The sequence below is a fragment of the Pristiophorus japonicus genome, chromosome 13, assembly GCF_044704955.1.
Source record: "Pristiophorus japonicus isolate sPriJap1 chromosome 13, sPriJap1.hap1, whole genome shotgun sequence".
NCBI lineage: Eukaryota > Metazoa > Chordata > Chondrichthyes > Pristiophoridae > Pristiophorus > Pristiophorus japonicus.
The window spans coordinates 143,207,809-143,351,987 of NC_091989.1; the positions used below are offsets into that span (position 1 = coordinate 143,207,809).

Here is a 144,179-nt window from a genome sequence, read left to right on the forward strand (position 1 = left end):
CGGGTTCAGATGCTCCCGGACCAGTATGCACAACTCATCATATGACTTTTCTTTGGGTTTCGCTGGAGCGAGCAGGTTTTTCATGAGGCCATACGTTGATGCCCCGCAAACGGTGAGGAGGATTGCTCTTCGTTTGGCAGCGTTCGCTTCTCCTTCCAGCTCATTGGCCACAAAGTATTGGTCGAGCCGCTCCACAAAAGTTTCCCAATCATCTCTCTCTGAAAATTTCTCCAGGATGCCCACGGTTCTCTGCATTGTTGCAGTGGGGTTCGTCATCTGTATCTCGTCGCCAGTTGTTACATCTTGAATAAAGAGTCAGTCTAGATAGTGCAAGCTCAAAGAAAGGTATGACTATAGTCCTTTATTACAGATCTCAGAGTGCCTCCCCAGCCTGTGAGGTCTCCTTATATACAGGTGCTCCCAAGGGATTGTGGAATCCCTTGGGACTCCAGGGGATAAGCCCTCTGGTGGTTAGACATAGTATTTATAGGTTTACATATGTAACACCTTCCTCAGCGCATTTGCTGCTGAAACCCTCATCCATGCCATTGTTACATCTAGCCTTGGTTATTCCAATGCTCTCTTGGCTGGCCTCCCGTCTTCCACCCACCTAAACTTATGCTCATCCAAAACTCTGGTGCATGTATCGTAACTTGCTCCAAGTCTCACCCATCACCCCTGTGCTTGCTGACCCACAGTGGCTGCCGGTCAGACAATGCCTCAATTATAAAATCCTCATCTTTGTTTTCGAATCCTTCCATGACCTCAGCCTTCCCTATCTCTGCAACCTCCTCCAGCCCTAACATCTATTTTGTTGAAGACAATTAACAAGTGCCCCCTGATTAAAGGGGGGGGGGGTCAAAAGCTCTACAACTATTTTTGAGTTGTATCTGTAAAACATAATCATTAAATCAAGTACCCTCTTGTTTTTTTTTGATTTTTGGGGGGGGTTTTTTGCCTCCAGCCCGACAAGCCTTTGAGATCTTGGAGCTCCTCCAATTCTATCCTCTTGCGCGATTCCCGATTTTAATCGCTCCACTATTGGTGGCCGTGCTTTCATCTGCCTTGGCCCTAAGCTCTGGAATTCGTTTCTTAAACCACTCAGTCACCTCTTTCTCCTCCTTTAAGATGCTCCTTAAAACCTACCTCTATGACCAACCTTTTGGTCATCTGTCCTGATATCTCCTTCTGTGGCTCAGTGTCAAAAATGTTTTTATTGATATCGATCTTGTTAAGCGCCTTGGGACGTTTTGCTACATTAAAGGGCTTCACAAATGAAAGTTGTCGTAACAATTAAAAAATAATTTCAGTCATGAACTTAATAGGCATCGTCTTGTTTTGTCGACAGGCACGCAACATGATGACAAATCACGTTGAAATGCAGCATCCCATCATTAGCGAATATCATTAGTAAAATGAGACAGCTCTTCAAACAGAAATAGATTTGACAATTTTTTTTCATGAAAGCAGGGCTTTAAAATAACACTTTCAAATAGCCCGTACTAACATAATTTCACCTGCTTAACCTGTTATGCATAGTCATGATTGGTACTAACTATTGGAAACAATGTTGGGTGAAGGGGCAGACGGAGACAGAGTGCAAATGCATTAAAACGAATATACCGCGTGGATTATTTTAAAAGCCTATTTCCAATGAGGATTGTCGGGACCCTCTTAAACTCTGAAGCCAAATGTACTGCCGTCTACCCAGCTACATCACCCAATTTACCACACAGCATATGCTGATACTTAATATCCACTGTAGCAGTTTTAAACCACTCCATTTAAAATCATTCAACAAGCATTGAACAGCGCTCCTAACATAGAAACATAGAAAATAGGTGCAGGAGTAGGCCATTCGGGCCCTTCGAGCCTGCACCGTAATTCAATGAGTTCATGGCTGAACATGCAACCTCAGTACCCCATTCCTGCTTTCTCGCCATACCCCTTGATCCCCCTAGTAGTAAGGACTATATCTATCTCCTTTTTGAATATATTTAGTGAATTGGCCTCAACAACTTTCTGTGGCAGAGAGTTCCACAGGTTCACCACTCTCTGGGTGAAGAAGTTTCTCCTCATCTCAGTCCTAAATGGCTTACCCCTTATCCTTAGACTGTGACCCATGGTTCTGGACTTCCCCAACATTGGGAACATTGACTGTGACCCATGGTTCTGGACTTCCCCATCATTGGGAACATTCTTCCTGCATCTAACCTGTCTAAACCTGTCAGAATTTTAAACGTTTCTATGAGATCCCCTCTCATTCTTCTGAACTCCAATGAATACAAGCCCAGTTGATCCAGTCTTTCTTGATATGTCAGTCCCGCCATCCCGGGAATCAGTCTGGTGAACCTTTGCTGCACTCCCTCAATAGCAAGAATGTCCTTCCTCAAGTTAGGAGACCAAAACTGTACACAATACTCCAGGTGTGGCCTCACCAAGGCCCTGTTCAACTGTAACAACACCTCCCTGCCCCTGTACTCAAATCCCCTCGCTATGAAGGCCAACATGTCATTTGCTTTCTTAACCGCCTGCTGTACCTGCATGCCAACCTTTAATGACTGATGTACCATGACACCCAGGTCTCGTTGCACCTCCCCTTTTCCTAATCTGTCACCATTCAGATAATAGTCTGTCTCTCTGTTTTTACCACCAAAGTGGATAACCTTACATTTATCCACATTATACTTCATCTGCCATGCATTTGCCCACTTACCTAATCTATCCAAGTCACTCTGCAGCTTCATAGCATCCTCCTCGCAGCTCACACTGCCACCCAACTTAGTGTCATCTGCAAATTTGGAGATACTACATTTAATCCCCTCGTCCAAATCATTAATGTACAATGTAAACAGCTGGGGCCCCAGCACAGAACCTTGCGGTACCCCACTAGTCACTGCCTGCCATTCTGAAAAGTACCCATTTACTCCTACTCTTTGCTTCCTGTCTGACAACCAGTTCTCAATCCATGTCAGCACACTACCCTCAATCCCATGTGCTTTAACTTTGCACATTAATCTCTTGTGTGGGACCTTGTCGAAAGCCTTCTGAAAGTCCAAATATACCACATCAACTGGTTCTCCCTTATCCACTCTCCTGGAAACATCCTCAAAAAATTCCAGAAGATTTGTCAAGCATGATTTCCCTTTCACAAATCCATGCTGACTTGGACCTATCATGTCACCTCTTTCCAAATGCGCTGCTATGACATCCTTAATAATTGATTCCATCATTTTACCCACTACTGATGTCAGGCTGACCAGTCTATAATTCCCTGTTTTCTCTCTCCCTCCTTTTTTACAAAGTGGGGTTACATTGGCTACTGATCCAGAGTCTATGGAATGTTGGAAAATGACTGTCAATGCATCCGCTATTTCCAAGGCCACCTCCTTAAGTACTCTGAGATGCAGTCCATCAGGCCCTGGGGATTTATCGGCCTTCAATCCCATCAATTTCCCCAACACAATTTCCCGACTAATAAGGATTTCCTTCAGTTCCTCCTTCTTACTCGACCCTCTGACCCCTTTTATATCCGGAAGGTTGTTTGTGTCCTCCTTAGTGAACACCAGGTAATACACCAGGAATTAACAGAATATATGCAGTCATTACAAGGACAAAAATGTGAAATTTGAAATGAATACACTTAAAAAGTTTTAAATTAATACGGGGGGGGGGGGGGGGGGAAAGGAAATATTTAGATAATGCCACCTCTATGCATGAGTGTTGGTGTTGCTTGCAGCAGTGAGGCAGACTGTTTCCCTGTCCCCAAAGGACAGTGGAGTTGAGTGGGCAGCGTTAGGTGCTGAATCTTCTCTTTATAGCAGGCAGTTGCCTATTGGAAGTTAAGCATCAACAATCTGTAAGTTAAAAAATGAAACTTAACAAGTTAAATTAAAATATTATTTGTGTGTGCGTGTGTGTTGGTGCTGCGCTCCCGGTGCCATGTGCGGGCCGCCGCTTGTTTTGGTGCCTGTGCTCCCAGAATGCTGCGGGCGAGGAAGATGGCGCCGAGCGGCAGGCGGTGCGGACACCGAGCGGCTTCCTTGTAAAAAGCTGGGCTGAAGCCGGTGGGATAATAATGCGAGTGTGAAATGTTTCCCGCTCCGACCTTCTGGATGAAAACGCCTGCTCTCTCTATGTGCACGAGGAGTGAGGAGCTCCGCGGCTGCAGCTATCACATCCATAAACATTTCTTTAGGACTCCCAGCTCTCGAGTGTCTGTTGAACACACGCTCGGTTCGGTCTGAAGGAGATGGCGGACTCGCAGCAGCGGCCCTGCGCCGCCCGCAAGCCGCCCCGTTCGCAGCGACTCCCGCGGCTCCGAGAAGAGCACGGAAAGGTAAAGGCCGTAAATAAGAGGCCGGCGGCGGCGGCCGTTGTGTTAGAGTCGGGCGGAGAGTTTGAAGAATGAGGAGACGGAGCCGTTGGACGCGCGGCCTCGGCCGGAATGGGCTCCTCGGGCGCGCGCCCTTCAGCCCAGCTTGTCTTTAAAGGGATCGCGCCGCGCGGCTTCAAATGTAAATTGGGTCCCGCCAACCCGCGGCAAGCTCTTTCCTGCCGGCCAACTGGGCGCAGCTCCGTCACCCCCCTCCCCGCGGTGTGGCGGGGAGTTTGCTGCTGTACTTTGTGCCCGTTTCATGGGCTTCGTCCCCGTTCGGTTAGAAACCTCCGCTCAGCGTCGCGGGTACATTTTGCAGAAGAGAAAGGAACCGGCCATTTGCTTTTTTTAAAAAAAAAAGCGGCGTATCTCACACAAAAAAAGTAAACCTTAGAGATTCGATTTGCAAAAGAGTCGAAACTGAAAATAATAAACACTAATTCGGCTGCCCCTTTAAAGCTTTACTTATGATGTCACGCTGCTTAAATCCTTCTCGAACTTTCTTTAGTTTACTCTTCGCAGCAGAGAGCTGAACAACATGAGACTTAATTTCCAAAAATAAACTGATCTAACCACCTCCTGCCCATGGTAGCAAATCAAAACAGTTGTACAATACAGAGATCCAGTAGTGAAAAGTTTTAATGAAAAAATAGTTTTAAATCTTTGACATAAATTTACAGCTAAGGAACATGACACGGGTAGAATCGACCCAATGTTAAATTTAGGTCGATTCTGATTGTCATGTTCGTTAGCTGTTTGATTTTTCTGTGAGGTTCCCTCCAACTTTTATCACTTCTCTTTCTGAAGATATTGCGCCGGATTTTGCTGTGAGCGGCGTTTGTTCGACTTGCACTTGTCCATTGACTTTCTTCGGGGTTTCACACAGCAGTTTCTCCAGGGCATCTGGGACAGGACCCATGTGAACGGGGCAAGCAACTGTCTGTCCTGAAGCGAAACCAGGAAGTGTCAGAATAGTTAAATCAATGTCAAATCAGGTACAGAAAATGAAAGATTGCATTAAGAGAGAGAGAGAGAGAGATAAGAGACAAAGACAAACAAAATATTTGATTTAATTAAAAACAAAATCTCCAATTATAATTAAAAGCTGAAGAAATGGGACTTCACACTTGTAAAACTTAGTTTTCAATGCCAAAGAGGTTTGATTATAATTAAGACTTGCAATGCCGTTACTTGGACTGGAATGGACGAACCCTAACTTTTTTTGCCAAGTTTAATCGATATCTGAGGTAAGTCCGTTCAGTACATTTGAATGGTGAGTCATACGGCAAGATGCTGTTTTCAGGAAGCTTGCAGAGTAATGTCGCATCTCGGACAGCAGCTTCTGGATTTCCGCATTTAACTGCGCATATGCGGTCACTGGAAGTTGCTGTTGGCCGCATCGTTATTTTCACAGCAAAATCCGGCCCTCAGCCCAAAATTGGCACTGAAGCCAACCACATTCTACCATGGTCCCATTGAGCTTGGCTAACTCAGCATACCCACATTTGGGTATATCCTGATCTGTATGGCTAATCTAATGACTAGATAAACTCTGTCTCCAGTGGTTATCAGTTTAATTATTTGACTAATTGGTCTAATGTTGAAAATAGGCATTGGTTGGTTGATTTGCTCTGTCAGAAGTACACAGTAGAAAATCACTGTATGGCAGTAGATGCAACATGTAGAAATAGATGTCCAGTCGATAATTTGTAAGGTCATGCTTTAAGAGGGAGTCATTCTATGGGTCAAACTTTAAACAAAAAATTGCATTTATGCATTTTGTATAATAATTTTGTTTTAGTGAATGTTGATGACTGACATGAGAAAACTGATTTCAAGGAGTTGTTGAGCCAAACATTAATCTAGGGGTGTTGATGGGCAAATTGAAAATTTCATAACTGAAATACTTGGATTAATAACTGACAATCTATTTCTTTCTTGTTACAAATGGAAGTTAAGCTGAAATTGTCAAATATTCATAAACTCATTTTTCTAAATGGAAGTAAATGAATTGCACTGCCTATCTATATATGAGGTAATTCCACTCTGTCTTCTGTTACCTATTTCATTGCTAGGACCAGATTATAATACTGGGTATATTGTGATACTGTATCAAGCTCAAATGTTGAACTATTGTACAAATAAAAACGTGTTAAGTGATCAACAGAAAAGGGGCACTAAATTAAATTTCAGTAAATATAGAATGTTCTACTTCAGAACTTGATGAGTTCTGAAATCAAATAATCAATTCTTGTGGCATATTAAAGCAATTAACAACTGTTGTTTACTTCCCTTTGTTGTACATCTATGCTCATGTAATATTAGGATCTCACCGTATTTATGCTGGACCTCGATTACATTTGACGTTTGAATTCAAGATGGACCTCAATTCACTGCTTACATTGTAATTTCTCTGTGGAGTCTCTCCAGCAGTATCCAGACGAGTACAATCCTTGATTTACTTGCACATTGATGTATATGTACTGCAGAACATCAATTAAAAAAAATGTATTCAGTCGCCTAATTCATTTAAATATAGCAATATGCATTTTAATGTGAGAAAGTCATTCAGGCATTTAGTGGTGCCCTTCCTGGGTGAGGTGACCTTGCAGTTGTTTTGGTGACATTGAACTTCAACCTTATTGGTTTGACCAAAACAAGTGCACACCCATACTGCAGCATTCTGCTCATGTAGGTATGTCGCTATAGCAGATAATACCAGTGGTGAAACTGTTGGTGTGAGAAACAAATATATTTTGTAAATGCTGAGCTAAGAGTTTTTGTTTGTCAACTGTGTTTGAAATGCAGATTTGACATATTTACAGTGAATAATCAAGAACATATTGTAAAAGATGGTTTGAGTTTATTCTGGTGTTCAAATGGCACAATGTATGATGTATAATACTATGAAGTTCACCATCTGTATATTTATTTGATTGTTTAGCAGCTACATGCTAATGACTCATTTTCTGTGTGTTGGAAGTATAATTTCAATTTAAACATAGTCTGCAGCTGTGTTATTATTTGCCCCAGCTATTTGTCTGTTTTTAACAGGTTTACAGATAAAAATTCAGTTACTTTATTTTAAAGATGTATTCGCTTTATCTTTCAGTTTTCTTATAATTGGCTAATTGTCTTCAAAATGTCTCCTTCAGTTTAAATAATAGTGTTTATGCCAAAGGTAACTTTGTGACTGTGATTAATGTCTCTCTTGACTGAAAGTAAGTCTGCTTGTAGCCTGCAGTGTGTAATGTCTATATTTCTTTTGCATTCAGCGTATGTGCTGCAAATTCTTTGTACTCGTATAAACCACCTGTAATCTATTAAGGCACTTGAGCTTAACAGTGTGTGTTGACTAGCTTTGGTATTTTTTAACAGAACGTAGTTGGTCATGCAGCCTCATTGAGCTAGGAGTGCTTGATATATTATGTCCCAACATGCTCTTTAACCTGTATCAATGTTACCCCATGTTCCCCCATCTATCAATGTTATTTTTGTATTTGAGATGTAACTCCATATTTTCCTCCCTCTGAGATTGAGCTGTCATGATATCCTTTAAATGTTTTCAAAGAACCAACACATGGAGCCGGAATTTGCAGTGGGTAATAACGGTGAAATAACAGCATTTGCCGTTATTACCTTTCTGAAACTGACAGCAACTTCAGGATGTAATGCTGTTTCTATACAGAAATACTGAAATTACTGTCGGTCATTCACTACTCCGACGCTGGCTGCCCCCATTGCCGGCAATCAGTGTAATCCGGGAAATCAGTGAAACTGACAAACCTGGGCCTTTCCGCGGTAATATCGCTGTTAAATACCCCATTAAATGATGAACCTTGTTGGATTAGGTATAACTGAGGTTTTAACAGCGTTTTTATTTGTTTTTGTTTTTTTGTCTTGTAACACTCCTGTGAAGCACCTTGGGATGGTTTACTCTGTTAAAGGTGCTATATAAATTAAAGTTGTTGTTGTATTGACTGCTTAACAAATGTTATGGCCCTGAAAAACTATTTTTTATTTTTATGGAGTGGCAAATGTCTCCATTATGATAATTGCAATTTTTAAGAAACCTAAAAAAATATATTTATAGTTTGTTGATATTTCAGGTTCTACCTTATCCCCATGTGAGAACCCCAATCTTTATTTTGCTCTCTTTTTAAAAAGTCTCATGACTCAAGTTCTGCAATCATTTCTTTGAACTCTTGCACTTTGAAGATAAGGCGCTAAAGATTGCATATAACATTTCAAATGTGATTTCAGCAGAAAACTACAAAATGTTAAAATCATTTATTTTAACCTATTCTTAGATATTCTTAAAATAGGTCTGAGTTACTTGTTTTGTTAACGTCATATTGACTGGAGCATGATCAATAATCACCAAAGATTCTTTACTTTTCCACCTTTTATTGTAAAGGTCTTGTAGTAAGAACTTCAATTTATATAGCACCTTAAGTCATCAGATCTTGGAAATTTTAAAAAGGGCCCAACGTGGTCTATGTCTTCATGTTGACACTCTGTTTATTAATCAGCACATTACAACAGTGACTACACTCCAAAAGTACTTCACTGGCTGTAAAGTGCTTTGAGATGCACAGTGGTCGTGAATGGTGCTGCATAAATGCAAGCCTTTAATCATGTGAACAAGGTTATAATTAACAGATGTGCAAAACATTTTGAGGTGAATGGTTTTATAATAATTTCAAGCATAACTAAGGATGTTGTTTGATTCTGTTCTAGCACATTTTTATCCTTCCTACTCAGTGGCATCCAGCTCCAGCTCTGAAGCCCCTTGATCCATGCATAGCTGTGTTAGTTTGTTTTCTGTCTGTCTCTAGAAGTTCATGCGAATTCTACTCCTCTTCTGTACAAAAGAATTAAGTGAAATTAATATAAACTGTTCTGAGTTGTACTATTATAAATCTGCTACAATTTGTATAGAATTTATTTGCTGATATACTTGGAGACAAGTAAGAATTTTTATCCAAAGTCATCTTTTCCCAGTTTGTATGTCAAAATATGTTCCTAATCCATTAATTGTCAGATATATCTCCTGGATTATAGCAATGTTTTTAGGCTGTCATCTTTTTATTGACCGATTTTCCTATTTGGGTTATCTATAAAGTACATTATTTACAAAATAAGTAGTAGAATTTTTATTGGGTGGAGGAAATCTCATTGCAAATTATTGTATTTTTTATGTGATCATGTTTATACCTACAGGTTGAGCTTGTTTACAGTAATCTGTAATGACCTAACTGTTTTGCTTCAAATCTTGCTCAAATTAAGTGGTAATAGTTTTACATATTGTGATTAAGCCATTGTGAAATAAGGGAAAAACAGTTCTTCAAAAAAATTATTTTCAGTGCCTCAGGAAAATAAACAGGCATTTATCTCAAACAAATTTGTTTTGGTATGGTAAATATATGCAGTTAGCAAAGAGTATATTTTCATATTCAAATTGAGGAGAGCATAATCATATTTTTTTAAAAAATGATTGAGGTAGATAAACTAAAGTTCACGGTGAAAGTTTGTGAAAGCAACAAAGAACTACCTTCAGATACTGTAATGTTGCACATCACCAAACCGTGAAGTCCCATGGAGAAGTGGATTTGTTTCAGATACTTTTATTTTTTGATCAATTAAGTTGCAGTTGTATGCTGTATTTTTGTTTACAGTATGAACAATCTTGGAATTCTTGACATTGCTTTTCATGAGCAGTTGTCTATTTTAATAACAGGTGGTCTCAAGCTGCAAGGAAAAAATCCAGCACTGGTAAGTCCAAACATTTCAGTGAACATGCTTACTCTAGGTATTAAGTTCTCTTAGCATTTTTTTTTGATCATTTTGCTTGTCAAATACTATGAATGATGTAATCCCACCAATAAGTAAGTGGCCTTTTTCAATATAAAGCGAAAATGAATGAAAAACACGACACATTCTATGCAGCTTAATAGTTGTATGTTCTTTTGCTAGTTTCTCACTGGTAAATGTAATGGCCCAGAAATTCTCCTCGGTCTTCCCGTGGACAATTGCCTCCCGACCGGAGAATTTTTACGAAAGTATCTAGTGGTCTAGGAGGCGCCCTGGATTGCAGTGGGGAGGCCTTCTCTTCCTGCGCTGCGAAGCACGCTCCCGTCCGGAGGGTTCCCACGCAGAAGATGCAGTCACGTGTGATTGCTCAGCCAATCGGGTAAGTATTCACAGGTTCCCATTAAGAGCACTGAGACTCGCGTATCTACAAGTCCTCAGTGCTATGAATGGAAACAAAACCAAACACACAAAATAATAAAAAATAAACAGACCACACATATTGAAATTAAAGTTATTATGTCTTATAAAAATAAAATGTTCCCGATTTTTTTTTTTTTGGGGGAGAAGTTTTTTAAATTATGGCTAAAAATAAACTTACCGTAGTGGGGAGGGTTTTAAACAATAAAATGTGTGTTTATAATTTTATTTGAACACATTTTTATATGTTTTAAAACACTTGTGCCTGTAAAAGTAGGCTATGCGCCTGCTTTTATCAGGCGCAAGATTTTTGAGGACATTTGCTGGGTAAGATATGTGTGAATACCGCAATCTTGCCCAAGCAAATGCCCTCACTCCCGATATGCGTGAGATCTGTCAAGTTCCAGCTTGATTGATCGGAAAAGCCAGTTTTCAGCACATGCGCATTGCCAATGCCTTCCAATGCTTTCCCGGGTCTGTAGAAACTCCGTACAGGCCCGAGACTTCGGAATTTCAACATCAATATAATTTCCATACTTGCTGTGCTTTACAGTAAACAAGTGATATCTATATAGGACTCTGTATATCAGCATTTTGTTATCAGTAATAACTCATAACTTGGTATTCACAGTCCAAAAGCTAATGAATGTCCTGTGCTTTGCAAATTGCATAAATTATGTTTCAAGACTGTTCATAGAGATGAGCAGTTTTGATTTCACTTCGGAGACCAGAAATAAACACATTCATAGAGGTTAAATTCAAAAATATTTCTTTGTAGAGCAAGCAATATTACCTTGATACAGAGAACAGAAATGTTGTGGTTTGTAGCTTCTGTGATCCTAGGTTTGTTCTATCAGACCCTAGCTATTTTACCTATCTTTATATTACATTGGGTGTCCTGGCCTAACCAGAATCACAAAGCCATCTGGTTATCACATAGAAGTATTGTTTCCTTGTCTCACTCCGTATCCAAAGACTATCCATTTATAAGCCAGTTCTACACCACTTAGAGAGCCAGAACATTGGGTTACTATCAAATACTTGCACAGACATATCCTAGCTTTAACAAAGCTACCACTTCACCCTGATGACCGTAACAGGTTTACTGGGAAAAATGATCACGTATTCTTGAAAAGATGCATAGCAGTACAACATACAGGCCAGCTTAACAGTTACTGTGTCATGTGCTCAACATACCAGTGAGGTGAACACTACCTCTTTGTATAATGCATTTATTGAACAATATTACATATGGGAAAAATGAAATACTATGTTAGTATTAATGATGTAAGTACACTTGTCAAATTTTAATCTATGGTCACTCAATTTATGTTATGAAACAGCTAGTTTTCTCATGAAGTTAATGGAGGGACCCCCACCCCCCCCACTTCCCAGATGGCTCAGTGGTAGAACTCTCACCTAAGTTAGCAGGTCATAGATTCCAGCCCCACTTCAGACTTGAACAAATAATTTAGGCTGACACTTCAGTGTAGTACTGAGGGAGTGCTGCACCTTTAGGTGCCATTTTTCAGATGAGACACTAAACCAAGGTGAGTCTGCCTGCTCAAGTAGATGTTGACCAATTTCTTACAGTTTACATCAGTACCTGTAGTGCAAAATGGGTTGATAGCAAATTGACAACCTGTTTCACACCATGCCCAACAGGCTGCCAATTCACTATCCACTCATTTATGTTACTGACATTGACCAATTTCAACCCCATTGGCACATTTGAATAGCCGAAGCATTTCTGCTGTTCTGGCCAACACTTAGCCTTCAACTAACATCATTAAAACAGTTTATCATATAATTTATTTCATGTTTGTTGGACCTTGCAGTGTGTAAATTGGCAGTCACGTTTGTCTGCATTACAACAGTTACTGTACTATAAAAGTAATGCTTTGGCTGTGATGTGCTTTAGGACATCCTGAATGGCACTATATAAATGCAAGTTCTTTCATCCTTTTAAATGCAGGGTAATGCATCATTGACTAGGAAGATCCCAAGTACTGAATTAACTGGCACTGGTAGGGGGTGGGGGAGGCTATAATTGGCCTTCACACTCCTAGGTTAGAGATGGGAGGAAATTGGTCAGGATTCCTGCTGCTGATTTCTATGCACTTGCCCTGGCTTCTTCTTGGATTATTTTCCGACACAGCCCTGCAGTCCAAGGACACTGAGCTGGAATTGTGCCTTCATCAACCCAGTTGAGATTGGCCAACTTGGTACAGAATAGGGATTGAACTTGAGATCTCACTGGTCTGTATTGCAATTCATTTACTCACTGATCCATTGGGAACTGGAGGTTACATTTTCCCTCCTTTTAACAGATTATTTAATAGTTTACCATTAGTCAAAAAGCACTCTTCCAATTTTATAAAGTAGTCAAATAACTATAAAAGTGCTTTTTGTGCATTGCTAGAAAACTTTCTGTAGGAATTTTGGAATTGTATAAATGCTGTCCTCAGCTGTTTCAAATAATTATCACCATTTACAGTTTATCCAATGTGCTTTTATATAAAGGCATGAAATGCATTCTTTTCTTTAAAAAAAAAATGCCTTTCATGACCACCGGACATCCCAAAGCACTTTACTGCCAATGAAGTACTTCCAAAGTGTAGTCACTTGTAACGTAGGAATTGCGACAGACAATTTGCGTACAGCAAGCTTCCACAAAGAACAATGTGATAATGACCAGATAATTTGTTTTTGATATGTTGATTGAGGAATAAATATTAGCCAGAATACCGGGGTAACTCCCCTGTTCTTCAAAATAGTGTCATGGGATCTTACACGTCCACCTGAGAGCAGTTGGCGCCTTGGTTTAACGTCTCATCCAAAAGCTGGCACCTGCAACAGTGCAGCACTCCCTCAGCACTGCACTGGAGTGCCAGCCTATATTTTTGTACTCTGTTAACAATCTCTAAACTGGTATAATATTGAAAGTCAGGAGTTACGTATTTCTTGAAAGCAAGTAGCAGTATACAGGATACATAATTAACTTGTTTGAGAAATTTAAAAATTCAAACGTTAACATTTCAATATTTAGGATTAAAGTACAAAGTGGCTATGAAGCACTTCAAGGAAGGCTTAAAACTTTGCCTGACAAAGTGTCTTATGATGTTATGGTGAGTATGAAATCATTCTGAAAAAAAATTCTCCTGGGGAATTATGTAGATTTTTTTTTTTCCCATATAAATTGAAAAATCAGCTTGTTTCCTTATGAGAACTCCTATTTGACTTTCACTAGACTTGTAAATCGGGGGTAACGGCAAGCTATCCTTGATTTCCCCAGTGACATTGTTCACAGTGAGTCAAGTTATGCTATTGTGGAGGATTTCTTGAGGTATAGTAGAGAGGGTGCACATCTCCAGTGAAAAAAGCATTGCATATTGAGACTTACACTCAACGATAATAAAGCACATTCCTATAAAATATTTAATGTCACATTGCAGAATCGACCATCATTTCCATCCTCTATTTTTTTTTTCTCCTTTGGAGTTGGTCTAAGCCATAACTTTTATTAGCATAATTCATGGTGTTTTGACACTCTGAAGCTATGGGCACTGGCTAGCTGTTTTGTTTTTTTTCTGCTAATTTTCTCTGCTCCCTGAAGCTGTGGACTCCTTGCTGAGTGACGGCTTTACAGTGCCCCCCAGTGCCTCATTCACGTGGAGACTATTCATGCATGAGCATAGATGGTGAGCTACTTCAGGCTATTCAAGTGCAATATGTGTCATAGTTGAGCACGATCTTGCCCACATGAGGCTGCTAGATCGTAATCAGCAATGAGAACTAACTTGCCACAACCCAGGGATTGAACATGGGACCTTCTTGATCTGTTTGGCTGAATTATTCACCATTTTAACGGGGTCATCAGGGTAGCCCAGCTACTTGGTTTTAACATGATTGATACTGTTGAGTAATTACCCTTTTGGCCAAGACATCATACTAATTCTCTACTTAATTTGTGAGATCAGCAAACAGTTGTTCTCAATTTTGTCATTTGAAGTGATTGTCAACATATTTAGTTGCCTGTTTTGTCTTATTTTCTACAGAATACTTAAGTTTGTGCAAATGTCTTTTTGTGTGTTTTGGATAGATTTGTCTTTTTGAAATATTTCAATTAAGATGTTTCCTTGTGCCAATTAATACATTAAAAAAAAATTCTTGGGACGTGGGCATCACTGGCAAGGCTGGCATTTATTACCCATCCCTAGTTGCCCTGCTATAACTGAGTGGCTTGCTAGGCCAGAGGTCAGTTAAGAGCTATGGTGTGGGACTTGGGAGTTACACATAGGCCAAACCAGATCAGGATGGCAGGCTTCCTTCCCTGAAGGACATTAGTGAACCAGTTGGATTTTTAAAACAATCATGGTCACTTAGACTGATACCAGTTTTTTTATTTTTTTATTTTTTTATTTCCAGACTTTTATTTTTGAATGGAATTCAAATTCTCAAACTGCCTTGGTGGGATTTGAACTCCTGTTCTCTAGATTATTAATGTTAATCTAATTAATTTTCACACAGAAGTGCCATTTTTGGTTGCATACTTTTGAGTAGCTCAAATCTAAAATGAGGGGGGGGGGGAAACTCTTTGAGGAATTGCTACGTGCTTATAAATTTTCACCTCCCAGTTAGAAAAAGAGCACGGTATTCTTTGTATATGTTTGACACTTTGAAGTGTGATGGATGCCCTCCAAACTTTTATATAATAGAACGATAATTTGTTTTCTAGCACAAATCTTTGGTGGGTAAAGGGCACTTTTTAAGTGGTTCTTATAATAATAATGATTTACATTGTCCTGTTTTATTTTTAAAAAGTTGAAATACAATTTACAAAATGAATACAGACCATTCAGCTGTTCATATAAACTTTTTTATTTAATAATTGTTTTTTTGACAGGTGCCATTTGGCCCACTTGCATTTATGCCAGGACAGCTAATCCACACAAATGAGGTCACTGTTTTACTAGGTGACAATTGGTTTGCCAAGTGCTCTGCAAAGCAAGCTATTGGCCTGGTGGAGCACAGGAAAAAACGTGAGTTACTTTAAATTTTAAACTTGAATTTTGTTCTTTTTAAATGTAGTTGCAGGGACAATGTTTCATATGTTTTGTCATATTAGCCACATGACCTTTCATGGGGAGAATATCAAACAGGAAGTCCTTGGAGGTAAGTGGCTAACAGTAATTGATCTTGAGGACATTTAAGGATAAAGAATCTCATTTACTGCTTGGTTCAGCATTGGCAGAACGAACTACTCGTGCTAATATATTGGTGTTTGGTCTGACATGAGCCTAGTGGTCTTTATGTGCTACTCAGTGGTGGTCTTTTTTGAGGCTGTGGAATAACTCCACAAATGCCTTTACCTGGGTATATAGCTAGCTGAGCATTCTTGATGAGTCTTCAAAGGAAATACACTGTACTGATAATTCAAAATAGTATTCTGGCTGAAAATTTGGAATTATACAGTATTTGAATTAAGCAATGTAAATAACATGGGTAAAGTGGAAAATTAGTACTTAAAAAAAAAAAATGAATTAATTTACTTCAATTCAGACCATGTTTTTCAAAAGGTGATCCCAACTATAAGATATACCTGATTCCAGATAGGCAGTCTAAGTGGTTCTGAGGATAGGCTCAGATCACATTAGTTTCTACATTCATGCTCCGAATAGTTTGAGTTCCACTATCCCCAGGGACAGTGCTGAGATTTTGCTCCACTCCTTGTTCTTCCACTGAAAGGAACTATCTGCTTAATATGCTCAGATGTTTAGTCAGATAGTCTATTGTTTTGAAATAACAGGAACACAGCTGTGGAGCAAAACACATTTTAATGCAAAACATTGAGAAGTACTACACCTGTACCTTCACATGCAATTACATTTGCAATTCTACATAAACAATTTCATTAGAATTAAATAATTTTACTACAGAATAATTAGTTCTGATCAATTCAATTCAGTTTGCCACTGGATTAGCTCAATGCAATATTTATCTCTTATACAATGGTGTCCAAGTTTGCAAAATCATCCATTGACATAATCACTTCATTGGGTTTGGTGCACTTGATTGTCCACTCAACAATTCACTGATTGCATTTGTAGGGGAGTTGGGCTGTAAGGAGACTTGAGTCATAGTTCGGTTACAGGAAAATAAAGTGGACATGTCTGTAGAATTGCAAATGTAACTCCATTATTCAAGAAGGAAGGGAGGGAGAAAGTAGGTAACTACACAAATGTCAGTTTGACATCAGTTGTGGCAAAGTTATTGGAATCTATCATTAGGGACAGTGATTGAGCACTTGGACAAATATGAGCTGATCAAAGAGAGTCAGCATGGATTTGTGAAAGATAGGTCTGACTAATCTAGTTGAATTTTTTTTAGGAGGTCACTAGCATGGTGGATAGGAAAATGTTTATGGCTGCTTATGTGGACTTCCAAAGGCAATTGATATGGTTTCACACAAGATTAACAAAAATGAAAGTACACCGAATTGGTGGTAACCTTGTGACATGGCTTGATAATTGGTTGGAAGAGAGGAAAATGAGAGTAGGGGTAAAGGGAATGTTCTCTGGTGGGTTGTGACAAGTGATGTTCCTCAGGGATATGTTCTGGTGCCTTAACTTTTCACCATATATATTAATGACTTGGATGAAGGAATAGAGAGTTGTACGAGAAAGTTTTCAAACGCTACGAAGTTAGGAGGCACAGTAATTTGTGTAGATGGGAGCAGGATGTTAAAAAGGAACACAGACTAAGTGAGCGGGCAAAACTATGGCAGGGGGAGTATGAGATTATACACTTTGGTTCTGACCAAGACCAATTGAAATATTTTTTTAGAACGGTGAGGGACAAGGAGCAAAAGGATTTAGGTGTCCATGTACACACATCACTAAAAGCTAGCGCACAGGTACAAAACATATTCAAAAACAATGATGTTTCAGTTGTGCAGAGCCTTGGTCTGACCCTATCCGGATCACTGCAGTCAGTTTTGGGTACCGAACAATAGGAAAGATCTATTGCCCTTGGAGGAGGCACAGCACAGATTCACCAGAATGATACCTGGGTTTAAAGGGTTAAATTATGAGGACAAGTTGCATAAACATGGTTTGTATTCACTTGAGTTTAGAAGGTTGAGGGATAATCTAATCAAGATGTTCAAAACGATAAAGGGATTTGATAGGGTATATACAGAGAAACTTTCAACTGGAGGGGGAATCCAGAATAAGTTAGGAGTGAAATCAGGAAGCATTTTTTTCATGCAAAGAATAATGGAGAACAGGACTTCTGCTCCAAAACTCTGTGGATGCTGGGTCCTATGAAATTTTCATGGTTGCGATCAATAGATTTTGTTAGGTAAGTGTATCAAGGGATATGGAGAAAAGGTGGGTAAAAAGAGTTGAGGTACAGATCAGCCATGATGTAATTGAATGGTGGAACAGGTTTGTGGGATTGAGTGGCCTACAGCTGTTCCTATGTACAGGAATGTTCATTTGCATATAAGGGAGTACCATTATTTCATGGTCTCAAACATGCATACCATTTAAATTATGCAATTCAGAAATGTACAGCTTTCTCAAATGACCCACTGTGCCAGTTTCTAGAAAGTGGTTTTGTGCTAAATAGTAAGCTTTTTTTTTAAAGAGATAACTTAGATTGGTGTAATTCATATATAATTTCAGCATTTTTCTAGTTTATATTTTTAGCGTATCTAGTCGCAGTTATACTTATGTTCATGTTCAGATTTGGTTTAATATGGAGTTTTATTATGTATTTGTCAGTGATTTGGCTGAATGTTTAACATTTATTTAAGGCATAGCATTTTTCAATAACTTCAACCTCCCATCTAAAGCTGTTCTTTAGATCCAGATAGTTATTCATATTATCTTTTTGAGTTGGGCAAAAATATTCCAGAACTATGACCTTTTCCATGACCTCCAGCATTTAACAACCACAGACATGGTTTTATATTATTATTTGACCATGCTTGGTTGAAATCTGTCAAACAGCTCTTGAGTTATTAGACTGTCTATGTCTGACCTTTCCAGAATCTAAGATATATGGCTTCAAGGCTCAGGCTTGCTATGGCAACCATACCAATTTGCTGCTGTGTAAAAAGGCCTAATTGTTGCAGAAATTTAATGATCTAGAGCAAACTTCAAGGCTGTATGATTTTATGAAATGTTTGCCCTGTCATTTTCCTTTGTTTATGCAGTCATTATAATGCTGCATTTTCAATTTCCTGATTGCAAATTAAACTTTATTTTCTTTTACAGCACGAGAAGTTTCTTTACTGAGTGTTAGAAATATGATTTTGAAGTTCTTTTTATTTTTTTTAACATGTTTACATTGTAGACAGAACTGCTAGCCATTTAGCAGTTCAATTTTGTGTCTAAATATGGATCTATATAATATGTAGCATATGTCCATCAAGTCAGTGGGGCAAAAATGACTGGCTGTCATTTGAACTTAGCTCTTAAATTACAGACCAAATTGTCAGCAAGTACCAATGAGCAGTTAATAATCAGGTCAGAACTGAGCAATCCAATCGATACTATTTTTTTGAGAGCAACCAATCATAGGCGGTCCCTCGAACGAGGATGACTTTCTTCCACACCAAAAGGGACGAGTTCACAGATGTTTCAATGAAGGACGTGATATTCCAGTCCTGAACTCCAATTGAAGGGGGGGAAGATGCCCGTGCATGGATTTTTTTAACGTGTGGTGGCTGATGTGCAACAGCCACCACACGGGCTTGACAGAGCTAGGTCTTTATCTAGTGGCAAGGGATAACCAGAACGACTGGAGACCTACTCTGCTGCACGGACCTAGTGCGTGCACACATTGCAGTGAAGGCTGGCCCTGGGCAGCAGCCAATGCAGCGCTGCAAGTAGCAGGAAATACCAATTCCAACTTGGCAAGTGGCAGGAACAACCCATGTAATGACAATTCTGAAAGATAGACAAGAAGGGAAAGGAGGTGGCGTAGCTCTGTTAATAAAGGATGGTATCCGGGCAGTTGTAAGAGACGATATTGGCTCTAATGAACAAAATGTTGAATCATTGTGGGTGGAGATTAGAGATAGTAAGGGGAAAAAGTCACTGGTGGGCGTAGTTTATAGGCCCCCAAATAATAACTTCACGGTGTGGCGGACAATAATCAAGGGAATCATGGAGGCATGTGACAAAGGAATGGCAGTAATCATGGGGGATTTTAACCTACATATCGCACTGGGTAGCCTTGAGAAGGAATTCATAGAATGCATACGGGATTGTTTCTTAGTACAGTATGTTACAGGGAGCAAGCTTTCTTAGATCTGGTCCTGTGTAATGAGACAGGAATAATAAACGATCTCCTAGTAAAAGATCCTCTCGAAATGAGTGATCACAGTATGGTTGAATTTGTAATATAGATTGAGGGTGAGGAAGTAGTGTCTCAAACGAGCGTACTATGCTTAAACAAAGGGAACTACAGTGGGATGAGGGCAGAGTTGGCTAAAGTAGACTGGGAACACAGACTAAACGGTGGCACAATTGAGGAACAGTAGAGGACTTTTAAGGAGCTCTTTCATAGTGCTCAACAAAAATATATTCTAGTGAAAAAGAAGGGCGGTAAGAGAAGGGATAACCAGCCGTGGATAACCAAGGAAATAAAGAAGAGTATCAAATTAAAAACCAATGCGTATAAGGTGGCCAAGGTTAGTGGGAAACTAGAAGATTGGGAAAATTTTAAATGACAGCAAAGAATGACTAAGAAAGCAATAAAGAAAGGAAAGATAGATTACGAAAGTAAACTTGCACAAAACATAAAAACAGATAGTAAAAGCTTTTACCGATATATAAAATGGAAAAGAGTGACTAAAGTAAATGTTGGTCCCTTAGAAGATGAGAAGGGGGATTTAATAATGGGAAATGTGGAAATGGCTGAGATCTTAAACAATTATTTTGCTTCGGTCTTCACAGTGGAAAACACAAAAACCATGCCAAAAATTGCTGGTCACGGGAATGTGGGAAGGGAGGACCTTAAGACAATCACTATCACTCGGGGGTAGTGCAGGACAGGCTAATGGATCTCAAGGTAGACAAGCCCCCTGGTCCTGATGAGATGGCGGAAGTTATAGCAGATGCATTCGTTATAATCTACCAAAATTCTCTGGACTCTGGCGAGGTACCAGCGGATTGGAAAGCAGCTAATGTAATGCCTCTGTTTTTAAAAAAAGGGGGCAGACAAAAGGCAGATAACTATAGGCCGGTTAGTTTAGCATCTGTAGTGGGGAAAATGCTTGAAGCTATCATTAAGGAAGAAATAGCGGTACATCTAGATAGGAATAGTGCAATCAAGCAGACGCAACATGGATTCATGAAGGGGAAATTATGTTTAACTAATTTACTGGAATTCTTTGAGGATATAACGAGCATGGTGGATAGAGGTGTACCGATGGATGTGGTGTATTTAGATTTCCAAAAGGCATTCGATAAGGTGCCACACAAAAGGTTACTGCAGAAGATAAAGATACGCGGAGTCAGAGGAAATGTATTAGCGTGGATCGAGAATTGGCTGGCTAACAGAAAGCAGAGAGTCGGTATAAATGGGTCCTTTTCGGGTTGGAAATCGGTGGTTAGTGGTGTGCCACAGGGATCGGTACTGGGACCACAACTGTTTACAATATACATAGATGACCTGGAAGAGGGGACAGAGTGTAGTGGAACAAACTTTGCAGATGACACAAAGATTAGTGGGAAAGCGGGTTGTGTAGAGGACATAGAGAGGCTGCAAAGAGATTTAGATAGGTTAAGCGAATGGGCTAAGGTTTGGCAGATGGAATACAATGTCGGAAAATGTGAGGTCATCCACCTTGGGGGGGAAAAAAAACAGGAAAAGGGATTATTATTTGAATGGGGAGAAATTACAACATGCTGCGGTGCAGAGGGACCTGGGAATCCTTGTGCATGAAACTCTTTTGAGTTAACCTGCAAAAACATAAAACATTAAAACCATGCCCCCCGACCTGGGTGACACAGCAGACATTTTCAAGGCCCCTTTTTTTTTTGGTTTTTGTTTTTTTTTTTGGGGCGCTAAAATCAAATTTTTCCAGTGCCCCCTATAAAAGGGGAGGGGGACACTAAAAGCACCGGCAATGAAAACAAATTAAACTTTAAAACGTAAAATCAAATTAAAATTTGGTTGCCGGGCGTGATGATGCACTCCAGTCCCTCCGGTGCCCACCTCTCGCGGAAGGCCGCGAGCGTACCGGTGGACACCGCGTGCTCCATCTCCAAGGACACCCTGGACCGGATGTAAGAGCGGAAGAGAGGCAGGCAGTCAGGTTGAACGACCCCCTCGACCGCCCGCTGCCTGGACCGGCTGATGGCACCCTTGGCCGTGCCCAGGAGCAGTCCTACGAGGAGGCCCTCGGACCTACCCGCTCCCCTCCGCACAGGGTGCCCAAAGATCAGGAGAGTGGGACTGAAGTGCAGCCAGAATTTCAGGAGCAGCCCCTTCAAATAATGGAACAGGGGCTGCAACCTTGTGCACTCAATAAAAACATGGAACACGGACTCCTCCAGACCGCAGAAATTGCAGGCGGCCTGGGAGTCCGTGAACCGGCTTAAAAATTTGTTGCACGGCACTGCTCCGTGCACCACCCTCCAGGCCAAGTCCCCGATGAATAGTGGGAGGACCCCTGCGTAGAGTGCCCTCCATCGGGAACCCCCGCCTCCTCCGGACGGCAAGATGGTACGCCATGGCGTGTCCGGACGGCCGGCGAGGATGGCAAAGTTGAGGGTGTGCAGGAGCAGCCCGTACAGGAAACCCCTCCGCGCGGAACTGAAAGGCACGGAGAGGATTTCCCCGAGGCGGCTCAAGTTGTGAGGCGCCGGCCCCCGAGGGAGGTTCCGGGGTTTGGCGCCGATGAGGAATTCCGTCCGGACGGGGGTCAGTTCGGACGGGATCTTCCCACGTGCTTGAGCCTCCTCGATGCACCTAACGGAGTCAGGGCCCAGAGCTGTTTTTAGCGACTCGATGGCATCGGCCGCGTGGCGGACGTTGGCAGAATTTAGGCGCCGCGCCAGCGTGTCTGGCGCCATCCAGCCCGCTCCTCCGCCATTGAGCAAGTCCCTGACCCTGGTCACCTCACCAGCCACAGCCCTCTCTTCCGACCGCCACATAAAACCTCGGCCGTGGAGGTACGGATTCCCGAGCAGCGGTTCCTGCAGGACGGCCGCCACTCCAGCCGGCGGAGAGCTGCGCTTGGTGGAGACTTTGTTCCAGACCCTGATGAGTTCCCTGTAAAAGACAGGCAGCTCCCGGAGGGCGGTCCTGGCACCCCCCAAGTTCACAAACAGGAGCTGCGTGTCATAATTGAGGTCGAGCTGCTGGCGGAAGAAATACCTCGCCAGAGCGCACCACCTAGGAGGGGGCTCGACGTAAAGGTATCTCTGCAGGGTCTGAAGACGGAAAATCGCGAGCTGGGCGCTGACGCACACCAACGACTGACCGCCCTCCTCAAGCGGGAGACTCAAGACCGCGGCAGAGACCCAGTGCTTCCTGTTGTTCCAGAAGAAGTCCACCAGATTCTTCTGTATCTGTGCATGAAACTCTTTTGAGTTTACCTGCGAAAACATAAAACATGTATCCGTGCCACCCGACCTGGATGACACACACAAGACATTTACAAGGCCCTTTTTTGTTTTTTTTGTGTGGTTTTTTTTTTTGGGCACTAAAATCAAATTTTCCCTTTTTTCCAGTGCCCCCTATAAAAGGAGAGGGGGACACTAAAAGCACCGGCAATTAAAACAAATTAAACTTAAAAAACGTAAAATCAAATTAAAATTTGGTTGCCGGGCGTGATGATGCACTCCAGTCCCTCCGGTGCCCACCTCTCGCGGAAGGCCGCGAGCGTACCGGTGGACACCGCGTGCTCCATCTCCAAGGACACCCTGGACCGGATGTAAGAGCGGAAGAGAGGCAGGCAGTCAGGTTGAACGACCCCCTCGACCGCCCGCTGCCTGGACCGGTTGATGGCACCCTTGGCCGTGCCCAGGAGCAGTCCTACGAGGAGGCCTTCGGACCTACCCGCTCCCCTCCGCACAGGGTGCCCAAAGATCAGGAGAGTGGGACTGAAGTGCAGCCAGAATTTCAGGAGCAGCCCCTTCAAATAGTGGAACAGGGGCTGCAACCTTGTGCATTCAATAAAAACATGGAACACGGACTCCTCCAGACCGCAGAAATTGCAGGCGGCCTGGGAGTGCGTGAACCGGCTTAAATATTTGTTGCACGGCACTGCTCCGTGCACCACCCTCCAGGCCAAGTCCCCGATGAATAGTGGGAGGACCCCTGCGTAGAGTGCCCTCCATCGGGGACCCCCGCCTCCTCCGGACGGCAAGATGGTACGCCATGGCGTGTCCGGACGGCCGGCGAGGATGGCAAAGTTGAGGGTGTGCAGGAGCAGCCCGTACAGGAAACCCCTCCGCGCGGAACTGAAAGGCACGGAGAGGATTTCCCCGAGGCGGCTCAAGTTGTGAGGCGCCGGCCCCCGAGGGAGGTTCCGGGGTTTGGCGCCGATGAGGAATTCCGTCCGGACGGGGGTCAGTTCGGACGGGATCTCCCCACGTGCCTGAGCCTCCTCGATGCACCTAACGGAGTCAGGGCCCAGAGCTGTTTTTAGCGACTCGATGGCATCGGCCGCGTGGCGGACGTTGGCAGAATTTAGGCGCCGCGCCAGCGTGTCTGGCGCCATCCAGCCCGCTCCTCCGCCATCGAGCAGGTCCCTGACCCTGGTCACCTCACCAGCCACAGCCCTCTCTTCCGACCGCCACATAAAGCCTCGGCCGTGGAGGTACGGATTCCCGAGCAGCGGTTCCTGCAGGACGGCCGCCACTCCAGCCGGCGGAGAGCTGCGCTTGGTGGAGACTTTGTTCCAAACCCTGATGAGTTCCCTGTAAAAGACAGGCAGCTCCCGGAGGGCGGTCCTGGCACCCCCCAAGTTCACAAACAGGAGCTGCGTGTCATAATTGAGGTCGAGCTGCTGGCGGAAGAAATACCTCGCCAGAGCACACCACCTAGGAGGGGGCTCGACGTAAAGGTATCTCTGCAGGGTCTGAAGACGGAAAATCGCGAGCTGGGCGCTGACGCACACCAACGACTGACCGCCCTCCTCAAGCGGGAGACTCAAGACCGCGGCAGAGACCCAGTGCTTCCTGTTGTTCCAGAAGAAGTCCACCAGTTTCTTCTGTATCTGTGCATGAATCCCCAAAAGTTAGTTTGCAGGTGCAGCAGGTAATCAGGAAGGCAAATGGAATATTGGCCTTCATTGCGAGAGGGATAGAGTACAAAAGCAGGGAGGTTCTGCAGTACAGGGTATTGGTGAGGCCGCACCTGGAGTACTACGTGCAGTTTTGGTCACCTTACTTAAGAAAGGATATACTAGCTTTGGAGGGGGTACAGAGACGATTCACTGGGCTGATTCCGGAGATGAGGAGGTTACCTTATGGTGATAGATTGGGTAGACTGGGTCTTTACTCGTTGCAGTTCCAAAGGATGAGGGGTGATCTTTTAGAAACATTTAAAATAATGAAAGGGATAGACAAGATAGAGGCAGAGAGGTTGTTTCCACTGGTCGGGGAGACTAGAACTAGGGAGCACAGCCTCAAAATATGGGGGAGCCAATTTAAAACCGAGTCGAGAAGGAATTTCTTTTCTCAGAGGGTTATGAATCTGTGGAATTCTCTGCCCGGGGAAGCAGTTGAGGCTAGCTCATTGAATGTATTCAAATCACAGATAGATAGATTTTTAACCAATAATGGAATTAAGGGTTATGGGGAGCGAGCGGGTAAGTGGAGCTGAGTCCACGGCCAGATCAGCCATGATCTTGTTGAGTGGCAGAGCAGGCTCGAGGGGCTAGATGGCCTACTCCTGTTCCTAATTCTTATGTTCTTAATCACACCAACATTTCATAAAGTTCGTTTGAGTTGCAATCTTGAATTTGTCCATCTGAATTTTTACCTGTAAAAATAATAGTTATACTAAAATAAGATAGTAAAACAAAAAATAAAAATTTTGAATAAATGCTTCTTGGCCAGTCTGTTTTCTCGCTCACTATCTCATCTTACTCCAGCTGCTTACTGCCTCAGCAGCCCATACAGAAGGCTTTCTGGCCCACCTGTTTGTTCACCTAGTCCCAAACACTTTCCTGCCCATTTCCCCTTATTCGTCCACCTTCACTACTTTCCAGAGTGGTTGCTGGCTTAGTTTGAGTGCTTCCCAGCCCATCTGCCAGCTCAACCCCAAACGGTGATAGCCTGCCTACTCAAAGGGCTTCCCAACCCACCAAATTGCTGGCATGGCTGCACAGATGCCCCAAATTCTTCCAGTCACTTGTCTGAACGGGTGCTTCCTGGCTTCTTGATGTGGAATAAATGCACCGAGATATAAAAGAACTGAATGACATAAATACAGTGGGAGAAGCACAGGAGTAACTTAGGATAGAATTGTTTATCCTTCGATAGAGGATAAATAATCAAAAACATTTATTCAGATAGGGCTTAAAGAACTGTGGATTGGAGAATTTTGTGATATTTATTGTCAAGTTTAGATATGTTGATTGAGCGAGCTGTATGCAAAGTCATCTTACAAATATAAAAACAAAATATTTTCCTCCAGCATAATGGGCCCAAGTTTCAGCATGATTTGCAGCTGATTTTTAGGAGCAACTGGTGGAGAACGGACTATCTTAGAAATCGCAATTCTCCACATTTTTTTTTCTGCAGTTCTAGTCAGGTAGAACAGTTCCACTTTGGAACAGAATTTTTTCTTCAAAAGGGGCCGTGTCCGGCCACTGACGCCTGATTTCAAAGTTTCCACAGTGAAAACGTACTCCAAACTAACTTAGAATGGAGCAAGTGAAGATTTTTGTAGAACTGGGAGAGGGAGAGGGAGAGGTCAGGTCGGATCCAGTCGGGGGGAGCAGGAGCGCGGGTCGGGTCCAGGCGGGGGAGCAGGAGCGCGGGTCGGGTCGGATCCAGTCGGAGCGGGAGCAGGAGGTCGGGTCGGGTCCAGTCTGGGGTGGGGGGGGTGCGGAGCAGGAACGCGGGTCGGGTCGGGTTCAGGCGGGGGGGTGGGGGGGGGGCGGAGCAGGAGCAGGAGCGCGGGTCGGGTCCAGTCGGGGGGGGGAGGCGGAGCGGGAGCAGGAACGCGGGTCGGGTCCAGTCGGGGAGGGTGGGCGGAGCGGGAGCAGGAGCGTGGGTCGGGTCCAGGCAGGGGAGCGGGAGCAGGAGCACGTGTCGGGTCGGGTCCAGGCCGGGGGGGGGGTCGGGTCGGGTCCAGTTTGGGGGGGGGGGGGGGGGGGGGGGGGTCGGGTCGGGTCCAGAGGCGGGGGGGTGGGGAGCGGGTGTCGGGTCTGGGGGGGGGGGGGGGGAAGCAGGAGCTGGCCTTGGGAGGAGCCTTATTCACGCAGCCCCAGTGAGGCCATTCGGCCAGGGCTAGGGGCTACGTGCTTCGGGGGCCTGGAGCTACTGCACTTGCATGCCCACTCTAGCGCGCATGTGCAGAGGCCCCGGCACTGTTTTCGGCGCAGGGACCTGGCTCCGCCCCCCCACAGCTCGTGCTGGCTGCGCCGAGGGCCAGAGTACCTGCAGGTAGGTGGAGAATACTGAGAATCTTTTTAGGCGAACTTTGTGGCGCGAAAAACGTGCGTCCAGGTCGGGACTGCGCCGTTCTAGGCGCTTGTGGAAACTTGGGCCCAATAGGTGTGCCTACCCATGGCCCCGCTCAATTGATGCGTTGCCCACTCACTTTAATCTTTCTTGCTCTCGTCCAAAAACACCATTGCTGTTTCTTTAGCTGTGGCTCTTCTTTCTCATAGCTATTACTTCTGCTTCTTGCTATGAATGCCAGCTCTGCTGTAATCGAGCATGACAATTCCATTTTACTGCCAGTTGGCATCCATGCCACATTTCCCGCTCCCCCATTTCTACACCTAGGCCTGTGTGCTTGGTATGGCTATGTTTCCTGGATTACTTTTAGTCCTGGTCCTTCTGTTCTTCAGTGCCACGAGTGCGCTTAATTCAAGATGTGCATGCAAATTTGTGCAATTTGCTTTTTTGAAAAAGGAGCAAGTAAGTTATTAAACGTCTAGAGAAAATTCAACATCAACAAAAATGTCTTCTAACTAATTTCAGGGCCTCCAGATAATTAAAAAAAAAGAGAATGTCAGTCTGACCTCTGACTGGAGGATTGTGCTTAAACCAATATGGGCTAGAAATTCTGTTGGTTAGCGCCCCACAGGGGCACTAAGCATCTCCCAAATGCCGCGCTGTCAGTGCCTGGTGCGAATTTCAGTGAAGGTTTAGTGGCGGTGCTTACAGTTTGTGCTGCGCTCGCTAGTGCCGTCCCTGAGTGCAACGCCCCCATAGCGCTGCGTTTACAAAATTCAATCTCTCACCTTCTGTCGCGCCTGGCGCTGAGACTGGCAGGAGAAAGCAGTCAGTCCAGTGACGATCCCAGGGCGATATTGTCCGGAGTGCAAGGTAAGTGCTGAAATTTCACTTTTTCAACTTTTATTTATTTGTTGCAGTAGTGGGGGATGTGTGGGTGAGGTTTATTGAATTTTTCAAGTATTTTTTCCCTAGCGCCAAAAATTGAGTAGGCCTCCTGTGCTATCACTCTACTCTTGGGGCGATACAACTGAATACCCCACTTTGAGGCGGTAGATACCGCCCGGTGCTAAAGGTAGCGCCTCGGCGGCGTCACCGCCGCAAAGCGGGCGATACCAAATTTCGAGCTTTTAGTCTCTCATATTTTATCCAAGAATCCATAACAATTATACCTCATGGCTTAAAGGAATACAAAGTGCACGTGTCCGCAATTTAGAAGATTGGTGTGATGCTCCTGTCTTTATAAAACGGTGTATCCTCCGACTTACCATGAGCAGTGCTATGGGAGATCTGCTGGCATACTGTAGATTTCCTTAGATGTTTCAATCAGCATCTATCCACAGTAAGAAATCTGTTGCAATTCTGATGGAATAAATGCACTGGGGTCCAGTTAAACTATTTTAACCTATTGAATGTTCCTTCATTCTCCATATACCAGACTAAATATTCTGATGCCCATGGGAGGGATTTCAGGAAGTATTTGAAGAGCAAATACTTAATTTCATTGCACAGCAAAACTCTGCACCATATATAGAACCTCAAATATATTTTTCTTCCAGCTTATTTCCTGACTGTCTTGTACAGTTATATTTACACTACTGTTGCGAGAGTTTAAAAAAAAATCAGTTCTTTGAAACCTGACACAAAATCCAATAGCAATCAATGAGCATGATGAGTACTAAATTCTAGTTTTAATTTTTCTTCTTTTATTAATCTTTCAAATTTATATATGCATCCCAAGTCTTGCCCTTAAAAATTTGAATGAAAGGCTTTTCAATCATATCAGAAGGTTCAAGTACTAGGAAGAATAAGCTGCATTAGAGTACTGTGTCCCTGAGAGCAGTCTATACCACATAGCCCTGTGTTACTGAGCTGTCAGGGAAGAACCTCAACAGTCATCACTGAATCTTTTTACATAGCAAATAGGAGCAGTTGTCAGCCGTTCGGCCCTTCGAGTCTGCACCGTCATTCAATATGATCATGGCTGATCCTCTATCTCAAAACTATATTCCCGCTTTTATCCCATATCCCTTGATGCCTTTTGTTTCTAGAAATCTATCTATCTCCCTCTTAAATATATTCAGTTTTCTGACTTCTTTACAAATGAACATTCCAAAATGGGGTGGGTAACAGTCTCCACCACCACAGTTGTCTCGAGGGCACTATGTTGTGTTGCAGATCCCAGGTGTACATAATGCTTATTTTGAGGAAGGAAAGAACTAACTCCACCTGATACCAATGCCAAATACAGATATGAAAGGAAGGAGCTCTTACTCCAATCAACATCCTTCAATAAGTTCAACATGAAGATAGCTGACTACCTCATGGCAAATATACCTGATCATTGTTGTAGGTGGAGAGTAGATACTGCAACAAGCTTTTGGATAAAAATAAGAAAATGCTAGAGAAACACAGCAGGTCTTTCAGCATATGTGGAGAGAACAGATAAGTTAATGTAATAAGTAAGGCCATCGATCTGACATGTTAACCCTATGTTTCTTCTTCTACAGATACTGCCTTACCTGCTGAGTGTTTCCAGCATGTTTCTGTTTTATTTCGGACAAATTCATGTCTTGGGCATGCAGCATTTCATCAGAATGTTGATGAAGGGCGTATGCTCGAAATGTTAACTTACCTGTTCTCTCTAAAGATGCTTACTGACCTAATGTGCATTTCCAGATTTTCTGCTTTTGCAGATTTGTAGTGCTTTGCATTTTATTTGTATTAATATTTGTATAACTTATACCTCTGGAGCAAGGCTGTTGTCTGACCAAACAGACCACCTTCTAAAGGGGAGAGAAGCTTACAGTGAAGCTGTTTGCAAACCAGGGTCTGCTAGTTGAAAAATATTTGAGCATGAAATGAGCTACCTGGAATCTTGGAAGGGACATTGTCTTGAGATGGAAATTGTGTACTGTACCATTTAGAAGTTGTCATCTTGTATTGGATTGATAATGTGTGTATTAAACTCTTAACAATCAGTTTAGCCCAGACATTGCATTCAAGATGATAATCTATAAAAAATGGAGTTTACTTAGTAGTTTGACTGTTTCTACCTGGTACAGGATTGTCTATATTTGTGATGTATCCAGTACAGTCAAATTAATTGTCTCATCACACATTGTCTGGTAAGTAATCTAGATAAGTGCTGTACTTAAGCAGACTCTTTCACTGGAGACTATTGAACATAAAAACTAAATTTAAACATATTAGTAGATTTATTGACTGTCTATGGGTTGTAGGAAGCTGTAATTCATTAAACAGTAGATGACCAATAATATCATTAGGTGTCCATGTGCACAATTCACTAAATCCAGGCTTGGGCTGATAAATTGCAAGGAATATTCGTGCCACACAAATGCAAGCCAATGACTATCTCACAAGAGAGAGTCCAACCACCACCCCATGGCATTCAATGGTAATACTATCACCGAATCCCCCAGAAACTCAACTCGACCAACCACATAAATGCCGTGCTAATAGAACAGATCAGAAGCTACGTATTCTGCAGCGAGTGGCTTGCCTCCTGATTCCATAAAGCCTTTTCACCATCTACTTTACACATCAGGAGTGTGATGGAATGCTTTCGATTTGCCTAGATGAGTACAGCACCAACAACACAAGAATCTTGACACCATCTGGGACAAAGCAGTCTGCTTGATCGGCAGCCATCCACCACCTTAAACATCCACTCCCTCCACCACTGGTGCACCGTGGCTGCAGTGTGTATGATCTATAAGATGCACTGCAGCAATTCACTAAGGCTTTTTCAACAGCACCTCATACACCATCCCGACATGGACATACCACCGTTCCTTTATCGTTGGTGGGTCAAAATTCTGGAACTCCCTATCTAACAACACTGGGTATCCCTTCACCACATGGACTGCATCAGCTCAAGAAAAAGGATCATCATCACCACTGCTCGAGGGCAACTAGAGATGGGCAATAAATGCTGACCTTGCTAGCGACGCCCATATCCTGAGTCATTTTTTTTTAAAGCTAGTGCACAGGTACAAAATGTAATCAAAAGGCTAATAGAATGTTGGCCTTTATCTCAGTGGCGTTGCAATTCAAAAGTGAGCAGTACTGCATTCAGTTTAAGTACCAAACATCAGGAAAGATATATTGACCATGGAAGGGATACAGTGCAGATTCCTCAGAGATACCAGGGCTTAAAGGGTTAAATTATGAGGACAGGTTGCATAAACTTGTCTTGTATTCTCTTGAGTTTAGAAGGTTGAGGAGTGATCCAATTGAGGTATTTAAAATGATTAGGGGATTCAATTGGGTAGATACAGATGAACTGTTTTCTCTGGTGGGGAATCCAGAACCAGAGGGCATAATTTAAATATTAGAGCTAGGCCATCTAGCAGTGAAATCAGGAAGCACTTTTTCATAAAGTGTAGTGGCAATCTAGAATATTCTCACTAAAAGGCTGTGGGTGCTGGCCTCAACTTTCACAAATGAGGCCGATAAATTTTTGTTAGGTAAGAGTATCAAGTAGTGTGGAACAAAGGTGGGTAAATTGAGTTGAGGTACAGATCAGCCATGATGCAATTGACTGGCAGTACAGGTTTGAGGGGCTGAATGGCCGACTCCTGTTCCAATTACTCAACAATACCGTTAAAATAATGCTAATAAAGCAGTTTTATTCCTCTGATTAAAATTTAGTCAAATAAGGGTATTCATGTTACTGAAAATCCTGGTCATAGCTGAAAGTGGCCTCGGTACACAATTATTTATTTATTAATTTCCAGCAGTCAATTATGCCCAGTCTAAAGGCTAATGAGGTTATAAATGAAGCTTAGCCTGTTTAAATATTATTTATGAACTTGTAGTGGATTGCTGTTCTCTCACAGCTTATAGTTTGGTAAGTAATAGTGAGATTGAATTGAAAATCAGAGAAGTTATGTTAAACTTGTATCGAACCTTGCATAGACTACACTTGGAGTACTGTGCACAGTTCTGGTCTCCATATTATGAAAAGGATATGGAGGTATTGGAGAAAGTGCAAAAAGATTTACAAGGATGACCTCAAAACTGAGAAGTTATACCTGTCAAGAAGAATAGAACAGCTGGGGCTATTTTCTCTAGAAAAGAGAAGGCTGAGTGGTGACCTGATTGAGGTCTTTAAAATTATGAAAGTGTTTGATAGGGTAGATATAGAAAAAATGTTTCCACTTGTGGGGGAGACCAAAACTAGGGGTCATAAACAACGTTCCCATTAAGCTGGGCAGCCGTTCACCGGCTTTTTCTTGGGAGAAACCGCGCATGGGCGAAGATTTGAATTGGCCGCGCAACCACTTAAAGGAGCAAGCCCCTCCCCCCCCCCCCCCCCCCCCCCCCAAAATGTGTTTTTCACAGGGAACAATGTTTCTCCCCCACCTCACTCAAGATGCGCAGCTACACATCAATCGCGAGGTCACGCGCAGGCTCCTCACCAGTTGCTGCCACTGGTAGAGTTCCCCGTTCAGGGGAAAAGAATTGGAGGGATCATTGGAAATAAATATAAAATAGGCACTAACAAATCTAAAAGGGAATTCAGGATAAATCTCTTTATCCAGAGAGGAGATAGAATGTCAAAATTGCTGCCGGGAGTAGTTGAGGCAAATAGCATAGATGCATTTAAATTGAAGTTAGATAAACACGTGAGAAAGAAAGGAATACAAAGTTATCTTGACCGGGTTAGATGAAGAGGGATGGGAGGAGGTTTGTGTGGAGCATTAACACTGGCTTGGACCAGTTGGGCCAAATGGCCTGTTTCTGTGCTGTGCATTCTTTGCAATTCTATGTAATTGGCAAGTAGTATACATAAAAACCTTGGAGCTGCTAACTTTGTAACATGCTAACCTCTGTCATTTAAGCCTTAGCCCCATTACTTGGATGATCTTTTTCATAAATCACTGTGTGTATCTTCTAAATTAGTTTTTAGCCAATCTTCCATAGATTAAAAAAAATCACTGGTTTTCTTAGTGGATTTAATGTTTATTATTCAATTATATTTTTATTTCAGATGTACAAAAAGCACTGGATGATCTTCACAAAGTTATGAACAACTTTGAATCCAAGGTTGAGTTCATTGATATGGAGAAACTGGTTGATGTATGTGATGTTTTTGCAATTTTTGTTTTGTCCCCGTTAACTACAAATATGTTGTTGAACCTGTCCACAAGGATATATTCTGCATTGTAAGAGAGCTCCGCATGGTTCTATTATAAATTAACAGTGACGTTAAATGGCCAGGTCTGAAACACAAAAGTAAATTACAGCTAGTGTTTCAGACCAAGGTGAAGCAATGTATTCATGTATTATTATTCCTGCTGAGTGAGGGCATTGTGAAGCGATTGGCTACTTTTCTTTAGGTTAAATTCTGGTCTGGAAAAATTTTGGCATCTGAACCTAAACTGATGAGGCATCTTCAACACAATATTTGGCCATCTAATGTAACAATAATAAATTGAGGTAATTGGTGGTTTTCAAATTTTAAAAGAAACTTAAATTAACCTGAAATTGAATTGTCCCTTTTTGGTGGCTAATTGTACAGTGGCTTTGACTCAAGTGGAGATATTTGTTCTCAACATCTTGGGTGGAAAAGTTTAAAATCACGAAAAGCATTGTGAGATGTATGTGGGAACCAACTTTGTGCTAGACACATGATCAGGAGTTGGGCATTCCTCAACATAACCTAAGAAGTAGTGACACGGAGTTGCTAATTTATGGAATGGATAATGAATGTGAATATTGGTGGAATATTTAAAATAAATTGATAGATCCTGAATCCAAAAGGAGTACAGGGATACATATTTGAGGGCTGAGGCCTGAACTGGTTGTGAACTTAAATGACTGGACTAACAAGGTAGGTCAAATTACCTTTTTATGGTTCCTGATTCTTCACAGTCCTGTGTGGTGGGAAAATAGATATGAGTGGAATTATAATTTTGAACAAGATACAACTCTTGAAAGACTGCAGAAGCATATTGTCCATTCTAATGTTATTAGAAATATTAAGTTTCTGCTGGTGCATTACATAATCAATGTGCATATTTTAAAAGCTGCTAAAAGCACCAAATATTTAAAGATGGTATTTTCCTGTTTTATGCAGATTATGGGGGCGGGGGCTGTACAAAATATGTCGGTGCTGAAAAATGCTGGACTTTTCATGTTCTGGTGTTTCAGAAGGCTTTAATTTTGTTTCCTTGTGTTGCCCAGTTGCTTTAGTTCAGGGTTCAGCCTCTAAATGTTGCTGGGTTGTTTTACAAATAAGTCATACAAAATTTTCACTCAGCTCACACTTTCCAGAAATAGTTTGACCACTAATGTGATTATGTGATTACTTACTGCCAATCTCACTGGCAATCTCATAAGCATGCTCATCCCAGAAGCAAGTGTTATTCCTGAATCCTAAACTGTAATGAGTACTTGCTCGTAGCCATGGGATGAAGGCAGGAGGAAAATGGTAATTTTTCTTTTCCCTGCTTTTGCAAAATACTAGATGTTCTCGATAGAACTGTGAACTGGTGCCCACAAAATGTATCCAGTTGTTTGCGTGTAAAAGCATACAACTTGCACTGCCAACGTTTTCTTCACACTGGGTTACTGTTGTATTTCATCTTCATTTCAATGGGAACTTTCAATTTCTATGGCCACATCTTTTTTTGTAAAATGAAATTTATAACCTGCTCATCCTTCTGTTATTGATGCCATCTGTAGCGAGGTATACAGTCCTGATTGTCTTGCTTTCCAGCTGTTGTAGTTTGCATGTAATGGCTAGAACCACTGAAGGGGAATGTATAAATATACTATAATTAATCTTTTGTATAATTATAATTATTTTCCTCAAATATTTGAGAGTAAAATGAGCAAATAAATCAAACTGAACTTTTATTATATACTGCATTCTTATTAGGAAAATGAAGATGTTGTAGAAATACACGAGGAAATTCAGAATGAAGACCTAGAAATTAAAGATTTAAATTCTGAAGGTATTTAGCATCTGTGTCTGCTGTTTATTTTTCATGATAAATTTAAGCTCCGATAAATAACGAACTCCAAATACTCTTGAGGTGAGGGGAAAGCATTTTATACTCATATTTTTATAGTTGATTCAATTATGTTTCGAATGATTGGATTAAATTGACAGTGATCACAGTCACATGCTTAGACAATATGATCTGATAATGGCTGTTGTTTACTGGTGTAAGTCCAAATTTGATTTCCTTCTCTTCAGCCCCCTCCCCAAAAAAGTTAATGTTATAGTAACATTGTATTTGGGCAACAACTCCTGTGGTGCCACTACTAATCAAAATAAATGCATCTGAAGTACCTATTTTGTACCACAGATTCACAAAATTAAATGGTGATTTTGTTTTAACCGAGGCTCTACATCGTAATCTCTTCCTCATGATTCGTAACTTTTTAACCTTTTTTCAAAACCCCTGCTTAGCATCAGTCTGTATACTAAAGCCCTTATAATAAGGCATACAAACTTTCAGTAATGGCGTTAACCATTTCCCACTTTGTAAATTCCCCATTGAAAATGATGGAAATAACAGTGATTTCTGAGTCAAGGGAGTTAAGATCTTTCGGTCAAGAATATCTGATTCAAATTTCTGATAACTTGCATCCTCTAATTTTTACCGTATCTGTGGTGTTGCATTCAAGTTTTGCACACTATTTGAATTAGCTTTGGAATTGTTTCCTATATACAGGGTATTTGCATAGCTCAAAATATATTTCCATTGTCTGTTGATGCATTTGATTATAGCCATCTATCTAAACTATGTCAAAATAGAACTGAATACAAAAATGGCCTACTTTCCTTTCTTGCATGTTTGTTCTTAGAACAGTGGTTTCAAAGTCTATGTGCAAGCCTTGAATTACTGAAGCATTTATGTTGCCTAAAGTGCATTGGTCCATTGTTGCAGTGAGGATGCATTTACAGTGTATTTAAGTTGATACTTGATACTTGAAAATTTTAATTTTGATCAACATATTTTAAAACCTTGCTGATATTGCAGGGAAACACAGAAAAGCTCATAAACGAAAAGAAAACCCCAAGCCCAAAGAGGTTTTTGTGGCAGATTTCGAGGGTGGTGATGGTAGCAGTGACTGCAAGTCAAGTATGCTAACTGAGGAGGAATTGTGGGCCAGGCTGGAAGAGCTGGAGCGACAGGAAGAGATACAAGACGAAATTGATAGGTAAATCTGTTCACACATTAAATAATGGTGACAAACTTTATTGTCACAAAAGTTGCAAAGCTTTTTAAAAGTATTTTGAATCTGCTTCATTTTTTAACCAAGAGCAGTAAGGTAATTTCTTTATTCATATAATTATCAGTGTTTTTATTATCGCTAAACATTTGCTATTCGTTTAGCAATGCCACTTGTTCTGCTGGAATGGCAAGCTGCATCACTCTATTGCGTTCTGTGTCTCAACACCATAGAATATTTGCTATATTGGGGAAGAAAGTGTTGCAAAAAATGTAATTGCCACCTTTTTATTTCATGAAATGGTGAACCTGCATGCACTAACTTCCAAACTTTATCCTCTTCATAGTGGATTGTCCATGCGTTCATAGCCAAAAGATATTTATCCCATGTAATGTACAATGTGTTCTCTGGGTTACTGATGTATAGTGATTGAATAAGTTACATTGTAATTTTATTACACAGCATTATAGGAATATTGCTGATATTTTCAGGTCTAACTCCATTATTATGTTTGACAATGCCTACATAAATAATCATTTTTTATGTTTTAATATAAAGCTAATTTTACCTCTAACATTTTTAAAGCCCAGGATACAGAGGAAGATGGTAGGAAAGATGTTTGAGGATGCAGGTAGGTTGCAAGTGCTGCATAAAGCAGTGGTGGGAGCCATGTGGTTAAGCAATTTTAGGAGAGCAGTCTACGTTTTGGAGTAGTGGCAGAAACAGGGAATTGGGAGAGGAGCATAACAGTGATATATTGAGTGCTATGTAATTGCAAGTTTGTTTATTTACTCTCTCTTCTGCTTGGAAGGTGAATCCTAAAGTCATGTGATCAGTGGACAGGGGATTAAGAGCTGTTGCTGAGAAAAGCATCACAATAAATATTTTGTTCAGGACATGAAGGCATGGGATTACAGAAAAAGCAGGAACGTTGGAGCAGGGGATTGGTAGTAGAGGGAACTTGAAAGGTGGAGTCTCTGGGGGTGGGAGAACTGAATGAGAATTCCTCCCCCACCCCACTTCCCCCCCCCCCCCCCCCCCCCCCTTTCTTGGTTAAATTTGTTGAAGTGCTTTTTAAAACAGCACCATTTATTTAAAAAAAAATTATTTAACCAATCTAAAGTCGGTTCCTGGTCATGGAAAAAGAATATTCCTGAGAACAGGTTAAGTTGGGGATTAGATATAGCAGCAAAAGTTACTTGGTGGAGCACAGGGACACCTATCCTCAGGGCAGTGTACTCGGCCCACCCATCTTCATCTGCTTCATTAGTGACCTTCCCTCCATCATAAGATCAGAAGTGGAGATGTTCGCTGATGATTGCACTGTGTTCAGTTCCATTCGTAACTCCTCCGATAATGAAGCAGGTCATGCCTGCATGCAGCAAGACCTGGACAGCATTCAGGCTTGGGCTTGTATGGCATGAATGTTACTTGCCACTTATAAGTGCCAGGCAATGTCTATCTCCAACAAGCAAGAGTCTAACCATATAGTGACGTCCAACCCCTTGATATTCAACGGCATTACCATTGCCAAATCCCCACCACCAACATCCTGGGGGTCACCATTGATCAGAAATTTTAATTGGACCAGCCGTACACATACTGTGGCAACAAGAGCAGGTCAGAAGTTGGGTACTCTGCAGCAAGAGGCTCACCTTCTGACTCCCCCAAAGCCTTTCCACATCTACAAGGCACAAGTCAGGAGTGTGATGGAATACTCTCCATTTGTCTGGATGAGTGCAGCTCCAATAACACTCAAGAAGGTTGACACCATCCAGGATAAAGCAGCCTGCTTGATTTCCACGCCTTTTAAAAATTCACTCCCTCCACCACTGGTGTATCGTTGCTGCAGTGTGTGCCATCTACAAGATGTACTGCAGCAACTTGCCAAGGCTTCTTCGACAGCACCTCCCAAAGTCATGCCCTCTACCACGTAGAAGGACAAGGACAGCAGATGCTTGGGAACTCCATCATCTGCAAGTTCCGCTCCAAGTTACAAACCATCCTGACTTGGAAATATATTACTGTTCATCCCAGAACTTCCTCCCTAACAGCACTATGGGAGAACCTGCACCACACGGACTGCAGTGGTTCAAGAAGGTGGCTTCTCGAGTACATTTGGATATTGGCAATAAATGCTGGCCTTGCCAGAGACGTCCACAATCCAGGAACGAATAAAAATCTTGGAGATGTAAATTGGGAGCTAGTAGGACTCAATTCAAGGTTAGTATAGAGAAGTAAAGATGGATATAGTTTAAAGCATAATGGAATATGTGACCGAGGTTATGATGAAAATACTGATGACAGAAAACTGTTACAGAAAAAGTAAGTGATATTTACAGGAAGTACTTGCTATAAACAAGCTATTTAACATTTTATGGGTGTGTGTGTTCTGGGACATTGTGGTGAAAATAATATAGATGAAAGGAGAATAGTGTTAAGTTTAAATATGAGGATTTAACCCTGGAATTCTGCCCGCATTCTGATAACTTGGGTTGTAAGCCCGGACCTGAAGACACCAGATTCCAGCTTTACGCCAAAGAATTCAGATGGCCTCGTGGAGACACAATTTCTGTTTGCCCAAATAAGGTCATTGTTGTAATGGGGAGGGCTGAACCAAGGATGGGACATTCAGTCAGTAGTTCCTAAGCCTTCAGAGGGACTGTGGTTAGATCAAACATATCTCTCTCACCAATGGTAACCATGGGGCTGGGATGATGGCCTAGAATTTGTATATAGAATTTAAAAAAATGTGCTCCTTTAAATAGGGACCACAGAGGCACCCACAACTTGTTTCTGGGGGTGGGGGCTTGACCCCTCACCCAGCCAGGCTATCTCTGCCAAACCTTCCAGCCTTGCTGCTATTGCACTTCTAGTGACACACATGCGTCCATCAATGATAGGCCTTCCGCAACCCTGCGAACTTTGGTGAGTCAGTGGCCGAGTTCTGAGGGTGCATTTTTGGACTCATTCCTCTTCTATCCCTTTTGTAAGGATCATTTTTCCTGATGAGTGGAATACTTTTCCACTTTTTGCACTCTATTTATGCATCAGGTGCTTTCAAGCCCAGGTCAGATGTAGAATAAACCTCTGCCAACAACATGTCTTCATTTTTAAGTTCAGTCCTCACCTGGCATGCACACGTGGTCCCTTTTCAGCCAATGTCGCTGGATAGTATCAGGAGGAACCTGATTGGATTCTCTCTTCCTAGGCCGAGGCTCTGAAGCTATTTGCAGGACACCTACTGCCACCCTGGCTTAGCTCTGCTTACTCAACCCAGACAAAGACTTGAACTTGTGGTCCTCTGGTCAATATGGTGAAATTTAATTTTGCCTTCACCAAGTGACCCACTTGGGAGCTGAAGTTACACTCGATTAAGGAGAAAGGAGCTCAAGTCTTGGAAATATGGCTTGACTTAGTAGGGGACATGGTGAAATTTGAAATTGTCCAAACAGATTAAAATGGTCTAGAATTTGCAGTTGGAGGCTTCCCATGGGCGGATGCCTCCGACCACAAAGATTTCTATGAAAGTACCTGGTGGTCCCGGAGGTTCGGACACTTGCATTCCTGGCCCTCTAAGCGAAAGCCTTTGTAGAGGCACACATATTCCAGGAGCGTATGGGTTTCGTACGCATCACTGGGATCACGTAGGTGGCCCAACCTGTCGGAGTAGGGGGATTCCCATTCATGCATCCCAAGAGAGAGAGTATGGTGCGTCATCTTTTCACACTTTTTTTCCCCCTGGGAGAGTGGTACTGTGGCTATCCTTTATGCAGACAGCCTAGATTTAATTAATTTTAAAATGATGTAGATTTTCAATTTGTTCCCTGTTGTCTCTGTTGCCATATCAGGATAGTTTGTGACCCTGTCTATTCATCATACAGGTATTTTGACACGACTTGAGGGGGCCCCCAACACTAATGCAAAACCAAAACTTCTGAGGCTGAACCAGACTTGCAACCTTGGTGTCTGTCATATTTGACTCTGAAATTAGCTTTCGACCACATATCCATAACATAACTAAAACCGCCTATTTCCACCTCTGTAACATCGCCCGTCTCTGCCCTTGCCTCAGCTCATCTGCCGCTGAAGCTCTCATCCATGCCTTTGTTACCTCTAGACTTGAATATTCCAACACACTCCTGGCTGGCCGCCCACATTCTACCCTACATAAACTAGAGCTGATCCAAAACTTGGCTGCCCGTGTCCTATCTCGCACCAAGTTCCTTTCACCCATCACCCCTGTGCTAGCTGACCTACATTGGCTTCCGGTTAAGCAACGTCTCGATTTCAAAATTCCCATCCTTATTTTCAAATCCTTCCATGGTCTCGACTCTCCCTATCTCTGTAATCTCCAGCCCAACAACCCTACCGAGATGTCTGCGCTCCTCCAATTCTGTTCTCTTAAGCAACCCTGATTATAATCGCTCAACCATTGGTGGCCGTGCCTTCTGTTGCGTAGGCCCCAAACTCTGGAACTCTCTGCCTAAACCTCTCCACCTCTTTTTCCTCCAAGACACTCCTTAAAATCTACCTCTTTGACCAAGCTTTTAGATACGCGCTAATTTCTACTTGTGAGGCTCTGTGTCAAATTTTTTATCTTGTAATACTCCTGTGAAATGCCTTGCAATGTTTCACAATGAAAGGCGCTATATAAATACAAGCTGTTGTTGTTGTTGATGGGGCAGCTCTGTCTCCTTCCCCAGTGAGAAAAATGGGGCACAAGGGAGGGATTCATTTTTCTGGTACATGATAATGGAATCAGCTGTCGAATCGACGGATGAGTCTCGTTTGTTCTGGTTGCGCGGATGCGAGAGGAACCCGGTCCTCAGCGTGCATATGTGGCCACACCTGCCGCATTGAAATCCAGATGAAGCGATTAGATGAGTTGCATTGTGTGCCAAGTGCTCGAGAGCCAAAGCTTACAACCTCACACTCATCAGAATCTCACTCAAACCAGCTTGGAACACATGCTGGCATTGTGGGCTTTTGGTGGCTGTGTCTTCCCAGGTGTTAGGATTATTGCAAGGACTTTGGCAGGAACAAGGGGTTAGTCTGCCAACAAAAGTTGCTGTATACCAATCTCAATGTCCTCACCACCTCAATTGTAGTTGTGGACCTACTACTGCCGTCATATCGCGTTACTTAATTATTTTCACTTGTGCTGTTTACGATGTAAATTTGGCACCAAATTGCAGGACAGGGTACCTAACACTGATTTCTTCAAATATTACAATACAAATGGAATTGAGGCCACGGTCAAAACAGTTCAGTTGCGACTCATCGTTCCCATACTTGCTTAAAGAATTCCCAAAGCCACAAAGCCATTTTCTACGACTAGCTACAATCCGGATATCACAACAAAAGTGAGGCAGATGAAACGCACAAAAAAAAAACACCTTGAAATTTGCCGCATTTATCCATGTATTTTTGCAGCATGAAAACCATTCTATGGAAACCTTGGTTGCCTAAGTTGGAAAAGAATGCTCTGAGTTAAATGCAGTTAACAGCAATATATAATATATGGTTTAACTTGACTTTTACGAGTAAAGTAACTTTTCCCTCAGTTCAATTCTATAGCAACTAAGGCTATAATATATGTGATTTAATTTTAAGTACCTTCTGCTATGTCAATATGCTAAAAATTTATCCTGTGAAGATACCTTCGTTAAAGCCCTTAAAGCAGTTGTAAAATTAGCAAAATTCCTCTCATTACTTCTTTCCTCCCCCCAAAAAATGTCTTTGCCTACAATGTAGCATCTGCTCCCAGGCCCCCAGCACTCAGAAACAAGCCACAAGAAGGTACATGAGAACAGCCTAGGATTAAGTTTCTTTCCTCGATCTGTGGGGAACTGCCTATCCTTTAGTCAATATTTCCCTGATATTGCTGAATGATAGCTCGGTGAATGGGGGGTCTCGGGTACCAACCCACACCCTGTCTCTCTGATGCAGTCTATCACCTCTTTGCCCATATCAACACTTTAAATGGTGGTAAGATTAGAAATAAAATTGGTGTTGAAAACCAATTGTACATTTAACAGTGCATTAAAATGTGATGCTGTATATAACATTTAAATGGCCAGACACAATTGTAATTCTGTGCCTATCATGTGAAGCTTAAGACTATCAACATAGAAACATAGAAAATAGGTGCAGGAGTAGGCCATTCGGCCCTTCGAACCTGCACCGCCATGCAATAAGATCATGGCTGATCATTCCCTCAGTGCCGCTTTCCTGCTTTCTCTCCACACCCCTTGATCCCCTTAGCCGTAAGGGCCATATCTAACTTCCCTCTTGAATATATCCAATGAACTGACATCAACAAATCTCTGCGACAGGGAATTCCATAGGTTAACAATTCTGAGTGAAGAAGTTTCTCCTCATCTCAGTCCTAAATGGCTTACCCCTTATCCTAAGACTATGTCCCCTGGTTCTGGACTTCCCCAACATCGGGAACATTCTTCCCGCATCTAACCTGTCCAGTCCCGTCAGAATCTTGTACGTTTCTATGAGATCCCCTCTCATCCTTCTAAACTCCAGTGGATAAAGGCCCAGTTAATCCAGTCTCTCCTCATATGACAGTCCAGCCATCCCTGGAATCAGTCTGGAGAACCTTCGCTGCACTCTCTCAATAGCAAGAATGTCCTTCCTCAGATTAGGAGACCAAAACTGAATACAATATTCCAGATGAGGCCTCATTAAGACCTCCCTGCTCCTATACTCAAATCCCCTAGCTATGAAGGCCAACATACCATTTGCCTTCTTCATCGCCTGCTGTACCTGCATGCACACTTTCAGTGACTGATGAGCCATGACACTCAGGTCTCGATGCACCTCCCCTTTTCCTAGTCTGCCGCCATCGAAATAATATTCTGCCTTCGTGTTTTTGCCCCCAAAATGGATAACCTCACATTTATTCACATTATACTGCATCTGCCATGCATTTGCCCACTCACCTAACCTGTCCAAGTCACCCTACAGCCTCTTAGCGTCCTCCTCACAGCTCACACCGCCACCCAGTTTAGTGTCATTCGCAAACTTGGAGATATTACACTCAATTCCTTCATCTAATGTATATTGTAAAGAGCTGGAGTCCCAGCATTGAGCCCTGCGACACTCCACTAGTCACTGCCTGCCATTCTGAAAAGGACCCGTTTATCCCGACTCTCTGCTGCCAACCAGTTCTCTAGCCACGTCAGTACATTACCCCCAATACCATGCGCTTTGATTTTGCACACCAATCTCTTGTGCGGGACCTTGTCAAAAGCCTTTTGAAAGTCCAAATACACCACATCCACTGGTTCTCCCTTGTCCACTCTGCTCGTTACATCCTCAAAAAGTTCCAGAAGATTCGTCAAACATGATTTCCCTTTCATAAATCCATGCTGACTTGGTCCGATCCTGTCACTGCTTTCCAAATGCGCTGCTATTTCATCCTTGAAGATTGATTCCAACATTTTCCCCACTACTGATGTCAGGCTAACCGGTCTATAATTACTCGTTTTCTCTCTCCTTTTTTTAAAAAGTGGTGTTACATTCGTTACCCTCCAGTCCATAGGAACTGATCCAGAGTCGATAGACTGTGGGAAAATGATCACCAATGCGTCCACTATTTCTAGGGCCACTTCCTTAAGTACTCTGGGATGCAGACTATCAGGCCCCAGGGATTTATCGGCCTTCAATCCCATCAATTTCTCGTAACACAATTTCCCGCCTAATAAGGATATCCTTCAGTTCCTCCTTCTCACTAGACCTACTGTCCCCTAGTACATTCAGAAGGTTATTTGTGTCTTCCTTCGTGAAGACAGAACCGAAGTATTTGTTCAATTGGCCTGCCATTTCTTTGTTCCCCATTTATAAATTCACCTGAATCCGACTGCAAGGGACCTACGTTTGTCTTCACTAATCTTTTTCTCTTCACATATTTATAGAAGCTTTTGCAGTCAGTTTTTATGTTCCCTGCAAGCTTCCTCTCGTACTCTGTTTTCGCCCTCTTAATTAAACCCTTAGTCTTCCTCTGTTGAATTCTAAATTTCTCCCAGTCCTCAGGTTTGTTGCTTTTTCTAGCCAAATTGTATGCCTCTTCCTTGGCTTTAACACTATCCTTAATTTCCCTTGTTAGCCATGGTTGAGCTACCTTCCCTGTTTTATTTTTACTCCAGACAGGGATGTACAATTGCTGAAGTTCACCCATGTGATCTTTAAATGTTTGCCATTGCTTATCCACCATCAACCCTTTAAGTATCACTCGCCAGTCTATTCTAGCCAATTCGCGCCTCATACTGTCGAAGTTACCTTTCCTTAAGTTCAGGACCCTAGTTTCCGAATTAACTGTGTCACTCTCCATCTTAATAAAGAATTCTACCATATTATGGTCACTCTTCCCGAAGTGGCCTCGCACAACAAGATTGATAATTAGTCCCTTCTCATTACACATCACCCAGTCTAGGATGGCCAGCTCCCTGGTTGGTTCCTCGACATATTGGTCTCGAAAACCATCCCTAATACACTCCAGGAAATCCTCCTCCACCGCATTGCTATCAGTTTGTTAGCCCAATCAATATGTAGATTAAAGTTGCCCATGATAAGTGCTGTACCTTTATTGCACACATCCCTTATATCATGCTGCCCTACCTGGTAATCATAGTCAGCAGTAAGGAAATTTGCTTTAAAACAATTGGACACATATAACACAAAAAAGAAAATACAAGAGAAATTCAAGGGTTGAATCAATTTGGTCAAATTTCACATCACAAATCCCTTGAATTTTTGCTGTTGTGGTTTATGAAGTCTGAATGTCTAGATTGAGTTACAGTCTTTTACTGTCATTTATCTGTTACTCTTTATCTGCCATTTGTATAAATTTACAAGATTTTGTAATTACAGTGGAGCCACTTGTTGAGTATTAATTATTTTAAATAAAATTAAAGTACTCCACTTTCATTCAACAAAATAACTTTTGATGTAGACATGTTAAATTATTGCTGATCCAGTGACTTGCAAGGCATGAATGAGAGTTGCAGTCACTCCTGATTTATTATCAAATCTTCAGAACTATTGATATTAAATGTGAACTATTGGCATTCAAATTGCACAGTGGTCAATTTTTCATTTTTGATATTTATGGTTGGTTCACAATGTAATGAATGTATCTTTAATCAAGTTTAAATCTGTTTAATCAGTTGCATTGCTGCCTAATCAGTCAAATGCAAGTATTGTAGTTCCCTCTAAGAAATAGCCAAAAATGTCACAATATTATAGGGTCAGTCTTATAAAAAATAACTTTTTTAATATATTAGTTTTATTTATTGAAGCAAAGACAATATTGTAAAAGTTGAGTGTAATTGTTACAGTTCTCGTACAGTAAATTCAACGAAGGTCATATAATGTAATTCCCTGCGTGTTATGTTCTGGAGTGAAATTGCCAATAAAGGTACTCTACTGTAAAGAATAAAATAAATCAAAATCACAACCATTTCATGAGAACTGCTGAAGGTCTATAATATAAGAACATAAGAAATAGGAGCAGGAATAGGCTATACAGCCTCTCAAACCGACTGCGCCATTCAATAAGGTCATGATTGATCTTGTACCTCAACTTTAGTTTCCCATTTTTTCCTTATATCCCTTGATTCAGTTACTGTCCAAAAATGTTATATTAGCTGAACACAAGAGATAACGTGTTATTGAAATGCAAAATAATTGTTCAGTGAAGAGTATGAAAGTCATTGGAACTTCCAGGACACAGTTTTAATGTTAACACTTATTCTAAAAATATATCGGCCCGGAAGTTGCGGTGGGTATCTGTTTGTTTGAAACGGACCGCAACTTCAGGATATAGCGCATGCACATCCTAATGTGGAAATCTTGAAGTTACAGACAGTCATTCACAGCACTGACAACACCCCCCCAAGCTGGCAATCGGTGTAATCTGTCAAATCAGGGAAACTGACACAAACTGCAGCTCGTTCCCAGTAATACTGCTCTTAAAACCCCATTGAAAGTTAGATCTCCAGGCTCGGAGGTTGGCAAGGAGTGGGTGGCCCCGAGGACAAGACCGGCGAGGCCCGGACATGGGAAGTGGCAAGGAACGGAGGTCGAGGCCCAGGGAAGGAGCAACACGAGCCAAGAGCGAGGTTGTGAGGCCACCACTGCGTCCTATGAATCCCAGGGAAAGAGGACCTGCGGGAAGGAGAAAGGAGGACAGTAGGAGTATGCGTGTGTGTATATACTAGACCCATGTAGCGGAGCCTGGTCTCCAGTCATCTTGGATCCCCTTGCCACTGGACTAAGACCTAGTTCTGCCCAGCCCATGTGGTAGCTGGTGTGCAGTTGGCACCTCGCGTTAAAAGAATCCATGCACAGGTATCTTCCACCCTTCAAAATGAAGTTTGGGACCTGGAATGTCAGGATCCTCCTGGACAATCCCAACAGCGACAGACCGGAGGAACGTTGCACTGCTATCATTGCGCAGGAACTCGGACGTTTCGACGTAGACATTGCCGCCCTAAGTGAGACCCGGTGGGCAGGTGAAGGCCAACTCAAAGAACAAGGTGGTGGTTACACCTTCTAGAAAGGTAAACCAGAAGAAGAATGCCACTTCCATGGGGGTAGGCTTTGCCATAACAAATGAGCTGGTTTGCCATCTCCGAGACTACCGCTGCGGGATAAACAAACGCCTCATGACTCTTCGGCTCACCCTAGCCCGGAACGAGTGCGCTACGGTCTTCAGCACGTATGCCCCAACACTGGAAGCTACAGTCGAGACCAAAGAGGAATTCTGCTCCAGCCTTGAACAACCCCTGTCTCGAGCACCAATGGGCAACAAGCTAATCCTCCTCAGCGACTTTAACGCCAGAGTTGGAAAGGACACGGATCTCTCGGGAGATGTGATCAGCAGAGAGAAGATCGGGAAAGCCAACTCCAATGGCCCCATCCTCCTGACAATGTTTAGAACATGGCCTTGTCATAACCAACACCTTGTTCCATCAGAAAGACAAATTTAAGGCTACATGGCAACACCCTCGCTCCAAGCACTGGCATCTGCTAGACTACGCCATTGTCCGAGCGAGGGACTGCAAGGACGTACGCATCACCCGCGCAGTGACAGGAGCTGACAACTGCTGGACGGACCACCGCCTAATCCACTCTGTCATCATCCATCAATGTAACCTCAAAACAGTGACAGCAACAGAAAGAATGCTGCAGGAAAATCAACGCTGGCGCACTCAAAGACCCTGCTAAGAAAGCCCTATTCAGCCAGCTTCTCACTACCAACCTGATGACTCCCAGAGATGCAAAGTGTCCACAGTGTCTGGACTGCCCTCAAGGCCTCCATAATTAGCACCTGTGAAGAGACGATCGGTCACTCGACCAAGAAACACCAAGACTGGTTCGACAAGAATGACCAAGAGATCCAGGAGCTAATAAGCCACAAGCACTCTTGAACTGGAAACAGCAACACAACTCTAGAGCAATAAAGCAGCTTGACAGACATTTGATGGCCGAGGTCCAACAAAAGACTCGCAACCTAAAGAACAGTTGATGGGTAGAGAAAGCGCAGGATATCTAGTAACTAGCCGACCACCACGATGTGCAAGGATTCTTTAGCGCAATCAAGACCACCTACAAGCACCCAATGTCCTACCCCACTGCTGGCCAAGAACAGAGAGGAACTCATCAAGGACAGTCGCTGATCACTGGAAGGAGCACTTCGAAGATCTCCTTAACCGAGACTGTGAGTGTCCTCGACTCCATCCTGCAGCATGCTGCCCGCCACCATCTCGGCACAACTCCAGCCCGGCATGATGTAGAAAAGGCCATCTGACAACTAAAGAACAGCAAGGCCTCAGGAGGAGATGGAATCCCCCCCGGAAGCACTGAAACATGGCAGAGAAGCACTATTGGTGCGAACACATGATCTCATTTATCTGGGAGGAGGAGAGCATGCCAGGGGTTCTGAGTCGCCGTAATCGTGACCATCTGCAAGAAAGGCAACAAGTCTGATTGTGGTAATTATAGGAGAGTTTCTCTGCTATCTGCCCAGGGAAAGTCATCGCAGGAAATCCTCCTCAATCGCCTTCTCCCTGTGGATGAAGAGCCCCTCCCAGAGGCGCAGTGCGGATTCCACCCACTAAGGGGCACAATGGACATAATCTTCACTGCGCGCCAAATCCAAGAGAAATGCAGGGAACAGTGCCAACCCCTGTACATGGCCGCCTTAGACCTCACAAAGGCCTTCGACACTGTCAACCGTGAGGGATTGTGGAGCATCCTCCTGAAATTCGGCTGCCGTCAAAGGTTTGTCACGATCCTCCGCCTGCTCCACGATAACATGCAAGCCGTGATCCTGACCAATGGATCCACCACAGGCCCAATCCACGTTCGGACCGGGGTCAAGCAAGGCTGTGTCATTACACCAACGCTCTTCTCGCTCTTCCTTGCTGCAATGCTCCATCTCCCTCTCAGTTATCTCCCCACTGGAGTGGAGCTAATCTACAGAACAAACTGGAAACTGTTCAACCTCCGCCAACTCCAGGCTAGATTCAAGGTCGTCCCATCCTCTGTCATTGAACTACAGTACGCAGGCGACGCTTGCGTCTGCGCACGTTCTGAGGCTGACCTGCAAGCCGAAGTGTACAAGAGCATGGGCCTTGCACTAAACATCCGTAAGACAAAGGTCCTTTACCAACCTGCCCCTGCCAAACAGCACTGCCCCCCCCCCCCCCCGATTATCAAAATCTACGACGAGGCCTTGGACAACGTGGACCATTTTCCATACCTCGGGAGCCTACTGTCAACAAGGGCAGACGTCAATGACTAAGGCCAACACTGCCTTCAGTGTGCCAGTGCAGCCTTTGGTCGCCTGAGCAAGAGAGTGTTTGAAGACCAGGACCTCAAATCTTCCACCAAGCTCATGGTGTACAGAGCAGTAGTGATACCCGCCCTCCTATATTGTTCAGAGACTTGGACTATGTACAGCAGGCTCCTCAAAGCACTAGAGAAGTACACCAACGCTGCCTTCGTAAGATCCTGCAAATCTATTGGCAGGATAGGCGCACCAATGTCTCTGTTCTCGCTTAGGCCAACAGCCCCAGCATCGAAGCACTGACCACGCTCAATCAGCTCCGTTGGACGGGCCACATTGTCCGCATGCCCAATACAAAATTCCCAAAACAAGTGCTCTACTTGGAACTTCGACATGGCAAGCGAAGCCCCAGGTGGGCAGAGGAAACGCTTAAAGGACATCCTCATAGCCTCCTTGGAAAAAGTGCAACATCCCCACCAACACGTGGGAATCCCTGGCCCAAGATCACTCGAAGTGGAGGAAAAGCATCCAGGGAAGTGCCAAATACCTCGAGTCTTTTCGCCAGGAGCAAGCTGAAGCCGAGCGGAAGGAGCGCACGGCAATCCAAACACCCCACCCACCAGTTCCTTCAACCACCGTCTGCCCCACCTGTGACAGAGACTGTAGGTCCCACATTGGACTCATCAGTCACCTGAGAACTCATTTTTAATGTGGAAACAAGTCATCCTCGACTCTGAGGGACTGCCCTAAGAAGAAGAAAAGTTAGACCCTTTTGGATTATGTGTAACTGGGGTTTTAGCGGCGTATTGGCTGCTAAACAAAGGTTAAGGTGCTGAAAAACTAATTTTAATTTTGTGGAGTTTCAAATTTATCCATTTTAATAAAAATTAAAATTTTTGGACACAAAAAAATGGTTATTTTTTTAAAGTTTGTTCTTTATTTCAGGTTTGCCTTTCCCCATGTGAGACCCATAATCTTTGGTTTGCTCCAACATTTTTAAAAAGTCAGAATAAAAGGAGCTTACCCACCTCCTGGTTTGCTGACTGTGACAGTTCTGATTGGCTGTTTAGACAGTTTGTTGACAACGCAGTAGCTCTTCGCTGGGAGTCCCCATTAATTTGTGAGGATTTCAATTACGCATCGGAAAGGTCAAACTGCTCGCCATAGATTGCGAGATCTTTGTGGGAAGTTTACTTCGGGCCGGTGGTGAACATCTTTTGGATACGTTGCTAACCGCAAATTATGGACCATTGATCAGGAAACTATTCAAAATGGATATATCATTCAGAAGAAAACATCTCTAGAGACCAGGGAGCCCAAAAGCTTGTGCAAAGATAAGGGTGCTTCAAGTGTGAGATAATTATTTCCTTGCCCACTCCCTGATTTAAAATGACTTTGATTCGATCACAGGGTTACAAAGGGGAAAACATGTCTATATATTTAACATAAAGACCTTTTCTTGTCCAGATTCCTTTAAACCAAAGTTGATGTTATTCTATTTTTGGCAGTATTAGTGCATTAGCAAATGCTCGCAGATATTCGGCGCGGACACGATGGGCCGAAATGGCCTCTTTCCGTGATGTAAATTGCTATGATTCTATGATCTGTTGCTTTACTGTCATCTGTACATGATGTCACTCTAGCTGTCTGAGATGGTTTAAAAAAAAATTGATAGCCAACAGTACTGTCAGCTATGCTGTCTATTGCTATATTGTGGCAAAAGTTTTGAATAAATTAACTCAATAGAGCAAACCAGTTATTACCATTGTAGTAATCTGTGATTTTTTTAAATCAGAATATCTGACACTGCTGATGGAAATAGTGAAGAAAGTAGCTCCTCTGAAGAAGAGAAAGACAAAAATATAAAGCCCATAGATGGGAGACCTGATTGGAAGAATCTTCCAGCTCTACATGAAACTGATGACGATGAAGACACTGCAGAATTGAGTCCACCTACTACACATGTTAATGGCTTGGAACACAAGTACAGTCATGAAGATGATTATGATGAGGAAGTTACTGGAGATGATGATAGTGTTCCAACCATACACTTCACACACACAGTGGAACCAAAAAGAGTTAGTATTTATAATTTTTCAGTGCCACAAATTTTCAATTTTCTGTAGTGTTCATTTCAGCATTAAGACAATTTAAAAAGCCCAAATGAGGCAAAGCTGATTCCTGTAACATTTATTTTCAAAAGCCTCATTAAATATGAGAACATTAAAAAATAGGAGCAGGAGTAGGCCATACGGTCCCTTGAGTCTGCTCTGCTTCTCAACTCCACTTTCCCGCTCAATCTTAGAAATGGGAGGGAAGACAGTTAATTCACCAAGGAAAGCTTGTGTTCCTCTTCAAAGAACATCACCATTGAGGGCTTAGGAGCAAGTTGACTGCTCCATTTGCTTTATGTTATTGTATCAAATATTGAACACATCTTGTGTATAAACTAATTGGATGCTGGACTTCTGAATGGGCTTCTCTTATGCATTCAATTTCATAAATCAGAAATGTAGTAAAATTAAAAGTTTGAAGTGAAGCCTGCAGGGCTGATTTTCCTTAATTTTCCCATTTCCATGGGTGCAAAGATCAGACAAAAGGGACAGAGTCCTGATTTTGTGGATTACATAGAAACATAGAAAATAGATGCAGGAGTAGGCCATTCGGCCCTTCGAGCCTGCTCCGCCATTTAACAAGATCATGGCTGATCACCTCCAACTCCCTCCCGAACACAACACATCCAATGAACTGGCATCAACAACTCTCCGCGGCAGGGAACCCCACAGGCCAACAACTCCCCGAGTGAAGAAGTCTCTCTCAATCCCAACGCCAAACACCCCACACCCCATTCCAAGAGCATGCCACCCCCCGGCTCCGGACCCACCCAACAACCGCCCCGTCCCGTCAGAATCCTTCCCAAATGCCGAACACCTTCGGATGTCGAGCCCCCAGTCCCGGCCACCCCGTAGCCACGCCCCCGCGATGCCAACCACACCACATCCACCAACCGCCAACTGCGCAGTCAACCTGTCCACCCCACTCTGAACACTCCCTGCACCGAGGCACAGAACCCCCAGGCCCGCCCCTCCAACACACTTCGCCCCCCCCAGACCTTCGCTGCAATGTGGCCCCTCCTGTCCCCCGCCCTGGGTTTCTCCGCCCCCCACCTCCACCACTCTCCCCTCCATCCCCTGCCCCCGTCTCCCCTCATCTTCCCTCTGCCTCCCCGCACAGGCTCCCATCTTGGGGGCGATAATCTTCTGGGGCAGGGAATTTTAGCCCCCAGCGTGGAAATCCTGCTCCTGCCGCAGAATTGGCCTTGCCACCCCTCAATTGGCCTTACCACCCCTCAAGTTACCCCACTACTTTTATATTTCCCCAGGATACCTGGGGCTAGCGCTGGAGCTCTGGCCTGCCCGATAGATTCCACATGGTTCTTGAGCAGGTCAAATAGAGCCCGAATGCTCCAGTCTCTTGAGACCCCCAGGCCATACCTGTGCAATCCAGCATCACATGGAACCTTGTGTTACCATAATTAAAAAAAAGCTGTTTTAAGGAGAGTTCAACAATATTTTGTGTGGTCCTAGTCTTCAAAAATACATGTGAATACCTGTGAGATAAGTGTGTTTTGTTGATGTAAATTCAGTATTTACTCAGTTGAATGCAAATAATTGCAATAGTAATATAATCCCAGCAGTTTCAGCATAAGAGGATGTCTTTAGGGCGGGCCATTGGGTCTGTACTGGTTCTAACTCTACAGTAGAGCAATCTACTCTAATCCCACTTCCCTACTTTTACCCCATGTCCTTTTAGTATTTTTCTTCGTGTTTGTTTAATAATTCCTCTAATTTTTTTTTCGTTCCGATTTTGCAACAATTCTTTTTTTCTAAGGAAGCAAAAACTTGCTTTTTGGTTAATTGTTGTAAACTATAGACCCTGATCTAATATTTTTTCTTCTGGTATAATTTTTAAAAAGCACGAGCACAATTTGAAACAAAATAAATTCAAATATTGTGCCAATTGAGTCAGTGCTTGGTATGTTGTTTGTTCAAGTTCAGTATGAATTCAGTAAATTTGCAGTCTATTACTTCCTTGGTTTTATTCAGTAATTTTATTGTTATGCGACTTTAATTGGTCGGCCAGAGAAGCAAGAGCAGAAACCTTGGAAATAGTATGATGTACTTCACGGGTGTTTACTGTATTTTTCTTTATCTTAAGGTAAAGCCAGTACAAACGCTGTTTGTTTTGGTCTGAGAACAGTTACTAAATACCAGTTACTTAAGTAATCTAATACTTTTGAGGATTATTGTAAGTTTTATTTGATTTTTAATACAATTATCACCCTTTTATTGGCAGAGATACATTAAATATTTAGGAAATTCAATGGCAATCTAAAAACATTAATTATTCAGTTGTACTTTCATGTAGAAACACGAAGTTTACATTTTGCCTTGAGGTCTTATTTTAATGCTAATAATTTCTCAGCCTTGTGCCTTTTTAAAATTATATATTTCCAGGTAAGAATAAACACTGGCAAGAACACAACCTTAAAATTCAGTGAAAAGAAGGAAGAGGCCAAACGTAAAAGGAAAAACAGCACTGGCAATGGAAACTCCACTCTAGAGCTGCCAAATATTAAAACACCTGCGGATATTTACAGGTACTTCTAATTTGCCAAACTTCTACATGCCAAGTTCTCATTTTAGCCTGGTTTTTCTTAATTTGTTATGCCATTTTTATATCATAAGCTCAGTTGCTTTATTTTTGTTGTAGACTTTTTGTTGATGTTATAAATGGAGAATACATTCCTCGTAAATCCATTCTGAAGTCACGCAGTCGAGAGAACAGTGTATGTAGTGATACAAGTGAGAGTAGCACAACAGAGTTTGAAGACAGGCGGTGTACCTTACGATCTCTGAGTCATGAAGAAGCAATACACAGTGATGCTAGTGAATGCAGCATTTTGGAAGAAGAGGAAAATATTTCTAGTAAACCTCTTCCTTGGTCTAGTTCATTTGAGGTAAGAGGTGATGCTTTTTTTGTATTTTGTTTTCATGATTTGTGCAATTTTCTTGGAGAACCTATTACTAGTATACTTGCCTGCAACTTGATTACCACAATAAATGTATGTATCTGCAAAGGCTGGTTTACTGCAGAGTTTGTGCCATGAATAAGTAAAGATCTGGTAATGTTACAGTCTTCCTCGTGAGCAATGTTACTTTATGTAACATTTGATGCCAGTAGCACTATGTCTGAAATGTAGTGAGGAGGATAGTAACAGACTTCAGGAGGACATAGACTGACTGGTGAGATGGGCAGACACATGGCAGATGAAATTTAATGCAGAGAAGTGTGAATTAACTCATTTTGTTAGGAAGAATGAGGAGAGGCAATGTAAACTAAAATGGTACAATTTTAAAGGGGGTGCAGGAACCGAGAGACCTGGGGGTGTACATATACAAGTCTTTTAAGGTGTCAGGACAAGTTAAAACAGCTGTTAAAAAGGCTTGGGGAATCCTCGGCTTTATAAATAGAGACAGAAAGTAAAAAACAATATGCTGAACCTTTATAAAGTACTGGTTAGGTCCCAGCCAGAATATTGTGGCCAATTCTGGGCACCACACTTTAGGAAGGATGTCAAGGCCTTGAAGAGGTTGCAGAGGAGATTTACTAGAATGGTACCAGGGATGATAGTGGAGAGACAAGCGAAACTAGGGTTGTTCTCATCTCCTTAGAGCAGAGAAGGTCAAGGAGAGATTTGATAGAGGTATTCAAATTTGTAATGGGTTTTGTTAGAGTAAATAAGGAGAAACTGTTTCCAGTGGCAGAAGGGTCAGTAACCAGTGGACACCATTTGAAGGTCGTTAGCAAAAGAACCAGAGTCGACATGAGGTAACAAATTATGCAGCAAGCTGTTATAATCTGGACGGCACTGCCTGCAAAAGTGGTGGAAGGAGATTCAGTATTATCTTTCGAAAGGGAATTTGATAAATACTTGCAGTGGGAAAAATTTACATGGCTATGGGGTAAGCTGGACTAATTGGATAGCTCTTTCACAGAGCCTGCACCGGCAAAATGGTCGCTTTCTGTGCTGTATCGTTCTACGATTCGATGTGATTTGTTATCTTGATTTATGTGAGCTTAGAAATTAATATATGCACGCAAGATTCAAATTTGACTAATCTTTTTTTATTCGTTCACGGGGGCATCTCTTGCCCATCCTTAATTGCCCCTGAGAAGGTGCTGGTGAGCCACCGCCTTGAACCACTGCAGTACTACTTTGGTACAACTGGTACAATTTCAGAGGGCAGTTAAGAGTCGACCACATTGCTGTGGGTCTGGAGTCAAATATAGGCCAGACCGGGTAAAGATGGCAGATTTCCTTCCCTAAAGGACATTAGTGAACCAGATGGTTTTTATGACAATCCGGTAGTTTCATCAATCACCATGACTGATACTAGCTTTTTATTCCAGATTTATTTAATTATTTGAATTTTACATTCCCCAGTTGCCGTGGTGGAATTTGAACTTGCATCTCTGGATCATTAGTCCAGGCCTTTGGATTACTAGTCCAGTATCATAACCCCACTATGCTTCTAATATCCTCTGATGAACCACCAGTTGAGGAAAAGAAGCTGTACAGTTCATAAGTGTTGGCAGCCCTGTGGTGTGTCACCCAAGTGGTCCATTCTTCATGTATGAACTTGGGTAGTGACAACCAGCAGGCTGTTGAACTGAGGGGAAGGGGGCATAACAGCTTGATCTGGTCCATGTGTTTGTTTTTTCCTTCCTTACTTGATAGCAATCTGGAGTCTGCTCCCTGCCTCGCTCAAGGTTTTGAGGCCAATTATAAGGTGTCCCTACCATTACTTTGACTGATCACTCAACACTGAGCAGAGACCAGGGATCAAGCCTGGAACCTTTCTGATCTGTAAGGCTTATTGCTGGCCTATACAAGGAGCAAAATTTATACACTGAACCACCTGACACAGTCCTCCCTCCCATTGCTGAAACCCACCCAGGTTATATTGCAAGATGATTTCTACTACAAAACTTCTGCAATCTTAGTACTTTATCTAGTGGTTGGGGAAGGCCCATATGGGAAAGCAGAAGTGAAGCTACTATGTACAGAGACTGGCAGGAGGACTTAGCCCTTCAATGATCATGTTTTTTGGTTCTTCCGATAAGCTGCTGTGTGCTAATGCAACCATTGCTGCCATCATAAGCATGGATCAAAATAATGTGTTTTTGGTACTGCTGAGACAAAGCTGAATAATTGCCTCCAACAACTCAGACATACTGTTTTGTGTATATTTGCATTGCTGGCCTATACGAATCTTTCCTTTCCCACGTTAGCGAAGATCTGCAACCAGAATATGAAAGCCATGATCATAAATTTTGAATCGTTGGTTCTTGAGTTGCATGTCTTAGTCAGATGTCATTATTGTATGTAAAATCTTAATTAAGACATCCTATTAAATTGAATATACGCACAAATAATATTTCTTATTTCTGATAGGCATTTTCAGGCACTGTAGTGGAAAAGGAACCTATTTCACCTATGTTAATTCCACATCCTACTATTGCTCATCCTATCCTACCCACAATTCCTGAGAAGAAAGTGTCTGAGGAGGAATGTTTTCTTGAAACGCCACAAGAGCTTCCAAAGAGGGTTTCAAAATTTAAAGCTGCCAGGATGCAGCAGAGAAAATGAACTTTCTTCAATACCCAACCGTTTCATGTTTTGTGGCTGAAGTCATACTTGACAAACAGGATCTTTGCACAGTCCAGGTTTGCACAAAGTCCTGTTTGATTTCCTGTTGAAACATCTTTTTAAGACTTGCGTTTTTTCCAGTACATTAATAAGTTGAATGTTTGTTTCCAGAAAAATAAATCTGAATGTGAAACTGATTTTATAAGATTTCCACAATGCAACATTTTCCAACCATTCTTAGGTCTGTTAGTTGGCCCATAAAGCAAGTTACAGCCATGTTTCTTTATAAATTAGATCTGCTACACATAGCTGTGTTTATTTTGACATACTGAATAGATAACTACTGCAACTGTCTTTTCTCAAACTGCAAACGTCCTATTTTGTGTATAATTCTTAAAAGGTCTTTGTAAAAGTGTTCACTGGAAATTGACAAGCTTCCATGTTCAAAAGCATTTGTAAAATTGTGTTGTGCATTAGTCTCATTTTAATAAATTTTTGCATGACAAAGTATACCTTGGTTAATTTAAATATTTGGGTATTATTTTGTTGACCTCTAGTAAAACCGAGACACCATATTGAATACTTGGGTATGATTTGCTGCTGTTTACAATATATAATTGTACTACTTCCCATTTTACATGAGGCTTTGTTTTTTTATAGTCTGTGTCAGTGAGATGGCAACTCTCTGGACATAAGAGTGCATTTGGATATTTACACTAGGCTAGTAGTCACTTAATACAGCTAAAGGTCACTATCTGTGCTGCTGCTCCATGTGTCTCCTTTCACAACCACCTGGCTATGTGATGTTACGACAATCGGTTTTGCATCTTCCTAATGCAATTTTTAGTCCAGTTGTTTTATTTTGCCATGTGGGGAAGTACCTACCATCTAATAGGTACTTAGCGCATTTCAAACCAGGATCTCACTTTAAGGGGGACTGTGGGTGCTTGCCTATGTTGCATCTTTCTGTGGTGTAATAGATTGATGAATTCCTCCGAATGCCCTAAAGCAATACACTAATTGGAATTAATGGCCTTCAACAAAATGTTAATGAATAATACAGCACTAAATGATTGTGATATCATTGACTGCAGATTATTCTTGATAAACCTTTAGTAATCCCAAGGAAATTCTGTGTCTGCCATGTATTATGCATGCTATATCAATGTTGCTGGGGTATTCGTACCTTTTCGTGTGGATTCATACTTTGTTTTGAAATTGGAATGTCGACAAGTGTTTTATTATTTAAAAGTACTTCTCCAATACATGCTTTTGATTAGGTGCATACTCTTTTGAAATTATATTGCTTAATGTTCACATCAAATGAAGTGCTGCTGTCTGGTTCATTCCATCATTTGGGAATTCAGTGATTGGTAAACACATCAGCTAGTAAATGCTCCTATGGGCATAAGCCATTGGAAAACAATGCTATGATCAATATTTATTTTTTCTTTTGGTTATAAGAATTTGATAAGAACTATAAAGCATTAACTAAAGGATTTAAATTAAATTGTAGTGGAAACAATAGTGTGGAATTTCTGCAGGTGTTCCCCCGTCTCCCAGTAACTTTGGTGGGTGATTGGCAGAAACCCCACAGAAATGGTCAAAACAGACGCTCTGCCATTTCTCTAGAGTTCAGGGGCTTCCAGTGGAAATTCTACCACAGTATGTTTAACAAAAAAACAAAATTTCATTTCAGGGATGCTCCACTAGTTAGTGCATTAAGGCATAGAAAAATCACAGAACAATTCCTTTTTAAGATGTGATGTTCTGTCTGGAACATCACCCATATGATCCTTCCCATTCCCACTCACCGCAAAAGGAGCGGCCACCCAAATGGTAAGTTATTCTTTCCCTATAATAGGGAAAATATTTTAACCTTGTTCATGTATGCATTCTCCTCAGAATTTATGAAAATCTTCTCGATACAGAGTGAATTTTATTTATTGTGGTGGTGCTATTTATACATTGGTCAATGCAAAAACAATCAAATTTGAAATTCAAATTTGTGGAAGATTGTTTTCATTCCATGACCTGATTAATTCCACCCAGCACTGATGCTGTCATTATCTGGTCACTCTGTGATATGTAATCAGGCTTTCACAATTGCTGATGCCCTGGAGCACAACCATTACTTGAGGTGCCTTCTGGTCAAGCACAACTACGGAGCATGTTATGATTTTCAATTTGCACCAGATATTTCTTGTGCTCACAGCCAAAGACTATTGCAATAAGAAATAGCTCCTCCACTGAAGTGTGACCTTGCAGGCAAAGTATTTGATAAGGTAGCATAGAATTACTTGGAAATTGCAATACCAAAACAGAGTATTTGGCAAAACCAGCCCATGTTGGTATTTATCCTCCACACGAGCAGTCGTTCTAATCCTGTGTGTCTGCCCTGCTCCCATGTCCCTTTATTTCCCTTCTTTCAACCACCTGTCTAACCTATTCTCAAATATTAACATGGTCTCTGCTTTCATCACCAGTAGTACATTCTACTGCCTCACAACCATCTGTGTAAAGTTTCTCCTGAATGCTTTCCCAAATCTTAGTTCATCTTGTATAATCACAAGATTGAGACCATCCATTCAGCTTCCTCTGCTGCTTACACTCCCCCATTTCCCATACCATCAAGCCAAACTTGCTGCCAGGGCTTCCTGTCTTAGCCATGAACCTACATCTTTCTCTAGTTTTTCTCCTATCTCCCCTGATGTCCTCTTCAGGGCTCATCTTGTTCATGAGACTTACTTCCTGTTCGCTTGATCCTTTGCACTTATCTGCTGCCCATCCAACTTTCCTCCTTGTCCCCCACACTAGCTGCCATTGTAAATAGTTTCCTCTCCTCGGGTACTGTCTCCCTCCTGTTCAAAACTGCTGCAAACCCCCCCTCTTTTTAAAAAAAAAAATACCTGTCATTGCAAATTACCGCCCCATCTCTAACCTCTCTTTCCTCTCTAAATTCCTTGAACACTACCTTGCAAATCTGTGCCTATCTTCCCCACAGCTCCCTGTTGGAATCACTCCAATCAGGTTTACATCCCTTTCACAACACCAAAACATGTGACCATGGTACATTATCCTTGTTGTCTTTGACCTCTCTGCAGCCTTTGCAATCGATCACACTATTCTCCTCAAATTCCCCTCCTTCATTGTCCAGCTCAGTGGGACTGCCTTCACCTTATTTGACACATCCCTTATCCAATTAAAGCCAGAGTATCTCCAGCAATGGCCTCTCTCTTACTGCCCCCCGTACCATTACCTCGAGTCACTCACTTATCCTTGCTTCCCCCACCCACCTCATCATCTACGTACTTCCCCTTGCCGCTATCATCAGACATGGTCAGTTTCCGCATGTACACTGACACCCAGCTTGATCTCTACACCGTTCTCCAGCACTACACTGCATCTGTGTTGAGATTTATTTTCTGACATCTAGTCCAGGATGAGCCGCAATTTCCTCCAGTTAAATACTGACAAGGGTGAAGCCATTGTCTTTCCTTCTTCTCTCCCGCCCCCTTAAAATGCACCATTTTCTACGTTAAAGGTGCCATATAATTGCTTTGTTGAAAGTTCAAGTATACTACATCCACCGTATTTTCACTATACCTGTACACCTTAGAACTAGATCAGGTTTGTCAAGCACGATCTTCCTTTCCTGCTTCTAATTATTTTTTTGTGTTCTTAGTATCTTTAAAGATACTATCAAGAACCTTGAGAGAAAACAGCAGATGCCTCCCTAATGGAGACAAGGCCACTCTCCTGGGACCACGCCTCAAAACGCCTATAACTCTGCACGAGAGCATGGTGCAAGAGTGATGTGGCTCTCCGGAAGTCCCTCTTAACACTAGCCCTCAGAGCCAAGATGGCAGCTGTCTGAGCAACAATAGCAGCAGTGTGAGCTGACATGGAAGCTGTCAGCAGAGGCTCCATCATGGTGGGTGCCACTGTTGTGTTCATGAAGCTGACTGCTCGGTTCATGTTGAACAGAATGGGCTCCATGGTCTGCACAAGTTGAAGCTGGACACCTTCATGCTCTGGGCCGTTATGTGCAAGCTTGCTAGCAAGCTGCCCAGTGCACTGAGCATTTCTTCTTATATGCCCATCAGCCTTTGGTAGCCTGGGGCCTCGGTCAGCATCTAAGGCCTTGCAGCAGAGCTTGTATGTGATTTTTTTTTTTCCCCCCACTAGTGATGTCTTATCACCCTGCCCAAGCTCCAGCACACTTGTGGCCGGTCATTTACAATTGGAAGGTTCCTCCTGTTCCCTAGCCTTTCAAGTACATGTGATGCCAGTCTTTGAGCTGGTACTTGCTATAAGGTCAGATTGAGTACTAGAGGTGTCTCTACATTTTCAGCACCTGAATTGAAAGAGTGGAACAAGGATTAGCTCTTAGTGTGAAGAGAGAGTAGAGGACAAAGTGGCTGGTGAAAGCAGCTGCACTTTGTCATATTCACTTCTTGCTTCTCTCACCTTTATAAGAGGACATGGGTGTGACGAAGCTCTCAGTGGAGTTCTCGGCGACTATTTCTCTTGGGTTTTTAAATCCTCTTGTAGGTTTTAGGTAATTTACCTGACTGTATATTGCGCCTCCGAAGCATGGCCACTCACGTCAGCCATGACTCTCTCTCCTGTCTGTGGTGACCAGCACATTTCCCTTTACAGGGGAAAGGATGGACAGACGGGCTTGGCCTCCCCTGGTGGTAGACTCCTGTCTCAAATTGTAAGTGACCATTTCCTGTAAGAAAGAAGGGAAGACATTAGTAATATCCTTGCAAGGTGTTTACAGAATGTTCCTGTCGTGATAGAATAGTTGGCTTACAATGTGTAAGATGAGAGGTGCGGGGTAGTGAGGGTTGCAATAATTGAGTATTTGGAGATGGACGTAGAATGAAGTGTCGGGCAATGATTGTAGGAGAGTGGAGTTGAGCAGAGAGTAAGAGAGCAGTATTATTACCTTGACAGCTCTGGTATGAGACAGGTTCTCCCTTCTCCTGTCCACTGCCAGGGCCTACAACATGGCATCACAGAAATGTTTAGGAAACTCAAGGTAATCCAGGCTCAAGGATCTGACAATTTTCATCCAAAGATGCTGGTAGAGTTGGCTGAGAAAGTTGAAATTCTGCTCCTGGACATCTTACAAAGCTCACTGGAATTTGAGTAATGTGCCAATGTATTGAAAAGTGGTAAACCTGACTTCTATCTTGACAAGAATGCAAGGGATGAACCTACAAATGATAGATCTGTGAGCCTTACCTGATTGTGAATGGAGCGATTGAGACATTTATGAGGGAGAGAATAATGCAATCATCTGCAAATATAATATCTAAGAGAGTCTGGTTGGATTCAGTAGGGGCGATTTATTGCAGTTCTTTTGAGGAGCTTACAGATCTGGTGGATAAGGGTGAGGCGGTGGATTTTATCCACCTATATTTTAGTAAAGCATTTGTCACTGTCCTACATACTAATCTGATTCACAGGGTGTATGTCCATCGATGGATGGCAAAGAATTAGGCTGGATTTATATGTTAAACGTAGACGATAAAGGGTGGTGATGTATGAGAGGTGTTAATAGAGACAATGGAGAAAATGCAAAAAAGATTTACTAGAATGATACCAGAACTGAGAGGATATAACAGGAAAGATTGAACAAGCTGGGCTCTTTGTTCTAGAAAAGAGAAGACTGAGGGGTGATCAGATAGAGGTCTTTAAGATTATGAAGAGGTTTGATAGGGTAGATGTAGAGAAGATGTTTTCACTTGTGGGAGAGACCAAAACTAGTGGCCATAAATATAAGATGGCCACTAAAATCTAACGGAGAAACTCCACACCCAGAGAGTGGTTAGAATGTGGAACTCTCTACCACAAGGTGTAGTTGAAGCGATTAGCATAGATGTCTTTAAGGGGAAGCTAGATAAACACATGAGGGAGAAAGGAATAGAAGGGTATGCTATGGGGTTAGATGAAGAAGGGTGGGAGGATGCTTATGTGGAGCATAAATACCAGCAGGACCTTTGGACCCAAAGGCCTGTTTCTGTGTAGTACAATGAACATTTTTTTTTAATGACTGAGTAGATGGAATATTACCCGAGGTGACTGATGATACCGAATAGGATGCAGTGGTTAATGCTGCTAACCAATGTGTAAGAATCCAAAGGGAGCTGGACAGGGTAGTTCTTTGGGCAAAGCTGTTAAATGGAGCTCAACATCTGGAAATGTAAAGATGTAAGATTAGGTAGAAGAACTGAGAATATGGATTACATATTAAGTGCTAATGTACTTGAGGTAACATCAACAAAGAGATCTGGGGATTTTGGTGGATCGGTTGTTAAAACCATAAATTTTGTATTTGCAAATGGTAATGAAATTAGATAAAACCTTTGGGCGTATAGCTAAGATTATGATTTATAGGCTAGATCAGATGTCTGATTTTCTAATCTATATTTGCAGCTGGAGATAGGTACCTTGTCACCGGCCAGGATTCCACAAAAATATTCCCTCCTTATCTAAGTTGATTGAAGTTGTGTCTGGCCTTGATGTGTCTGCTATTGTTGAACTGTGTTCACTTTGGTCACTTTGTTACAGAAAAGTTGTAGAATTATTGGAGGAAGTGTAAAGGAGGTTGATTCTTGAACTTAGATGGCTGAGTTGTAAGGAAAAAGTTGTCTGCAGTGGATTTTACTCTCTGGAGAAGAGGAGACTTTAGGGATCTTTAAGATTTTTGCATTTATGGAGAATTTGAATCCAAGAAACTTGTTATGTCGGGCACCAGATTCAAGGAATAGAAGATGCAGTTTAAAGTTAAGGGTGTCAAAAGAAAATAGGAAATTTAGGCAACTTTTTTTTTAATAGGGTGACAGAATTCGGGAATAGCTGGTGGAACAGAAGTTTTTTTTTTAAAAAGGCAGGATGAATTCATATTAGGGAAGAGGATACAGGGCTATGCATTTCAAAATTATGGTAAGGAAATTGATGGGTGGTCCAATGTTCTTTTCAAAACATTACTATGTTATTATGAATAATCAGTATAGGTCTAATAGCAATTGATGCCTCAATGTATTAGTTATTTTCTCAAGGAATTCCATCAGTGGATATACAATAATCTGTAGCTAGTGAATACATTTTGACACATAGGGCTCATAACTATATTCAAGGCACATGGAATTAATGGCGAACTTAAAATAAAAAGTAGATTGTGCAATAGTATAAAGTAGTAATGTACAATAAGAATTTTGGAGGGGTTTGAGAGAAAAAGGGAAATTATTTGGGTATTATTGGTCATTTTATAAAGTGTAAATCTCTTTTCAGTCATTTATAAGGATAGGCTGTGATGTTGATTAAGAAGATGCTTGTGCGTGAGTTCTTTCAATCTGGGGTGGCTGTTGCACACCAGCTACCACACTGGCTTAGCAGAGCAAGGTCTTGGTCCAGTGGCAAGGGGGTCCAAGATGACTGGAGACCACGCACTACTGTATGGGCCTAGATACGGGCGATGGCAGATTTCCTGGTCCATATATGCTTGATTTATGGTCAATTTTAACCCCAGTGGGTATCAGGTGAGCAGGTGAATGAAAAATGCATTTACAGGCCTACGTTTGAGACCTGGATTATTTTAACTCCTGGGTGTCTTTTGAGCGACCGAAACAGGTGACAAGCAACACCTGACCATTGGGAGTGAGTGGAAGCTTGGGCAGCATGAGTCACGGGGAAGGGGCTTCGGGAAGGTCTCATGGGAGGGAAGGGGGGAATTAAGGGCACTATTGCTCCAGGGTAGCATTGGGGGAAAATGATAACCAGAGTGTGACAGAATGTATAAAAATAAGAGTATCAGAATGTGGGGTCAAAACAAAAGACAAAATTAAAAGCTCTTTATCTGGATGCACGCAGCATTCGTAACAAGATAGATGAGTTGACGGCACAAATAGATATGAATGGGTATGATCTGATGGCCATTACAGAGATGTGGTTGCAAGGTGACCAAGGTTGGGAACTGAATATTCATGATATTTGTACTATTCAGAAGGATAGACAGAAAGGAAAAAGATGTGGGTAAGCTCTGTTAATAAAGGATGAGAGCAGGGCAGTAGTGAGAAATGATATTGGCTCAGAAGATCAAGATGTAGAATCAGTTTGGGTGGAGATAAGAAATAATGGGAAGAAGTCACTGGTAGGCATAGTCTATAGGCCCCCTAACAATAGCTACGCTGTTGGACAGAGTATAAATCAAGAAATAATAAAGGCTTGTAAGAAAGGTACAGTAATAATCATGAGTGATTTGTCCAATCAATATGAAGATTAAAATCAAATTGGCCAAGTTAGCCCTGAGGCAGAGTTCATAGAGTGTATCCGGGATGGTTTCCTTGAACAGTATGTTGTGGAACCAACCAGGGAGCAGGCTATCTTTGATCTGGTACTGTGTAATGAGACAGGATTAATTAATGATCTCATACTAAAGGATCTCTAGGAAAGAGTGATCATAGCATGGTTGAATTTCAAATTCAGTTGAAGGGTGAGAAATCTGGGTCTCAAACCAGTGTCCTGATCTTAAATAAAGGTGATTACAAAGGTATGAAGGCAGAGTTGGCTAAAGTGAACTGGGAAAATAGATTAAAGTGTAAGACGGTTGATGAGCAATGGCAGACATTTAAGGAGATATTGCATAACTCTCATCAAAAATATATTCCAGTGAGAAGGAAAGAATTTAAGAGAAGGGAGCATGGTATCAAATTGAAAACAATGGCATATAATGTAGCCAAGATTAGTGGGAGGCCAGAGGATTGGGAAATTTTTTAAACCAGCAAAGGACAACTTTAAAAAAAAAAGAGATACAGCATTATGAGAGTAAACTAGCAAGAAATATAAAAATAGATAGAGCTTCTACAGGTATATAAAAAGGAAGAGGGTAGCTAAAGTAAATGTTGGGCCCCTAGAGGATGAGACTGGGAAATTAATAATGGGGAACAGGGAAATGGCAGAGACTTTGAACAAATATGTTGTATCAGTCTTCATGGTAGAAGACATTAAAAACATCCCAGGGGGGAGGGGGGACTTAATACAATCACTGTCACTAAAGAAAAAGTACTCTGTAAAATAATGGAACTAAAGGTGGACAAGTCCCCTGGACCCGATGGCTTGTATCCTAGGGTCTTAAAAGAAGTGACTGAAGAGATAGTGGATGCATTAGTTGCAATCTACCAAAGTTCCCTGGAGTCTGGAGAGGTCCCAGCGGATTGGAAAACTGCAAATGTAACACCCCTATTCAAAAAAGGATAGGGAGGGAGACAGAAAGCAGGAAACTATGGACCAGTTAGCCTAACATCTGTCATTGGGAAAATGTTAGAGTCCGTTATTAAGGAAGCAGTTACAGGACATTTGGAAAATCAATGCAGTCAAGCAAAGTCAGCATAGTTTTATGAAAGGGAAATCATGTTTGACAAATTTGCTGGAGTTCTTTGAGGATGTAACAAACAGGGTGGGTAAGGGGGAATCAGTGGATGTGGTGTATTTGGATTTCCAGAAGGCATTTGATAAGGTGCCACAAAAGGTTACTGCACAAGATAAGAGCTCATGGGTGGGGGTAATATATTAGCATCGATAGACGATTGGCTAACTAACACAAAGCAGAGAGTCGGGATAAATGAGAAATTTTCCGGTTGGCAAACGGTAACTAGTGGGGTGTTACAGGGATCGGTGCTGGGGCCTCAATTATTTACAATCTATATTAATGACTTGGATGAAGGGACCGAGTGCAATGTAGCCAAGTTTGCTGATGATGCAAAGATGGGTGGGAAAACAAGTTGTGAGGAGGACACTAAGAATCAGCAAAGGGATATAGACAGGATAGGATAAGTGAGTGGGCAAACATTTGGCAGATGGAGTATAAGATTATCCACTTTCGTAAGAAAAATAAATAAGCTAATTATTTAAATGGAGAGAGATTACAAAATGCTGCAGCACAGAGGGGCCTGGGGTCCTTCTGCATGAAAAACACAAAGTTAGTATGCAGGTACAGCAAGTAATCAGGAAGGCAAATGGAATGTTGGCCTTTATTGCAAGGGGGATAGAGTATAAAAGCAGAGAAGTCCTGCTGCAACTGTACCGGGTATTGGTGAGACCACACCTGGAGTACTGAGTACAGTTTTGGTCTTATTTAAGGAGGGATTATACTTGCATTGGATGCAATTCAGAGAAGGTTCACTAGGTTGATTCCTGAGACGAAGAGGTTGACTTATGAAGAAAGGTTGGGTCTAGAAGAATGAGAGATGTTCTTATTGAAACATATAAGATACTGAGGGGGCGCAACAAAGTAGATGCAGAGGATGTTTCCACTCATAGGGGAATCTGGAACTGGGGGGCATAGTTTAAGCATAAAGGATCGCCCATTTAGAACTGAGATGAGGTGGAATTTCTTCTGAGGGTCGTAAATCTGTGGAATTCTCTGCTCCAGAGAGCTGTGGCGGCTCGGTCATTGAATACATTTAAGGTGGAGGTCGACATATTTTTGAACGGAGTGAAAGGTTATAGGGAGCGGGCAGGGAAGTGGAGCTGAGCCCAAGATCAGATCAGCCATGATCTTATTAAATGGCGGAGCAGGCTCGCGGGGCAAAATGGCTTACTCCTGCTCCTATTTCTTATGTTTTTGGTCACACCAAGGAAAGATTTTCACTTGCCTTGGAGCGCCTATCATCTTCATGAGAGTTACCAATCTGCCTTCATCTGGCTGGAAAGCCATGTTGGCTTTTCCCCACTCAGGCCCAAATTAAATTACATTTGGGGCCCCATTGATATAATGGGGTCAGAATTTGCATAAATTTATGTGGCTCCCACCAGCTTTCAGCAGGCGCCTCAGCCACCTAACAGCAGTGAGCAGTTAGAATGGTGGCCAGCGGGACAGTAAGGCTGAATGTTCCATTTTCAAAAGCTTCCCTATACTGTTCCTGCCAGGCTGGATATGTGAATATTCGCTTTCTCCCCCCCGCTGCGTATTGTTAGATACTGGATTAGGAACAAAGTAATTATTTTTCTAACAGGACATAACTAAAAGTTTGACTATTAAATCTATATTAAAATGGCAATGTTCCAGACCAAAGCACCAGTTCAGTTATTTTAACCACTGATACGACCTCAAAAAAAAAAAATCCAAGATTTTTTTATTAGCTTAGCTTTGTCTCCCACAGGACTAAAAGAATTAGAAGCTGTCTAGCAAGTCAGACAAATTTCGAGCCAAAGGAAATAGCTAATGACATTGGTATAACATGCCAATTAACCTGCCATGCGATCTATACCACTAGTTTCTACCACCAAATTTTGCTATAAACAGGTTACAGAAATTACAAAATGGTAGTTCATGCAACATGAAGACTATGGAGGTAATTTTAACCCCCAAAAACAGGTGGGTTGGGTTCGGGTGGGATATTAAAATGTAAACACTCTCAAATCCGACCCCAACCTGCCGATTTCTGGGTTTAATGGAGGCTGGATAGAGGGTGGGCAGCCAACCCACTCACAGTCGCGGGTTGGCCAGTTAAATATTGAGGCTGTGAGCCTCACATTTAACCGGCTTTACAGGTTTAACCCTGATCAGCCAGGTTTCCTAGGCTTTTGGCAACCCGGCAGCTCAAGGGAGGCATGGACAGCTTCGGGGAAAATGCCCTTACAGCACTGCTTGTGGGCCAGGAGGAGCAGGGGTGCTTTCCACCTGCCCCTCCCCCTCCCCCCCCCCAAACCTTGCCTCCATCCCTGGGATCGGACCCATCCAAAGACCACCCTTCCAAGGTTGGGGATCAGATACCCCCCTCCCCCCGGGATCAGACCCCCTTCCTGACCTACAACTAGCAGCTGTAGGCTCCTAACCTGTGGCTGCAGCCTGCCCTGGAGTACTCCCTGCCCGACTGGAAGGAAAGCCTGTAAATCAGGCTGATCTCCGGGGGGAGATCCTGTTTTTTTTTTTTAAGTCACACGCATGAAGTGTCCCCTTCCAACCCCTGTAAATATTGGGGCCTATGGCGTAGATTTCTGTCTTCTGGAGCGGATTGCCCACACTTTATAGAACTCACCCGATGGAATGAAAATGAGGGTGGATAATGTGCTCTGCTAGATTATTGTCCAACCGGTGAAGACAAAAATCTAGCTCAAAATGAGGAACTTAAAAAAAAAAAAATGTGTTGGCAATCTGATCGAAAAATAGAAAATGCTGGAAATATATAGCCGGTCTGTCAAGAGTCTCCGAGAAAGATGGCTTCTAATTTTGGATGGGAACCATCATCAGAGCTGAAGGGACCCACTCAGAAGGTTAATGTACATAATGAATTATATTTGTACTGTTAAAATAAGCTGCAATTTAAATCGGTGCTAATCTGTTGTAAAAAAACCTTGTAGAGGATCACAATCTACTGAGAATTAGAAATAGACAACAGGATCTTATCATAGCTTAGGGCATACATTTAAAATAATGCTTCTTTGTGCATGAAAGTAACAAAGCAAAATATTATTTAACATGGAAGTTAACAATCAGAGATAAATGGAAAATCATATCAAGGTTGAAGCTTCATAGATATTTCAAGTACTTCAACAATATTGTCAAAATGTTTTCTTTTTCAATGATATACAGGAAGTCCTCAGTCTGAAAGAAGTTAAACAAAAATATAGAATGACATTGAGACCAGTTATATTGGATATAACACAACATATATTGCTTAGTCCATATTCCTAACTTGTTTGCATCATTGAAGAGGAGCTTTGTGTTGAAGAAGTTTTAGGGAAAGGTTATGATTTGCGAGATTTGATAACCTGAAAGCAAAGGATCACAATCTAGTGAGAATTAGAAATAGACAACAGGATCTTATCATAGCTTGGGGCATACATTTAAAATAATGCTCTTTTTGTGCTGCTACTTAGCTGGATGGTTCAGTATTTAAATTTGTCAACCAATTTAGTGGGCTTAGAGGGAAAAAGTAAAGATTAGTGAAACCTTTCAATTTTCTATCTATGTTGTCCTAGGAAAGTCTGTTTTTAAATTCAGCAAAACTACATGTTCTTTATCCTTGGTTTGTTGCCTTCATTGGCAGTATGCTCTGTGTCCATTATGATCTTTTAGAACAATGTTCTAGGATAGCTGCTGGTAACAAAGTTGCTCCTCCTGCTCACACAAGTCAACAGTCATGATCAAGCATGAGCAGTAGTCCTAAACCCATGTGTCTGCCTTGTTCAAATATCCCTATCTCCCCATCTTTCAACCACTTAATCTAACCTATTAAATGTGAACGTGGTCTCTACTTCAATCACTAATTCCAGTAGTCTTTTACACAGCCTCCCAATCCTGTGTAAAAATGTTTCTCCTGCTTTGTCCTAAATCTTTTACACCTAATATTCTATCTATGTCCCCTCATTCTAGACCCCTCAACCACTGCCACATTTTTGCTCATTCCACTGGCTTATCAATATCCCATTTAGTCTTCTGAATTATTTATTGTGCCTGCTATTTTAGTATCATCTGCAAACTTGGACACTACAGCTTCTAGCTCTACTTCCATATCATTAATGCACAGAGTGAACAGAAATGGTCCCAGAACAGAATTGTGTGGGATGTGGCTACCCTTCCAACCACACTGAGAAAATATCCTTAACTCCTCCCTTCTAACCATTTTAAAATCCCAATTGGCTACCCTTTATTCTGGCATGGATACCAGAATTGCACACAGTTTTCTCAAGTGTGGTCTCGCAAAGTAGTGCATAACCTTAGCATTATCTCTGGAGACTTTGGGCAGCAGCCAGGCCTCGTTTACATCCCGCCAGTCAGATGCCCACCCAAAATGAACGGAAAGGGGTAGCTAGTCAACTGCTGGTAGTCGAAAATTGGGTCACCAGGAGGCCACCTGCTGCACCAGGGTAACTCGTGGTGGGGGGCGGGTTTCGGCAGTGACTTGTGGATGGGAAGGGAGGGAGTCCGGGACACCAGTCTCCTTCTGAGACCCAGTGGTGCATTCCTGCTCCTTCCGGCTGCACAAAGGAAAGTTTAAGATTTACCTTACAGGACCTCTCCCTCCTGCATTTCACCAGCATGTTTCACTGAAGCTGCAGCTTCAGCGGGCAGATGTTAAAATGCCATCGGTATGCCATAGGAGCCTTAAGTACTTAAATGTATGAAGCACCCGCTTGTTCAGACAGGTGCCTCAACCGCCTGAAAAGACAGCAGTATTGAAATCGCTGCAGGGTGAGAATAGAGCCAGAAATTGACCTGCTTCATTTTAACTCCTCCACCTGGTTTCCGTTGGGCAGAAGGAGTTAAATTCCCCTTTTATGCTCTACCATTCAGGTTGTGTGTTTCTGCACATTGTCCAAAAAAGTTGAGTCTTCCATCACTCACATCCCTTTCTAAGTTTCCTTCTGTGACTTCAATTAAATTTATTCTATACATGTTCTTCAACCAATACTTTACCTTGAGGAATAAAAAATCCATGGGAAAGTGGTCCAACCATGGCTAACTAGACAAGTTAAGGATAGTATTAGATTAAAGGAAGAGAATAACAAAGTTGCTAAAAGAAGTAATAAGCCTGAGGATTGGGAGGGTTTTTAGAAATCAGCAAAGGATGACCAAGAAATTGAAAGCGGGAGAAAATAGAATGACAGTAAACTTGCAAGAACGAAAAAAAATGATTAAGGGTTTCTACAAGTATGCAAAAAGATTTAGCAAAAGTTAACATGGGCTCCTTAGAGGCAGAGACAGGAGAAATTATAATGGAGAATAAGGAAATGGCAGAGATGTTAAACAAAAATTTTGTATCTGTCTCCACAGTAGAAAACACAAATAACATACCAGAAACAGTGAGGAACCAAGGTCTAATGAGACTGAGAACCTAAAGTAATTAATACAAAAGCAAAATACTGTAATGCTGGAAATCTGAAATATAAACAGAAAATGCTAGAAATATTTGGCAGTTGCTGTCTGGCCTGCTGAGTATTTCTAGCATTTTCTGTTTTTCTGAAAGGCAAATCATTTTTGACAAATCTTAGTTTTTTGAGGGTGTAATTAGCAGGGTGGATAAAGGAAACAGTGTATGTACTACATTTGGATTTTCAAAAGGCATTCGATGAGGTGCTACACAAGAGGTTGTTACATAAGATTATGGCTCATGGGGTTGATTGTAATATATTAACTTGACTTAAGGATTGGTTAACTGACAGAAAACAGAGTGCAAGAATAAATGGGTCATTTTCAGGTTGGCAGGTTGTAACCAGTAGGGTGCCGCAAGGATTAATGTATGGGCCTGAGCAATTTATGATCTATATCAATGACTTAGATGAGGGGACCGAGTGTAACGTATCCAATGTTGCTGACGATACAAAGCTAGGTGGGAATGTGAGCTGTGAGGAGGACAGAGGCTGCAAAGGATTATAGATACGATTAAGTGAGTGGGCCTTAATGTGGCAGATGGAGTATAGTGTGGAGAAATGTGAAATTATCCACTTTGATAGCGAGAATAGAAAAGCTGAATATTTTTTTAAAAGGTGGATGACAAGTAAATGTTGGTAATCAGAGAGATTTGGGTTAAATGCTGGTATTCAGAGATTTGTGTGTCCTTGTACACGAATCATAGAAAGTTAGCATGCAGTACAGCAAGCAATTAGGAATGCAAATGGTATATTAGCCTTTATTGCAAGGTATTTGGAACATAAGAGTAAGGAAGTCTTGCTGCAATTATATAAGACTTGGGTGAGACCACACCTGGAGTACTGTGTACAGTTTTGGTCTCCTTACCGAAGGGACGATAAACTTGCCTTGGACGGAGTGCAACTAAGGTTCACTAGATTGATTCCTGGGAGGAGAGGGCTGGCCTATGAGGAGAGTTTGAGTAAAAATGATGAACAGGTTGGGTCGCTTTTTCTCAAAGAAAAGTCTGAGGGATGACCTAACGGAGGTCTTGTAAATTATGAAAGGTTTTGATAGAGTAGGTAGAGAGTGTCTCCACTTTTTATTTTATTTTTTTATTTTTGTTCATGGGATGTGGGTGTCGCTGGCAAGGCCAGCATTTATTGCCCACCCCTAATTGCCCTTGAGAAGATGGTGCTGAGCCGCTTTCTCGAACTGCTGCAGTCCATGTGGTGAAGATACTCCCACAGTGCTGTTAGGGAGGGAGTTCCAGGATTTTGCCCCAGCAACGATGAAGTTAACGGCAATATATTTCCAAGTCAGAATGGTGTGTGACTTGGAGGGAAATGTGAAGATGGTGGTGGTCCCAGGCGCCTGCTGCCCTTGTCCTTCTAGGCGGTGGTGGTTGCGGGTTTGGGTGGTGCTGCCGAAGAAGATTTGGTGGGTTGCTGCAGTGCATCTTATAGATAGTACACACTGCAGCCATGATGCGTCAGTGATGGAGGGAGTGAATTTAAGGTGGTGGATGGGATGCCAATTAAATGGCCTGCATTGTCCTGGATGGTGTTGAGCTTCTTGAGTGTTGTTGGAGCTGCACTCATCCAGGCAAGTGGGGAGTATTCCATCATACTCCTGACTTGCACCTTGTCGATGGTGGAAAGGCTTTGGGGAGTGAGGAGGTGAGATATGTGCCACAGAATACCTAGCCTCTGACCTGCTTTTGTTGCCACATTATTTATGTAGCTGGTCCAGTTAAGTTTCTGGTCAATGGTGACCCCCAGTATGTTAATGGGATTCGGTGATGGTAATACCATTGAATGTCAAGGGGCGGTGGTTAGACTCCTGCTTGTTGGAGATAGTCATTGCCTGGCACTTTTGTGGCACGAATGTCATTTGCAACTTATAAGCCCAAGCCTGAATGTCATCTCGGTCTTGCTGCATGCGGGCATGGACTGCTCCATTTTTTGAGGAGTTGTGAATGGCACTGAACATTATGCAGTCATCAGCGACTATCCCCACTTCTGGCCTTATGATTGAGGGAAGGTCATTAATGAAGCAGTTGGAGATGGTGAGGAAGAACAAAACTAGAGGCCATCAATGCAAGATAGTCACTAAGAAATCAAATAGGGAATTCAGAAGAAACCTCTTCGCCCAGAAAGTGTTGAGAATGTGGAACACCACCAACAACAACTTGTATTTATATAGCGCCTTTAACCTAATAAAACATATCAAGGCGCTTCACAGGAGTATTATAAGACAAAAAAATGTTGACACTGAGCCACATAAGGGGAAATTAGAGCAGATGACCAAAAGCTTGGTCAAAGAGAGAGGTTTTAAGGAATGTCTTAAAGAAGGAAAGAGAGGTAGAAGTTTAGGGAGGGAATTCCAGAGCTTAGGGTCTAGACAACAGAAGGCTCGGCCACCAATGGTTGAAAGATTATAATCAGGGATGCTCAAGGCCAGAATTAGAGGAGCGCAGATAGCTCGGGTGGGGCTGGGGTTGTGGGGCTGAAGGAGATTAGAGAGATGGGGAGGGGAGGGGTGGGGGCGAGGCCATGGAAGGATTTGAAAACAAGGATGATAATTTTGAACTTGAGGCGTTTCTTAACCGGGAGCCTTTGTAGGTCAGCGAGCACAAGGATGATGGATGAACAGGACTTGGTGCAAGTTAGGATAAGGGATGCTGAGTTTTGGATGACAAGTTTACATAGGATAAAATGTGGGAGGCCAGCCAGGAGTGGAACCCGTTACCACAAGGAGTAGTTGAGGCAACTTGTGCAAATGCAATTAAGAGGAAGCTAGATAAGCATATGAGGGAGAAGGGAATTGAGGGTTATACTGGTAGTGTTAGATGAGAAAGGATGGACGGAGGCTCGAGTGGAGCATAACCGGCGGCATGGATTGGTTGGGCCAAATGGCTTGTTTCTATGTTGTATATTCTGTGGAAGAATGGGCCTATGAAGTTTAGAAGAATGAGAAGTGATCTCATTGAAACATAAAATTCTGAGGGGGCTTGATGGGGTAGATGCTGAGAGGCTGCTTCCCCTGACTGGAGAGTCTGGAAAAGAACATAAGAAATAGGAGGAGGGGTAGGCGATATGGCTCCTCAAGTCTACTCCTCCATTCAATAAGATCATGGCTGATCATCGACTTCAACTCCACTTTCTCGTCCGATCTCCATATCCCTTGATTCCCCATGACTCCAAAAATCTATATCTCAGCCTTAAATATGTTCAGAGACTCAGCATCCACAGCCCTCTGGGGCAGAGAATTCCAAAGATTCATAACCCTCTGAATGAAGAAATTCCTCCTCATCGCTGTCATAAATAGCCTACTCTTTATCCTGAGGCTGTGCCCCCTAGTTCTTGACACTCCAGCCAGGGGAACCAATCTCGCAGCATCTACTCTGTCACTCCCCTTCAGAATCTTGTATATTTCAATGAGATCACCTCTCATTCTTCTAAATTCCAGAGAGTATAGACCCATTCTACACAATCTCTCATCATAAGACAGCCCTCTCATCCTAGGAATCAATCTTGTAAATCTTTGTTCCACCGCCTCCAAGGCAAGTATATCGTTCCGTAGATAAGGAGACCAAACTGGGTACAGTACTCACCAAGGCCCTGTACAATTGTAGCAAGACTTCCTTACACTTATCTCCAATCCCCTTGCAATAAAGGACAACATGTAATAGTCTCAGGGTAAGGGGTCAGCCATTTTGGACTGAGATGAGGAGAAATGTCTTCACTCACAGGATTGTGAATCTTTGGCATTTTCTACCCTAGAGGGCTGTGCATGCTCAGTCGTTGAGTATATTCAAGATGGAGATCGATAGTTTTTTGGATGCTAAAGGAAGCAAAAGATATGGATATAGCAGGAAAGTGGAGTTGAGGTAGAAGCAGGCTTGAGGGGCCATATTGCCTACTCCTGCTCCCATTTCTTGTGTTCTTTACCTTTAATAAATAATACTTCCATTGATTATAGAACCTTATCACAATCAAACATCTAAAGGTATTTTACACAAAAAGAATTACTTTTCATACACACATACTTTTGAAGTGCAGTGACTTTTATTTAAATAAATTCTAAAATTGAGAAATGTTTGTCTGTCATTTGCCCAATTACATAGCTGATCGAAATAGAATCATATAATTTGAACAATTAAAGATTGTCGATCTAACCTGCTTCTTGACTCTTAGCCCATAATCAGTTGTAGCAGAATAACTAGGCCACGGTGCCTGACCACTTTGGCCTGCTCAATCAGTAGTGCACTCTTAATCTCACAGTTGTGGATTTGAGTACCATGTTAGGCAAGGGACTCGTAATGATATCACACTATCAATATTAACTTGGTACCTCCTACTCACAACGACTTAATGCAAAATGGAATGAGTATCTCACTGCAGACTGATTTACCCACTCTCTGTAATAGGCAGTTAATGCATTCTGAACAAAAGATGAGCTAATAGTCTCACATGCCACTGTTTTGGACAGCAGGAATGCCCAATCTTGGGTTGAAGCGGTGACAGGATCCCTCAGTCATGATAGCTCTCTGCAGACAATGCTAGAAGCAGCTTGACTTTTCTCTTAGGGGTGGGAGATTATGATCAGGGTTTATTGTAAATCCTAGTGCCACATCATCCAATATCAGTCATTGTATCATTTTGAAACGTTTATCAAATATGCCCTTCAGAAATCTTTTAATCATGGGCAATTAGTTGATACCACAGCATACCCTTCACTCTCTCGCACATCCAACATTTATCTGTAAATGGGGGTCACCATTGACCAAATATGGAACTTCTGAAGGTACTAAGGGACAGTGGATCTAGTGAGAAGGAGGAACTGAAGGATATCCTTATTAGGCGAGAAATTGTGTTCGGGAAATTGATGGGATTGAAGGCCGATAAATCCCTGGGGCCTGATAGTCTGCATCCCAGAGTGCTCAAGGAAGTAGCCCTAGAAATAGTGGACACATTGGTGATCATTTTCCAACAGTCTATCGACTCTGGATCAGTTCCCATGGACTGGAGGGTAGCTAATGTAACACCACTTTTTAAAAAAGGAGGAAGAGAGAAAACAGGTAATTATAGACTGGTTAGCTTGACATCGGTGGTGGGGAAGGTGTTGGAATCGATCATGAAGGACGAAATAGCAGTGCATTTGGAAAGCGGTAACAGGATCGGATCAAGTCAGCATGGGTTTATGAAAGGGAAATCATGCTTGACGAATCTTCTGGAATTTTTTGAGGATGTAACTAGCAGAGTGGACAAGAGAGAACCAGTGGATGTGGTGTATTTGGACTTTCAAAAGGCTTTTGACAAGGTACCGCACGAGATTGTTGTGCAAAGTCAAAGCACGTGGTGATATACTGACGTGGATAGGAAACTGGTTGGCAGACAGGAAGCAGAGAGTTGGGATAAATGGGTCCTTTTCAGAATGGCAGGCAGTGACTAGTGACTAGTGGAGTGCCGCAGGGCTCAGTGCTGGACCCCAGCTCTTTACAATATACATTAACGATTTGGATGAAGGTATAGAGTGTGATATCTCCAAGTTTGCAGATGACACTAAACTGGGTGGTGGTGTGAGCTGTGAGGAGGACGCTAAGAGGCTGCAGGGTGACTTGGACAGGTTAGGTGAGTGGGCAAATGCATGGCAGATGCAGTATAATGTGGATAAATGTGAGGTTATTCATTTTGGGGGCAAAAGCAGGAAGGCAGAATATTATCTGAATGGCGGCAGACTAGGAAAAGGGGAGGTGCAACGAGATCTGGATGTCATGGTTCATCAGTCACTGAAAGTGGGCACGCAGGTACAGCAGGCGGTGAAGAAGGCAAATGGTATGTTGGCCTTCATAGCTAGGGGATCTGAATATAGAAGCAGGGAGATCTTACTGCAGTTGTACAGGGCCTTAGTGAGGCCTCACCTGGAATATTGTGTTCAGTTTTGGTCTCCTAATCTGAGGAAGGACAATCTTGCTATTGAGGGAGTGCAGCGAAGGTTCACCAGACTGCTTCCAGGGATGGCTGGGCTGTCATGTGAGGAGAGACTGGATCAACTGGGCCTTTATTCACTGGAGTTTAGAAGGTTGAGAGGGGATCTCATAGAAACATATAAGATTCTGACGGGACTGGACAGGTTAGATGCGGGAAGAATGTTCCCGATGTTGGGGAAGTCCAGAACCAGGGGACATAGTCTTAGGATAAGGGGTAAGCCATTTAGGAGATGAGGAGAAACTTCTTCACTCAGAGAGTTGTTAACCTGTGGAATTCCCTGCCGCATAGAGTTGTTGATGCCAGTTCACTGGATATATTCAAGAGGGAGTTGGATATGGCTCTTACGGTGAAGGGGATCAAGGAGTATGGAGAGAAAGCAGGAAAGGGGTACTGAAGGAATGATCAGCCATGATCTCATTGAATGGCAGTGCAGGCTCGAAGGGCCGAATGGCCCATTCCTGCACCTATTTTTCTATGTTTCTATGTTCTATGGACCAGCTACATAAATGCTGTGGCTACAACAGGTCAGAGGCTCGGTATTCTGCAACGAGTGACTCACCTCCTGACTCCCCCATAGCCTCTCTACCACCTACAAGACACAAGTCAGGAGTGTGATGGAATACTCTCCACTTGTCTGGATGGTTGCAGCTCCAACACTCAAGAAGCTCAACACCATCCAGGATAAAACTTAAAATCTTCAAAAAATGAACTGGTACTTTTTAAATTCATTCTCGAGTTTTCCATCACACTCCTGACTTGTGTCTTGTAGGTGGTAGAGAGGCTATGGGGGAGTCAGGAGGTGAGTCACTTGCTGCAGAGTACCGAGCCTCTGACCTGTTGTAAGCACAGCATTTATGTAGCTGGTCTAGTTCAGTATTTGGTCAATGGTGACCCCCATTTACAGATAAATGTTGGATGTGCGAGAGGGTGAAGGGTATGCTATGGTATCAACTAATTGCCCATGATTAAAAGATTTCTGAAGGGCATATTTGATAAACGTTTCAAAATGATACAATGACTGATATTGGATGATGTGGCACTTAGATTTACAACAAACCCTGATCATAATCTGCTTGATTGGCACCCTATCTATTAGCTTAAACATTCATTCCCTTCACCATTGTCATATTGTGGCTGCAGTGTTTACTATCCGCAGGATGCACTGCAGCAGCTCCCAAACCTGTGACCTCCACCACCTAGAACGCCGAGAGTAGGAGATGTATGAACACCATAATTTTCAAGTTCCACACCATCCTGACTTAGACAATTCTCACCATTCCTTCTGTGTTGCTGGGTCAAAATCCTGGAACTCCTTAGCTAACAGCACTGTGGGAGCACTTTACCACACGGACTGCAATGGTTCAAGAATAAGGCCCATCAAGAGCATCTAGGGATGGGTAATAAATGCAGGCCTTACCAGCGACTCCCAAATCCTGAAAATGAATTTAAAAAGTACCAGCATTTTTTGAAGATTTTAATTTTCAGTAATTCAGTGATTACTTGGTGATATATACATAATGCAACAGTACTGGATCCAGCCAAAAAACAGAAATTAAGAATCTTTCCCTCACAATGTTTGCAGCCCTCTTATAAAACTATCATCCTTTGCCATCACATCTTTATAAGTTTGGATGCCAATCTTTTCATATTTGCAGTTGGCTCAGGAATGACTTAAAGGAGACTGGTACTAGATGTCCGAGGTCTGCCACCATGTAGCACAATATTACTTAGTGTCAAGTCATGCAATTCAATGGCTTATCCATATCTGTCAGCCATGATATTTACCATAGAAAATACAGGATGTAAATGAGTAAAACATTCTCAGATTTGTATAATAAGAAATGTCATACTATGCAGTGGCCCACTATTTTTGGTCAGCAGCGGAGCAAAGGCGTTAAAATTAGTTTTTTAGGATCATAACATTTGGAATTCTCTACCCCAGAGGGCTGTGGCGTATATTCAAGACACAGATCGATAGATTTTTGGATATTAAGGGATATGGGAATAGTGCACGAAAGTGGAGTTGAGGTAGAAGATCAACCATGACTTTATTGACTGGTGGAGCAGGCTCGAGGGGCCAAATGGCCTACTTCTGCTCCTAATTCTTATCTTATGTTCCTATGTTTAGTGGTCAATACGCTGTTAAAACCTCAGTTACACCTAATCCAAAAGGTCTAACATTGTGTGGGGTATTTAACAGCAGTATTACTGTGGAAGAGCCAAAGTTTGTCAGTTTCCCTGATTTGACAGATTACACTGCCAGTGTCAGAGCAGTGAACTTCAGGATCTCCGCGTTAGCATGCGCATGTGCTACATCCTGAAGTTGCGGCCAGTTTCAATTTCTGGGCCAATGTGTTCTAAGGCAACAGCACATCTCAGAGACCAGACAATGTTGATAACCCACTTAAAAAGAAAAACAAAGACTTGCACGACCATCGGACATCCCAAACCAATGAAGTGCTTTTGGAGTGTTCACTGTTGTAATGTAAACGCGGCAGCTAATTTGCGTACAGCAAGCTCCCACAAACAATAATGTGATAATGACGAAATAATCTGTTTTGATGATGTTAATTGTGGGATAAATATTGGCCAGGACAACAGGGTTAACTCCCTTGCTCTTCTTCGAGTTAGTGCTATGGGATCTTTTACGTTCATCTGAAAGACGGCACCTCTGACAGTGCAGCACTCCCTCAGCACTGCACTGGAGTGTCAGCCTAGATTTTTGTGCTTAAGTTTCTGGAGCAGCACTTGAACCCACAACCTTCTGACTCAGAGATCAGGATACTACCAACTGAGCCACGGCTGACACTCATTGTTTATAGCATTCTTGCATTCTGTTAATGGAACACATTGCAACACTGTGTGTGAGTGTTCTTTCCCTTATTAAAATCTACTGATACATTAAAATCAATTCAGCAACCTTCTGCATATATTTCTGTTTAAAATTATTAATTTGCTCTGAATTTTTAAAAATGCTGCAGGTTGCTCCTTTGCTGGTAGGTGGCAGCAGTGGGTAACTGCAACATCGACAGATACCAGTCAGTGTCACAATTCACTGTCCATTTCTAGTCTAGGCATGATATGTGAATGTATTACTGTAATAATTGTCTAGTCTGAGTCGTTTCCTAGGCAACCTTTCTTGCCTCATACATGCTCTTCTTGATTGTACTCTTGTAAACTGTAACAATTATATTCTAAGGTTTGTTGTATTGCTGTTACTGCAGGTTTGAGGTTAGTGACAACATCATAAGATGCACTCAAGCATAAAAGGCTCCAGCTAGGATAAAACCACCAATCAATGTTTTTGCTTCACACCTCCAATCTGAACCTAAAAGCCAAAGAATATGCATTTTTGCAATATTTTCACATTATTGACGGAGGGTGAAATTAAGTGCACAGCATGACAGAGTGCATCCTAATAGTCAGTTGAAGGCAATAGAGTTCAGAAGAAAGCAGCCATGATTTTGCTTGCTCATTATCTACTCAATTTCCTAATTTTTAATTTAGTGCTTTCAAAGCGTTATATGACTCCTTGATGTAATTCTGGTCTGAAAAATTGCACACCAAGGTTCTAGAAATTTTTCAAAATCAACAACTAAATTAAACCTTTTGGAAGAATATTGCTATAACTATTAATGGTTGAAATTATTGCTGCAGTCTAAATATTTGCGCATACTTGACTCTGCTTAAATGCTTATGAAGTCAGTAAACACGCTTGTACAGGACTGTTCAGCTACATTAACACTGGTCCCTTAAATTGAACCCATTCTGAGTAGAGCCAATTTGATGGTGATTTCTCTCCTTGAAGGTGCTAGTTGCTGATGGTATACTGATCCAGATTTATTTGTTCTAGTGATCCCAGATTAGTTGCAGATAATTATGTATACCATGATGGACAATGAAAACTGTGTGACAGTACAAACTACATTAACTTCACAGAGCTTCCACACTGTAAAACTCATTTAGTTTCGTAGGCCATATACACCTATATCTCATTTATACATGAAGTTGCTGTTTGTAGGTAAGCTCACTGCAGCATAGTGTTGGCAAAATGTACTGTCAAAATACAATCTTCCAACTGACCTTTTCAGAGAGTGACTTACAGATTTAGTAAGTAAGTGGTTATGTAGACTTATTTTTAAAATTACTTGACCGTTGCCTAGTATATGATATAAATAAAGCTAATCATATTGTATTGTGTAAAGTGCCATGCAAATACACCTGTTGAACAACTTTTGAAACTCTTGGCTGTTCTGGTTGTCTAGTTTCCACAATCTAACAGCAGTCATTCTGCTGTACCTTATATAATTTACTTTAAGTTTTATCAAAACATATCTGCTCCATATTCGTTCTGTTTAAATAATGAGAAATATTGTTCATTAAAAATCTGGTAACAATTTTCTGTACTTAACCTAACAGCAGATTGAGTCCAATACAGCTGAATCCTAATAAAGGCATACAGCAGTTTGTGAAGAAATATAATACAGGATCAGCATTTCTATAGACTAATTGTAGAAATAGTCTAATTAACAGCAAAAATTCTATGCCATTTAAAATCCAGCACTTCTCATTTGAGAAGCAGACAGTTAATGTGCTTGCTAGGAAATATACAAGTATCACCCAAGATTGCTCACAAACGGATATTCTCTATGTGCAAATGTTTCTCCTCCACCCTGCACCTCTGAGACTGGAAACACTGTTAAGAGATTATGACTGCAAACCCATACATTTCCACTGTGTGGCACAATACATTGAACTATGCCACTGCATATACCATGAATCAGATTTGTAATATGTGCTTCAACTCGTTTAATCAATCATGCTTTAACCGAATCTCAAACAAAAAACCACTGTATTGTACATTTTTACATAGATAATACTGTGCAAAAAATGCTGAGGATGCACAAATGACAGTTATTTGTTGTACTGACCATGAGCACATGAATAATTAGGAAACATTTTATATTTAGGTAAAGAATTCTTTGTGACTTTGGCGATAAGAATTCTGTTTTTGGATCAGGTATGCTTTACTTGTGTATTCTTACAATTACAAGGTACAGCACTAATAGTACCAAATTTGTACAAATTTACTGCTGCAGAAGATTTTGTGCCAGAGCTTATGCAAAATGAGTGCATTAACCTTTCCCTTCAAAGTGAACCACATTTTTATGACTCTCCACAAAGAGAATGTGAGATGGCTCAACCTATAGATTTCTCCAAACATACATGTATCTTCATGATTAACCCATAAATAACCCTTTGACATGTGTGAAGGCTCCTCTAAACAATTTCCTTTCCCTCCTGCAGTTGATCCAGATGAGACTGACAAACTCACCTTCAGAGATCCTCAATGCAAATGTTAATAGAGGTTGGGATTCAAGGCTTCTGATTCACACTCCACCAGTCTCCTGATCACTGTAATCAGGGTATTTTGATCATTTTTCTTTCAGATATTTAGTCTGTGCCTTTGAACGTTGTTTATTTGGTCAGATATTACCATAATAATATTCTAAGAACTAACAGAGATGGCTAGCTAGCTAGACATTTCAAGTGCATGGGCATTGCTGTCTGCGATTGGGGTAATTTTTGCATCCGTTTTACACGAGGCTTGTACCAGACCCACAATTAGGTTTTTAGTTTAACTCTTAAAATTGCATTTATCTGATTTCCACTTTTCAACCTGAAGCTGTTTGTGTTTCTCACCAAAAGCGTCAGCAACCAGAAATACATTTGAAGGTTAAACAATGAAAGCCTTCAATCTAAGATGTATATAGAGAATAATAGATTAGTATTGAAAAACTATAATACTTTGAATTATGTCATAAATTACAGCGAAACCCAAGCTGGTCAGGAACACTGTGCAAACTCCTTCAATATGCTCCAGAACTCACTCACAAACTACTTTCACAATCTCATTTATAATTTGCTGAGAAGGGGGGTGGGGGGACCTCCTTTTCCAAGCTTTCATGGAAGGATAGAAAATAGGTGCAGGAGTAGGCCATTCGGCCCTTCGAGCCTGCCACACCATTCAATAAGATCATGGCTGATCATTCACCTGAGTATCCCTTTCCTGCTTTCTCTCCATACCCCTTGATCCCTTTAGCCATAAGGGCCATATCCAATTCCCTCTTGAATATATCTAACGAACTGGCATCAACAACTCTCTGCGGAAGAGAGTTCCACAGGTTAACAACTCTCTGAGTGAAGAAGTTTCTCCTCATCTCGGTCCTAAATGGCTTACCTCTTATCCTTAGACTGTGACCCCTGGTTATGGACTCCCCCAACATTGGGAACATTCTTCCTGCATCTAATCTGTCCAGTCCTGTCAGAATGTTATATGTTTCTATGAGATCCCCTCTCATTCTTCTAAACTCCAGTGAATACAGGCACCCGCATGCCAACCTTCAATGACTGATGTACCATGACACCCAGGTCTCGTTGCACCTCCCCTTTTCCTAATCTGCCGCATAATATCTCCAAGTTTGCAGATGACACTAAGCTGGGTGGCGGTGTGAGCTGTGAGGAGGATGCTAAGAGGCTGCAGGGTGACTTGGGACAGGTTAGGTGAGTGGGCAAATGCATGGCAGATGCAGTATAATATGGATAAATGTGAGGTTGTCCACTTTGATGGCAAAAACACGAAGGCAGAATTTTCCTATAGGTGATTTTTAATGTTTAAAATTGTATATTCTGTTAATGTCACTAATCCGCTCCATGTTTTCCTGTGTAATTTCTTATCACAAGGAAGATATTTTTCTTACTGTAAGGTCATGGACCAGCTATTTTACTGCAAAATGTGTGGTCTTCTAACGTGACAAATACACTGTCTTTTACTGGGTTCTAATACTACTTTATACAGCTGCTTGAACATTAATGCATGACACCACAGAATAGTGGAACACATGCTAATTTCCCAGTTAGCTGAGTTCCCAATCGGTAGGTGATCCTGAGCAGAAGTTGGGAAGCAATGAAGCTGATGAAATGTCTTTGAGGCATTGAGTAGGATTCTTTAGCTTGATACCAAAAAAAAATCAATGAAATTGAAGCTAGAAGCTAAAATCCCATCACCCAAACTCTTATATATTATGGTCTGACAAACTAACTTAGCCAGTCCTTTCTCTCCCATTTCCACAACCATTAAGCACAGACTTAAAATTTGAAATTGCATGATGCTTGCTTCAGAAATGAAGATTAGTTTCAAAATAGTAGCTGTAGTAAACAAAAAATCAAATTTAGCTTTTGACATATGAAAGTGGAAGCTTGCTAAATTAAATTTGAAAGCAATCACATATTAATTTCTGTACTGTTCACATTCCAACCTGATGTCATCCAACTGTATATCAGGTGATTAGAACCATTATTATTTCTGTTTTTATTTTAAATCAAAGGCAAGTCACTTAATAATGTTGCTGTGGCCAGATCAGGGTATAGAAAAACATTTTAGCTCCAGAGAAAATATATAAAGTGCTACTGCAAACAATCTACCTTTATTGAGGATACATTGCCCTCCAATTATTCCTTGAGTTTTGTCGCCCCTAAAAATGGTCCTCCCACGCATTTATCTCTGCTGCTCTCTAGATCCAATTCCAGCGAAACACGTGGAGAACAGTCCACTGATAGTAGTCAGTCTGTTGTTCCTTTCACCATCTGTGAGACCTGGTCTCAAAACCAGCCCAGCTTGATGGGATGTCTGGCAGTTGTAAGGGTGCTATATATAAAATATGATTGGCTGGCCTCGGCCCAGTTGCTGCTGGGTTTACTGTCTCTCAAAACCGAATGTAATTTGGCATAAACTGATACTTTTTTATAGCTGTTCTCAGGATATGGGTCATGCTGGCAAGGTCACATTTACTACCCATCCCTAGTTACCCCAAGATCATTAAGAGTCTATCGGGTAGTTTGACACTGGAGTCACATGTTGGCCGGACTGAATAGAGATGGCAGGTTACCGTCCCCCAAAGACATTAGTGCACCAGTTGGGTTTTTACAACAATCTGGCAGCTTTCATGGTTATTTTATCTAGTGCCAGCCTACAAATTGCCAGGTTTTTATGAACTCAATTTCCCAACTTGCCATGGTGGGCTTTGAACTCACAACCTCAGAAGTACCATAACTCAATAGTATACTGTGGCCAGTTATCACAGTCAAAGAGGCTTAAAGATGGCTAATGTGAGAAATGGGAAATAAAATCATATCGGTACCTTATTGAGATTGCGATTAAGGCACATTGGTGAAAGAATAGCTTTGATCATTATGTGTAGCAACATTATAAATTAATTCAAAAATGTTGAGATAGATTTGTAACATAAAATTGACGATGTTGATCGTTACAGAAAGCGATTAATTTAAATGGAAATCAAAATTGGGTGGATTCTATGATGGGGGCTGACTCACAATGCCAGTTTTATGCCTTGGCGGAAAGTTGTACCTCATTGTATCTACGATTTTACTATCTGGGACAACCAAAGTGATTCTTTTTCCAGTGATGGAATAGAGTGGAGTGACCTTTAATTTGTAACTGGTTCTTATGCTTGCGCTTGGTGGGCACAATAATGGAGGGCAACAGTGGGAAATATTTCACTCTCCAGTACTGACCTGTCTCACAAACACAAACACAAAACATCACATCATAGGCAGATCAATGTAAAATAGTTTTAACAATCGGCAACTTGATTATTCATTATTCTGTATTAAAAAAATTAAGTTTCACATTTCATTGCTTTTAATGGCAGGATGCTATGTCTAGGGGCCCAGGGGCTGCACGGGCCAGCCCACAGTGCGATATGTGTGCGCACTAGGCCCATGCAGCAGAGCAGGTCTCCAATCTTCTTGGATAACCCTTGCCACTGGACCAAGACCGAGCTCTGTCAAGCCCGTGTGGTGGCTGGTGTGCAATGGCTACCACACGTTAAAAAAATCCACGCACAGGCATCTTCCACCCCTCAGGATGTAGTTCAGGACCTGGAATATTGAAACACCTGTGAACTCATCCTTTTTTAGCGCGGAAGCAAGTCATCCTCGTTTCGAGGGACTGCCTATGATGATGATGCTATGTCTAGTTATTTCATTTTAATCCTTTGCACTGGCAATTTCAAATATGTTGCAAATATGTAAAATATTGTTACAGCATATACTATTTGCCAGATATTTTAGTTAACCTTTGTCCTGATAGTTAATTCAGGCTTGTATTGTAAACGTGAGATTGTGATTGCATAAATGGGAAACATTGAAAGTGCAATGAAGCTGTTAAGATGTCTTTGATGTATCAAGTAGGATTCTTCAGCTTGATACCAGAAAAAAAATCAATGAAATTGAAGCTAGAAGCTAAAAATACCAAACTTAAAACTGCAATATACATACAGTGCCCAGCAAAGTCATTTCTTTGTATTTCCCATTTTCACATATTTTCTTTTAAACATTCACATTTTACTTTAAATTAACATATTAAAAGTATTCATTCACACCACCCATAAATACAAAAGCTGCCAATACTAGCATTTTTCTAGATTTAAGTCACCAGTGTAGAAAACCCCTTCAAAAGGGGAAAGAATGGATTCTTCTTATATTTATAAAACTAGACTATAAAAGGATGTGGCTACTTGTTATATCAAATGGCTGCCACCAGCGTAAACCTCTGGTGCTAGATCAGGAACTCCAGAAGTATAATTAGAAAGTTCAAGGCTACAATCTTATAAATGTGATTAAAAATATCAAGGCTGTGAGCTTAATTATTATTTTTTTTAAACTTCAATTTGTTAAACATTTGTATTAGTATCAGCAGGACATTGGTGGAATCCTTGTTTTTTGAGAAAATAAGTGTTGCCAAATAAATAATGTAAAGGTAAAACAACAATATAATTTCCAGTAACTAGAGTTCAGAGATTTTTCTATGTCTTAAATAAAAGAAAGACAAAATCCTTTTGATTTTTTTTTTACTGTATTACTATATTTCTTTCCAAGTAAAGAACTATAAAAGGCATTTTGACTGCCGTTTCTCAGTAGACCTTTAAAACTTCTGAAATAGCTTGATATCACATTTACTTATCTTTACTGAGTAGAGAAAACTACTTAAAATATCAAAGGTGCAAAGTGAAAAGAATGAATAAAATACAAAGAGATGGGCTAGTCATGCATAACATACTTCAGCCTATCAGAACACACAATGCTGCTATTATAAGGCTGCTATATCTTCTGAGTGACTAAGTTTAATATGGGTTTTAGTCTATTTTTTACATTACAGTTTCAGGAAGATAAGATAATTCCCAATTTTAATGTATTTTTAATATCCCCTGTGTTACATTAAAAAGGTTTTTCTTTAACAGAGCTTTGATTTCATTCAAGCAAAGTATTTTACATCTTTCATTCACTATCAGTTGCATGAGACAGAATGAGCTTACTCATCTTTATAATAGGTTATGTATTATAATATATTCTGAATTTGTGATGATCAAACTGTATCTGGGAATCATAACTAGTAAAAGTGAGCTTAATCTATCTGGTTTTGAGAGGGGGGATATTCAGCCCTTGCAGCTTGAATTGAATGCCTGGGCTAATATGTTACAATAAATACCATTTTTGACCTAAGCTTTCAAAGATGAAACTAGCTTGAAAAAAGCAACAAGCTTCATTATACCTGAAGATGACATATAGTAAATGTTATGACTACAGAGTCCTTGGATAATTGATTCACCCACACAAGCATTTACACCCATGAGTTAAACATTTTATATAAAATTCTATAACCTCTTTGAAATTCTTTCAGCACCGGATTGCTGGCTGGTCCTCGATTCATTAGAATGATTGAATTCTCTTCAATGTAGAACTGTTGAAAGAGCCGATCCCTGCAGATTCCCATAAGTGTAAAAGCATGGGGTTAAAAGCTTGTCTTGGTGGCATAACTCATTGCTGCTGTGCCAAACAATCACATCCCAAATTGACCTTCATACGATACCTAAAGACAATAGTATTCCCTGCATACATTTCTAATACATTAGAGCTTGGCCCGATTAGTGATTTTTAAAATAAATACCACATACTGCACAGTTCAATATTAATTGGATTATTGTAAAGAATAAATGGCTGTATTTTATTTTTGATGTGTGTTGACATGAGTGCCAATGCATTGGCCTTGTACTGACTTGAGATGCTATTTTGTGTATTTTGTTCAGTGATACAAAGCAGGAGCAAATATTGATGAGCTTATTAAAATCCATTCTGCCATACTTATATATTGGCATGAAAAATTTCTGGAAGGGTGTTGGGTACAAAATGGCATTTTTGGGTCTTACAAATGATTTTTCCATTTCCTCCAGGCATGAAAAGCAAATGAGATCAATGTGTTTTACATTTTTGAATATCTAATCCATTAGAGTGAAGTATATGCACATTTTTATTTCAAAGGCTATATAGTTTTTTAAAAAAAGATTTGAGGCAACTATTCTACAATTGTGGGAGGCAATTGTTCTGATCAGACATGCTGGGACCGAAATTCCCCCTTTTTTTAAAGGCCCGTTATCGCCTCGGTAACGGGCGGTAAGGCCTTTCCACCCAGGGGCAAGTGCAGAGCATGACCCGTCCACAATTGTCCCGTATTTCCGTGGGGGGCTTCGCCCTGCGGGAGCACAGTCGGCACCGGACACTGCCCCTGACAGCTTCGCGGGGTGAGAAACTGCCGATGGCTGGGCATTGCGGCCGCTCTTAAACGGGAAAGCGTACCACCGCGGCAGCCATTTTGTTTGGTTCGGTCAGACCGCCAATAGGCGGCCCGGCACCCCCTCTTGGTGGCCGGGCCACTTGCCCAGCTGAACCGCATCCTGGCGGCCCAGTGCCGCCACGGAGGCCTCATTAGACTTTGCAGCACCCTTCGCCTTTAAGTGAAGGCAAGGGACATTGCGACACGTCAGCGCAACGCAGCAAATCCGCGTCACGCTGATGTGCTCAGCGCGGTGATAAATGACAATGCCTGCCTTCCCGTTCTCGACTCTATTCTGCCTGAGAGTGCTGGGAGGCTTCCCAAAAACGAAGTCCCGAATATCGCTCCATTCTCCGCCCCATCTCTATGGGCGCTAAATCTTCAGTTAATTCAAATTATGCACCACAAACGGAGTAGAGGGCAATTTCGGCCCCGCTCACTTTTAATTTAAAATTGCTTTGGCACTGTTGGGGTTCTTTATTTTCTTTATTTACACTATCTAGACTACTCCTTCCTCCTCCTGTAAAGGAGATGCATGAGCAAGAACAAGGTAACATATTTTGTTAAGTACATTGAATTTAGGCAAACCTTGAAACAAATAAACCTTTTTTTCTACAAAAAACATTTACAAAGTTGTTTTGGAATACTAAAGTTTCAATAACTGTAATCGTGAGGAATGTTGGCTGTTGCTTTGTTGGCGGCTGCCATTCAGTCCCGGAGAGCTGGCTGCATGTCAGTCACTAGAATATAAGATCAAGATTATTTCTCACTATTGTTTGTTAAATCCTTTAAATTAAATCATTATTTGTCTTGCAGTGCCAGAGGATAGCATTTAAAAATTGTCCCGTCTCGCACCCTCACGCCAAGAGACCTGGCATGAAAATATGAACAATTTATTTTTCAGGCAGTATTCTTATATGATTGATCAATGGATGCATTGTTGGAATTACTGACCTGTATACCCACCTCGGAAGTACGTAACTTTATCACAAACATTGACAATTAATTTTATTTCAATTTTCTACATTTGCTTTACAAAACACGACCATGTGGTGTCACTAGTGTGACTGGAATAGCTCTGCTTAATTACTTTATTTGATCATTTAAGTAATTCAGAATCTCATAGTTTGAATTAAAACTTTTTGAAAGATATTAGAGGAACAGAATCTAAGTTTTATGAACTTCATCTTTCTACTGAAGTTTGCTAGTTTCTCCATAAGTACATCCATTATTCATTTGCAATATACATCCAAGGCAGCAAATCCCACTAATTAACTGCAAAATATGCCTGCTAATACTGCAGTGATGACAGCACAAGGTATTAATGCTCTTTTATGAACATTGCAAGGTATAAATATCCTTTGGAATGTATTAAGCACGTTGTGTATATGGATGGAGTAACAGACATGATGACCATATCATTTGTATCTGCTGGAGGCATTGCACAGGGACTATATATACTTTCCCATAGGAAAGTGCTAGGAGATTATCCTGGCATGATACACCATGTTTTTGTACAGTGCTCAATGCCTACTTAGCTTGCTCCAACAGGAGGAGACTTGTCTGTCACCTGCAGACTCACTTTCAGTAGCAAGAGGTGGATCCCACTGATATGATGGAGCACAATAACCCCACAATTAGCATAAACAAAGTCACTCTGTGACATTTGCTAGTGATGCACATGCAGCACACAAAGCTAGGCAAACACCTTGAAATGCAGGCCCTCTTTCTGCAGACTCACCACACACCTGTGCCCCACATAGCCACTGACCCTCTTCATCCCCACTCACCATTCGAAGGGATCATTGTGTTCCAACTTCCCACTGCTCACATCAGCATCCCAAGAAGGTGTGCAATGCCCAAATTCCGCTTTCATTCATTGATCAGCAAGCCTCTTGACTCACTATTCTTGTCCATCCCCACGGAATACTTGCCTTTATTAGCCGAATACAAGAGCATTGAGGTTATGCTTGAACTGCATAAAACGCTAGTTAGGCCACAGCTAGAGTACTGCGTGCAGTTCTGGTCACCACATTACAGGAAAGATGTGGTTGCACTAGAGAGGGTACAGAGGAGATTTACGAGGATGTTGCCTGGACTGGAGAATTTTAGCTATGAGGAAAGATTGGATAGGCTGGGTTTGTTTCTTTGGAACAGAGGAGGCTGAGGGGAGACCTTATTGAGGTGTACAAATTTAGAGGGGCTTAGATAGAGTGGATAGGAAGGACCTATTTCCCTCAGCAGAGGGGTCAACAACTAGGGGGCATAGATTTAAAATAAATGGTAGGAGGATTAGAGGGGATTTGCGGAGAACACTTTTCACCCAAAGGGTGGTGGGAATCTGGAACTCACTGCCTGAAAGGGTGGTAGAGGCAGAAGCCCTCACCACATTTAAAAAGTACTTGGATGTGCACTTGAAGGGCCCAAGTTTCGGGCCGCGCCTAAAACGGCGCAGCCCGGTCCTGGACGCCCGTTTTTCGTGCCACAAAGTGCGCCTAAAAAAAACGTACCTATTCTCCGGCTCCCTGCAGGTCCTCTGGAGCTGGGCGCGGCGCAGCACGAGCTGTAGGGGGCGGAGCCAGGTCCCTGCGCTGAAAACAGTGCCGGGACCACTGCACATGCGCGCTACCCGACCCGACCTCCGCTCCCCCCCCGACCCGACCCGACCTCCGCGACTCCCCCACCCCCACCCCCCGGACCTCCGCAACTCTTCCTCCTCTCCCTCCCCCCCCCCCGGACTTCTGTGACACCCCCCCCCCCCCCCCCCCCCCCGAGACCCGACGCCACCTACCTGTAAATCCAGCCCGAAGTCTTGGGCCCGGCCGTTCAGCCTCCTTCTCTCCCTTCTCTCCCCTCCTTCCTTCCCTCCCTCCCTCCATCCTCTCCCTTCTCCCCCCCTCCATCCCTCCCTCCCTCCATCCTCTTCCCCTTCTTCTCCCCCTCTCCCACCCCCCTCCCCCCTACCCTCCCTCCACCTCCCCCTCTCTACCTCCCCCCCTTCCCCCCCACCCACCCCCTTCTCCCATCCCACCACCCCCTCCTACTCCCCCTCCACCTCCACCCCTCCACCTCCCTCCCCTCCTCCCCTCCACCTCCTCGCCCTTCCACCTCCCTCCCCCCCTCCACCTCCCCCCCCCACCCCCCTCCTCCTCCCCCCTCCCCCTCCACCCCCCACCCCCCAGAAACACAGACACTGACAGACAGAGAGTGAGAGACACACACACACACAGACAGACAGAGAGATAGAGACACTGATAGAGACACACTGGGGGGGCCATCCCAGCACGCTGTTGAAGGACTCCCGGTGCTGCAGTTGGTAAGTAGAAAGTGTTTTATTTATTGATTTTTTAAATTTAAAAAATTTTTTTTTGATTGATTTATTGGTTGATTTATTGATGTATTTATCATTTATTATTGATGATGGCTCTTTATTTGTAAAACTGAAGTGTTTAATGTTTGTAAATTCCCTTTAAACCCTAGCCCCCCTCCCCCCTTTCCCTATGCCTAATTTGTAACCTACGCCTGATTTTCTAAAGTGTAGACAAGGTTTTTTCGAACGTACAAAAATCTTCACTTACTCCATTCTAAGTTAGTTTGGAGTAAGTTTTAACTGCCTAAACTTTGAAAACAGGCGTAAGTGGCTGGACACGCCCCCTTTTGAAAAAAAAATTCTGTTCCAAAGTGAAACTGTTCTAACTGACTAGAACTGGAGCAAACTAAATGCTGAGAATTCAAATTTCTAAGATACTCCATTCTAAACCAGTTGCTCCAAAAAATCAGGAGCAACTCAGGCTGAAACTTGGCCCCGAAGTGCTGTAACCTACAAGGCTACGGACCAAAAGCTGGAAACTGGGCTTAGGCTGGATAACTCTTTGTTGGCCAGCGCGGACATGATAGGCCGAAATAGCCTCATTCTATGCTGTAAATTTCTATGATTCTATGAAACCTTTGTATCACAGAAAGGACCCTGACCCTGTCAATCCTCAAATCCTAGTGCTAACAGTGCAAGACACTTCACAGTATGTAACTGCAAGTTCCCTGAAAAGTAACCCATAACATGCCATAACCCAAGAACCTGTGTCAATTTTATTGTTTTACTATTCATTTTATTTTTAAAATTGAATGCGTTGGGCATAGGAAAGCCTAAATAAGATACATACAAACATGAAAAAGTACAGGAAAGGACCAGATAGTCCATTGAGCTGGCCCAACATTAAATTAAGGAAGGACAATAAATAAATTAAATAAATATGTTTACAGAAAATAATTCTGTGTACAATGAGGTCCGTTACTATAGACTATGAAGATGAAGCATTTATGCCCAGTGTTGAAGGAAATGTACTGAAACACAGAAAACCACACATTTAGTAACTTAGGGGTTAAATGAATGATACCTTAGTCAGTTTATTCTGTCTTTCAAAAAACAGATCGACCTTCTTTAATATAGAATACATTTTCCTTGTTATTGTTTTACAAGCTTCTGCTAAAATGAGTACACATCATTTGTTACCTATGCAAAATGTTGGCAGACTTGTAAATGTAGTCAGCTCATTTGATACCACTCATTTAAAATATGAAATAAATTTGAAGAATATTAAATGAAGAGATCACTTCATGACAAACATGGGAAACTTGCTAAGTAACAAACTCTGAAGAATGCAAGTCCTTCAACAGACCTTCAGCAATAAGTATCACAGCACCTGCAAACTATTCAGTTCCACCGCATGTATTTTTATCCTAAATGTAAGAATTGTTTCATTTTTATAGTTCAGCCAATATTACATGTACCTTATTTGTTTATACACTATATAAATGTCCTATATAATCTCCATCTAGGAAACAGCTTTTCTTCATTCCTTTTTTATCTACTAAATTTGTACCTGTCAAACAGAGATAGTACACAATAATTCAAATAAATTGCATTGTATCGTACCTGTTCTAAATATTTAATGCAAATTTTATATGGATTTTTAACTATTTGCATATTCAAATTGTTTATTAGTGTGGGGTAAAGAGATCTTTCATTTCATTAGAAATACAATTTTTTTTAGAGAAAGAATACAGATGAGTTTTACATAGCAATTCAACATGCAAAACCATGGCCACGAAACTGGGCTCGGTAGCACTCGTGTGGGCGCTATGGGTACTATTCAGGGACCAAAATGCCATCTGTTGCGCGCGCACACATCTGTCGTGAATCACGCCACACGCATCTTGATGAAAGTGTTAACGTGCGTACAACTAATGCCCGCCAGAAGTATGCAGAGCAGGCAGATCATGACGGCAATCAGCATGCCATTTTGCAGCTCAACGTTCTAGCTGACGCCCTCTCTTAACCATGCACAGCTGAACACACATTCAGCAGCAGGAAGGAATCTCCACCAGCTGTATTTAAAGGAATCATCAACTACTTATAGGTTAGTTGCTGGTTGATTTCTTCTGGCTGCTGCTACAATTCTTTGGTGCTTTCCATAGTTGCTGCAAGTTGCAAATGTCTACAGGGAGTGGTGTGGCAGGTACTGAGCAACAACAACAACTTGTATTTATATAGCACCTTTAACGTAGTAAAATGTCCCAAGGAGCTTCACAGGAGTAGTAAGCGACAAAAAATATGACACTGAGCCACATACAGAGAAATTAGGGCAGGTGACCAAAAACTTGGTCAAAGAGGTAGGTTTTAAGGAGCGTCTTAAAGGAGGAAAGAGAGGTAGAGAAGCAGAGAGGTTTAGATAGGGAATTCCAGAGCTTAGGGCCTTGGCACAGCCACCAATGGTTGAGCAATTATAATCAGGGATGCTCAAGAGGGCAGAATTAGAGGAGCACCGATATCTTTGTGGGGGGTGGGGGGAGCGGGTTGTGGGGCTGAAGGAGATTACAGAGACAGGGAGGGGAAAGGCCATGGAGAGATGTGAAAACATGGATGAGAATTTTGAATAAAAGACATTGGTTAACTGAGAGCCAATGTAGGTCAGCGAGCACAGGGGTGATGGGTGAACAGGACTTGGTGCAAGCTAGGACACGGGAAGCTGAGTTTTGGATCATCTCACGTTTACGTAGGGTAGAATGTGGGAGGCCAGCCAGGAGTGCGTTGGAGTAGCCAAGTCTAGAGACTTCAGCAGCAGATGAGCTGAGGCAACAGCAGAAACAGGCGATGTTATGGAGGTGGAAATAGACGGTCTTAGTTATGCTGTAGATATGTGTTCGAAAGTTCATTTCAGGGTCAAGTATGACACCAAGGTTGCGAACAGTCTGGTTCAGCCTCAGACAGAAGTTGGAGAGAGGGATGGAGTCAATGGCAGGGAATGGAGTTTGTGGCGGGGACTGAAAACAATGGCTTTGGTCTTCCCAATATTTAATTGGAGAAAATTTCTGCTCATCCAGAACTGAATGTCAGACAAGCAGTCTGATAATTTAAAGACTCTGCAGGAGTGGAGAGAAGTGGTGGTGAGGTAGAGCTGGGTGTCATCAGCGTACATGTGGAAACTGACGCTGTGTTTCCGGATGATGTCGCCAAGGAACAACATGTAGATGATAAATAGGAGAGGGCCAAGGATAGATCCTTGGGGGACACCATTGTGGGAGCGGGAAGAGAAGCCATTGCAGGTAATTCTCTAGCTACAATTAGTTAGATAAGAATGGAACCAGCCGAGTGCAGTCCCACCCAGATGGACGACAGTGGAGAGGTGTTGGAGAAGGATGGAGTGGTCAACCATGTTAAAGGCTGCAGACAAGTCAAGAAGGATGATAAGGGATAGTTTGCCTTTGTCACAGTCACAAAGGATATCATTTGTGATTTTGATGAGAGCCGTTTTGATAATATGGCGGGGTGGAAACTGATTGTAGGGATTCAAACATGGAGTTGCGGGAAAGATAGGCATGGATTTGGGAGGCAAAAACATGTTCAAGGACGTTGGAGATGGGGCGGTAGGTTGCAAAGACGGAGGGGTCAAGGGTTGATTTTTTGAGGAGAGGGGTGATGATGGCAGATTTGAGGGAGAGGTGGGGCAGTACCCGAGGAGAGAGAACCATTAAAAATTTCAGCTAACATGGGAGCCAGAAAAGGAAGGTGGGTGGTCAGCAGTTTGCTGGGAATAGGATGAAGGGAGCAGGAAGTGGGTCTCATAAGCTCGGAGAGGTCATGAGGGGAGATCGAAGAGAAACTGGAGAAAGATGCGAGGTCAGGGCTAGGGCAGGAGCGATTCTTAGAGGAAGTTTGACCCTGTGGACGAGGGGAAGGAAGGCAAGTGGCAGAGGCAGCTGAACGGATAGTCTTAATCTTAGAGACAAAGAAGTTCATGAACTCCTCACATTTATTGTCTGTGGACTTTTTTCTGTTTTCAAGACTTCTGCATTAATCAGTTGCTCCCAGACATGGGTGCACTAGTAGGCATTCCCCTTGGAATATATGATGAATGGGAGAATGAGCAGAGGCCACACAAAGCAGGGCAACTTGCTAGAAGAGGAAGGAAGGGGAGTGAGAGAAGGGTTTGCAGCAGGAGGCCAGATCCGCAGAGGGTCTTCAGGGAGCAGATCTGTTGGAGAGCATATTGCAGGTGTGCAGAGACACCCTGCAAGCCCCATTGTACACTGGTACTCACAGCCGTGATTGCAGCAGTCTGAATGTCCACTGCAGCACTCAGGCATTGGGTGGCTGCTGCTTGTGCTGCAATGAAAGCTGTCACATCCGCCATCAAACACTACATCATGATTGGATCCACAAGTGTGCTAATGGAAAGGATGGGCTCCAAGCTCTGTGCAAAGCCCTGTGCCACATTGGTGCCAGACTCCTCCATGCTCCTTGACATTGAACGTAGGCCTTGGGCAGGCTTCCCAATGCACCAAGTATTTCATTCTGTATGTTCGTCAGCCTTCTTCTGTAGCCTGCCCCATCAAAATCATCATTTGAGTCCTCTGCAGCAGAATTCGTGTGCAATCTCGATCTCCAGCGTACTGGTACCACCGTTATCCTTGCCTCCTGCCTTGCTGCAGCGCACTTGTGCCTGGTGTCTCACCACATGCAAATCCCACCTCTATGCTATCCTCTAAATTACATGGTGTCAATATCTGAGCTGGTGGTTGCAAGTGTTGATGTTGTGTCTTCATCATCACTGTCTTCTTGTCTTCCTCCACTGTCTGGCCAAGTTGCAGTTCTTGCGTATCTGAAAGGTAAAAGGCACAAAGGCCATGATGAGGGGAGGGGGGTAAAGTAAGAGATGCATGCTTACACACTGTAGGTTGTAAATCAGAAGAGACTGTGGGATGAGGGAGAAGTGGGATGTGAGAAGAAGGATTAGGGTTGAGGATCTCACCATCTTCGATGGTTTCAGTCCTACCGCTGACCACGGCCTCAGCAATGGCCATTCTAATAATGGCCAGCACCGTCTCCTCCATGGGGGTTAGGAGATGAAGGCACAACTGCCCCGCCGGTCAGCTCCTGTTGCCTGTTGTGCACCATCTTGTCCCGCAAGAGCGAGGGAAGTGTGCCAGTGAGTGTCATGCAATCTGTTTGGGTGATGTGGCTGTCATGGTTGAATAACTGGCAGTGTGTGCAAGCTGTAATATGTGGGTGTGAGGCCTGCAGCCATGTGAAGTATGTGAGGGTGAGGTGAATCTTATAAATGTTAGGTATGAGTCCTGATTAATAGAGATTGTTAGTTGGTGAATAATGGATGTGTAGTGAATTGATCAGTGGTTGAGGCTGGTGGTGTAGTTGGTGGGATATGGTATTTAAAGATGCATTCACCGATGTTGACCACTCGTGAGGTAATTGAACTTCTTGCGGCATTGCATCCAGGACCTGAGGCTTGACTCCTGGCACTGACCTGCAAGACTATCTGCTCCCACTGCTTTTTGACCATGTGTCTGGAGGGCCCCCTGCCCCCCATGTGGATACAGGACATCGCTCCTCCCCTCCACCAAGACCTCCAGTGCAGCGTCCGAGAACCTTGGAGATCGCACTCTCCCATGTTGTGCCATTCGTCACTATTTCCCAGGTCAGATTCACTGCCAGCATGACTCCCAGCCCCTGCTCCAGCCACAATGCACCTCCCCATTTAGAGGTGCAGGCTAGCTTAAAGAAGTGCTTGGTGTTATGATTGGCTGCGTGCATCAGCAGGAGGCCCAATGAATAGTGTGGTTATTCATTCTAATCAGGAGGTAACATGAAGATTGTGCACTGCCTGCATTTAAATCAATGGGCGCAGGTTAATTGCGCATTGTGATCCCTGCGCCACTTTTCAGGGGCTATCCAATTTAGCCCCCATGTGTTTACAGGGAATTACATATATTTTTCCTGAAAATTTTTCACCCTTCCTTCTCCTTGTTCTATGGGCACCAAGTGTTCATTATTCATGTGTACTTTGAAACATGAGCAGCTTCTCGATTATGAAGGGGATCACTAGCTGGGATCCATACTCCCAATGGGATTCAACAGTTCAAAGTTGGATCCATGACTGATTTTCCCTCCCGAACCAAGGGAGATTGAGGCCAATCATAGTACCAAATTTTGCACAAACTGGGTATTAAATCTGGGATCATCCTGGTCTGTATCATTTAGCTGAGCCACTGGGGAAACTGCTTAAATACATTTCTATATAATTAAACTATAATGACGTTGGGTAGCGCAGTGCATTCACATCTTGCCTTCTTTTAACCTCTGAGATCTGGGTTCACATACAACCAGGCTAATGAGAAAGTTTCCTGTCTCTGCCAGTTGTAAGGGTTGTATGTGAAATTAATTTATGCTGCCTTGACTTAGTTTGTTATACCATGCTCAAAACAGCCCCTGATTAAACACAAATTGGCAATGCCATGAAGCTCCAAAGGATAATTGGACTTGGAAATATTTACATGGGACAACTATGGCTAAGGCTGACCCAGTGAAATGAATTTTACTCTGTATCTGTCCCATACTCTACCTAACCTGTAGGTATTTGGCAGTGATCCTTTGTGCCAAGTTGGGGGCTGTTTTCCACACTCCAGCATTGATATCCTTCAACTTGAGAACAAAGAGAGAAATAACCACTTTCCCAAGAAAAATAATAAATTGAACAGCTGTTAGCCTTTTCAAAACTAAATACTTAAGGGTACCACATGTATGAACATACTTGCAAAAATGGGCAAGAAAAAACCACCAGATCCATCAAGTCTGTCCAGTCTAGACAATGGCGCATACCTGTACACCATTCACTCACCTCTAATCACACGATCTACTAGAAGAGGCAAAAAACAAGCAATGCTACTCTTTTATTTTTTGTTGAATGGCAAGGTTATTTAGTCAATTACTGAGTAATTTTGATGTGTGAGTTATTCTTCTTTTTCTTGATACTCATATATTTCCTTTTTAGATAGTCTTTGCACTTAGAAGTCTTTTGCCACACAAGTTTTTTTACTAATTACAGGAAATATTTCTTTCTACGATCAGAACAAGTATGTATATCTGTTTGGAGAGAGAAATAGAGTTTAACATTTCAGGTCAATGACCTTTCATCAGAACCTGAGTGTAATGCATGCATGAGTGTGTTCACAGATTTGTAGAGCTGTTGCATTGTGAGTGGCTTAGCCAATCACATGATGTTCACAAGACTCAATAAAACCCCAGTCAATTGAGTCTAGTTCATCCACAATGAGGTATGTAGTTGTGAGCTTGGTGAATGAACTGCTAATGTGTAGTGTGATTGTGAGACCTTTGTGAATAAACCAACTAGTTCTTAATAGCAATGTGTTGCTATGAATTCTTAAGCCAAGAACTCATGAAGCTAATACATTACAGCTGATGCTCTCCACAGATGCTGCCTGACATGCTGAGTATTTCCAGCATTTTCTGTTTTTATTTCAGATTTCCAGCATCCTCAGTATTTTGCTTTTGTATGTAAATTTCTTACCATGTAATACCTCCATGGGACATTTACGCCAACCTATATTTATATAAAGACTTTAATGTAACCTAATGTCCTAAGGCACATCACAGTTTGATGTTAGGCCTGAGCAGGAACAGGTGGAGCATTAGGTGAGGTGGCTGAAGACGGATAAAGAGATAAGTTTTTAGAGGTGGTGAGTGATGTAACAAGGTGAAGGGATTTAGGATGACCGTTCCAGAGAGTGGTTGTGAGATAGCTATATGCTCTATTAGTAATAGCAGGGCAGAGGGAGCAAAGAAGCCTCAGTAGATGAGAGTTCAAAGAGTGGACAATGCAAGTTGGAACTAGAGTTGGATCATTATATTGTGTTCAGTTTTGGTCGTCTAATCTGAGGAAGAACATTCTTGCTATTGAGGGAGTACAATGAAGGTTCACCAGATTGATTCCCGGGATGGCTGGACGGACATATGAGGAGAGACTGGATCGACTGGGCCTTTATTCACTGGAGTTTAGAAGGATGAGAGGGGATCTCATAGAAATATATAAACTTCTGACGGGACTGGACAGGTTAGATGCAGGAAGAATGTTCCCGATGTTGGGGAAGTCCAGAACCAGGAGACATAAGGGGTAAGGGGTAAGCCATTTAGGACTGAGATGAGGAGAAACTTCTTCACACAGAGCGTTGTTAACCTGTGGAATTCCCTACCGCAGAGAGTTGTTGATGCCAGTTCATTGGATATATTCAAGAGGGAGTTAGATGTGGCCCTTATGGCTAAAGGGATCAAGGGGTATGGAGAGAAAGCAGAAAAAGGGGTACTGAGGTGAATGATCAGCCATGATCTTATTGAATGGTGGTGCAGGCTCGAAGGGCCGAATGGCCTACTCCTGCACCTATTTTCTATGTTTCTATGTTAGGGTGGAGGAAGACCACAGGGATTTGAAGACAAGGGTGAGGATTTTGAAATAGATGCACTGACAGATGGATACCAGTGAAGGTTGGTAAGGATGAGTGATAAGCGAATAGATTTTGTTGGATATCGAATGTGGGGTACGGAGTCCTCAATTGATTGGAGTTATATAGGGTGGAACTCAGTACGTCAATATGGAGAGCTGGCATTGCTGGTATGGCCAACATTTATTGTCCATCCTTAGTTGCTCTGATAAGATGGTGGTGGGCCTTATTCTTGAACGACTGCAGTCCATGTGGTGAAGGTATTATACTTTGTAGCGGCTTTTGATACAATTTTAGTGGCTTGCTAGGACATTTCACAAGGCAATTAAGAGTCATGTTGGTGTGGGACTGTAGACACATATAGGCCAGAACTGGTAAGGACAGTATGTTTCCTTCCCTAAAAGACATTAGTGAACCAATTGGGTCTTTACAACAATCCGATACTTCATGGTCACTTTTTTGCGAATACCAGATTTTTATTTCCAGATTTTAGAACTGAATTCAAAATCTCAAACTGCTTTGGTGAGATTTGATTTTATATTCTCCGGATTATTATTCTAGCGGCACGAAATTGTGTACTGCCCCAGTTGGGGGCGGTAACAACTGTGAGGCGGAACTTCCTCTGCGAGATGCAGATGTCCTGCCCTGCGAGCTAAATCTCGCACTCCACTTCCTCTCGGGGGCAGGTCCAGGGCGCAAACCAACGCGAATTTTCCAGTACTATGCGGAGAGGTGCGTAGCGCTGGCGGGAACACAGGGCCTTCCCCTTCCAATAATGGGGAGGGCCACACTGCCAGCCCTGCAGGAGGGTGAAGGAGCCGTCGCTACACCACCAGGGAGCGGGGAGCCATGGCAGCAGGCCAGCACAGAAGTGGAGTGTCGGGCTACAAATTGTGATACGGATCGCACCTCCCCTTTAATGTTTGTTCCGCGAAGCTGTAGTAGACATCGCCCCCGGCAACCTTATTTGGTTGTTACGTAATTTTTGCTCTGGGGCAAAAACCGTTTGCGGCGCATGTTGATGGCATCATCATCATTAGCGCAGTGAACCGGGGCGCTACCAGTTAGCGCCACCACTAAACTCCCGCAGAATTTCGAGGGAGTCGATAGCGGCGCTGTGCCTGGGCGGAGAGTCATTTGTGGCCCATTCCTGCACCCCGGTGGCGCCAATGGGCAGTGCAAATGAGAGCTGCCCACGGGCACTAATGGGAGGCGCATACGACACAAATTTTTCTCTTTAGGTCTCCAGATTAGTAACATAAACACTACACTACCATACCTGTTCTTGATGACAGACTGGAATCTGAAGTTCAGATCAATGTCACGCAGAACTCTAAGGTTATACAATATCAGGCTGAAATTGAAGGGCATCCTGCAAGGTGATGGGATCAGAGGCTACGACCCAAAAAGGATGACTTTGGTTCCTAATGTTGAACTGCAGATCAACAATGTCAGACAGGTAATCGATCAGCACAGTGACATTTGTGGAATCAAAGTTAGTGGTGGAAAAGAAATATTGGATATTGTTGGATATGCATGAAAGCTAGACCCATGCTTGTAAATTGTGTTGCTAGGTGCTAAATGTAGTTGTGGAATAGGATGGGCTAAGGATTGATTGTACATGCATTGAAGAAGCATTTGTGGGAGATGTACTGGCTAAATTGAGACATTGAAACTATGGAGTAAGATGGCTTGGTCAAACTTGCCAAATGCTGCAAAGAAACATAGAAACATAGAAACTAGTTGCAGGTGTAGGCCATTCAGCTCTTCGAGCCTGCATCACCATTCAATAAGATCATGGCTGATCATTCACCTCAGTACCCCTTTTTTGCTTTCTCTCCATACCCCTTGATCCCTTTAGCTAACTCCCTCTTGAATATAGCCAATGAACTGGCATCAACAACTCTCTGTGGCAGGGAATTCCACAGGTTAACAACTCTCTGAATGAAGAAGTTTCTCCTCATCTCAGCCCTAAATGGCTTAGACTATGTCCTCTGGTTCTGGATTTCCCCAACAGGCTTCCTGCATCTAAAACCTGTCCAGTCCCGTCAGAATTTTACATGTTTCTATGAGATCCCCTCTCATCCTTCTAAACTCCATTGAATAAAGGCCCAGTCGATCCAGTCTCTCCTCAGATGTCAGTCCTGCCATCCTGGGAATCGATCTGGTGAACCTTCACTGCACTCCCTCAATAGCAAGAACATCCTTCCTCAAATTCGGAGACCAAAACTGAATACAATATTTCAGGTGAGGCCTCACTAAGGTGCTGTACAGCTGCAGTAAGACCTCCCTGCTCCTATATTCAAATCCCCTAGCTATGAAGGCCAACATACCATTTGCCTTCTTCACCACCTGCTGTACCTGCATGCCAACTTTCAATGACTGATGTACTATGACACCCAGGTCTCGTTGCACCTCCCCTTTTCCTAATCTGCCACCATTCAGATAATATTCTGCCCTCGTGTTTTTTTTGCCACCAAAGTGGATAACCTCACATTTATCCACATTATACTGCATCTGCCATGCGTTTGCCCACTCACCTAACTTGTCGAAGTAACCCTGCAGCCTCTTAGCATCCTTCTCACAGCTCACACCGCCACCAGCTTAGTGTCATCACAAACTTGGAGAAATTACATTCAATTCCTTCATCTAAATCATGAATGTATATTGTAAATAGCTGGGGTCCCAGCACTGTGCCCTGCGGCACCCCACTAGTCACTGCCCGCCATTCTGAAAAGGACCGGTTTATGCCGACTTTCTGCTTCCTGTCTGCCAACCAGTTCTCTATCCACATCAGTACATTACCCCCAATACCATGTGCTTTAATTTTGCACACCAATCTCTTGTGTGGGACCTTGTCAAAAGCTTTTTGAAAGTCCAAATACACCACATCCACTGGTTCTCCCTTGTCCACTCTACCAATTACATCGTCAAAAAATTCTAGAAGATTTGTCAAGCATGATTTCCTTTTCATAAATCCATGCTGACTTAGACAGATCCTGTCACTGCTTTCCAAATGCGCTGCTATTTCATCTTTAACAATTGATTTCAACATTTTCCCCACTACTGATGTAGGGCTAACCGATCTATAATTACCCATTTTCTCTCTCCCTCCTTTCTTAAAATGTGGTGTTACATTAGCTACCCTCCAATCCATAGGAACTGATCCAGAGTCGATAGACTGCTGGAAAATGATCACCAATGCATCCACTATTTCTAGGGCCACTTCCTTAAGTACTCTGGGATGCAGACTATCAGGCCACGGGGCCTTCAATCCCATCAATTTCCATAACACAATTTCCTGCCTAATAAGGATTTCCTTCAGTTCCTCCTTCTCACTTGACTCTCGGTCCCCTAGTATTTCCGGAAGATTATTTGTATCTTCCTTCGTGAAGACAGAACCAAAGTATTTGTTCAACTGGTCCGCCAAAGAAGTTGAGGATGGATAATATATAACATACCTATCAGCCAATGTCCCAGATTCATCCATTACCAACACGAGGGAAAAACCTACTTGATCTCCTCCTCACCAATCTACCTTTCGCAGATGTATCTGTCCATGCCATCATTGGTTGGACTGACCACCGCACAGTCCTTGTGGAGGTAAAGTCGTATTTCACACTGATGACACCCTCCCATCGTATTGTGTGGCAACCTGAGGGGAAAGGGCAGTCGAGCAGGAGGCATAAAGGAGAGCCCCAGGACCCAGCGCAGCATCGGCAGGAGCCAAGCTGAGAGGAACAGCGGAACAGGAGCAGAGCAGAAGGCATAAAGGAGGAGAGCCCAGGACCCAGCCGCAGGACCCAGCGCAGTGTTGGCAGGAGCCAGCCACCACAGGGATCAGCGCGAGCCAGCTTGAGAGTGCGACGAAGGCAATGCGATGACAAACTGAATGTCACAGCATCCCAGGTCGCGGATTGGTTTCTGACTCTTGGTGCGAGGTGGAGCCCAGCGGCAGGGTCAGGGCCCAGAAGAGGTCGGAGGACAACGGGAGGTCGGAGGACAGCGAGAGGTCGGAGGACAGCAGGAGATCAGAGGACAGCGAGAGCCCAGAGGTCGGAAGACAGCGGGAGGTTGGAAGACAACGGGAGATCGCAGGTTGGAGGACAGCAAGAGATCCGAGGACAGCAGCAAGGTTGTGGCGGCAGAGCAGCACAGCATAGACCAACAGTGGGGTCATGGCCCAGGAGCAGCACGGGCCAATAGCGAGTTCGTGAGACCGCCATTGCCTCCAACGAAACCCAGGGATAGAGGTCCTGCGGGAAGGAGGGAGGAGGACAGTAGGAGTATGCGTGTATGTATGAACTAGGCCCTTACAGCAGAGCCTGGTCTCCAGTCATCTTGGATCCCCTTGCCAGTGGACCAAGAGCTTGCTCTGTCAAGCCCGTGTGGTAGCTGGTGTGCAATGGCCACCCCACATTAAAAGAACTCATGCACAGGCATCTTCCACCCTTGAAGATGAAATTTGGGACCTGGAACGTCAGGATCCTTATGGACAACCCTAACAGCAACAGACCAGAATGCCGCATTGCTATCATTGCTCGGGAACTCGGGCGCTTCAACATTGACATTGCCGCCCTAAGCGAGACCCAGTGGGCAGGGGAAGGCCAGCTCAAAGAACAAGGTGGTGGCTACACCCTCTTCTGGAAAGGCAAACCAGAAGCAGAACGCTGCCTCCATGGAGTTGGCTTCGCCGTAAAAAATGAACTAGTGGGCCGTCTCAGAGACTCCCCCTGTGGGATAAACGAACGCCTCATGACACTTCGGCTCAGCCTAGCCTGGAACCAGTGCGCTATGGTCTTCAGTGCATACGCCCCAACACTGGAAGCTGCAGACGAGGCCAAAGAGGAAATCTACTCCAGTCTTGAACAATTCCTGTTCCAAGTCCCTACGAGCGACAAGCTGATCCTCCTTGGCGACTTCAATGCCAGAGTCGGAAAGGACACTGACCTCTGGGGGAGGTGTGATCGGCAGAGAGGGGGTAGGGAAAGCCGACTCCAGTGGCACCCTCCTCCTGACGAAGTGCTTCGAACATGGCCTCGTCATAACTAATATCCTGTTCCATCAGAAGGACAAATATAAAGCTTCATGGCAACACCCTCACTCCAAGCACTGGCATCTACTAGACTACGTCATCATCCAAGCGAGGGACTGCAAAGACGTGCGCATCATAACTTTAGCCGAGGCAAGGTTGTTGGGTGAATGAGAAGCTGAGTAGGAGAAGATCAAGAGAGCATATGTCCCATCTCCATGAAGCTATGTCTAGTAAGAGCTGAGGTCTAGACAGGGGAAAAGAGTGTTTGAAGGTTGCAACCATGGTTAGGGGTTGTCAGGGAGGGCTGAAGGGTTGGAGGAAGCTGAAGCAGCTGAGAGAATAGCCTCAATTTTAGAGATTTTTACCTGTAAAATTTGTGATATAAGCTCTATTTGGCTTTGTGGCCTCAATCTTAACTTGGGCAGGATATGTTGCATGGACTGACAGTAGCTTGATTTCACAATGAAAGGTAATTTAATTACAGCAGTAGGAATCAACTTGGTGGGTGTGTGGTGCTTTTTATTGTGTGTTTTTTTTATTTGTTTCTTTCATTGTGGATCTTTAACACTACACAATCCTCCTTCAGTTGGGGCGAACGAGAAAATCTAAGCCACAGATGTTCCCATGATCAGCAGTTGTGCTACTTTCAGGCCATCCAGCAGGAGGGACACATTTAGGTCAGGCAGTGTAAGCTTTGGTTCACCTCAGTACAGGAGGCACTCTATCCATCAGCCTGCCTAAAAACTGACAATACTCACCAGACTAACGCAAGCAGCTCTGAGTGATAGGCAGCCCAGGGACTCAAACCTCTGACCTCCTGCTTGCCAGTAAAAGTGCTCAATTGCTTGAGGGCACTGGGCTACCCGGAACTCTCTCTTTTATGTTGTTTCTTTTAGCAAAATATTTGCTCAGTGCGATCTTTTAAATTCAGTGTGTTTACTGGGGTTTTGTTATACACAAATGTTGTAAATGGAGCTCACAAGGCTCATAGTTTAATCGTAATTCTAAGAAAACTAAGACTCAATTGTATTTCAGATGAAATAATAAAATACTGCCTTAGGTCTTCTGAAGGTAGCAGAAAAGGATTTTCCTACATGGTCTCAATCGGTTCTTGATTCACAGTAAGCTTGTAGTGAGAATTAAAGGCACAAGTGATGCTGATCAATTAGCGAAGCTGATCGATTGGCAAATAGCAGTGGCCTATATGCAGGCAGAGGTCAGCTTCAAACCACCTATGAGCTGCCTTATTTGTCAGATGGTAAATTAAAAGACACCTACATACAGTTTCATTAGCATGGTGATCAGGCAAACAACGCCTCCAGAATATATTATTCATTAAATGTAACTGAGATATAATATAAAAGCACTGTCTTTGTAGTTGTTGTAAGGTCAGCACAATTTCCTGAATATAACTATTATCCATATCATCTTTGCCTTAGTCAGCTGCCTGCTTTGTCTATAAAAGTATGCAATCATTGACAGTCTTTTGCCTGTTTTTGTACACCCTTTTCCAATAACCAAATACTACTAATTTCTGCTGACATAAGTGCCAAGCTTCAGATAATACAGTATTTCATTACTGTTTCCTCCTCCTCAGTGGTTATTTACAGTCCTCTATATACTATGCAGTAATCTTAAAGGAAACTATTTTAATAAGGTACTGCCTGCCTCTGCAATATGTTACCCACCAAATGAGATTTTGTTTAAAGATGCTATCAAGAAAAGCATGTGTGCTAAGGTTTTTGTTTTGTCCATGAAATATGCATTTCATATCTCTTCCATTTCATTAACATAATGTAGTTTGTGCTTTGCATTCTGTGCATAGTACATATTTGATTTACAAAATAAATATTTCCATTAGAAAATGAATTATGTGTGGATGGAATGCAGAACAGAATGACATTTTATATGAAAGAATACAAAATACATTTCTTCAGCAGAATTAAAATGTGTGTATTTATGTAAAATGTGTCACACATATTTTTACACACATATAAAATGCATGTCAAAAGTAAAATGGATCATTATATTTTATAGTAGGAAATGGTGGCTGTTTGCAAAAGACAAAAAAATAAAAAATACAGTACGAATTTTTTTCTCCAAAAATCCAATAAAATCTGTTAATGGTAATTACTCTCTGCATTGGCCTGCACTGGCTACATGTCTGCTAAACCTAAAAGCTCATCAGCATTAAGGAATTATTGATAAAATTGGGATACAGTTGTTGTCTTGCTCATCATAACGCAAGTTAACAGACAAAGATTATTGTACTGTTAAATAAAGGTTCAGCAAAACAACAGCTGTTTGGCTCCCCTCCTCCCATATTTAGTGGGCCCTCATGTTCATCTTTGCAAAGAATACCACCAAAGACCATAAATTACTCATTAATGCAGTTATAAAATATCCTTTCTGGAGATTCATACATATCAAAGTCTATTTTGAAATGTGTTTTAAAATGATAATCATAATTTTTGCAATGTACACAATGGAAATATAATATTGTCAGTCTTCAGTGAAGTTCTGCATATTATTTGGTTAAAAAAAATATTTATTTTTTTATAGATATTGTGCAAGTGTTTTAGAATTCTCCTCCTCTAGTTTTCATGATTTAACACAGCAACTATGTTTTTACATAAACATGTGCTGAAAGGCTAAAAGTTAACTGGGGCCTGTGGCTCCTAAAACTCGTTTCTTATTTTTAAATTATAAGTTTTATCTTCCCTCACAATGTAAGCATAGAATCTGTGTGCCATTACTCTCAGATGTAAAAACAAATTTAACATTGTACTACTAGAATGCATAAATTTGTCAGTGAAATTAAAATGAATAAGAGAGTGTGACTTTTTAAAGTGCTAGCTTTTCTGATTACTGTAAATGTTACTTTTATATTATAGTGTACCTCTCATTATGAATATTTTACCAGGAATTATATTGAAATATATCTTATTTAATCTCCTAAGTATGTCAGATTTGTAACCTTGATATTTCCTTAAATCTTGAGTTTATTTGCCTTTCGTATAGTTTACGTACATTATTCTCATAGAACAGTCAACTTATACTTGCTTGTGTTGTTTTCAGCCACAGACTCAAATTCCCTAACAAATCTGTGAAGAATTTATACAATTTATGCATTCCATCAGTAGTCTGTCATAAGTTTCCTCCTTGTCTAATTTCTTTTTGATATTTGCTCCAATGCTGAGAGGCTTTATTTCATGGTGGGATCAAAGGTACTGCAAGTTGTTGTTACACCTTTGCTTCACGCTCCTCCCTGCTACAAGGATACATGTGCCTTGGCACTATCATAATCATTAGCAACGTATTGCAAGTGCAGCAGCTGATCACATGAGGAATCTAGTTCTGATGGGAGTGGTAGATGGATGGGTTGTCGCTGAGGGTCCCAGGAAATGTTTGCTACATTGTCAGAGTGTTGGATTCCTAACTGGGATATGCACGTTTGAATCCATATATCTGAGCAACTCCACTGAAGAGAAGGTTTTGCCAATTGGTGTTCTTTGGGAAAAGAAACATGGCTAATGTCCTTTCAAGCACTCTTCCAGATGCATTGATCTTGAGTTAATATTGATTGTGTCTGTGACATATTTGTTGGCCAGACTCACTCAAAAGAAATGAAGATGTACATGATGTGAAGAGCTAATGAGGGAGGCGGAGGGGAGTGGGAGCTAGAGAGAGAGTGCGAGAGAGGGAGATGGACCTCAGAATCTTTTGTATTTATTAATACTTTGCTAATGTAGATATTGTTACTTTGATCATACTATGAAATGTGCTATCTCAAATTTTGTTTCCACGTTATTACAAATTATTCTATGTTCCTAATTTGGTACATTATATTTTATCTTGGTTGCTCTGCAAATGGCTGTGGGTCCCACAGTGCAAATGCTAAAAAGAAACATTCAGTATTCTCTTTAGAGAGGGGAAAATTTTAGACATCAATCACATTGCTGGAGGACTTTGCTTGCACTCATTCCTCCTGTGGTCACAAATCCCCACACATATCAATCTATAACCACTAGTACATTACAAAATCCCCCTTCTAATTAGCATCATTTGGTATTATTACACCCTAAGGCTAGAATCTCGATTTGACTACCTGAAAAGTAGAAACATGCTTAAAAATAGTTTTCTCTATTGCCTGATAACCCATGTCCAGAGGGCAATAGTTTTAAGTGAGTGACCTTAGAGAGCAATAAAAGGATATACTACTTGCCTTCTGACATCACACAGCTATGACTGATGTCGACTGATGTACTCACACAATGTAATGTTGTCTGGCAATATTTGTTCATTTATGTAAAATAAAAGACAAAAGATTGTAGCCCGAATGTATAATCGAAAGTGAAGCCAGTTTCTAACAGCAAATATAAACCGATCACCATTTAATTATGGAAGTGACCTTGTGTGATGTTGTAAGTTATCTGCTTTTGAATAACACATTGGGGGAATTTTAACCCCAAATAATGGGTGGGTTGGGGTCAGGTGTGAGGTTAAAGTGCTAAAAGTCTGAATCTTGACCCCCAACCCGTCTACTTCTGGATTTTACGAAGGCAGGACGGGGTTGATGGTGGGTTGGGGGTTATCCAACCTGCTTGCAGGAGGTGGGTTAGCACTTACAATATCAAGTTGAAGGTCCATATTAAATTTAATTATGGGCGGCCGAATTTCCCAGGCCACAAGGAACCCAGCAGCTAAAGGAATGTGATGACTGCTGGATCCAGGAAGTAAATGCCTTTCCACTTAACTGTTGCATAAAGCATAATTCAGTCAAGCAGAATCAGCATAGTTTTATGAAAGGGAAATCATGTTTGATAAATTTGCTGGAGTTCTTTGAGGATATAACGAGCAGGGTGGATAAGGGGGAACCCGTGGATGTGGTGTATTTGGATTTCCAGAAGGCGTTCAATAAGGTGCCACATAAAAGGTTACTGCATAAGATAAAAGCTCACGGGGTTGGGGTTAATATATTAGCATGGATAGAGGATTGGCTAACTAACAGAAAACAGAGAGTTGGGATAAATGGGTCATTTTACGGTTGGCAAACAGTAACTAGTGGGGTGCCACAGGGATCGGTGCTGGGTCCTCAACTATTTACAATCTATATTAATGACTTGGATGAAGGGACTGAGTGTAATGTAGCCAAATTTGCGGATGATACAAAGATGGGTGGAAAAGCAAATTGTAACGACACAAAAAATCTGCAAAGGGCCCAAGTTTGAGGTGCGCCGACTTTCTACACTAAAAGTTACCTTGGTGTTCTCCCCGCTCCTTGGAACATCGCAGGCCTTGGTGTGGCGAAGCACAAGCAGTGGGGGGCGGAGCCAGGTCCCGCAGCTGAAAACAGTGTAGCTCCTCACCTGCACAATCTCTACAGGCTGTGTGGGAGGGGCCCGAAGTATGTCGCCCCTAGTCCTGACCGAATGGGCTCCCTCATCAGCTTTCCCTGCCGCGTTCAGCCTCCCCCCTCCTCCCTCCGCCCACTCCTTTACCGATGCCGCGTTGAGCCTAGCCTCCTGGTGGGCTCCCTCATCGGCGGCCAGCTGCTAGTGTTTTTCTGCAGTAAAGCTTTACTGAAGGTAGGACTTCTATTTTTTATTTGTTTATTTATTTATTTATTGATTGATTACGTGGTCCTAAATTCTTGTTTGATTTACATTCAAGTTTGCTCTTCATCTGCTTTCAAAAGTAATTCTGTAAAATATATTGGCTGAAGCTCTTTTTTACAGGACTTGCTATAATGTATTTGCTAGTTTACCAATCCATTTTTAATCTAGTTGTTTAATGCTTTGTAAGTCTTGGTGCTTGGTGCAGGTCCTCTCAGCTTCCTTGTATTTTTTATTATTGAATGCTTATTTTTGTGTTTTGTTTAGTGCTTGGTGCTTTAAATGTACTGCTTTGTTTAGTACTTGGTGCTTTAAATGTACTTACCTGCGCTGATTTCTTAGCTCACCGCAAGGTTTTTCTGTGCAGCCACAAGTGGCCACATACGCTGGGCTAAGTTAGTTTGGAGTAACTTTTAGCTGTCTAAACTTACTTAAATGGCCAAAACAGATGTAAGTGGCTGGTAACGCCCCCTTTTGGGAAAAAAAACTAAACTAAAATAAAGCTAACTACCTCACTTACACTGGAGCAAATTAAATGGGCAGAATTGCGATTTTTAAGATACTCCAAAAAAAATCTAGTTGCTCCAAAAAAACCAGACCAACTCCTGGGCAAACTTGGGTCCATAGACAGGCTAAGTGATTGGGCAAAAATTTGGCAGATGGAGTATAATTTGGGAAAATGTGAGGTTATCCACTTTGGCAAAAAAATAGAAAAGCAAATTACTATTTAAATGGAGAAAAATTGCAAAGTGCTGCAGTACAGAGAGACCTGGGAGTCCTTGTGCATGAAACACAAAAAGTGAGTATGCAGGTACAGTAAGTAATCAGGAAGGCAAATGGAATGTTGGCCTTTATTGCAAGGGGGATAGAGTATAAAAGCAGAGAAGTCCTGCTACAACTGTACAGGGTATTGTTCAGTTTTAGTCTCTGTATTTAAGGAAGGATATACTTGCATTGGAGGCAGTTCAGAGAAGGTTCACTAGGTTGATTCTGGAGATGAGGGGGTTAACTTATGAAGATAGGTTGAGTAGGTTGGGCCTATGCATATTGGAGTTCAGAAGAATGAGAGGTGATCATTTTGAAACATAAGCAAATGAGGGGGCTCGACAAGGTGGATGCAGAGCGGATATTTCCAATCAGAGGGGAAACTAGAACTAGGGGACATAGTCTCAGAATAAGGGGCCGCCCATTTAAAACTGAGATGAGGAGGAATTTCTTCTCTCAGGGGGTTGTAAATCTATGGAATTCTCTGCCCCAGAGAGCAGTGGAAGCTGGATCATTAAATATATTTAAGGCAGAGATAGGCAGATTTTTGAGCGATAAGGGAATAAAGTGTTATGGGGAGCAGGCATGGAAGTGGAGCTGAGTCCACGATCAGATCAGCCATGATTGTATTAAATGGCAGAGTAGGTTCGAGGGACCAAATGGCCTACTCCTGCTCCTATTTACTATTATGTTCTTATGGATCCAGCTTGCCTACCTCGCCAACCCCTGTGATTGGACATCCCCTGACCATTCCAACCTCCCACTGATTTCCACCCACCTTGCCTCAACCACCGCCTCTGATCTGCCCATGGCAACTGATCCTGTCCCCTGCCTCCCATCTCCCCCACTTCGGGGGCCCCGATCCCCTCTGAGGCCGATCTCTGGCTCCCCTGATCTCCCCTCCGATCCCGGCGTTCCGACCACCCTCCCCTCGATGATCCTGGCACCCGACCCCTTCCAACAATGTCCCCTTCCTCTCCAATAATCCTTATCCCCTGCCCCACCGACAATCCTGTCCCCTCCCCCTCTAACAATCCTGTCCCTGAATCCCTCCGACGATTCTGTCCTCTCCCTTCCAATGATCCCGGCCCCAACTCCTTCCGACATTCCTGGCCCGACCCCATCCGATGATCCTGGCCTTCCTCCACTCTGTTTCCTCGGCCTACCTGCCCGACAGCCAGCCACCCTTCACTAGGCTGGCTGCGGGCGGGAAACAGATAAAAAAAATTAAATCAAACCCTGCCTGTTAAATTCGGCATGGCCTAGGTTTCCTTTCTGCATTCCAGCCCCCCTTCCCTCCCTGTCCCCCACCACCCACCCCTCGCTCCCTACCATATCCAAGAAAAATCTCTGGGGCCATTATCTCCCATCATTGAATTTCCCCTTTCTCCCCCACAGTGTCACTCTTCCTACTCCAACTGAAATGACAGGACGTGTCTGGGACATGATAACTACAATCAATACTACTCCATGATCAGTGAGCAGAAGTGTACCTTTGTGGGTCTGGATAATTCCTCTCCCACCCCCACTCTGAAGCAGTATACTTTACTGCTGTACTGTTCTTTCCCTCGTAATTCAACTGAGAACTGCAAAACCTGGACAAGGAAAACTGGTATGTTCAAATTCCAGTCGAGGGATCATATTTGAGTTCACCAGCACTGTTTAAGAACATAGCATCCTTCTGCTACAGCTACTGGGCAGCGCATTCCACTGTTTCACAAATACACAGATGACAAGAAAATGCAAAATATTCTCAAGCTCTGTTTAAACTTTCAGTTGCAAATAGACTGCAGTCAGCTTGGGTCGGCTTGACCTGAAATTAATGTTATTTCCCCTCCAACTTCCCACCCTCCTGCCCCAGTTATGCTGAGGGCTGTCTTGGCTCAGTTCATTTGTTGGCAGGTAGTACATTACCTGTCTAATACATGTGCTGTGTTTCGATTTCTAGTTAAAATCAACAAGAGAGTTTCATTAGCCATTTATACTAATCTGATGCAAATTTGCTGCTTTACAGTTGTAGAATTTACCAAGGCCAAACAGTGGGAGTTTCCACACACAACTACCATTGGAATAAATCAAGCTACATTACTTACAACTGACCCATTGCTTTTGTTCTGTTCAAAATTTGGAACAATTGTGAATTTTTAGAGCAAAGTGTAACAGGAGACAATAGTATAAGTAAGACCTTTATCTCATACATGTTATGTCATCTGAATTGAACAATATTTGGCCTGGAATAGCCAGTTATTAAACATGTTAATTAATGCTATAACCCTTATATTTTTTTATTTGATGTGATTTTGTTCATTTGTACTATACTGAGAGTAAACAAATTGCACTGTCAAAGGAGTTGAACAGTTCATTCCTGGGATACCAGGCTATAACTTCTAGTAAACAACTAAACCAAATAAATTTTAAATAGGAAGTAAAGTTCAGTCCATGAGGCGTAAAATGACATTATCTGTGTGCAATGCAATCAGGTCGTTATCAGGACATGGCACATTTCCGCTATATCCTGTCACTGTAGCTGACAAGTAATAGAGCCATGCTCATAAGAAATGACTATTCCATACCTCAGACAATCTTTCACTTTCAAAGAATCAAAGCTTTTATCTTGAATGACTCACTAACAATACAGTGATACTGTAAGAAGAAACAGCTATTAATTGTTAAAATAAAGCAAAGTTTAAGACAAGTTTTGATATTATTCCTGTGGGTTTACTTCCAGTACAGATGTGGCCTTTTGGCAAATACAAACATCATTCTCTAAACCTCCTTGACATAATCTACATTCTTTGTCAAAAGGCAGTGTATAGACAGCCTTGGATAGAATTTAGTTTATTGTCATTGTCTGATAACAAGTCTTAATGGAAAAGACACAGCACTGCCAACGAATTTCAATCATTTTTGTGATAAATTCATATGTTTGGCAGCCTTGGAAAGTACTGGAGATCTATATTGGTTCATTGCCATTCCTTATGTGTTTAAACATCTTACACAGAATGCAAACAAAACTAGATGAAATTTAAAAAGTATTGTCAATATTACTGATAGCAAATGCCCTTTCCATGCAGAACAAGCTTGACTTCCATCGCAAATGTACGATAGAAGAGTAAATTAATTTCAGTTTGCTTGATCTATTTTCTAAGAATATACATTTGTATCTATGCAGGTGAAATCTAAAAAAACGTTGAATAACATTCAGGATTGAAATAACTTTAAAGTACAGCAATGCACAACATCTATTTTGTCTTTTAGCCTTTTGTGTGTACATTTGATTTCAAAAGTATTATTATTGTAACCTGTTCATTTGCTGATTAATTATTAAACAAATACAGTCATAAATCAATAATGCCAGCATATCTTTTGTTAGTACATCTTATTGGATAAACAAGGATGCTAAATTGTCTTGTCTAACTTTCACTAAATGTCTTTAAAGTCATGACTTTACATTTATGTGGCAACCTTTTGTATCAAATTAAAATAAGCTATATATTCTTCTTGTAGGCTATCCATGCTGCCTGCTGCTACCATATTTCTTGGTCTGTAGAAAGGGCAGAACAGTCTGAGCCACAGACTTGAATATGATCAGTGTCATTCATGCTCTCCAGGATAAGTCAATAGGAGATGCACCTCAGTGAGTCAAGGCTGGTCATACCAAATTTTTGCTTTTCTTCCCCCACCAAGGTAGAATCCTCTCCTGCTAAATAGTGTTCCATCTAATGACTCCATTGACAATCAGTGAGAATCACCCAGTGAGGTTAAGTGAGTTACAATGCCAGTCGAGGCTATGATTTGAACTCCTGACCTGAGGGTTGAGTCATTCTGCTTCAGATACTATCACGTTACATTTATTTTTAAATAAATGGATATGATTTCTGCATGTAAACGTTGGCCTTAATCATTCAGGTTTTTTTCTCTGTCATTTACTCAATCATTTAAAATTATTTGGCTGTTAAGGAATCTTGAAATAAAAAACAGCGCTGTAATATAATATATCCTGAAGATAAAAGTGTATTTATCTGCATGAGCATTCTGAAGGAATTATGTAGTTAAAAAAAACACACTCACCTAGGTTATGCCTGTTGGCATCATTACTCTAGGCTTCAAAGGGTTTAATAAATCAGGCAGATGTGTCTAGAATAAATGACAGATATCCTTACAATGACGACATTTAGGCCTGTGCCCTCACTACCTAATTTGTGTCAGCCTATTTAAGACAGCTGTCAGTGTATTTTGTATCCTGGAGTTTGTCGCAGCAGAAATGTGAGAGAATTGCTTAATTGCACAGAATGATTGATGCTGGTCGAAAACCACATTAAAAACACAAAATGTACTTCCTGTTGGCAGCGACCCTTGAGTCTTGTAATGAATGAATCCTAAGGACACACAAATTCAACTTACACCTTCAAGGACATTCTGTTTGGGAGGAGCTCCTTGTTACATAAAGCTGAATAGCATAAATTCTAATCACTGCATAAATATTTCAGGCTGGGAAAAGCTAAACAGCTGATTAACATCCTTTTAATCATTAATTAAAACAGCTGCAGGATATTTCTTCTGCAGACCACATACATTTGCATTGTGTAACTTTTAACATTTGTAAGGAATGTGAAAATTTCACAATTTATGAAACTCAACGAATGCGATAATGAAAATCTAATTTATGATCAAAATACATTTGGTACTTTTAAATAAAATTTCCACAAAGCATTTATGTATTTTTAGAATAATCCAGCAGAACAAAAGATAGATCATATGATGTGTTTCATTAAATAAATTATTTTTATGTTGTGTCCATGTTATGAAATTCCCCTATGGGTGTATTTGCATTTTTATTGCGAATCATTCTGTAAAAAAGCAAGGGTTCAACTATTTGCATAGCTACAGTTGGCTTTTATTTTCCCTAGTCTCAGCACCTTTGATAATGAACTGAAATGCTTGTTTTATAGTATTTAGTCTCTGCGTGGAACCTTCAATCTGGCCAATATAGCAATTAAACATCATCACTGTACACTTTCAGTAGGCTCCCTTCAAATAAATTCTGACCTCTTGCACTGTTTTATACATAGCCTGTTTATATACTTTTTAAGATATCTAGCACAGCAAATTTTAATGAGTAAATTCTGCTGCATGTGAAAAGGGGTCAGAAATTTGTATAACTCATTATGTTGACTACTGGTTATGGTACAGATCACTTACCATTAAAATGTCCAGTTATAGGTTTAGTTTTCTCAGCATTAACTTGCAGAGGATCACAGCAATATATTCTTGAACATTTTTTTGCGCCAGGATTACACTTTTATTTGATCAAAACATTATTTTGAGTGAGGGAATACTGTGTGGTTTCGTACATTTTTCCAAATGCATTAATATTTTTGGCATTAGAGGTGTAAAGGAATAATTCTTGCACATACCATTTATTATATATTATGCATCTCCGAACTGGCATGGTCCCATTACAGGCTGGAGCACCAACGTGGTAACCTGTTCATGACCGTGGAGCAGAGGTTAGTTACTTCCCTATTGGGATGGATAGTAGACAAGTCAACCTGGGTTGCTCTTGCACACTTTAGACTGTGGAAAACAGTGGACACACATGTAGGCGCTCTTCCTGCACCAAAATGGTATGCAGTCTCTTTATGAATATAACATTTCAATTGAAATTTTGTGATTTTACTTCACATGGAGCCTTTCCACACATGCGCATTCTCATCACTTTAAAAGCCAATGTCCTAATGATTGATGTGTTGCCATGATGCTCATATCAAATAATAATATTAAATCGTTCTAAAATACATTATACACAATACAAAACACAATACCATATGGATTAAATTGATTATGGGCATTTTATGTAGAGCTTTGACCAATTAAATCCCAATTGTCATGTTCTGTTAGAATCATAGGATGAATTGATCATTTCACTATATAAAATAAATAATTTGGAGAGACAGTATGAGTAATCATTTATGTGAATATGTCTCAGATCTATGGAAACATCATCAGCATTTTTGTCATTTATCAAACTGATTATTGGAATGCAATTGCAACAGTGATCCAGATTACACTCTTGATGCTGTGATCTGATTTATTGTGCATTGGGCCATTCATACAAACAGTCTTGATTTGTCCATTGAAAAAAATAATTAATTATTTTACTTGCTGTGAAAAACACATATATATTAGCCAGTTGGAACTATGTCTAGCCTTCAAATATTTATCATTAGTCAAGAGAAGGTTCACTATCATAACAATTGAAAACCTAACTGCAGCATTAAAATTTAAACTGGATCACTTCAGTGAAATCCAGACACCATTCTTTGCATGCTCCAACAATTTCATGGCCACACTGGAACACTGCATTACTACATTGCAAATGCGTCAATCAATTCCTTATATACAATCTGGAATCTGTGCATACTTAGAATATCAATTTAATAAAGAAGGAAACTTGATATATTTGTTAGCTCCATTTGCTAATTATTGTAGAAAAGTCAGTGCAAGTATAAAGAGGAGATAGGAAATTTGCTGTACCATAGGCAGAATATTGGTGGAACCCCTGAAGAAATGCTGGAAATTGTAGTTTTTTAGCCACTTACACTATTTCTCTGGGGCCTGTGCTGATATTCCACTAGAGAAACTGCCTCCTCCTCCAACCCCCAACCCCTGAAATTTTAGGTGATTTTTTTTAAAGATATAATCAAACAAATAATGACTGAATTTTACAACTTGTACAGTAAACTACCACCTCAGCTTCAATAACACACTTTCAGTAACTTTAATAATCCTCAAGTCAATAGCTTACCATGACAGCTCTCAACTGCAGTCAATATGTGTAATACTTGCATGCTATTGATTTCTGATAAATCCATCAGGAATCTGCCAAGAAATATTATGCTTTGGTGAGTCAAGATTCCTATAGAATAGGACTGAATTGGGAATGAGACATTGGCATGTTCAGCAGTAGGTTACAATTTAGCTAGGAGTGAGTATGTGTTTAACCAGAGTCCACTGGATACATAGAGATAAGCATTTACTTATCAAATCAGCGAGATTTGTCTCCTGTATCTTGTACTGTCTTGAATGGTACATGAACCTGCTATCGAATCACATGCTGAACATCCAAACATCAACCCTTGAATCCTAGTCCTGCTTTACACCTTTTGACAACACAGACTGCACATCAACTCAGTGAGCAATCAGATTGTATTGCTGCTGTGTAGATGCATTCAGTACAAGCTTTGAATAAAAGAGTCATTTTTTGTTTATCCATTCATGGGCTGTGCGTGTCATTGGCAAGGCCAGCATTTATTGTCCATCCCTAATTGCCCTTGTGAAGGTAGTGGTGAGCCACTTTCTTGAACCGCTGCAGTCCGTGTGGTGAAAGTACTCCCACTGTGCTATTAGGGAGGGAGTTCTAGGATTTTGACCCAGTGACGATGAAGGAACTGTGATATACTTCCAAGTCAGGATGGTGTGTGATTTGGAGGGGAACTTGGAGGTGATGGTGTTCCTAAGTGACTGCTGCCCTTTTCCTTCTATATGTCAGAGGTCGCGGATTTGGGAGATGCTGTTGAAGAAACCTTGGCGAGTTGCTGCAGTGCATCTTGTAGATAATACACACTACAGACACGATACGCCGGTGCTGGAGGGAGTGAATGTTTACGGTGGTGGATGGAGTGCCAATAAACCTCTGCTACAACCTCCACATCCTTGCTACTGACTATAATCAACTCTCCGGTCACTGCCTCTGACTGGACCAGAGTGTTGGCAACCTCAGTGTCTTGTTTGATCCTGAGCTAAGCTCCTGACCTCATATCCTCTCCATCACAAAGACTGTATACTTCAAACTTCATAGCATTACCCTACCTCTGCCCCTGAAAAAGGAGGCAGACAAAAAGCAGGAAACTATAGACCAGTTACCCTAACATCTGTCGTTGGGAAAATGCTGGAGTCCATTATTAAGGAAGCAGTAGCAGGACATTTGGAAAAGCATAATTCAATCAAGCAGAGTCAGCATGGTTTTATGAAAAGGAAATCATATTTGACAAATTTGCTGGAGTTCTTTGAGGATGTAACGAGCAGGGTAGATAAGGGGGAACCAGTGGATATGATGTATTTGGATTTCCAGAAGGCATTCGATAAGGTGCCACATAAAAGGTTACTGCACAAGATAAAAGTTCACGTGGTTGGGGATAATATATTAGCATGGATAGAGGATTGGCTAACTAACAGAAAACAGAGAGTCGGGATAAATGGGTCATTTTCCGGTTGGCAAACAGTGATTAGTGGGGTGCCGCAGGGATCGGTGCTGGGTCCTCAACTATTTACAATCTATATTAATGATTTGGATGAAGCCAAGTTTGCTGATGATACAAAGATGGGTGGAAAAGCAAATTGTGAGGAGGACACAAAAAATCTGCAAAGGGATATAGACAGGCTAAGTGAGTGGACAAAAATTTGGCAGTTGGAGTATAATTTGGGAAAATGTGAGTTTATCTACTTTGGCAAAAAAAATAGAAAAGCAAATTACAATTTAAATGGAGAAAAATTGCAAAGTGCTGCAGTACAGAGGGACCTGGGGATCCTTGTGCATGAAACACAAAAAGTGAGTATGCAGGTACAGCAAGTAATCCGGAAGGCAAATGTAATGTTGGCCTTTATTGCAAGGGGGATAGAGTATAAAAGCAGAGAGGTCCTGCTACAACTGTACAGGGTATTGGTGAGGCCACACCTAGAGTACTGCGTTAAGATTTGGTCTCTGTATTTAAGGAAGGATATACTTGCATTGGAGGCTGTTCAGAGAAGGTTCACTAGGTTAATTCTGGAGATGAGAGTGTTGACTTATGAAGGTAAGTTGGGTCTATAGACATTGGAGTTCAGAAGAATGAGAGGTGATCTTGTCGAAACATATAAGATAATGAGGGGGCTCGACAAGGTGGATGCAGGGACGATATTTCCACTCATAGGGGAAACTAAAATTAGGGGACATAGGGGCTGAATTTGGTCGGCGCCCAATTTTTGGCAACCCCCGGGCGGCACCTACCTTTTTGCCGTCCACTGCCGCCAGGTCCTGTCGGGAGGCGCTTTCGGCTCCGTTGTGTGGGTGGCAGTGGCAGGCAGCGGCAGTCGCCGGGCAGGAGTGAGTGGCCCGCGTCATCAGTGTGTGGCAGTTGGAGGCTTTTCCTCGGGGATCTTCGTAGGGCCTCCAATGCGCATGCGCAAGACTTTGTGATTTTTTTTTTGTAGTTTTTGTCTTCCGATGTGTTGTCATTTCGGAACCATTTGAGGCTGATTGCTGTACTGTGCATGCTCATAAAGGCACACCGCTTTATTCCACCTGTGAGTATGAGAGGGGTGAGGACAGAGTTGGAGGTTGGAGAGGACAGAGTTGGAAGTTGCAGGGGGACAGTCTGAGTTGCAGAGGGGGGAGTCGGAGAAATTAAGACACACAAACTGTTGAGCAGCCATTTGTTTCATCATTGACGATGAGTGGCCAGAAATCAGCAATGAAGACTGGCAAAACCAGGCCCAGAGCTCCATGGTGTAAAGAGCAGGAATTGGAGGAGCTCATGATGGCGGTGGAGCGCAGATACAAAGACCTCACCCGGGATGGTTGTGACAAGCCTCCACCACCCCAACACCGATGCATTTGAAGGGAGATCGCTGAGATCGTGAGCACAATGGGCAATGTTGAGCAGGATGGGGCCCAATGCCGGAATGATTTGCTGGCAGCAGCAAAAGTGAGTACAAGTTTATTCGCCTCCTCCTGTCCAACTTCAAAAATATTATGCGGCAGATGTGTGTGCGTGTGGGGGGGAGGGGGGCATCAGCACAGGGGCTAAAGGCTGCAATGTTTCTTTATGCAGAAGAAAAAAGCATCCAATGCAGCAGGCCTAAGTGGGACAGGAGGGGGAGCAGCAGAGGTAGTCGAATTGAGCAGGCTGGAGGAGCGTGCGTTGGCATTGGTGGGTGAACGCCGCCGTGCAACCACAAATGTTGATGCAGATCCGATGCCACAGCATGGTAAGGTTATACTAATCTCTGATGTGAGCGACGCTCATGGCGTGAAAGGACATGCAATGTTAATGCACTCACGGTTTACTGCATACTTTTTTGGCCATTATTGTTGTGTCCATGTAAAGATGGAACTCCTTGGCAGCAGAATGTGAGATTGAATGGCTGACATCTCAGCTTGACCAGCACCACCCCCCACAGACTGAAATGTCATCCCCTACTTGCAGATGATGACTTGGACAGCAAGGATCAAGCCACAACATCGACCTCTGGCCTTCAGCGTAGCCGTCATACCCCACCATTTCCCACGTCGATGTCGCCCCCAGCCCAAGACAACAAATCCCTCCTCCACCCACCTCTGCCTCACCGCCCCCCCCCCCCCCCAGATATCACCCATTTCCACCGCTCCCACCTCCGCCACCCTGAGCCACAAAGAAGAGGCGAGAGAGGAGGGAGAAGGGTCAGTCTTTGAGCCCCTTGAGCTCCAGGAGCAGGAACAGGATGACAGGAGCCTCCAGCCATGTGAGCCAGGTGTCAGCAGAACCTCAGCATCAGCCTCCGAGTTCCTGAGGTTTGGAACGGACTCCATACTGGCAAGCTCAACCAAGCGCAGAGGCCGTGGCGCGAAGACAAGCAAGGCGTCAGAATCCACCAGCAGCAAGCAACCACCTGAGGAACCAGCACGGCTCTTTGCAATTCTGGAGCTGGTCCAGCTATCACGGACAAGCGTGCAGATAGGTCGCGATACGCTCCAGACCATGACTGGGATAGTTGCCAGCATGGCCACCTTCACCCAGCAGCATGATGACCAGATGGATTGGCTCATCACTGTGTTGGAGCGCACAACCAAGACCGTTGAGGCGATGAGGCAAGAGATGGCTTCTGGATGCGCAATTTAAGCCCCTAATCCCACACCCTCAAGGCAGACAGCTCCAGAGGAGCAGGAGATCCCAGCGCCTTCGGCCGCGCCTCCTGCCTTCTCACCAATGTGCACATGTCTGCAGGCATCCCACTGCCCTCCTGCACAACCTCGTCAACCAGAAGCAGAGAGAGGCAGGGGAACGGGACGCCGTGGAGTAAGGGGGGCAAGGAAGAGGAGCTTGGGCCTCGCTTCAAGCGGGGGGAAGAGAGGTGGTGGTGCCGGGTAGAGGGGGTGGGTGTTGGTGGTGTAAAGGTAATAATGTTATGTAACCTTTGTTATTGTTAACTTGTAAATACACTCACATCTTTGACCCTCTCATAGTGAGTGTCTGATTTTAACGTCATGTGTGGTGCCTTGTGATAAACACACATCTGTCCCTCAGGTCATCTGCTTTATCAGGAATATATTCCCATCCACATATGACTGCACTGTATAATGTGTACGGTCATCAGTCCATCGCAACACGCTTTGTGCTGTGAGGGTTATTCGATGTGTCAGATTAATTACATCTCTCAGCATTGACTTATGTCCATCACCACAACAAGGCACGCTGGGTACAGGTCTTTTGTGATGAATCAGACCAGATTTTATGAAGTAATTTTTTTGCAGTACAAAGAAAGACACATTAACAAGGCGATAGTGACGGTCTAGTCGTTGAAACCTCAACTGTAGGCCAGAGTCACCTTATCTCTTGCTGTGTTCTATTGACTGTAGTCCTTTCTCAGTTTGGTCTGTAATCGCGCTGCCCCTAAAGTCAAATAGCTGTAACTTTATACCTTTTCCTCCCATACAAATGTTGTCAGAGTCTGCAGCTGTCTCAGGCTTACAATAGATAATTCTAACCCTAACCCTCTCACCCTCTATGTGATATGTACTGGTCCCCTGAGAACTTCTTGAAGGACTGTGTCACAGAATTAATTAATCAGCTTTGATGGACAAAATTTGACTTTCCACTTATTCATAATTATTTTGCATTCGTCATTGGGCTTCTCAATGAAGGTCTTTCAGCAAGGCCAAAGAAAAAAGTTTCCATCAGCCAAAACACATTTCAGTCGCTTTTATCACATCCAAATTAAACATGACCATCAGCAATAAATAATGCAACGTCCACCTAACTTTTTTCCAGCAGTCCCACTCATGATGGTCCAGTATCTGCACCATAGCCGCGATGTGCAGCGCTGCAGCACTCGGAGCCCTGCTCCCTGCCGCCCGACTCACGGCCAGCTCACACCTGCTTTTTGCAAGCGGTCATACTGGCAGGTGGCAGGTTGATCTGAGGCCAGCATCCCTGAACAAAATGGCCGATTTACAGCATCCAGCATGACGTCACGCCGGCGGATCCCTCCTTGACCAATCTCGAGCCGGGCGGAACCTGGACGGCAGATGGACGGTTCCGGAGGAATCACCCAGAAAACATACATTTCCAGCGGATCCTCGGCGGCTGCGGGCACAACCTGCATAAATTCAGCCCCTTAGTCTCAGAAAAAACTGAGATGAGGTTGTAACTCTATAGAATTCTCTGCCCCCGAGAGCTGTGCAGGCTGGGTCATTGAATATATTTAAGACGGAGATAGACAGATCTTTGAGCGATAAGGGAATAAAGAGTTATGGGGAGCGGGCAGGGAAGTGGAGCTGAGTCCATGATCAGATCAGCCATGATCTTATTGAATGGCGGAGCAGGCTCTAGGGGCCAGGTGGCCTACTCCTGCTCCTACTTCTTATGTTCTTATTTTCTTATGTTCAGCCCACCGGTCACACAAACCCATTTCCAGATTTGACTATTCCAATACTCTCCTGGCTGGCTTTTCATTTTCCTCCCGCTATAAACTTCAACTTATCCAAAACGTTGCTGCCCATCTCTTTTCATGCAACAGAGCCTACGTGCCCATCATCCTGTGCTAGCTGACCAAGATTGGGTCCTGGTCCCCCAACACCTCAAATTTAAAATTTTTATTATTGCCTGTCCCTATCTCTGTAACTTCCTCCGACTCTACATCCGACCCCCCAACTCTCTGTTCCTCTGTGTTTTTTGCATCTCTGCCTCCCATGCCCTCCGAGGTTGTGGGGCTGAGGGAGGCAATTTGCATGCCAGGAATTTCCTCATTAGTGGCCTGATTTCCTTAGAGCAGCTAGCACAGCAGGAAGAACCAGGTGTACTAGCACTGGGAGCTCAACAAATGGGGGTTTGGGCCAGGCTCCCAGCCTGAACCCCAACATTAGCTTCAACTGCCTAAGCCCCACACTCTGGAATAACCTCCCTAAACACTTTTTTCCCTTTCCACCTCCCTTTCTTGTTTTAAGACTGTCCTTAAAATCCATTCCTGTGATCAAGCTTTTGATCACGCTTCCTGCTATCTCCTTTTTCTCAGCTTCTATTTTCCTTACACTGTTGTGAAAGATTTGTGATATTTTTTTACATGAAAGGGGCTATTTGTTGTCGTAAATCCTTGACGGCAGCACTGTGTTTCATTTTAACAGACCCCAGAACTGGCTGTTGAAACCAGGTAAACAAGCGGTAAGAGCTATATCTAAAAGTGCTGAGATCTGGGGCACTATCGGGGTTGGTAATGTAGGGAGGTAGTTGATGTAGTTTGGGAGTAGGATACTGAGATGCGGGAGTGGGTCCCGGCACCCTCTGGCTGGAGTTTCCAGCGTCTTTGCCATGCGGCTCCTGCGGTGCGTTGTCGGTGGCATAAGCACCCACCACGTCCATGTTAATTAGCAGACTTCACCCGACTTTGCCAACCTTAGCGAGGCCAGCAGCAGAGGTCCCGGGGCTCACATCTTGGCACTTATGCTGCAATGCACCCACATGGATTTTTGGAGCCCTTGGGGTAGAAGTTCACTGCCGCCCGAAATGGGTCGCACCCACCGCTTTTGATGTGTTTGCTTTGTTGCCCTGAATTTCGGTTGAGGTGTGGAAGATTGGCTGTGTGCACTTTGATGACGCACGTAGGAGGGGTCGGCTGCAGCGGGGCGGAAGTGGGGACTGCTGGAAAAAGCACCTGGGAGAATTTCGCGAGCGCCGGCCATTCGACTTCGTCACATGGCCCCCGCTTTCCGGGGTTAAGAGGCATTTTTGGGAGGCTGAATTTTGGCCCCCTTGTTTCTAGCTAATTAATGATAGGGACTGTGTACCACTATTTAGTGATGAATAAGCTTGTCATATGCTCAATCTGTTCAGATTGTAGGGGACAACTGGACTGTATTGCCCAGTTTATTTCACATACTCTTAGGACAAATTAAATATGTAGTGACTATGTGTGACACATCGGTTCATATTGGATTAATACACATGACCTATGCAATTTACTTGTAACTTAATCACTTATGTGTCTGTCCTCACCAGTGAAATATAAATAAGTATTTCACAGTAATTAATTAATCTATTTCTGTTGATAGTGAATGAGAATTAATATTAATTCTTCGCACCAATAATTCTTATTATTCACAAGAATATGAATATGGCTCTTTATAAGATACAGGAGTTATGATATTTCTCTGTATCAGCCAGTAAGATAAATCCTGATATGACATGCTACCTAACTGAGGTACAACACCTCTTCTGGCCTACCATATGTTGCACAAGCAGCAGCTGATTATTGGCATGACACCCTACTGCTAAAAAGATTAAAATCAAAACCAGTAAGCCTAACTTGCAAAAGACAAAAAATTATATATATATTTCTAAATATTATATTATCTTCTGGAAAGCATACCAAAACAGTAACACATCACGAGGTTAAGATGATTTTAATAAATAATTTTGCTCGAGTGACTAAAAATATGGGGGATGAAATTGCCCCTTTTTATAGTCCCATTAGCGCCTCTAGTGGGGGGGGGGCACGAATGGGCACAAGACACTTTTTGCCCGGGGAGGGGGACACTACTACCACCTGGGAAATTGCCCGGGAGTTTGTGGACACGTTGCCATGGCCGCAGTTAGTGCCCCAGGCCGCCGCGCAACTGCTGATGACGTCATCGCCGTGCAAGCCAACCCCTCACCGTCTCATAGCAAGCCTTTAACGCCCCATGGGGGAAATTGCTCCACGGGTTGTGAAGCTGGCCGACATCCGCTCTCGGGGTGCTACTTAAAGGGGAGAGCTCCTGCGCCCCGGGCCATCATCTTTTTTTGTCTGCCGACTCTCGGGTTGGCTCAATGATGGCAGCCCTAGCGTGGTCCGGGCCGCTATCGTGCAGCTTAGCATTCCGTCTTGGGTGCTGGGCTGTAGGCTTGGTCGCACGCTGCCCTGGTGGCCTAGTGGAGGCCATCAGAGGTCTTGCCCAGTGTGCAATGCCCTCCCCTTTAATTGAAGGGGAGGGGTATTGAAGCTCGTCAGCTTTCGCGTAGCGCTTCCTTCAGTGCCCCAGTCATCATCATCATAGGCAGTCCCTCGGAATCAAGGAAGACTTGCTTCCACTCTTGAGTCCTTGGGTGGCTGAGCAGTCCAATATGAGAGCCACAGTCCCTGTCACTGGTGGGACAGATAGTCGTTGAGGGAAAGGGCGAGTGGGGCAGGTTTGCCGCATGCTCTTTCCGCTGCCTGCGCTTGATTTCTACGTGCTTTCGGTGATGAGACTCGTGGTGCTCAGCGCCCTCCGGTATGCACTTCCTCCACTTAGGGCGATCTTTGGCCAGGGACTCCCAGGTGTCAGTGGGGATGTTACACTTTTTCAGCGCTCCAGTAGCGCCCTGGTTACTGACTCTAAAGGAAATGGAGCGTGCGAGATTGTGTTCCACTTCCTTTGAGGGACAGTAAAGGCAATTGCGTGGCGAGGGCTGGACTTCTGTGCCGGGTGCTAAAAGTCCCAATCGGGGCGCAGGGCAATTTTGCCCCCATGATTTCCACGTGTTACTGTTTTGTAACACACTTGTGTTGTATTATTCTATGTTTCTGCAAAACATTTCCAATACTGTAACACTAGATGGTACAGAAATGATGCTGATGGAGAAAGTAGACCCTTAAATTACTGGGTTTGGTGTAAATTGCAGGGCCAGGAATTTCTGTTGGAACCAACCTACACCGTGGGTTCCACTGGAAGAATGCCCCAGTAGAAGTTCTCTTCCATTTTAAGGAAGGCAGAAGAAGTGTCCACCCTCCCAGAATCAGCCACATGTTAGGACCAGATGATGCCACCCGTTCTACATCTGGGACTCCAGCCTTTCCATTCGGCCTTGAGAATGCCTGCCACTGTTTAAAACTGACCCCGCCACACAGCACTGCCCCCCGGTCATCAAAATCCACAGTAAGGCCTTGGACAACGTGGACCATTTTCCTTACCTCGGGAGCCTACTATCAGCAAGGGCAGACATCGCGGCAAGGTCCAACACCGCCTACAGTGCGCCATCGCAGCCTTCAAGCGCCTGAGGAAGAGAGTGTTTGAAGACCAGGAACTCAAATCTGGCACCAAACTTATGCTTTACAGGGCAGTAGTGATACCCGCCCTCCTATATGGGTCAGATGTGGACCAGATACAGTAGACACGTCAAAGCGCTGGAGAAGCACCACCAGCACTGCCGCCACAAGATCCTGCAAATCCCTGAGGAGGACAGATGCACTAACGTCGGTGTTCTCGATCAGGCCAACATCCCCAGCATCAAAGCACTGGCCACACTCAACCAGCTCCTTTGGGCGGACCACATCGTCCACATGCCCAACACGAGACTCCCAAAGCAACTTGGAGCTCCTACACGGCAAGCAAGCCCCAGGTGGGCAAAGGAAACGTTTCAAGGACACCCTCAAAGCCTCCTTGATAAAGTGCAAATTCTCCACCAGCACCTGAGAATCCCTGACCCAACACCATCCTAAGTCGAGGAAGAGCATCCGGGAGGGCGCTGAGCACCTCGCATCTCGCATCTTGTCGCCGAGAGCTTGCAGAAACCAAGCGCAGACAGCAGAAGGAGTGTGCGGCAAACCAGAATCCCCACCCACCCTTTCCTTCAACCATTGTCTGTCCCACCTGGGAGAGACAGAGACTCCTGCATTTGACTGGACAGTCACCTGAGAACTCACTTTTAGAGTGGAAGCAAGTCTTCCTCAATTTCGAGGGACTGATGAAGATGACTGTTTACCAGGACCTTTGCTAGGACCCATTTATCAAGGTGGAAGTACATAATTAATGGGACACTGCTTGTTGAAATTTCTTTTGAAGCTCTTTAGCCATATCGTGGGACTCACTGCAGATATTGCAAACATGTTTTCATGCTTCTACTCAGAAAAATTGTCCTTCCATTCTGCATTGCGCAGAAAGTATTCAATTTCAGTAGAATTACTGAGCTGGGATCTGTGGGCTGCACAATGGGAGATCCACTTTTCATGAACTATATGGGTGAGGAAGAAGAGCACTAGGAGGTTGTAAGGGAAGGCAGATTAATCGGGAGCACCAGGCTGCTGAGTGCAAGGGAAAGGTTTAATGATGGGATGGATGAGTGGTCACCAGTGTTGCCAGAGGTGGAGTAGACTGCAAAGTTTGAAGAGGTTGAAATTTGATTATGCCCAAAAATATGTGCGGGGAGACCGAAGCGCGATAAAGGTGGTGTACTCGGCATGCAAAATTGGTGCTGCCTGTTCATTTACATGATTGGAACGCTGTGCTCAGCGCTAAACATGCTGCTGGTTGGATTAACGCTACAAAAGAGAAGGGCCAATATCGGGTACAGTCTACTGGCCAATAAAAGGGGGTCAGGAGACCTTCCGGGCAGCATGCCAAAAGGCAGTGGGAGGAGATAGCAGAAGCCAGTGCCATGTGGGTTGCCCCCAGGGCCGAGATCCTGTGCTGCAAGACGTTTAATGACCTCACATGAGTGGTCAAGATGAGTGAAAGCATCTTCAAATGCGATATCCCATCAACTGCACCACTAGCCCCACACACTGCTCAAAGCACCACACTCCCATCACCCACCTACCAACAATCTCTAGCAATCACAACCCATACTTCACAATCATAGCTTCACTCACCCTCACACACTTATCACTGTTGTAAGACTCACACCCACATCTCACACCTTGCACACACTGCCAGTTATTCAACCATGACAGGCACATCAGCTAAACACCTTGTACTACACTTATTGACGCACCTACCTTTCACTTGCAGGAAAAGGTGGCGCATAAACAGACGTGAGCAGCAGCAGATGGACGGTTTGGGAAGCATGTCCTCAGAATCTCACAAAGCTGGAGGAGACAGTGCTGGAAAAGATTGGAGGGGCCTTACAGAGGCTGTGGCGAGAAGTGAAGTTGAAAGCATTGCCACTGCCCATGCTGCAGTGGTGAAGCCTAATGCTGGGCTTTCTAGGCACAGTGCTGCCCGAGGTCATCCTGCAAGGCCATCTGCAGTCTCCCCCACTGAAAGTCAGCAGCCTTCCACCAGGGACTACACAAGAGTGATTAGTTGACGTTGTTATGTAGTTTTGCAATGATTCATCTATAAATTCTGTTTGGAATGTTTGTTTTGTGATGGCTCTCATTCCAGGTTGTGCCCAAGAGGACGCTGCGATGTTCTGTGACAGAGGGATGGTAAGGTGGGGAATTGTACAGCAACGGGGATCTGGGGTTTCATTCAGGGGAACTGGATTCTGAAGAGGCATCATGGACAGTCCGTCCGGAACAGGGATCTTCTGTCTGCCTCTTCCCTTCCTTCTCTTTCTCCTTCTCCTTCTCTTCCCTCTCCTCCTCCTGAGCTGGTCAGGGAACCTGTGGGTCATGATGGCTAAGTTGTGGAGGATGCAGCAGACCAACACAAAATGGAATACTTGATCCAGCGTGTACTGGCGAGCACCTCCCGAGCAGTCAAGGCAACGGATCCATTGCTTGAGCACCACAATGGTCTGCTTGATGATATTCCTTGTGGCAGCATGGCTCTCATTATGAGTGCTGGCCATGAATGTTGGGGTTTCAGAGGGGAGTCATCAGCCAAGTGTAGAGCAGATAGCCCTTCTCTCTGAACAGCCAACCTCAGGTTCAACATGATGGCTGGAAGATTGCTGGAACACCGGACTGGCGCAGGATGAAAGCACCATGACTACTGCCAGGATACCAGGCATGTGCCACCATGATGTGCTGGGCGTGGTCACACACCGATTGCATATTAAGTGAGTAGAAGCCTTTGCGGTTGCCGTACATCTCGGGATTGATATGCGGCGCCCGCAAATCCACGTGTATGCAGTCGATGGCGCCCTGCACCATGGGGAAACCAGATTTCCTGGCAAAGCCACATGCACACTCCTCCTGCTTCTCTCTGTTCATAGAGAAGACAATGAAGTTTCTTCTCCTGCATTACAGAGCTTTGTGACCTTCCATGTGCAGTGATGACTGGCAAACTGGGAGGTATTAGCTATGCCTCCTGCTCCAAACTGGAAGGATCCGGTGGCAAAACAATTGAGGGCTACAGTAACTTTGAGGGCCACTGGCAGCACTGTTGTCACCCTGCTCTGAGGCTGCAGGTCTGGTTCCAGGAGGTGGCAGAGTTCTGTGGACCACCTCCTTGCTGAAGTGTAGCCTCCGAATACACTGCTCCTGGCTTAAGTGCAGGTATGAAAAGTGTTCTTGGAAGATCCGAGATGGGTAAGGTCTCTTGTGGACAGCCCTCTTGCTCCCTCCACGAGCAGCTTGTCTTCTTCTTAACTGTCTCTGCTTGTCATACTGGAGCACGAGGTGACTGCAAGTAGAACCCCCATGATTGGGAGCAAGTGGCCTGAACAAAACTCTTTAAATCAGAAGCAAGGCCTTCTCCACTTGCAGCATCACTACCTCTCACCTCACCAACTTTAAATACAGAGTCCGCCATCATCTGTTAATGCGAGGCAGTTAACACCCTGTTGGCGCTGCGGGGGTGATCATCGGCCCCATCAATGCCGCTTTAAGCACGATGCATGCAATGGCTGCAGAACAATGGGAGACCTCCAACGAATGTGCAGGCGAGCTGCAAACGCTGCAAACCCTGCAAACCACCACATTGTAGAGGAAGATCGGTCCACAGTGGAAACTCGTACGAGGAGGCAGAGGTGTACAGGGTACACACGTTCACGATGAAATGCCCACCAATAATGTTGAAAGTTGAACTGAACGGTAGTCCAGTGTCTTTGGAGCTGGATACGCGGGCAAGCCAGTCCATAATGAGTAAAATGACCTTTGACAGTGTAAAGTCCTGTCCCCTCAGTACAGATTCACACGAGGCATGTAGTGAAGTCAACGTCACTCTGGACCTGCACCTTTATTTCACAGCTCTGGAATGCTGCACTTGCCTGAGACCTGTCCTTATATACCTGTCTCTTGCAAGTGCACCCCTGGTGGTAAGGTATGCTGGTGGTTACAGGTCATATCTTATTACAGTCATGTATAGCATGTTAGGATACAGTTATATGTAATAATGTAAGATACATGACATCACCCTCCCCCAAGGTCTTATTGTCTTTATAGGTTCAGTCTCTCAGGTGGTCGACGCTCTCGCGTGGAGCGTCTGAGTTGTGGTTCAGTTGTTTGCCTTGGTGTCTGTTTTACTTTGGGTGTGGTTGCTGGTATCTCGCCTGGGCTGTCTGTTTCGATTGGTGTGATTGTTGTTGACTCGCCTGGGCTGTCTGTTGGGATTGCCCTTTCCTCAGGTTGTTCCCTCTGTCTGTCCACCAGGTGTGGTGCGAGTTCCACATTGTAGTCTGCCTCTGGTTCCGCAGTGTTGTTGGTAAATCTGCTTTTGACTTGGTCTACATGCCTCCGGCAGGTTTGGCCATTGTCCATTTGTCCAGTCACCTGTTTCCTTCCTTGCCCTGAAAGCCATTTGGGACCCCTGCCATAGTTTAGTACAAACACTTTGTCCCCTATCTCATTCCATCTCCCCCTCGAATTTCTGTCATGGTACTCAGTCAGCTTACGGCGCTTTGCCTCAACGATTTCGTGCATGTCTGGGAGGATTAATGAGAGCCTTGTTTTTAAAATCCTTTTCGTCAACAGTTGCGCGGGGGGATCCCAGTCAATGAGTGCGGACAAGATCTGTATGTCAGCAGCAGTCGTGACAGGCGACCCTGCAGCGTGGGACCTTGGATTTTAAGCATGCCTTGTTTAATGATTTGCACTGCTCACTCTGCCTGGCCGTTGGAGGCCGGCTTGAACGGTGCCATATTGATATGATTTATGCTGTGGTCAATTATAAAATCTTGGAATTCTGCGCTGGTGAAGCACGGACCATTGTCACTGACCAATATGTCAGGGATTCCGTGCGTTGCAAACATGGTTTCGAGGCTCTCCACAGTGGTGGAGGTTGTGCTCGAGTTTAAAATGGTGCATTCGATCCACTTTGAAAATGCATCTACAACTACGAGGAACATTTTGCCCATGAATGGGCCCGCATAGTCTCTGTGCACCCGCGACCACGGTTTGGTAGGCCAGGGCCAGGGGCTCAGGGGAGCCTCCCTGGGGGCATTGCTGAGTTGGGCACAAATGGTGCATCGTCGGACGCAGAGCTCTAAGTCCACGTCAATACCAGGCCACCAGACGTGGGATCTGGCTATGGCCTTCATGAGAACGATCCCCGGGTGCTCGCGGTGGAGCTCCCGGACAAATGCCTCTCTGCCTCGCAGAGGCATGACTACTTGGCTGCCCCACATCAGGCAGTCCGCTTGTAGTGAGAGCTCATGCATGCGCCTATGAAAAGGTTTGAATTCCTCGGGGCAGGCATCGCGAGCCTTTGCCCAGCCACCGGTTAGGACACATCTTTTTACTAAGGATAACGTGGGGTCGCTGGCCGTGCAGGCTCTGATTTGGCGAGCCATCATGGGCGAATCTGTGGACTCAAAGGCATTGATTACCATGACTATCTCACAGTCCTGTTCGTCAGATCCTTCCATGGTCGCCAGGGGTAGCCTGCTGAGCGCGTCGGCACAGTTGTCTGTGCCTGGTCTGTGCCTTGTGGTATAGTCGTAGGACGCCAGCATGAGTGCCCACCGTTGAATTCGCGCCGAGGCGTTGGTGTTTACTGCCTTGCTCTCGGATAGGAGGGACATGAGGAGCTTGTGGTCGGTTTCTAATGTGAACTTGGCCCCGAAAAGTTATTGGTGCATCTTTTTCACATCGTACATGCACGCGAGCGCCTCCCTCTCGACCATTCCGTATCCGCGCTCCGCCCGCGAAAGTGACCTGGAGGCATAAGCTATGGGTTGTAATTTGCCCGCACTACTGACATGTTATAAAACGCACCTGACCCCATACGCTGATGCATCACATGTGAGAACTGGACCTGGATCAAAGAAAGTCAAAACATTGTTGGAACACAGAAGGTTGCGTGCCTTATTGAAGGCGCGTTCCTGGGCATCCCCCCAAAACCAATCGCACCCCTTCCTGAGTAGCACATGGAGAGGCTCCAGCAGCGTGCTTAAGTTCTGCATAAAGTTCCCAAAGTAATTGAGTAGCCCGAGAAAGGCGCGCAGTTCTGAGACATTCCGGGGCCTGGGTGCCATGCAAATTGCTTCTGTTTTGGACTCTGTTGGGCGGATTCCATCAGCGGCAATCCTTCTGCCCAAAAATTCAACCTCGGGTGCGAGAAACAGGCACTTGGATTTCTTAACTCGTAGGCCTACCCGATCCAACCGCTTTAGTACTTCCTCCAAATTACGGAGATGGGAGTCGGTGTCCCTGCCCATGATAAGTATGTCGTCTTGAAATACAACCGTTTCTGGGATGGACTTGAGCAGACTCTCCATGTTGTGCTGGAATATGGCAGCTGCCGACGTGATGCCGAATGGGCATCGATTGTACATGAAAAGGCCTCGATGTGTGTTGATGGTGGTGAGTAGCTTGGATTCCTCGGTCAATTCTTGCGTCATATACGCAGATGTGAGTTCTAGTTTTGAGAAAAGTTTACCTCCAGCCAATGTGGCAAATAAGTCCTCCGCTCTGGGCAGCGGGTACTGGTCCTGTAGGGAGACTCTATTTATGGTAGATTTGTAGTCCCCACAGATTCGTACGGATCCATCAGGCTTCATGACTGGGACGACGGGACTTGCCCAGTCGCTAAATTCCACAGGTGATATAATGCCTTCCCACAGAAGCCTGTCTAGTTCGTGTTCAATCTTTTCCCTCATCACATAGGTTACAGCTCTGGCCTTGTGATGGACCGGTCGAGCATCCTGTGTGATGTAGATTTTGACTTTGGCCCCTTTGAAAGTGCCCACACCTAGCTGAAAGAGATGTTTAAATCGCTTTATAGCTGTTCAGCAGGAGGTCCGTTCCTCTAATGACATGGCATGGACATCATCCCATTTCCAGTTTAGTTTTGCCAGCCAGCTTCTCCCCAGCAGTGCTGGGGGGTTTCCAGGGACAATCCACAGGGGAAGTCGCTTTACTGTCCCTTTGTGTGTGACTGAGAGCATGGCGCTGCCGAGGACTGGTACAATCTCTTTGGTATAGGTCCTTAGTTTGGTGTCTACCCTTGTGAGTTTTGGTCTGTCTCTTTTATGCGGCCACAGTTGTTCAAATTGTTGAGTGTCCATGAGAGATTGACTCGCTCCCATATCCAGCTCCATGTTGACAGGTATCCCATTGAGTAGGACCCTCATCATTATTGGAGGCGTCCTGTTGTAGGAGCAGCGGCCATTGATCGTGTTGACCCGCTGTACATCAGTGTCCCGGGTACTGTCCCCACCGTCTCCTGGTCCGCTTTCCGACCCATCCGATTCGTATACTAGCCGAGCTGCCATTTTTTTGCACATGCGGGCCAAATGTCCTGTATATTCACAGTTCCTGCAAACAGCCTGCTGAAATCGACATTCCCTTGATGAGTGCCCACCCCCACACCTCCAGCACAGACTGCTTGCAAAGAATGAGCTGCGTCTGGCTGATCTCTCTTGAGCTTCTCTCAATGTGTTTTCCTGGCACAGGATGTCGAATTCTTAGGGAGAAGAATCGCAGCAGACGGCATCAGACCCACCGACGCCAAGACGGAGGCCATCTCGAATGCGCCGCAACCACGGAACGTGACAGAGCTGTGATCGTTTCTGGGACTCCTTAAATACTTCAGTAATTTCCTACCTGGTTTAAGCACCCTGCTAGAACCCCTGCATGCACTACTGCGCAAGGGAGACGACTGGGTACGGGGGAATTCACAAGAGGCTGCCTTTAAGAAAGCCACAAATTTACTGTGTTCTAACAAACTGCTTGTCCTGTGTAACCCATGTAATCGACTAGTCTTAACTTGCGATGTGTCGTCATACGGGGTCGGGTGTGTGTTACAACATGCTAATGAATCGGAAATTTTGCAACCAGTTGCGTATGCATCCAAGAGCTTGTCCAAGGCTGAAAAGGCCTACAGCACGGTTGAAAACGAGGCTCTGGCGTGCGTTTACGGGGTAAAAAAAAAATGCACCAGAAGTTTTTGGCCTCAAGTTCGAGCTTGAAACTGACCACAAGCCGCTCATATCGCTTTTCTCAGAGAGCAAAGGGATCAATACCAATGCCTCTGCCCGCATCCAAAGATGGGCGCTCACGCTGTCTGCATACAACTATGTAAGTTGCCACAGACTGGGCACAGAGAACTGCGCAGCTGCCCTCAGTCGGCTACCATTGCCCACCACCGGGGTGGAAATGGCACAGTCAGCGGATTTGCTTACGGTCATAGAGGCATTTGAGAACGAGAAATCCCCCGTTACTGCCCGCCAGATCAGGACCTGGACCAGCCAGGACCCTTTACTGTCATAGAAACTATGGGCCCAGGTTTCGGGCCACGCCTAGAAAGGCGCAGCCCCGACCTGGACGCCCGTTTTTCGCGCCACAAAGTGCGCCTAAAAAAATCCTCCAGATTCTCCGGCTCCCTGCTGGTCCTCTGGCCCTCGGCGCGGTGCAGCACGAGCTGTAGGGGGCGGAGCCAGGTCCCTGCGCTGAAAACAGTGCCGGGACCTCTGCACATGCGCGCTACAGTGGGCGCGCATGTGCAGTAGCTCCAGACGCCCAAAACTGTGTGGGAGGGGCCCGAAGCACACAGCTCCTAGCCCTGGCCGAATGGCTACGCGTGCATAAGGCTGTCTCCCACGCCCAGCTCCTGCTTCCTCCCGACCCGACCCGACCCGCGCTCCCCCCGACCCCCCCCCACTCCCCCACCCGAACCGGACCCGACCCAATCTGACCTCCCTCCCCCCGCCCCCGACACGAACCGACCCGAACCTCCCTCCCTCCTCCCCCCATCACCCCCGACCCGACCTGTGCTCTCGACCGCCCCCCCCCCCCCCCCCCGGACCAGCCCCGACCCGACCCTGACCCGCACTCCCCCCGACCCGACCCGTGCTCCCGACCCCGGACCCCGGACCCGACGCGACCCAACGTCACCTACCTGTAAATCTGGTGCTGGGGGCGGGCCCTGCCCAAAGTCTTGGGCCCGGCCGACGGGCCCGGCCCCGGCCCGTTCAGCCTCCCCCCTCCACCCCCCGTTCAGCCTCCCAACCCCCCACCCGTTCAGCCTCCCCCCACTTCTCTTTCCCCCCCTTTCTCTTCCCCCCCTTCTCCTTTCCCCCTTCTCCTTTCCCCCTTCTCCTCTCCCCCCTTTCCCCTTCTCCTCCTCCCCCTTCCCCTTCTCCCACCCTTCCCCCTTCTCTCACCCCTCCCCCTCTGCCTCCCTCCCTCCCCTCCCCCTGCCCCCCCTCTCTACCTCTATCCCCCTCCTCCCCCTCCCCTCACTGTCAGAAACACAGACACTGACAGACAGAGAGTGAGAGACACACAGACAGACAGACAGAGAGATAGAGACACTGACAGAGACACACTGTGGGGGAGCGGGGGGGCTTCCCAGCACGCTGTTGGAGGGCTCCCGGTGCTGCAGTCGGTAAGTAAAAAATGTTTTATTTATTGATTTAAAAAAAAAAATTATTTCTTATTAATTTTTTTTGATTGATTTATTGGTTGATTTATTGATGTTTTTATCATTTATTATTGATGATGGCTCTTTATTTGTAAAACTGAAGTGTTTAATGTTTGTAAACTTTCCTTTAAACCCCCCGCCCCCCCTTCCCCACTCCCTACGCCACATTTGTAACCTACGCCTGATTTTCTAAAGTGTAGACAAGGTTTTTTCGAGCGTACAAAAATCATCACTTACTCCATTCTAAGTTAGTTTGGAGTAAGTTTTCACTGCCAAAACTTTGAAAACAGGCGTAAGTGGCCGGACACGCCCCCTTTTGAAAAGAAAATTCTGTTCCAAAGTGAAACTGTTCTAACTGACTAGAACTGGAGCAAACTAAATGCCGAGAATTTGAATTTCTAAGATACTCCGTTCTACACCAGTTGCTCCAAAAAATCAGGAGCAACTGAGGCCGAAACTTGGGCCCATAAAAACATAGAAAATAGGTGCAGGAGTAGACCATTTGGCCCTTCGAACCTGCACCACCATTCAATAAGATCATGGCTGATCATTCACCTCAGTACCCGTTTCCTGCTTTCTCTCCATACCCCCTGATCCCTTTAGCCATAAGGGCCATATCTAACTTCCTCTTGAATATATCCAATGAACTGGCATCAACAACTCTCTGCGGTAGGGAATTCCACAGGTTAACAACTCTGAGTGAAGAAGTTTCTCCTCATCTCAGTCCTAAATGGCTTACCCCTTATCCTTAGACTATGTCCCCTGGTTCTGGACTTCCCCAACATCGGGAACATTCTTCCTGCATCAAACCTGTCCAGTCCTATCAGAATTTTATATGTTTCTATGAGATCCCCTCTCATCCTTCTAAACTCCTGTGAATACAGGCCCAGTCAATCCATTCTCTCCTAATATGTCAGTCCTGCCATCACAGGAATCAGTCTGGTGAACCTTCACTGCACTCCCTCAATTCCTCAGATTAGGAGACCAAAACTGAACACAATATTCCCGGTGAGGCCTCACTAAGGCCCTGTACAACTGCAGTGGGACCTCCCTGCTCCTATACTCAAATCTCTGGTAAAAAACTGTGTCCTCCATGGGAGTTGGTCCAGTGTCCCAGTGGAGATGCAGGAAGCGATTTAAGCCATTCCACAGATGCAAAGATGAGCTGTCCCTGCAGGCGGACTGTCTCTTGTGGGGCAATCATGTGGTCTTGCTCAAGAAAGGCAGAGACACATTTATTGGGGAACTGCACAGCACCCACCCAGGCATCGTAATGATGAAAGCCATAGCCAGATCCCACGTGTGGTGGCCAGGCATCGACTCAGATTTAGAGTCCTGTGTACACCAGTGCAATGCTTGCTCTCAATTGAGCAATGCACCCAGAGAGGCACTGCTAAGTTTATGGTCCTGGCCATCCAAACCGTGGTCGAGGATCCATGTAGACTATGCAGGCCCATTCCTCGGCAAAATGTTTTTGGTTGTCGTGGATGCTTACTCAAAGCGGATTGAATGTGCAATAATGTCTGAAAGCACGTCCACTGCCACCATTGAAAGTCTTAGAGCTATGTTTGCCATGCATGGCCTGCCCGATGTCCTAGTCAGCAACAACGTGCCGTGCTTCACAAGTGCCGAATTCAAAGAGTTCATGACCTGCAAAGGGATCAAACATGTCACATCTGCGCCGTTCAAGCCCGCATCCAATGGCCAGGTAGCACGGGCAGTTCAGACCATCAAGCAAAGCTTGAAATGCGTGTCGGAAGGCTCCCTGCAGACCCGGTTGTCCCGAGTACTGCTCAGCTACCACATCAGACCCCACTCACTCACAGGGATTCCCCCAGCCAAGCTGCTCATGAAAAAGGTGCTCAAAACAAGGCTCACTCTGGTCCACCCTGATCTATATGATCACGTGGAGGACAAGCACCATCAACAGAGTATGTACCATAACCGCGCAAACTTGGCACGTGATATTGAGATCAATGATCCTGTGTTTGTGCTCAATTATGGACATGGTCCCAAATGGCTCGCTGGCACAGTCACAGCCAAAGAGGGGAGTAGGGTGTTTCAGGTCAAACTGACCAATGGACAAACGCACAGAAAACACTTGGACCAACAGCTACGTACAACCTGAAGAGGATACCACCAACATTGACCTTCCAACACACACACAAGTGGTGACTGACATCACAGTTGACACGAAACAGAACTCATCATCCCCAGCAGCCCGGCAAGGCTAGTTGCCCAACAGCCCAATGAAGAACTGACCAACCTAACCACGCCAACATTTGTACTGAGACGATCGACAAGGGAGCGCAAAGCCCCAGATCATCTCATCTTGTAAATAAGTGTATTGTTAACTTCACGGGGGAGTGATGTTATGTATTTTGCCCCTTGTAACCTTGTAACCTGCATCACACCTGTCCACCAGAGGGCCTACCTGTTGGAGTCCCAAGGGATCCCAGCATATATAAGCAGGCCACCCATGAGGTACCTGTACTCTGCAACTACAATAAAGGAGCTAAGGTCACACTTGCTCATTACACACAGTACGCAGTCTGACCATTTATTATGAGTATAACAATTTCCACTCTGCAGAGGATGGTAGACTCCCAGAGAGACCTTGCGGATCAGACCTCATGATGCATGTCATGGGCGATGTGGCAGATTCCATTGCAGCACAAGCGGAAGTCACACATCGTCTTAGTGCTATCATGCAGTTAATGGTTGGTGGCACCGAGTCTCAGACTGCTCTCCTGCTGTTATGTATCTCACATTATTGTATATAACTGTATCTTACCATGCTATACATGACTGTAACTGGATATGACCTGTAACAATAAGCATACCTTATCACTAGGAGAGCACTTGCAGGAGACACTCCATACCTGTCCCACTGTGGTATATAAAGGGAGTCTCAGGCAAGTGCAGCATGGAGAGGGGAATTAAAGGTGCAGTTCCTGAGTGACCTTGACTTCAGCATGTGTCTTGTGTAAGTCAGTACATTAGAGTCAGGACTTAACAGTGGCGACGAGTTACGGGATCACAGAATCCACAGAATGGCTACCAACAGCTCAGATGAGAAATACAATGCTGGAGACAATTGGGATGACTTTATAGAAAGGCTCCAGCAAAGCTTTGTGACCAAAGACTGGCTGGGCGACGATAAGGCAGACAAGAGAAGAGCCCATCTCTTGACCAGCTATGGCTCGAAAACATATGCTTTAATGAAAGATCTGCTGGCACCCGAGAAACCAGCAAGTAAGTCATTTGAGGAGTTGAGCACACTGGTGAGAGACCACCTGAAGCCAGCGAGCAGCCTGCACATGGCCAGACACAGGTTCTACAACTACAGACGCTGTGTGGGCCAAAGCATACCCGACTTCGTGGCGGAACTTTGGAGGCTGGCTAGTTCATGTGAGTTCCCCGATGAACTAAGGAGAGAAGTACTGAGAGACTTTTTTATTGAAGGAATAGGCCACGCAGGCATATTCCGAAAGCTTATAGAGACTAAGAACTTGACTCTAGAGGCAGCAGCACTGGTCGCACCGACGTTCTTGGCAGGCGAAGAAGAAACGAGGCTGATCTATACTTCGGGTACGACCACCAACGAGGCATCAGAACAAGGGGTTCACATTGTGAAACACCGCTACCCCCACACACAGAAAAAGGCAGGAGAGCAGGCCTTCAACAGCAGACAGTGGCGCCATAAGCCATCAAAATCAAGGGCCACATGAACGGCCGATCACACCTTATCAACCCACAATGCGAGCAATCAACAACAGATTGAGAGAAGCTCAAGGGAGATCAGCCAGATGCAGCTCATCCTTCGGAAACAATGGAAACGGTCTGTGTTGGAGATGTGGGGGAAGGCACTCAACCAGGGTGTGTCGATTTCAGCGTGCCGTTTGCAGAAACTGCAACTACACAGGGCATCTGGCTCGCATGTGCAGAAAAACAGCAGCTCGGCTGGTATACGAATCGGAAGGGTCGGAAAGATGGTTGGAACAGTGCACGGGATGCCGAGGTACAGCGGGTTAACAAGATCAATGTCCACTGTTCTTACACTAAGACGCCTCCAATTATGATGAGGGTTCTACTTAACGGGATACCCATCAACATGGAGCTGGACACGGGGGCCAGTCAATCCCTCATGAGCGTTCAACAATTTGAACAGTTGTGGCTGCATAAAAGCAACAGACCAAAACTCACAAAGATCGACACCAAACTAAGACCTATACTAAAGAAATCGTCCCAGTGCTTGGCAGCGCCATGCTCTCAGTCACACACAAAGGAATGGTGCACCGACTTTCCCTGTGGATTGTCCCCGGGGATCTCCCAGCCCTGTTGGGGAGAAGCTGGTTAGCAGAACTTAATTGGAAATGGGATGATGTTCACGCCATGTCATCAGAGGAACGGACCTCCTGCTCAACAGTTCTAAGCCGTTTTGAACATCTCTTTCAGCCAGGTGTGGGCACCTTCAAAGGGGCTAAAGTTAGAATCTACATCACACACAATGCCAGACCGGTCCATCACAAGGCTAGAGCTGTGCCTTATGTGATGAGGGAAAAGATTAAAAACGAACTGGACCGGCTTCTGCGGGAAGGCATAATTTCTCCCGTGGAATTCAGTGACTGGGCAAGCCCCATCATCCCCGTCATGAAGCCTGATGGATCCGTGCGAATCTGTGGGGATTACAAGTCTATCATAAACAGAGTCTCCCTACAGGACCAAGACCCGCTGCCCAGAGCGGAGGACCTATTTGCCACGTTGGCTGGAGGAAAACTTTTCTCGAAACTTGACCTCACATCTGCGTATATGACGCAAGAACTGACCGAGTCTAAGCTACTCACCACCATCAACACACATCGAGGCCTTTTTGTGCACAATCGATGCCCATTCGTCATCAGGTCGGCAGCTGCTATATTCCAGCGCAACATGTAAAGTCTGCTCAAGTCCATCCGGGGACGGTTGTGTTTCAAGATGACATACTCATCACGGGCAGGGACACTGACTCTCATCTCCGCAATCTTGAGGAAGTACTAAGTCGATTGGATTGGGTAGGCCTAAGAGTTAAGAAATCCAAGTGTCTGTTTTTCGCGCCTGAGGTTGAATTTTTGGGCAGAAGGATTGCCGCTGATGGAATCCGCCCAACTGAATCCAAAACCGAAGCGATTCGCCTGGCACCCAGGCCCCAGAATGTCTCGTAACTGCGCACCTTTCCCGGGCTACTCAATTACTTTGGGAACTTTATGCAGAACTTGAGCATGCTGCTGGAGCCTCTCCACGTGCTACTCAGAAAGGGGTGCGAATGGTTTTGGGGGGGGCGCCCAAGAACGCGCCTTCAATAAGGCACGCAAACTTCTATGTTCCAAGAGTGTTTTAGCCTATTTTGACCCAGGTAAAAAGTTAGTCCTTACGTGTGATGCGTCAGCGTACGGGGTCGGGTGCATTTTACAGCACGTCAATCATGCAGGTAAATTGCAGCCTGTTGCTTATGCCTCCAGGTCACTTTCGCGGGCGGAGCGCGGGTACAGTATGGTTGAGAAGGAGGCGACCGCGTGCGTGTACGGTATCAAAAAGATGCACCAATACCTTTTCGGGGCCAAGTTTGCGTTAGAAA

The 144,179-nt window shown here is 43.5% G+C and overlaps 1 protein-coding gene across 1 annotated transcript; it reads left to right on the forward strand.

The window, feature by feature from the left end:
- The first annotated feature begins 3,979 nt into the window (after positions 1–3,979).
- Positions 3,980–57,512, forward strand: uri1 (URI1 prefoldin like chaperone). Its single transcript, XM_070898078.1, has 11 exons — positions 3,980–4,339; positions 10,119–10,153; positions 13,659–13,737; positions 15,516–15,651; positions 33,284–33,372; positions 35,177–35,252; positions 36,288–36,468; positions 51,084–51,366; positions 53,806–53,948; positions 54,062–54,308; positions 56,808–57,512. Exons 1-11 carry the CDS (start codon positions 4,253–4,255, stop codon positions 57,000–57,002), a joined length of 1,551 nt encoding a protein of 516 aa, XP_070754179.1. The 5' UTR covers positions 3,980–4,252; the 3' UTR covers positions 57,003–57,512.
- Positions 57,513–144,179: the final 86,667 nt, after the last annotated feature.

Excerpts from the sequence above, each read along its gene's own strand:
- uri1 (XM_070898078.1), top strand. The coding sequence starts at position 4,253 with ATGGCGGACTCGCAGCAGCGGCCCTGCGCCGCCCGCAAGCCGCCCCGT. Across the intron at positions 4,340-10,118 it reads TCCGAGAAGAGCACGGAAAG|GTGGTCTCAAGCTGCAAGGA; the intron begins GTAAAGGCCGTA and ends TTTTAATAACAG. Across the intron at positions 35,253-36,287 it reads TAAAGATTTAAATTCTGAAG|GGAAACACAGAAAAGCTCAT; the intron begins GTATTTAGCATC and ends CTGATATTGCAG.